Here is a 117,265-nt window from a genome sequence, read left to right on the forward strand (position 1 = left end):
TAAAGACTAGAGTAGGCACTTAATATTATGATTGGGAAACCATTTGTCCATGCCAATGATTTGAGTCTTCATATAGTGGGTTGACTCTTGTGATTAGACACATTAAATGTTGGTATCACACCATAAGTAAGCATAGTTATAGGACTTGGCTACACCAAAATTTCTTTAAATTTTTTTTCTCCTAGTGAACACACTCTTTCTTGCTGAAATTGAGGCAAATAGTAACTTTGTGTTGAATACTTATTTGATAGTATTTCATTTCTCTCTTGGTCGCAGATCTTTGTATGTTCCTCTTTGATTACTGTAAACTGAACTTGAAAATTTGTTTAAAATTTTATAAACTTTTGCCTGTTTAGGATCTAGGATTGCGTTTTAAACCTCCAGGAAACCAACTAGTCTTTTAAGAGTTAAGGTTTTTGGTGGTGTGGGAATTTTTGTTTTGTCTTATATAAACCTCTTTCCTCTTAATCCAGATGTTCTGTATAATTATCTGGGTTATTAATTTCCCCATTTCCTCAAGCACTTCAGTAAACTGAGTCATGACAGGTTTTGTGTCTACCCTCATGAGCCAGCCTGCTACTGAAACATTTGTTAAAAAAAAAAAAAAGCTAGTACCATCATTTAAGGTCCTTAAATGTTAAGCCACAGTCAGATATAGAGAAGTCCATTATTGTGTTAGTCTTCAGAACAACTTAAGCTTGTTTCATTAATTGAGAGTATGAGTATAGTTTGTATTAAATTAAAATTTATTGCTTTTCCCCCTTTTCCCTCTCCTTGTTTTTTTGGCCATATATCTCCGTTGCCCATGTACTGGATCGACTTACCCCTGCGTTGCCCACCATGACGTTGGCCCATCCGCCCCTGAACGCCCATGTGAAAACCCTGGTTGGCTATGCCCAAAAATGTGCTCGTTGCCAAACGGGTACCATACTTGACAACTTCTGATTGAATGCCCATGCCCAATGCCAACATCCACGAACGCCAATGACCAATGCAGTACAATGCCAGTGTTTCAGTCCCAGACAGCAGTGGCCCCGAGCGGTATGTCCCAACAGTTTATGCCTCACTGCCTGATTAGAAAGAGAGAAATGTATTTTATTACCTGCCTTTTATATAATTAAATAGTATCCCCTTTAGACGGTGTATTGTTTTTCAAGTTTCTGTCTTATTTTCCCCATTAAGTCTTTTTGTCACTGAACTTTTACCGTGAGTTGCCCACCCAAACGATCCACTAATTTTATTTCAATGGAAGGAGCACAGCTTCAAGTGTTGCATATTTGCTGCATTGTAAATCAGATTGTTACCAAAATAGTCTCTCGCTCTGTCTTTGTGGCCCACCTTGCTTCCCAACATTGCCTGTTCATAATTTTTTCTGATGAAATGCTAACTCTGGTTCACTTTCCTTCACTTCTCATTTGTGTTGTCTTTGTTTTGTCTCGCATTTGTATTTGTTTTCTTGCAGAGCCCATTAGTGATCTAATTTCTAACTGGTATTCATAACCTTACTCCAAATATAATGTTCACCACTTGCATATTCCCCCACTTTGCCTAAGAGAAGGTGTGCCAGTTTTACCAATGTAACAGCGAGGGTATCCTTAATTAACTTAGTGGTGGCGGGGAACATACATATTCAACTCTGCTTCAGTTCTGGTCAGTTTATTGCCCACTTAATCTGAGCCCTTCCAAGAGCCCATTCTTTCTGTCTCTCTGCAAGTCTCCTAATATTGTTATGTCTGTATTGGGCATAAAACAAAATGCATGTGTAAATCTATAAATAGGCTACTTTAAATGGGGAGTGTTAAATAATTGTAACTTCTCTGTAAAAATTTGTATGACTACCTGGTGATGAACACAAAACTCATTTTTCTTTTCCACCTTTTTTGTACTATCTGGTATTTGTGATGTTTGACAGCATATTGAGTATCAGTGCTGACATTGAAACAATTGGAGAAATTCTGAAGAAAATCATCCCTACCTTGGAAGAGGTAGGCTCATTTTTCTGTGTATTTGCCAATTGAGGCGGAGGGGTGGTGGTGGCGGTGGTTAAAGTATGTTTAACTGGGGCATAATGGGGGAGGTGGAGAGACAGTGGATATAAGTTTGTAGCAGCAACATCTTGACAACCTACATAATGTACAGGGTTACTGTACCCACCTTACTGGTTTTAAAATGTAGTCTGACCACTCGAGTAAATAGAACTGTCTGTGGTCACATACTTTAATGGGTTTAGCATATATTTTATGGGCTTTAGTTTTAGGGGAGGTGTTTGGGTTTTTTTAATGAGTTAAAATATTGATTGTAGGACTATTGGAAAGGCCTGTTTAATCTAGTTTGAGGATTTTAAAATTCTGTAACAGATGTAGAGAGAAAAGCATTGTATGTACATAGATTCTTAGTATGTAGATTAGCAGTTTCTTGTTTTTTAATGACATAGATGTGAAATATGTTGTAGTAGCTTTACCAATATATGCGACAATAGCCTGATCACACTAGACACTTAACCTATTACTCTTATTTTTCTACTTTCAGGGCCTGCAGTTGCCATCACCCACTGCAACCAGCCAGCTCCCGCTCGAATCTGATGCTGTGGAATGCTTAAATGTATGTCATAGTGCCATTGAACCCCACTGAAGTATGGAGCCTGGCCCATAGGATCAATTTTATTTTTAACATAGTGTGCTTTTCCCGTCTCTATAGAAAAAGGCTTAAAAACATGATAAATGAATGGTCTTACAACTCACTGTTGACCCTGCTCCATGCTGCAGTGGGAATTAACTACATTTGCAAAGTGCTTTGCAGTCATTTTTATTATGGTGTTATTTGAATGTTAATAATAATTTTGTGGTAACAGCGACATGCTAAATGGCTGCAGTGTGGGTATGGTGTTGCAGGACCTGAAAATAAAATAGTTTTTTAAGGTGGTGCAGAATGTCCTTTTTTGGGCCTGGCTATTGAGGATAATAAGCACATAACTGGTAAAGTTATTGAAATATAAATTCAGGTTGCTCACTGCAACAGTATGTTATGCTTATAGCAGATAAGTGTGTATTGGGGAATCCTTGATTTGGGACTAAAATTTTATAACTCTCCCTCTGCAGTACCAGCACTATAAAGGAAGCGACTTTGACTGCGAATTGAGACTGCTGATTCATCAGAGTCTGGCAGGCGGAATTATTGGAGTCAAAGGTGCTAAAATCAAAGAACTTAGAGAGGTAAACGCAACTGTTTGATTTTCTGCTATATTACTGGAAAAGAGTTTTTCATGTAGAATTGGTTTAATGGGCTTCTCACACTCCCCCTTCTCATTTTCTTTCCTGAGATTCCTCATAACTTCTATATTTATCTAGTTGCTATTGAAATACCACAAAAAAGATCTGGCCACGTTATTTTGCCAATTTGTGTGTGTGTGTGTGCCCTGAAAAGTTCTAGTATTCAAAGATTTTTATGAGTGGTGGGTTACTGAATGCAAATGTAAATTTATTTGAATCTTAGATTTCCTAATTTTTCTCCCTTTTGTGCATTTTTTTTATTCTGATGGATTTATTTATTTATTTTTGTGCATTTATTGCAGAACACTCAGACAACAATCAAGCTTTTCCAGGAATGCTGTCCTCATTCCACTGACAGAGTCGTTCTTATTGGAGGAAAACCTGATAGGGTTGTAGAGTGCATAAAGATCATCCTTGATCTTATATCAGAGGTATCTTCAGAACACTTTATTTTTCATTTCATGAAACAAATAGATGTCAAAAGTAGTTTCAGAAGGTTTAAACAAATGACTTTTACTTGTCCTTTCCCTTTTTTTTTTTTATCGCCGAGCTTTAGCCGTCACTTTACTTTAGAAATACTTTGCGATTGCTGATGAGATTTTTATGGCCTGTAGATCTTCAAAAGAAGTTTTTACAGTATTGCATTGCACAACTTCCCATGCTTCGGTATGGGTTACAGGCTTACCAAAGATACTGATCGCCTTATCCCTTGGGATGGTTGCTCTTTTTCATAGACTCCACTGTGAAATGCAAAGGTTTCTAGTCTCAAGATCTAAGATTTAAAATAGTAAGCTGGCAGTTATTCCCCCAAAAGCAATAAAAGTTACTTTTTATTTAGGACTCACCAAAAGTACTGAATATTTTCAGTCTCTTAATATTATTTTACCTGTATTCTTGTCATGTCTGAAGTACCTCCCAGAAGAAATAAAGGACTTTAAATCTTGTATGTAGGAAAAAATGGTAAGAACTAAGGCTATTTTCCTTCAATCTATATAACATTGCTATGTTTTTGTTTTAGTCCCCCATCAAAGGACGTGCACAGCCTTATGATCCCAATTTTTACGATGAAACTTACGATTATGGTGGCTTTACAATGATGTTTGATGATCGCCGTGGACGTCCTGTGGGATTTCCCATGCGGGGAAGAGGTGGTTTTGACAGAATGCCTCCTGGTCGGGGTGGGCGTCCAATGCCTCCATCTAGAAGAGATTATGATGATATGAGCCCTCGGCGAGGACCTCCTCCCCCTCCTCCTGGACGAGGTGGCAGGGGAGGAAGCAGAGCTCGGAATCTTCCTCTTCCTCCACCACCACCACCTAGAGGAGGGTAAGTTTCATTCACACATTATTAACAGAAAAGAGGCTGTATATAGGGGAGCAGAAAGGGTAGGTTTTTGATGTGTGTGATGTGAACAAGCTGAGATTACAATACATATTGTTGCAGAGATCTAATGGCCTATGACAGAAGAGGAAGACCTGGAGACCGTTACGATGGCATGGTAAGACTTATCTATCAATGTATATAAGGGCTGTGAGGGGTCTTAAAATCAGATAATTTAACTTTTTTTTATAACAAGTATTGTTAATTAAAAAGCTTGTGTTACAAGCGGACTTCTTATTAGCCACTTAGTTGTTTGCCGAAATATTTGAGACTTTATTGAGCCATCTTTATTCCTCCAAAGTATGATTTAATGATGTAAAATAAAAATTGAGCATGTAAAAACAGTAGCTCTGTGACAAAGTGTCAGGTTTTTGTTGATCGTTCTGTCTCTTAACACAGGTTGGTTTCAGTGCTGATGAAACTTGGGACTCTGCAATTGATACATGGAGCCCTTCAGAATGGCAAATGGCTTATGAACCACAGGTTGAGTATCGTGGGTATTTGCATTCATATCAGTAATAATTATGTTTGGCTACTCACCAATAAGTATTTTATTTTTTCTCATTGATGTTTGTTTCTTTAAATGCTATGTACTTCAATGATTTCTTCCCGTATAGATTGTCTTCTGAAATAAACTTACTGGGGAGGATGTGGGAGGACTTTGGTTTTTCTAAACTGAGAGATTTTAGGAATGTTAAAATATCTGAAGAGTAATTTTGAAGACAGAGTAATTTTGTTTTTTTCTTTGTGTTTTTAGGGTGGCTCCGGATATGGTAAGTTTTCTCCTTTGTGAAATCAAATATTTTTACATGCTTTCTAAATGAACTTAATGCTCATTATTTAAATCAGATTATTCCTATGCAGGGGGTCGTGGCTCATATGGTGATCTTGGTGGACCTATTATTACTACACAAGTAACTATTCCCAAAGATGTAAGTACCTTTACTATATTGTAAAGAACGTTTACTAAATCATTCCAAGTTCCCTAACTTATAATAAAAGGTTTTAACAGAAATATTTCATTTTAGGCTTGAAATTGTGTTTTAGAATTTAAGTGAGGTGTCGTTCTCTAGTTTTTGAGTTTTGTTAGGTGTGATGGTCATTACTACCAAAAGCTGTTAGGTTTTGAGCCTTTTATTAATTACAGAAAACGTTGAAGTGTAAATACATTATAATTCAAGCCTTAACGAGTTAGAGGGCATTAAAAATAAATAACTACAAAGTTAATATACTTTATGGTCATTAAAAATATGGGTAATGTCATTTCTTTTAAAAATTTGTTTCTGAAATTTTTCAGTTGGCTGGATCTATTATTGGCAAAGGTGGTCAGCGGATTAAACAAATTCGCCATGAGTCAGGAGCTTCGATCAAAATTGATGAACCTTTAGAAGGGTCTGAAGATCGGATCATTACCATTACAGGAACACAGGACCAGATACAGAATGCACAGTATTTGCTGCAGAACAGGTCAGTTTAAGTTTATCTTTATGTTAGTCTACACGTACTAAAACTTTAAGCTTTCCTCTCAATTGATTTTTCTTTTAGAGGCCATGGTGTCTCAACCTTTTGGGGACCTAACTTCTAAACATTCTAATAGCTTTGCTTTAATTTTCTTCTGCTTTCTTACTAAAAACGGAGACAATTCAATACTAATCTTGCTGGAAGAAGCCTTAACCAAGCAAACTTCTCATTTCTCTGGTGAAAACTGCTGCCAAAACCACTTGTTATAATTATACAGAGCCTGTAGAAAATATAGAAGATTCAGTGGATGTTGGTCTAGTTCTGTGTGGAAGACTAGTGATTTTGTTGTTTTTAGATAACTAAATCGACAACAAATCACAGTCTGCCATATGGCACAGGCCATGCCTCTACAGGACAAATGATTGGTGCTGTAAAATGCAGCATTTCACACCTTACTGGCATTTCTTGTCTTTTCTACCAAACATTAACAACTTTTGATTTCATCTTCTTAATTCTGCTCTACTAATGTCTGATTTACTATTAATCATTTTTAATTTTACATTGCTCTTAATTTGTAATTGTGCTAATGTTTTAATTCTTCTAATTATAATGGACATGTTTATCATTTAATTTAGCATTGAAATTGTCTTAATGTTGATTAAGATGTTACGAACAAAAATTCTAATTCGTACTTTTTTTTCTTTTCTTTTATAGTGTGAAGCAGTATGCAGATGTTGAAGGATTCTAATGCAAGATATTTTTTCTTTTTTATAGTGTGAAGCAGTATTCTGGAAAGTTTTTCTAAGACTAGTGAAGAACTGAAGGAGTCCTGCATCTTTTTTTTTTTATCTGCTTCTGTTTAAAAAGCCAACATTCCTCTGCTTCATAGGTGTTCTGCATTTGAGGTGTAGTGAAATCTTTGCTGTTCACCAGATGTAATGTTTTAGTTCCTTACAAATAGGGTGGGGGGAGGGTGTGCAAAACTAACATTGAAATTTTGAAACAGCAGCAGAGTGAGTGAATTTTAATTTTTGTTCATTGTTGGTTAAAAAGGAAAATTCCCCCTATGTAATTATTGTGAACACTTTGCTTTGTGGTCACTGTAACATTTGGGGTGGGGTGGGACAGGGAGGAAAAGTAACAATAGTCCATATGTCCCTGGCATCTATTCAGAGCAGTGTGCAGAATGTAATGCTCTTTTGTAAGAAACGTTTTATGATTTTTAAAATAAATTTAGTGAACCTATTTTTGGTGGTCATTTTTTTAAGACAGTCATTTTTCAAATGGCTGGATTCTCCAACCCACCCCCAAACTAAACACTAAGTTTGATTTTCAGCTCCTCTGTTGGAATAAATAGATGCATCTCTTCTTGGACATAGGCAAAATAACTTGGCAAATTCAGTTCTGGTGATTTGATGGTTTGAAAGTCCATTGCTTGGGAAGAAATTCCATAATACACATTCATGCTTATAATAAGCTGGGGATTTTGTTTGTTTTGCAAATGCTTGCCCCTACTTTGCAACAGTTTTCTATGTTAATTGTGAAGAACCAAGGTGGGGAGCAGTACTACAAGTTGATTAATGGTATAAATATATACCAAGAGCCTAATGGCAGCAAGTTTTATAATCAGAGTAATAGTTGGTTATGGAAGTGACTGATGCTAAATAAATTCTGGTTTTTTATTAGATAATTTCTCACATATAGATTTAAACTGTCAGCCTGCCTAGTGTCTATTAGTTAAACTTTGTAAAATATATATATATTCTTGTTTTTCCATTGTATGCAAATTGAAAGAAAAAGATGTACCATTTCTTTGTTTTATGTTGGATTATGTAGGAAATGTTTGTGAACAATTCAAAAAAAAAAAGATGAAAAAAGTTCCTGTGGATGTTTTATGTAGTATCTTGACATTTGTATTAATAGTTAAAAGTTCACTTCCAAATAAACTCCCATAATGCTAGAATTGATGTGTGCCCAATTTGAACAAGGGTTGATTGACACCTTGTAAAATTTGTTAAAACGTTCCTCTTGTAAGGAAATACAGTAATCTTAAATTATGTATTTTTCGTGTGAAGTGTTTTTCTAGCATTTATAAATGAAGTCCGGTAGGGGTGGTAAATAGAGAATTCCAATGGGCTCTTAAATTGTTGGGGGAGTATAGCATAAGGAGAGCTGATTCATGTAACTTTACAAGTGCTATTCTCAAATGTACAAGAAATTTTGATTTCTTAGGTTTCTCTATCTGTAGAATAGTTCTGGCTTGATGGTTGAGAATATTGATAGTAAAATAACTATAGAGTATGATTCCTGACTCAAATTCTTAAGATACTGCCTGTTAATCTTTAATTGCCCAGAAGGCATGAGAACAACTCAAATTACGTGGAAAAGGATTCGTGGATGTAATTCTAAGTTTAGGAAAGAGTTGTGCATATAAGTATGAAGTGGGCAGTCTTTTTGGCTTATGGAAAAACAAGTTGTTCGTGCAAATGTGCCATTTAAGCAGTATTTCAGTAAGTGCCCTTTTAGAGAAGAATTGAGTGTTCTGATAGTGAAATAAGTGATTGTCACAACATCACTTAAAACTAGAGAGTGCTGCTTAGTTTCTTCAAAAGGTAAAATTAGGCTGAGTTGCCATGTGTTAATTTAGCTCTTCTCCCTTGAGTATTTAAGTATGGGTGAGTTGGGGTTGCTTAGGGAGTAGTACAGTCTACTAGTGTTCAAATGAGCCTTTCCCTCTAGGAAAAAAAAAAACCATAAATGACAGTTTAGTCATTCCTCCTGGAGGAGAGAATTCCTGGAGAGGACACGTTTTTCAAGCTTTCATTGGTCATTCAAAAATCGTGACTATGTAGACTTAGCTGAAAGTTTTAAATTTGGCTTCTACAAATCAGACCTTGAACACACGAACCTAAGATTAAGTAGATTGGAAAATGTCATTGGTAAGTGGGAGGAGAGGCCTTTTGCATTGCCACTCATTGGTAACATGGTGTTTGAATGTGGGCTGGAAATTGAGAAAATTCTGAAAGTTTAAAATTCACTAAAATTGAACATCAATTTGTAAGAAATAACTACATATGCCAGTTCATTGGAGCATTAAAATTTTAAATGTTACAAAAACTTCCAACTTTTTGAAATGTGGTTACCAAGATACCAACATACATTGGGAACCAGGTTGCACCAAGGTTTTACAGGAATGAATTTAAAATTCCCTATTCAAATTTTAGTAGTTAGCCTTTACGTTGAGACTATAGTGGAAAATACTTTCATTTCTTGAATGATAGATTATCCTAAATCTGACCACTGATCCCACTGAGATGAAATCTTTTAGGAAAAGTGGACATAGCAATTTTTCTCAAATTTTAGAGGTTTGTCTTATAATGCCTTGTGTTAGTAAAATGGAATTAGCATTCCACAAGACAGGTTGTGACTTAAGATTGCTGCTAAAGGTGCCTGTATTTTAAATTTCCTCTTTAGGCCAAAGAAAATGTCCATACATTAAAAGTTCTTTTAAATGTTCAGTGCCATCAATTTTGAGAAGGGAGTCTACCTTAAATGCTATATTTTAAATATATCTATTTTGAAGGTTTGCCCCTTGGCAAGTCTGAAGTAAAACTGACCCAATTTCTTGGTGGTGACACTGAACTTTTGGAAAGCAGTATTACAATATTTCTCAAACTTCCTAGGAGCACCTTCAAAATCAATGCTGATAAAACATGAAAATTTCTGAGCCACACCTCAGCTCTACTGAATCTATAGAAAGGTGCTGGGAATCTGCACATTTAATAAATTCTTGAGAGTTAATACTTCAAGTTGTTAAAAGGTGTTTCCTATTACCTCCACCTTTCCAAGACCGTCCAGGGTCTTCTGGGTGCAAAGGGTTTTAGGTGTTCTGATAAGTGGGAGGAAAGCGCGTTTGTCAGCAATTTTGTAATACAACAATGTATATAGTAAGCACCATAACGTCATTAATTTAAATAACGTATTTGAGTTTTACAGGGGCAGTAGTTGGCCCTAAGGGTGCAGTGGTTAACCGTCTTTGAAGAGATAATCCAATAAACTGATAATGAAAAACAGTACCATGAGGCGTGTTTAACAAAAATGTACATGTATGTACACATACACATTTCACAATCACAGTGCTTGAAACAATATTGTAGAGTTAAACTAGGAAAATCCCAGTGTGTTGATCCAAAATTCTGCCCTCTGTTCCTTTAGCAGATGAAAAAGACATCACAGCTTATGTACCCTTACAGGATGGACATCATTTGCCCATGCCAGGCCTCAGTACTTCCAGTCAGGGAAGGAATCTGACCTGAGGAAAAGGAGGGGAATACCTGGAAAATTAAATCCCAAGCAATTGCATATTTGTCCGTATTTAAAATGGGGAGCTAATTTGCTGAGCTGAGTGGCTGTACAAAATGCAAACGTTTTGTGGGGTTGCATACCCTTGTTTGCCAACTGAGCAACAAGCACTAGCAAACGGTAAACTGAAGTACCAACTATCCTATGACCTCAAACCTTTCCAGCTTCTACCTCATTTTTTTGTCCAGAACCTGTAAGAACATCCCGTCCTCCCACTCAACAGCTCCCTCCACCCATTTCTTCCTGCTTCCCCAAACTCAGACCTGTAACACCAAACCTGTAATGTTGAGGGAAATAAAAGGCATAATCACCAAAACCTCACACCTTTCAAAAATCTTTTCCCCTTTTGGTCATCCTATCCCACTTTCCCCTTTTTCCCGCCCCCGAAGTCTACCATTAAGGGATAGGCTTCATGGAAGGGAAGGACCAGCTCACTTAGAACAAAAAAAATCAGTAGGAGGCGGTGAGGAGGGACATGACAGCTGCTTATGAGATCAAAAGAGGGAAAAGTCATTTTGATAGATTTGGCAGGAGCAGGGTAAAGTAAAAGGCACCAGCATGGTTCGTTGGAGACATCCTTAGGGTTCAGCCTGATGTAGGACAAACGGAGGATGACTAGTGAGAGCAGCAACTCCAGACGCAGAGAAGCAAAGGCTCAAGCCCAACTTCTATTTGGTATGCTACAAACTCTATAACAACATGGGCTAGTAAAGCATGGCAGAGACAGATTTCACACACATACACCACAGAATTCCCTGATTCCCGTATGACATAGGGGACACCAGCTGAGGGCAAATGGGCTTGCCATGGAGTCACTATAGTGAAGGGAGTGGTTATTGCATAGCAGGAGCTATAAGGTAGACAGCCCAGCCAGGGGATACAGCAGAAACCCAAAAGACTGTCATGTCAGTACAACTGAAAACAAGTCAGATAAAGTTAGTCAAGGAAGACATCTGAGCTTAGTGCTGAGAAACCAGACCGCCAGGTTTACTAGCTTTGGTCATTCAATGGTAACTATGGGGAGAACAGGGGCAAAAATTCAGATACCAGGCAGTCAGACTACACCTCATCTAGAGGTCAAGGAATTTGCTGACAAAGGCCCTCTCCTTCCATTGCTTCTTTCCATTGCGCCCAGACCTTGGAAGGTCTTGGAAAGGTAGAAGTGAAAGAAAAATCTTTCAGAGAAAACAACCCTAATAAGGGGGCTTACCTAAGTGAATAATTATTTCCCTTAAATTAGACTATTTAAAACTGGAAGAGATCAACTTACTTTTACTTGACAAGTTTATGTGTTTTGTCTACCATCATGGGAATGGGAACTTACAAGAAAGAAGGCGTACGGGAATTTGGGGGCTCCGGAAGTCCCCATAAAAGCTAGAGAGGAAAGGCTAATACTATCAAACCTTAAGTTCTAGGTAGAGATGGACCCAACTGGATTGAGGCCTTCACTTGGTAGATCAAGTAGCCTTTTTCCCTAGATCATTTATCCATACCTGTGTGTCATACTGGCACCGATTCTGTGTACAGTTCAGACTCTAGAACTCTGTGAGATGAGGCTGACCCTAATTTCCAATTGAGACTAAATCATTGCTTGAGTAATTAATTCCCTGCCCTATTCTGCTTCCCTTGCTCTTTTTCACTTGAGAGTATTGCTCCAGTGAATCACTTGCACAAGAATCCCTGATTTGTACTCTTAGGGACACAATCTAAGACAATTGAGCTGGAGCTAGAGCAGAAATTTGCATCATCCAGAGAGCCTTGACTTAGATTTTGATGCAATAAGTAAGAAGACATTGAGTTATCTCTTTCTAAGGAAGGGGTAAGACTTTTTTATTTTATGAAAAATAACTGCATTCTGTTAGGCAGGAGTATTTTTTAAAGTATATGTATGGGAAGAAAATAGTTTAGATGCTGAATTATAATGGACCTTTTGTTAAAAAAACATAGCATCAGTTTCCCCTTTCCAGCAGTACCTAATTTTCCTTTTGGAGTTTTTCTCTCCCAGTTGTATGTAGGCTTGATGAGATAGAAATCATGGTCCTTAAAGATCCCTTACCATGCAAGAGGGTGGGCATTTTACTCAGGCTTGCCAAACCAGACTCTTTGGCCTGGTAATTTGAATCTTAAGCAGAATGATGCAAGCAAGTTACAATGATCATATTTAGTTTTTTCAGCTGCACTAGAAGAGAACTTTGGGCAGTTTCTGCCCTCAATACTCTAATTGCCTGATTTCTGTTTACAAGTTAGGTTCTCCAAGCTTCCTTTTCATCCTGAAAACTTTATCGATAACTTTTCAAAACTTATTTTTGCTTAGTCAGTTGCTATTATATGCAGCCCTTCAATTAAAGAGACTTATCTTGTACAGGGAGTATTGCTAATTTAAGGTCAGATAATACCAAAGCATGGGTGACAGATGCTGGCTCCACCTCCACAGATACTGCTGTCAACCAGTGTCGCTAGGCCTTCACAGTTATGCCATCTGGGGCATAAATCAGTCATTTTCTAGGGGTGCACCCAGCCCTACCTCAAGGCTACAACTGAACGCTCAGAGAAACCAGCAACATGCCCCGAGTTTCTGGTTTTTTCCTCCACTTTCAGACTTCGATAAAATGCCACACCACACAGGCAAGGAATCTGGCTTCCTGACCAGCCACTAAAGGGATGATACAACTGGAATGATGGAGGAGTCCACTCTCTGTGGGGAAAACTATGACCAATGGGGAATAAGAAAAAGGGAAGAGACATGCCACCTGGCAACCAGTCCTCTCTGCTGAGTCTGCCTGGCCACCACCAGAGACAAACTCTGGATCGCCAGTAGCAAGTGGTCAATTTCATTCAGCCCCAGCCACCAAGCTGCCACGCTCAGTGTTGTTAGAGATACAAAAAAGAATTACTAGACTACAAAGGTGTCGACATTAGTGTTCTTCAAATGAGTCATAGGCCATCATTTTTGCTAAGATGATTAACATCTTGGGGGAGAATTGTTAGCTGTTCCAGACAACGAGAAGATAATTTTTGTGCAGAGGTAGGTCAGGCCAGTTCAGTGCTGTCCCCTTAAACCTGACTGATCTGAAATCAGAAGGGTGTGCCGACTACGTGGTGAGCTAAGGTCGCAGGAGAAGCCTAGAAGTTTGGGACTATGAATATCGTTATCCTAAACTTGGGAGTTATACAAAAAATCCAGACCCAAGTTCGTGAATCTTTAGCACAGATGCCTCTTCTACGTGTCACTGTGCCCAAGAGACCACGCATGGTGTGGAGTTTGACTTTATCCCTGATGTCAAGGGAGCAGTACTGGTTTGCGATGAGTCCTCAAACTTCCTATCTAAGCCAGTGGATGTTTCCAAGTTTGGTGTGATATTTGCTCTTCTGGCACTCAGAAAAATGTTGGCTCTGAGTCAGTCACAGTGGTGATCATACAAGATGACTTGCTGGGGTTCGCCCTCAAAGAGTGCCCTTTAGTCTGGAAATACAATGTGCAGGCGGGAAACAACTTGTTCAACACACTTCTGTGTTTCAGTATCTATGGCATGGGCTTGGTCCTGGAGTGGATTAAAAACAGTGGTGGTGCAGCAGCCATGGAGAAGCTTAGCTCCATCGACTCTCAAGTGATTTATGATATTATTGATATCACCTCAAGGATGCTATGTATATCCAGTGTATTCCAGAGTGGAAGCAAGACGAATATTCCATTCTGCATTGGCAAACCTCAAAGGACATGATGCTTTAGAAAAAAGATTTCTCAGTAAAGCTTTTGAACTCAATACAATCTTGAAAGGGGCATGGGTCTGTGGGAGGCATCTGGTCCTTTCTTACAATGCAGACAGGATTGAAAGTGTTCAGAAGCTGGCAGCCTTCATGAAAAAGTCTTTGGAGATATATCAGCTATGAACACATCCTAACCAATATATACTCTGCCCTTGAACAATGCACACAACTTAATTTGGAAATGGCTGCAAAAACTTAACAAACATGGTATTTTTCTTGAATGAACATGTTTATTAGATTTTTCTCTTTTCAAAGAACAGCAAAACATCCACAGCTCCGCAAGGCTGGTGGGGCTTTGAACAGATAACTTAATTCTGATTTGAACTGGAAGCATTTAAAAAAATCTTTAGCTTTTCTAATGAATTCCACTGTCAGTATTTTATGTCGAATATGTGAAGGACATTAAAATCCTAAAACATCTAAAAAAGAGAATTTCCACTCCTTTACCTCTCCCATAAACTGCTGAGGCAGTTTCTCGTTTGTTCAGTATAGTGTACTGTGCCAACACTCCTGCACATTGACTAGCTGTGTCTCTTCAAGGCTCACCACAAAGCAGTGGCCAGCACAATGTTATATCTCTCTGTGTTACTTAACATCTGAACCTTCTCTTTTCCTTTGTCTCACTGTCATGCCCTCAGATTGCACCTCATAGATAAAATGTCAGCATTTAATCTCTACCTCAGGTTATATTCAAAATAAATATTCCTTTGTATGTTTATTTTTGTATGTTTTTAAAAGCAGGTTTTTACACTTATTGTTGTATATCCCCTCACCCCATCCCCTTTTTTGCATGACAATCTAAGCTGAGTGATCTACTGCCAACCAGCACCAATTCTCCAAATCTAAGTATGCAAGGGAAACATGCTTGTGTGATCCTCTTTAATAGAAGATACACTAAGAATCCATCTACTTCTGATCTCCGGAAATAAAGTAACTAGAAGGGTTGCCGCTCCTCTTCCACGTATTTGAATTTCAATTCTGAAAATTTCTTCAGCCTGTCTTTGCGCAGTGCAACAAACCCTCGCTTGATCATTTCCAGGACCCATTCCACTGACAGTTCAGCTCCAGCTCGTAGCAACTTTGAGCTAAAGAAGGTGATTACCAGATCAATATTTTGCTTTATATCCTGAAATGAAAGCTGATTTCAAAATTGTTCAGAGAACTCATTTGTAAAGCAGTGTGTGTACACCGAGTCTGGATTGTGAAGAGAAGTTTTCAAATAGGAACTGATGATCTCTAACATCATTTAAATCACTTCTTCCATGACATTTAAGTCTTGCATGTAATCTGGTAAGGAAACATTACTGAAACTCAGCAAATCTCTCAAGAACTGTGGCTTTTTCAGAACTTTGTTGTGTTTTTTAGACAGCAAGGAAAATAGATTAATGATTTATTATAGAAGTATATAATTCAGGAACAGCCAGATGGGAAGAGACATGGGAAGGGCAAGGAATGTGGAAAGGGGCACGGAGTTTCCATGTTCTCTCAGCATGTCACTCTCCCTGAATCTATGTGCTCTCCAACCTGAAACCTCTATACTTTTTTTTTAAATACTTCCTCGTAAGTTCTTCCTCCTAAGTAGGAAATACTAATTTCACTAGTTAAAAGTAAACTATGGTTAACAAAATTCTAATTGATTTTAAACTGTAGTAATAATGTTAATATTATATAATGGAAAGTGTTTATTTCATTATAACTAAATATTTTAAAGCAGTAAAGTATTTAAGAGTCTGATTTTTCACCAGAAAGAGTTTATTTTGTCCCTAAGCCATAGCCTATATATGGGACATTTTACTCACAAAGAGGAGAAAGAGCCTCTAATGGTACTAAGAAAACTAGAATAATACAATGCCCTTCAAGGAAGTGGTCAATTTTAAATGCTATATATATGATAAATCAAGGAGAAAAGGAACAGAGAAAAATTACAGAGTAGTGAAACATCTCTTTTCTGCTAAGTCTTCTTGAGGCTTTAGTCTATTGATCACTGAGAAAGTCGGGGGAAATGAAAATAACTGAGATGCCCTGCTTTCACAAAATCCATTTTACTTCTCTGCTTTCCTTTTTCTGCATATATGAGAAACTACTGCCTCCTTTTTAGCAGTATCTATGGTCCATCCATTGCTCAAGCCAACTTTTGCAACTTTTCCTCAGGAATACCTTTTAACCCACGATTTAATTATCTGTCATAATTTATCATGACAGAAAATAGCAGACGTAGCAATGACTGTTGCCAATGATTGACATTTAATATAGCTATTCAGACTGATGGCTCTCTTGATGACTGGAATAATCTAACTTGGATATTATTCGAGAGGGGAAAAAGTGATACAGACAGATCATTGATCATTCCTTTCTCCTTTGTTAACCTTTAAAATGTAAGCTTACGGACTATTTAGAGGTTATTTTGATCTTCTCTTCAAAAACCTATGCCTATGGGGTAGAGCTTCCGGTAAAAGTTTTCAAAAGAAACATAACTCAGCTGGAATATTCCTCTGGCTCTTTGCTTTCACTTTCCTTTCTTTCTGTGGACACAATGCCAATAAGAATAGAGCCATCTTACAACCATAAAGACAGAAGACACATGTTAGGGGTAGGACAAAGCAAGGACCCTAGTTCCTTGCTGATATTCTCAAACAGATGTACCAGCCCTGGAGTGCCTACCTCTAGACTTATATGAGGAAGAAAAATACTCTTTTTGTTTAGTTACTATAGTCTGGTTTTGTTGCTTGAAGCACAATCCTACCCAGATATTTGATTGTCTGCTTTTCCCACTAGATCAGATAGCATGTGTTTTTGATACCTGTGTAAGATAGGAACCTTTCAAAGCAAATAACAGAAAATCAAACCCAAAACTGCTTTAAACTATAAGAAAGTTTATTACCTCACATAACTGGAGATCCAAAAGTAGGACAGACTTAAGAGTGGACGTAACCCCATTACCCTCGTTCCATTTCTCTGCTATTCTTTTGGCCTCCCCCATGTGTTGACTTTATACTCACAATGACATCAAATGGACTGTAGCAATTTCAAACCTTATATCAAAGCTCAACATATCCAGTGGGAGCATGAATCACTTCTGGAAGTTCCCCTGGAAAAGCTTTTCTAGAAGCATCCTGCAAATTTATCCTTGTAACTCACTGAAGTAAACTGGGGAACATGCAAAATCCTAATCCGGTCCCTGGCAAGAGGATGCTATTATTCTTAGACCAGTCTAGACCAACCCTGGAGCTGAGGATGCTGAGATATACCAACTGTGGGTAAGAGGGAGGGGTTCCTGAACCACATCAAGGTTCTGTTGACAAAAAAAGGAGGGAAAAGATGTTGAGTAGGTGAAAAGCTTACATTTTCTATTTCCAGCATCTTGTAGACAAACAAAACATCCACACATGCAAAGTTTATGCTTTATTTCAACAGTAAGTTCCTTGAGAGAAGGAAGCATGTTCTACTCTTGTTAATACTACTACTGTCTAACTCAGTATCCTGAACATAGTTGGAATTAAAGTTGCTTTTTTCCTGTCAACAAGCCTTAGTGAGAGAAAATGACTTAAATTATTTAGACTCTTGAATTCTTTTGTAGATTGCCAGATTTTCTTGCTAATCAATTTGATTCCCAAGACTTAAAACTGCTGGGGTATAAAAGAAAAATCTCAAGTCTACAGATTTGCATATATTCGATAACTGTATTAATGTACTAGTGACTTTTTCTGGAAAAGTAAATCACAGTGAAGTCCTTAAAGTTCATTTTTCTTATCAAAATGAAACCAGAAAGATGAAGATGTCCTGCTTCTCTAGGGACACAGTTGTCAAACTTAAAAAGTTCCATATCTTCCAGAAATTCCAAGATTCTTTACTGTCAAAATAGAGATGACTGATTTTAAAAAATAGTTGATTTTCAAAGGTGTGAATTTTATATTATCGATGGAGATTTAAGTCTCTGAAGCAGGGGAAAAAATATGCCTCTATACAAAGTTTTCATCACTAGGGAAATTTGGATCATCACTAAATTGACTATTATCTCCCTATCCTATCAAAGAGTATTTTATAAAAAGTTTGGAGCTGTAAGGTGATACTTATTTCCTTTAATGTCTCCTCAGCAGGGCCACTGAGAAAGTCACTGCTTGTAAATGCTGGTTGACATTGGTAAGCTTGGCTTGTAGAAGTGCCCTTGATTTGAGGATTGGTGAACAAGGGTTCTAGTATCAGCCCAGACCATGGCTGTGATCAGGACCTAACTAATGAACCACTCAATTTCTCCTGCAAAATGAGACTCAGTACTTAAGCATAATTTCAGGCACACAATGTTAACAATTCAATACACTTGCTTCCTCATCCATTTCTCCAAATGTTCCAACTAATCATAAACGTTCATTCGGCCTCCAAATAGGCCAGGAACTTAGCAAAAAAGAAAGAAGAGGCCTGCCTGGGGAAGGGGTTAGCGGTACCGCCGACCCCTGTCGCAGTCTGGGGTCCCCAGCACCGAGACGGGCGGCTACAATTAAAGTTCGTCGCGGCCAGGGACCCTGATTCGGGGCGTCACTGAGGGCGTGTACCCTACATCTCGCCCTCCGGGAGAGGAGAGAAACGGGAGCTGCGTGAGGGCAACGCAGTACACAGGCTGGAGTCATCGCGACCCAGGGCACCGCCACGCACTGCAGTTCCACCTACCCGAAAACAGGGTGGGGGCACGGACAAAATGGCGCAGCCATACGGTTCACGGTGGGCAACTCCCCGCCGGCGCGCGCCTGACCCTTCCAGGCCGTTTCCGGACCTGCGGAACCGGAAGTGGGCCCCAGGCGCGCGCCTGGGAGAGAGTGGGCGGGGCTGTTCTCCCGGAAATGCCTGCGGTCTTGGCCCAGCGCGCGGTCCCCTTGGACCCCGGGTTTCCGCAGTTCCGCAGAGGCGCTGTCGCGTAGGGAGGGAGGGTCCCGCGAGTTTTTTGCGATCTCGATTCTCTGTGCCTCTGTGGGAAGGCAGGACCCTGTTAGGACAGCGATCCCACGGTGGGTTGGGAGGGGCAGTCTCAGAGGGACCCTGGCCCTTGACCTACCTAGAGAGAGAATAGAGTTTGGCCAGCCCATTGGCAAAAGCGTCGTTTCCTTGTCCCAAAGGGGAGGAGCGGGATGGACGGGTTCCTGACTCCCCGGGAGTCCGCAAAATTCATTGCGGAAAACAGCCAGGATGTATTCATTGATGGTGGAGGCGTGCAGAGGGTGGCCGAGCTGCTGCTCACCAAGGTCTCGGGGCTGGAGCTGCGCGTGGGCGGCTGGAAGGCCCTTCATGAGCTGAACCCCAGGGAGGCTGACGAGGCCGCGGTCAACTGGGTGTTCGTGACAGACACGCTCAACTTCTCCTTCTGGTCGGAGCATGACGAGCACAAATGTCTGGTGGGGTATAGGGGGAGAACGTACAGTGGGTACTGGTCCCTGTGCGCCGCGATCAACAGAGCCCTTGACGAAGGTTGGTGCCCCTTTCTGCCGGTCAGACCTGGCAGCCTTTGAGATTTCAGTTAACTGGGAGGGTCCCAAGGAGGGGGTTGGAAGATAGAATAATGTGTTAATAAGGCAAGCTTGAAGTTCTTCATTGCCACTCCTCTGCTTAAAAGTATGAGAAGAGGCTGGCGTTAAATGCTTATTCAGTGGTAAACGATCCTAATATTTATTATTATCACAGCAAAGAATAAAGTGTCAGTTTTCTCAAGAACGCCACTTTGATGACATCTGCAAACAAAGGAACAGATACAACATTTTATGCAGTCACAATACATTTGATGTAATATAGAAACGGATGAATAAGTGCAGACGAGCAAATAGAAAATGAGGGGGTCTGTCATTTTTTATTATTCATCCACTTTCAGTGCATTCATGTAACACTCAGGTTTCGTATTAACCGTATATTGTAAAAGGGTCTAACGAATAAAAGTATGACATTGTTAATCAGCGGTTTTTTTTTTTTTTTCTCCCAAGGGATACCAATAACTAGTGCTTCGTACTATGCCACAGTCACCCTGGATCAGGTTCGGCATATATTCCGTTCTGACACTGACGTTCCTATGCCTTTGATAGAAGAGAGGCATCGAATTCTCAATGAAACCGGGAACATTCTGCTTGAGAAGTTTGAAGGCTCTTTTCTTAATTGTGTCCGAAAAAGTGAAAAAAGTGCACAGAAGTTAATGCACCTGATAGTTGAAAACTTTCCTTCTTACAGAGATGTGACTCAGTTTGAGGTGAGTTGCTTCTGCTGGGGATTTTAGAATTCTTAATTATCTTTTCATAGTTAACTCTTTTCCTCCCACAACTCCTTTTGAGAATAAAAACTTAAATTTTAAAGTTCTTATGGACAAGGAATACTAACAAAATTAAGTAGTGTTTTGAAGACATTATTTCTCTTATGTTTTCTAATCAGTTTATTTCCTTTTTTCGTTGTCCTTTTAAAATGTTTGAAACCTGAAAAAACACTAGACTGTCAGCATGATGTTGTCACTTAGGGATAATGAGGTCCTTTGAATACTTCAAAAAATTTACATCATTGGATGAAAATCAGAATGTATACTAAATTTTCTCTAATAAAAATATTTTTTTGCAGAGTTCTACTGTATATGTATACTATATGTTTTCCTTTTCATGCACAGAGAAGTAATAACGATATTTGCTTTCAAGTACAAAAAATTTTCAAGAGACATAATTTTAAAATAGTGAACATTTTGTATACCCTCCCAGTGTACACCTGGATTTTGTTTTTGTAAAATTCTTTTAGAATCTGTTATCACTGTGTATTTTAACTGATAAGAAGTGAAAGCAACTTCAGCAGAATCACGTAATATAAATATGTTGAATAAGCTAATGAATACTTGTCAAATTGAAATTTTAAACCCTCCCTTTGTAATCGCAATTCAACAACTAATATTACCAATAATATTGTTTATGTCGCCCTTTATGATTTCTAAGGTGTTTGTGCATAAAAACATCTTGATCTCATTTGATCCACAGAACAACTCTATGGGGCCTAAGGACAAGGAACATTATTGTCCCCTTTGCAGACCAGGAACCAGTCGAAAAAGAAAATTTAGTTTATCTTGGGTCATTTTGACAGGAAATAGCTAGCTTCTTGATTCTACAGTAAAATGAAAGATGGCCTGATTATGTTAAGATTCTTTAAATTGCAAGTGACAGACACAAAACTAGAAAAAACTTAAATCAAAAAGAAGAATTTTTGGATGAATATTGGTGATAGGAACATTTCGGATCAAGTACTTGATGCCATCAAGATTCAGCCTCTCCTCTTTGCTTCTGTTGACTTCATTTTTCTTTTATTGTAGACCAGCTTCATGAAGTAGAAAAGATCCATGAATTTTGCATCTTACTGCTTCAGCGCACGTGTGTGAGAGAGACAGACAGACAGAGACAGAGGGAGACCCAGAGACAGAGACAGAGAGACAGAGACACCCTTTCTGGTGTGTGTTGCAGGGGAGGATATGGGTGTGGATTGGACAGAGGCAGTTCCTAGAAAAAAGGCCCTAGGTCAACTTGCTGTTGAACTTCATTCTGTGCTGACTAAGGATTTTGCTAATGCAGAAGTTACTTTGAGATTTACCTTTGTCTTCAAGGTGTGTTATATTCAGGCCATCTAAATATATTACACACTGTATAAAAGAAATCAAACTGCTATTAATGTGGCTAAGAATCCATGTATGCCAGAATTGATATGGTTGTGGTAGATGGGCTGAGATTAAATTTAACATGACTTCAGCATGGAGTAAATTCAGGACATCCTATAGTTTTTTCTTTCAAATGTCCTGAGTTTTGTTTTTGTAGAAGAAAGGAGTGATTTTTTTTTGTAGATTATAATATTGATTTAGTTAGCATTTGCTGATTTTCTGTTTTATTTACGGCATGGTGCTTTTGATTTGCTTTGCTGAAAAGTTCAATTTTTAAAAATGACCAGGATATAGATTAATTTTAAGGTCGATACATTTAAAAATGAAAATTAGTACCTGAACCATTTCCCATCAGTACTCATTTCTAAAATGCATTTTTATAGAAAAATCCTCAAAGTGTAACAAAAGTCATACTTAAGAATTCTAACACTTTCTTAAAGGAGTATTATATTTTTTCATTTATTTTTTCCATAAGATTATCATGAGTGTTACCCAAAGCACTGTAACCCCTATGATTCCTAACATAACAATGAATATATAGTAGGTGCTCACTTAATGCTTTGATTAGTCAATTTACAGTTATCTTTGTATATTCATTTAAAAGATACACAAATAACTAAAGCACTTTGTGCAACTAATTCCAAATCTGGAGGGATTCTTATGAACAATTTTGGGACTGCTTTGAAATTCAGAAAGTATTAAAATCAAATATCTTTTTATCCATATTTAAAATTTTTCTAATTGTAAAAGTAAAATATATCAATTACAGAATTTGGAAGGTATAGAGAAGTAGTCTTTATTTTACCAACAGATAATTACCACCGATCATAATTTGGTCATTTTCTCTGTGTATGTGAATGTGTATACATATAGGCAGGGGAGGATTAGGATCATGCCGTATAAACTTTTAAAATTTAACACATTATGAACATCTTTTTATGTCAATAAAATTATTTCACAGTACAATTTTTTTCATGGTATCAATTTTAATGGCTTCACAGTATTTTACTGTATACAATCCCATAATTATTTGCCCAAATTATTTTACTGCAGTAATTGCATTTGATACAGTTTATTTTTTAAATTGAATTTTATGTCTTCTTGTTTTCAATTTTTTTCAGTACTGAGCGATACTGCACAACAGTTTAACATCCATAATTATTTCCTTAGAATGAATTCCTAGTAGTAGAGATACTGAATCAGAGCATCGCCAGTATTTTCAGTCTTGTACTGTATAAAAATGCTCACAGTTCTCTAGAAAGATGATAACACAGATGATCAGCAGTAGCAGATGAGACTGCCCTTTTCCTTACTCTTTCAGAACATGGTATTGGTTGTTATATTTTTTAATCTTTAACAAGTTGCATAAAAAGTCATAATTATTTTTAATGTATACCTATTTACTGAGATTATTATTCACTTTAAGATATTATAAACAAATTAATGAAATTAGAAAATTTTAATTCAGACAGGGAACAATTTCCAGGTTGTCATATTTTGATATGACATAGGTTTGGGAATATAGGTTATTCCTAAGTGATGTAGGGCTACTTCTTATTGAAGAAAATCATCTCATGGTCGTAGTTTTCCATTTACAATTATTTTATAAAGGTACTATTTTGAAAATATTTTATTTACAAAGCAATATTCTGGAAAGTGTAGGGAATTTTTATTTTGAGATTTGCTATTTTCAGTGATATCAGTTAATATTTTGGAGACATAGAATTTGATTATTAAAAGCGTTTGATTACTAAAACCATGTCACCTTTTAAGAAAATGTTTTATAGATAATTCGAATTTATTTTTAGATTCCTCACTTGAATCATATACACACAGACACACACACATATTTCATTTTACGGATATCGTAATCTAATTTTTATGATGTACTCGTTGGCTACCATGCAGTGGTCATAATGTGACAATTTATGTTTTGTTAGATGCTAGCATTGATTTTGATATATGTCTGGTTCCTAGATTTTTCTAGTTCGCTCTGTGAATCTTGTTAAAAATAAGAGACAATAGCTTCTGTCTATCATAGTAAACATCATGATATAATGTGTTTGATACACAGTTTTATTTTATAAATTAAGTTTATGTCTTGCTGTTTAGTAAACTAGAATTAGAAACCTAGTTATCATATATAAATCCAGTTCTTAGTGGTGATTCGTTCTCCCAGCATTCAATAATTTGCAGACTTTACACCATGTCAAAAAATGAGTATATGTATTTGCTCTGGAAAACAAAATACTGAATTTCCTAATGTTGGCCCTAGAAAACTTTTACTTAGTGAAAGTAGGTTTGGATCGATTAAGCAATATTAGGTGGTCATTAGGATATAGTATCACTGAATTTTTTTTTTTTCAGTAAATAAAGGAATCTATATTGTCATCTGAAGGAATTTATGTATGGAGCCTTTCTTTCCTTGAAGAATTTGATTTCATTTTTTATTTAATTATTTATGTCATTTAATTATTAAAACATTCTCCAGGATGGTCAGAATATACTTTGGGAACCAATAATATTGATTATTCCCATTTAGTAGATGAGCAATTATAAAAGATGATTTGGGGATCTTACCTTTGATATTAGGATTAGGAGTAGACTGTAATTATTTGTCCATGTTTTTCCATAGTTTATGCTGATCTGTTTTATAGAGACTTTTAGAGTTAAGTTATAACTCACTACCTTATAATGCTGGATTAAATTCGTTTCTTCCATGTATTATTGGTAGTTTATTTTGTTATATGGACTTACTTATTGACTTTGACCATTTCTAAAAATGAGAGACTTGACAAATTCCGGCTGTTAATCAAATATGTCTTTATTTCTGAAATAAGTTAATCATATCTGAAAAGGAACAGGTAAAAAATAAATGTTGTGATTCTCTTCAGAGGTAAGTTTAGGGATGATTATTTTCTTCTTTATACTCTTTGAGTTTTATATGATTAACATGAATTATGTTGCAATTAGAAAAACATATATATATTTAAGAAACTTTCTAAAGAAATACTATCTAGCCATTAAAAATAGCAAGTAGGTAGATTATAGTGACACAGAAATAAGTACACAAAGTGATGCCATTGAAAAAGAACACTAAATAGTACTACGATTGCATAAATTGTATTTTCTGTGCCTTGAAAAATATAGGAAGTAAATTCGTAGTGATAGAGATAATTTAATGTTTATTAGACTCTCTTTTTTTTCTGCAAAAGGTCTCTAAATTCTTAACAGCAGGGTAAGGTTATTCTGCTCTTGAAAAATGTTTTCAATGTCTTTTTTTTTTTTTTTTAATAAATATTTCATAAAACTTTCAGATACCTAGGTAACATTTATATTCTCTTCATTCATCAGGGGAAAAAAATTTCTTTTTACAAACGGGCCCAAATCCTTGTGGCAGATACGTGGAGTGTGTTAGAGGGAAAAGGAGACGGCTGCTTTAAGGACATCTCCAGCATCACCATGTTTGCTGACTATAGATTACCTCAGGTTCTTGTTTACCTGGGAGCCCTGAAATATTCTGATGAACTACTGGCGAAGCTTCTCAAAGGTTTGCCAGCTTATTTAAGACATTCTCTATTATACTATGAGTTGTTGTTGAGTCTATGTCTGGTTTCTTTCACAAAAGGTCTCCTTTTCTTAGAAAAACAGTATTTTTTGTTGATGGCATGTGTAAAGAAAAAGGCAAGGGCAATTATATATAGAGAAAATTGCTTTTTGTTGTTTACACTGTGGAATATGAGTATTGTGGGAAGTTGCATTATTTGAGCTTTATAATTTTAGAGCATCATAATAAAATGAAATCTAACTTTATGTTACATGAAAGTATGTGACACTAAGACAGTTCATCTGGTATAGTATTTGAAGAGCATTAAGCTGAAGAGCACACTACACTGTGCAATAAAAGGTGGGCTGAGATGTAATATGTACTGGGTTTTGAGTCAGATGGCTTCAAGATCTGCTGCTGGGTTATCTTATTGATTCTCAAGAGTGGGAGCCTTATTATAATATATAAGTACAGATAATTGTGTTTGTGTGAAAATTAGCTTTTTGTTTTTTAAACATTTCTTTGTATAAGAAAAATAATTGTATAATTTTAACATTAATTTCTCTTTTGGGGGTACAGCATTTTCAGCTTTTTTCTTTATTTTTAAGAAAGTCATTTTTATGACTGAATAACATTCTCTTGTGAAATAGATTTCAATCACCCAAAATAAGAATAACACAGAATATAAAGGTACTATTATTCCTGTGGTTACTTTTATCTGACTTTTATGCTGCCTCGGGCAATCCATTTTATCTCTATTTCTTCATTTGAAAAATAACAAGTGTTTTATGTCATAATGCCCATGTCTTGGATCATTAATTGTTGCATACATTTAAAAGGGACAACTGTTGGCAATCAGGGCTTCTTTTACATACAACCATATTCAGCTGGTATCTGCCTCCAAGGACTTGACGATTGTCAGTTGACTTGACAATTCTGGCAAGTCGATAGTCAAGTTTTGAGGACTTGATTAACAAAAGAACTGAAGAGGAAGGGATGGATTTGTATGTTAGCACCTGGGACAAATTAAGGAAATATAGAGTTATCTGTTCTTCCACCTGCCCCAGTGACCGGTGCCTGAGCCCTGGAGGGTGATGGATGGAAGGGACATAAGTAACAACACTAAAGATCCCAGGTAACAGAGTGGAACCCAGTGGGGCTGGGTATTTTCCCTGTCTCAATGGATCACAGGGCCTATCGAGTACTCTGAAGCTCTGTGCAATAGTACAGACTGGTGGCCAGAGGCCAAATACAGCCTGCAGATGTGTTTTGTTTGACCTGAACAGTGTTTTAAGCAATTAAAAAATTTTTTTTTATTTATTTAAATTAGTTTCAAGTATACAGTACATTGGTTAGACATCTATAATGTTCATAAAACGATCCTAGGTGCTCCCTCCCTCCCCTGGCCTTCCACTTAACCATCATATTAATGCTAACTGCATTCCCTGTTATGCTCCCTGTACCCAACTATAACTACTAATTTGTACTTCTTTAATCCTTCACCTCATTCTCCCAGCCTCCCAACCCCCCTCCCTTCTGTCCGTCACCAAATTGTCCACTATTTTTATGAGTCCGTTTTTGATTAGTTTGTTCTTTTTGTTCCTTAGATACCGCATATAACTGAAATCATATAGTATTTGTCTTTGTCTGACTTATTTCACTCAGCATAATAACCTCTAGCTCCATCCATGTCATTGCAAATGGTAGGATTTCATGTTTTTTAATGGCTGAGTGATATTCTATTGTATATATGAACCATAATTTTTTTATCCAGTCATCTATTGATGGGCATTTAGGTTGCTTGCATATCTTGGCTACTATAAATTGTGCTGCCACGAATATTGGACTACGTAGATCTTTACGAATTATTGTTTTGGTTTTCTTTGGATAAATACTCAGAATTGCAATTGCTGGGTCAAAAGGTATATTTGTTTTTAATTTTTTTGAGGAACCTCCATACTCTTTTCCATAGAGGCTGTACCAATTTGCAATCCTACCAACAATGTATTGAGGGTTCCCTTTTCTCCGCATCCTCGCCAACACTTGCTGTTTTTTGATTTATCGATGATAGCCATTCTGACAGGTGTGAGGTGATATCTTATTGTGGTTTTAATTTGCATTTCTCTGATGATCAGCGACCTTGAGCGTCTTTTCATATGTTTGTTAGCCATCTATATTTCCAATTTGGAGAAGTATCTGTTCAGATCTTCTGCCCATTTTTAATTGGGTTGTTTGTTTTTTTGCTGTTGAGTTGTATAAGTTCTTTATAAATTGTGGCTATTAACCCTTATCAAATGTATCATTAGCGAATATCTTCTCCCAGACAGTCGGTTGTCTTTTTGTTTTGTTGATGATTTCCTTTGCTGTACAAAAACTTTTTAGTTTGATGTAGTCCTATTTGTTTATTTTTTCTTTTGTTTCCCTTGCCCGAGGAGATATATCTGAAAAGAAATTCCCGTTAGTAATATCAGAGAGTTTACTGACTATATTTTCTTCTAAAAGTTTTATGGTTTCGGGTCTTACATTTAAATCTTTAATCCATTTTGAGTCATTCTTGTATACGGTGTAAGAAGATGGTCCAGCTTTTTTTTTTTTTGCATGTATCTGTCCAATTTTCCCAATACCATTTATTGAAGAGACTGTCTTTACTCCATTATATATTCTTACCTCCTATGTCATATATTAAGTGAGCGTATAGGTGTGGATTTATTTCTGGGCTCTCTATTCTGTTCCATTGATCAATGTATCTGTTTTTATGCCAGTACCATGCTGTTTTGATTACTGTAACCTTCTAGTATAGTTTGATATCAGGTAGTATGATACCTCCAACTTTGTTCTTCTTTCTCAAGATTGCCATGGCTATTTGGAGTTTTTTATGGCTCCATATAAATTTTAGGATTATTCGTTCTAGCTCTCTGAAAAATGCCATTGGTATTTTGATAGGAGTTGCATTGAATATATAGATTGCTTTGGATAGTATGGCCATTTTAATAATGCTGGTTCTTCTTACCCATGAACATGGTATATGCTTCCATTTATTTGTATATTCTTCAATTTCTTTTTTCAATGACATAATTTTATGAAAACAGGTCTTCTACCTTCTTGGTTAATTTGATTCCCAGGTATTTTATAGTTTCGATGCAATTGTATATGGGATTGTTTTCTTAATTTCTCTTTCTGAAAGTTCATCATTTGTGTACAAAAATGCCACTGACTTCTGAATATTTATTTTTTTACTTGCTACTTTACTGAATTCATTGATCAGTTCTAGCAGTTTTTTGGTGGAATCTTTAGGGTTCTCTACATATAGTATCATGTCATCAGCAAATAATGAAAGTTTTACTTCTTCCTTTCCAATTCGGATGCCTTTTATTTCTCTTTCTTGTCTTATTGCTGTTGCTAAGACTTCCAATACAATGCTGAAGAGGAGTGGTGAAAGTGGGCATCCTTGTCTTGTTCTGATCTTAAGGAAAATGCTTTTAGCTTTTCCCCATAGAGTATGATGTTAGCTGTAGGTCTGTCTTATATAGCCTTTATTATGTTGAGATATGTTCCCTCTATTCCCACTTGCTGAGAGTTTTTATCATAAATGGATGCTGAATTTTGTCAAACGCTTTATCTGCATTTATTTATATGATCATATAGTTTTTATCTTTTGATTTGTTAACGTGGGGCATCACATTAATTGATTTGCAGATATTGAACCAACCTTGCATCTCAGGAATAAATCCAACTTGCTCATGGTGTATGATATTTTTAATGTATTGCTGAATTTGGTTTACTAATATTTTGAGGATTTTTGCATCAATGTTCATAAGAGATATTGGCCTATAGTTTTCTTTTTTTGTAATGTCTTTGCCTGGTTTTGGAATCAAGGTAATGGTGGCCTCATAAAAGGAGTTAAGGAGCCTTCCCTTTTCTTGAATTTTTTGGAATAGTTTGAGAAGAATAGGTGGTAATTCTTTGAACGTTCGGTAAAATTCACCTATGAAGCCATCTGGTTCAGAACTTTTGTTTTTTGGAAGGTTTTTGATTACTGATTCATTTCATTGGTGGTAATCAGTTGGTTCAGATTTTCTGGTTTTTGGGGTTTTTTTTGACTCAGTTTTGGGAGATTGTATGTTTCTAGGACTGTGTCCATTTCTTCCAGGTTGTCCAATTTGTTGGCGTATAATTGCTCGTAGTATTTTCTTATGATCCACTGTATTTCTGTGGAGTCTAGTTATTTCTCCTTTCATTTCTGATTTTATTTATTTCAGTCCTCTCTCTTTTTCCCTTGATGAGTCTGGCTAAGGGCCTGTCAATTTTGTTTATCCTTTCAAAGAACCAGCTCTTGGTTTCATTAATCTTTTGTATTGTTTTTCTAGACTCTATTTCATTTATTTCTGCTCTGATCTTTATTATTTCCTTCCTTCTATTCACTTTGAGCTTTGTTTGCTGTTCTTTTTCTAGTTCTTTTAATTGTAAGGTTAGATTGTTTATTTGAGCTTTTTCTTTTTTCTTGAGGTAGGCCTGTATTGCTAGGAATTTCCCTCTTAGTACTTCTTTCGCTGTGTCCCATAAATTTTGAGTCATTGTGTTTTCATTTTCATTTGTCTCCAGGTATGTTTTAAGCAATTTTAAATTAGTTATTAACACTTGACAATTAGGAGATTTTACATGACAATCAAACTTTCTAACTCTTGTAAAAATAGAGAAATATGGGAACATTGAGCCTACCTTTAGACAGGGCAGCACACTCTCTAGCTCACCACAGTTTGCATGTGGCTGCTGCATTTACTTACTCTTATCTGCCTGACTGCTATGAATTGATGAGCCCAACTCCAGTCTCAGTGGCAAAGCACAGCCAATGTTCATCTCACAGGATCAGATGTGCCCAGAAGATGGCACTGAATAGACTACGGGTCCTGTAGGAATGCTCAGCTTCATATTCAGGCAGAGCTGACTTAACGATCCTGAATCCAAAGGATGATTATGGTTTTCTTTTCTCAAGTTAACAACTTTGATTTCTTAGGTTCTCCTTGATGCGCTTAGGGTGTCCCCAAGTCAGTGTTCAATTCTCAAGTGGGGAAGGGAAGTACTGTTTATTTGGCCCCCATCAGTCTTCCATATTTTGTAATAATATTTTTTTCCTGGCATTAAACCCAATATTAAATCCTTTCTTTTCAATAATGTAGTAATCTTGCTGTCATATTTTTATTTTCATTTCAAATTTTTTTTTTTTTGATGTTTGATCTTATTTATTTGTTAGTCTTACAAAACCTCATTTTTGACTGAACTCAGACTTGGAGGTAGAAGCTCTTAGGGAGGAAAATCTGTTTCTTGGCAGTCTGTTCCTGGTGTTTTTCTTTGGTTTCTTTCATTCTCATGGCCAAAAGTTTAGCCTATTCTTTAGCCTCTTTCTTATTTTTCTTAGTACGCTGTTTCTTCAGAGCAATACACTTACATTTGTGTTGCAGGGTGTGTAGAGTAACAAGACACTGAATCTTGCGTGCTTTGTCCCAAGTTTCTTACCTTCTTTGTTTAGGGGCTTTCTCACAACATATTGACAGACATCACCTTCTTTAGAGAGATTGAAAAGTTTGCTGGTTCTGCTAGCTCAGGAGTATCAGTGAGACTAGGAATATCATTCTCCCCTTTTTTGATAGTGACCAAGTTGAGAACACTCAGATTGGCATCCACAATGCAACCTCGAACAGATTTGCACTTTCTTTCTTAAGTCCTCCTTGATCTATAACAGGAATACCCCTTACTCAGTAGCAGCTAGAAATGGCCATGGGTCAAGATACTGTGCTTCATGGGGAAACCTTGTTTGTCATTCCCACTACTGATTCGAACCACATGGCCCTTCCATTCTTCACCCAGAGTGTCAGCAGCAACTTCTGTGGCCATATGCTTCTCATAAAAGGTATGAAGTTTGCATTTATTGTCCACTTCAGTGAGCTTCTGGCAGCCAGTGGCTGGGAAAGAGATGTTCAGCCTTCATCCTGAGGTAGCTGAGCCTCTGAGGTGCCATGAAAGAGCTGTTGTATTTTTAAATGTATGGTTACCCCATATTCATTTAGCAAATGTTTGCTGGAGAGCTAGCATGTTGAGATAGGCCAGACACGGTCCCCTACCTTGTGGAACTTGCAATTTTGAATTAATGCTTGAGTTTAGAAATTGTTTAAATTACGCAAAATAAAGTCTGAGGTTTACAGTTTTAAAATAAGTACTGTTTAAATACTGTGTTTTGTTCTACAGTTCTGAATTGATTTTACATCATTGATTATTAGTGCTTCTTGCTCTGTTTTTTTTCCCTTGCAGGAGAAATGCTGTCGTATGGGAATAGGCAAGAGGTGGAAATCAGAGGGTGTTCACTTTGGTGTGTTGAACTGATCCGAGATTATCTTCTGAGCTTATTGAAAAAAAGGGTGAAAAAAATAGTGGAGAGATCAATTCCATTCTTCTGGATTATTACTTATGGGACTATGCCCGTGATCACAGGGAAGATATGAAAGGAATTCCATTTCATCGAACACGTTGCATATATTATTGATCCAAAGAGTTAACTGATCCGAAGAAAACTCCTTGCATTTTTATATCACGTAATCATTTGTACGATTTCACTTTGATATTAAGAGAAGGTGATAGAAGTTATAGCAATAAGAACACTGATTACCCAGTCTCACTTAAAAATTTTTTCCAACATATCACTCTGTATTCTCAACTTTACCTTTTTTCTGCTCATTTGGTTTTGACTATATTTTCCCTTTTTGTTGACATATGATGAATAATGAAAGAACTTTAATGCTTTCTTTAAATTTCAGATTTCTAAAAATTAATCATGCCTTATAATGTGATTAATCTTCAGTGATAATATTTCATCTGTTCAGTTGGTATCTTTTCTCAAGGTGTAATTTTCTATATGTCTTAATCATTTGCTTTGAGAGGGGGGTTGGATGGGGTCTTTGCTGTATAAATGCTGCTGCTCTTGTAAAAAATTTTGACAGCTTAAGCTTTTTATTGATAATGACAGTGGGTTTTGTACATAATGATTTTCAGTTTAGTATATCTATCTGTTTAATATTTTTTAACAGAGTAAATATATTAGAATTGAATAAAGATTTTAAAAAATTTTCTAAAACCTGGAATGGATTATTTTATTAAAATAGGATATTCCAGATATAATTTTAAAAGGTTTTAGTGAATTTGATTATTTACTTTATGTTGCAGAACGCTCATTACCTACCACACACTCATTTCCCACTTTCACCCCCCACCTTCCTTTCGTAATCTTGGTTTTTGTTAGTTATATCCCTTGTCAGCTTGCTGTGACTTTGTGCGAATCAGAAAAAAGTGTCCTTTCTCCAAGCACTTTGCTGCCATCTGCTGGAAATGTATAAGGTCATAATAACCTTACAAATGACATTGACCGTGAATGTGAATTGGTCCCACCTTGAGTTATGCACCACATAGCTTGCACCACCATAAGTAGTGGGCCTGTATCTATCCCTCCCCTGTGTGACTCAGGGGAAAGTGAACCCATCCCCAAAGTCATATGTAGACCCGTATTACTATGAATGGCTTATTATTCATGTTAATCCTATTCTCTGCTTGTGACTATAGTAATGGGTTTATAATCCAGTTCTGGACAGTGAAACTGGAGGGAAAGTCTTCAGGGAGGCTTCCAGGAAAAAATTCCTTCACTTTAAAAACAGAAAGGCCCTCTTCTTTCTCTGAGCTACATTCTGTCTAAATGTGATACCTGAAGCTGCAGTAGCCATTGTGTGGAACCAGAGCCCCATCTCAGCTATGGACTTCATTCCTGAGATTTGTAAACATATTATTATTTCCATCGTTTTGAATTAGTTTTCTATAATTTGTAGTAGAAAGTATCATAACTAAGTTTCCAATTTAACGCGCTCTCATGAGGCTCTAGGAAGCTGAAGCAAAAAGGTCTCCCAGGCCCTGGAGCCCTCCAGCCTCTCGGATTCTACCTGCACCACTCCCCCCGCCGCCTTTCATGTCCCTCTCCCTCTCCTGCTTACCCTGTACCTTTTCTCTCTTCCTCTTTTTTCCCTTTGCCCTTCCCTTTGTTCTCCCACTTTTCTCTTTCCTTCTCTCCCTTCTTCCTCTTCCAGGCTCAGCCAGCTCTGGGCTTTCTGCTTTCCCCACAGTTTACTTCTCCATTATAAAAAAGACAGAGAAGACAGTGCAAGGGTGTATGGTGCTCTTTGTTGTTCAAGACCCAGCTGTCTTTTCTCTCGTGCCACTAAGTACAGCCTGGACTCATGATCCAAGATGTCTGCGTTCTAATCTAGGCAGCAGGATTGAAGAAGCAATGAAGTTGAGTGCAAGGGTTGACAGGAAGGCTCTAGCAGCTACCACATGCATTTTTGCTTTCATTTCACTGACTAGAATTTAGTCATATGACCATAGCTAACTGCCATGGAGGCCAGGAAAATAGTCTCTATTTTGGGCATTGGATACCAGCTAAACTATGTAAGGAGTATAGTCAGATACAAGAAAATAAGTTTTTACCACCAAGCATGGATTTTGTAATTTTCATACCTGATGCAGACAAAGAATTTAAATATTATTTCACCTAATGGTTTTAATAGCCATTAGTGATCAATAGTCAATATCAATAATAGTATTAGTGATACAAACTGAACAAGTAAGGACATTGATCTTATTCAGCCTATTGCAATATGAAGAGCACCCTAGATCCAAAGTTAGAATCACTTGGCAGGATGGTGTTGTCCTAGTCTTTTTATAGTTATAGGTACAGGATTTACAGGTGGGGTTGTTTTTAATCAGCAGAAGTCTCAGTCAGTTCACTGAACAGGAAGTGTTTATCTTTGTGTCCAGCTAGTTTCAGGCAGACTAACAGTTCTAATCTCAGGTAATCATTCACAAGACAAAGAATGAGGAATGGGAGAGTCTGTGTCTAGCCTTGTCATCAGATTTAGGCAAAAGGAGAAAGATGTATGTTTGGCCTTGTCAGAGATAAACAAGGGAGGCATGAGAAATCAATAGTCTTACTTAAGTCACATAGAGAAGTGTGGTCCTTCGGGATAAACCATTTATCCCAGAACATAAAAGGGTGGGAGATTTCTTAATGTCACTGTTTTCTGAAAATGCGAAGCACAGGTAAAGTTCAGCATAGTCACCATCAACTCTTTCTGGTGCTTGTGCTTGTGTATTGGTTGGGAACAAAATAAGCTGCCATGGCTAGGTAACATTTTTATTTATTCATTCATTTTATTCACTCCCAAGCCATGGGAGGTAATAACTCTCAAAGTAAGAATGTCCAGAGTTGTAACTGTGAGTTCTCCACAGTGTAAAATGTCCAGAGTCAAGATCCAAGGGTCTTGGCTCCCCTAAAGGGAATCACTGTGTGCTCACTGCCTTGGTTCTGTTATTAACTTTTGAACAAAACAGTTAAGATCTCTATGCCTGTTTAATTTACACATGAAATGGGATAATCTGATTCGGATTTTCTAGTTCTAGTTCCAGTTTTCTTTTTGTGCCATTTTATAGAATGTATGCATGACACATATCATAGGATGACATAGGATGAGATTGGAATGGTTAATTTTATGTCAGCTTGGCTAGACTATGATGCCCAGTTGTTTGATCAAACACCAATCCAGATGTTGCTGTGAAGATATTTTTTTAGATGTGATTAACATTTACAATCAATAGACTTGAGTAAAGCAGTTATACTCCACAATGGGGTGGGGTGGGGGGTGCTCACCTAATCAGTTGAAAGCCTTAAAGAGCAAAGATAGAAGTTTCCAGAAGAAGAAACGACTCTGCCTCAAGGATGAAACATAAACCCTGCCTGAGTTTCCTACTGCTGGGCTATAGGTTTTAGACTCAAGACTAAAATGTCAACTCATCTAATTTCCAGTTTGCTAGCCTACTACAGATTTTAGACTTGCTAGCTCCCACAATCATGTGAGTCAATGCCTTAAAATAAATCTTCCTCTTTCTAGATGGATGGATAGATATTATAAGTCTATAGGTAGATCTATATCTATCTCCATCTCTCTATATATTCTATTGGTTCTATTTCTCTGGAGAACCCTAACACAGGTATGAATAAAAATGTGGCAAAATAACTTTGGTCTAACTCGGGGATATTGAATATAAAATAAAAAATTAATAAATGTATGATGGGACTAAACTTGTAAGATTCTTTCCAAGTACAAAATTCACTGACTATTATTGTGGCATTCATCTAAGTTTCTCTTTTTCTCATACATTACATTCCTTCTTTCCCTTTCTGTTTTGATTTCTTCCTTTGGGTTATTTAAATGCAATCCTATTTAGTTTTAAGTGGAAAAAAAAAATCTGACCAAAACTAGCTTAATAAAAAAGGAAACATAATGATAAAAAGAAAGATAAGTCCAAGGAAAGAACTGGTCTTAGCCCAGTTATGGTCCAAAGATTAAAGCATACAAACACTATATCTTTTTGTGGGGGGGTTAGGGAGGGGTGTTGCTCTGTTTGAAGAGATAGTTCTAATAGCTAGTAATTTCAGGCAACAGAGTGCAAATCTTTGCCAATAGCCCAAGCAAAAATCTGGGGCTTTGCTGACGAGCCTGGCTACTTGAGTCCCAGGTTTCCTGTGCCCTTCCCCCACAGCTGTCCCTGCCCCTGCTGTGGCCTGGGGCAAGGGATAAATGTTTGGCTGGACCAAGTAGAGCAGAGGAAGTTCTTCGAGAAATAGAGGTTTGCTGATAGAAAGGAAAAGGGGTGGTAGGCAGACAATACAACCTTGTATTCTATACCTTTTTATATTCAGATTCTTCAGTAGGTGGGGATAATTCCAAGTTGGGAACTACTGAAGAAGAGCTAGGAAAAGGTAAGGCTACATTCTAAGTTGGTCCAAGGAAAACTAATCCAATTTTTTTGTTTGGAGGTGGGAAAAACTTAATAGTTCTCTCCCTTCCTTCACCATTTCTCTTTCAACATTCTCAAGATAAACTAAGGATTGGCTGGCATATGAATTAATCAGTATTCTTTGGTTGCAAGAATGGAATTCAGTTTTTAAGGCTCAACAACTTTGATGAAGCCTGAGTTAAAATGAAAAGAAACAATAGGTCACAATGGTGTTTAATAAAAAGTCTAGAAATACTTACTTTGAGGAGTGGAAATGGTATTTGGAAAACAAGTAAAAAATATAAAAATCTATGATTTCATAATCACATATGCCCCCAATTCCAAAAATAAAACCCTATTGGTCAATTTTGGAGTTTGGTAGAGACCAATTCATTATTCTCAAAATTGATAAATAAAAGGGAAAAAATCTAGCATGTATTCTGCCATTGCTGTACTAATTGTATTTCAAGATAATCTCCTACAGAGAAAGCTCTTCTTTATAGAACAATTGCAGTAAATAAATGCAAAAAGGAATATTAGAATTAAAACATTACCATTTGGAATCTCTAATGAAATAATCGATTGGAAACTAATCATCAATGACTGTTAAAACCATTAGGAACTTTTTGAATGGGTGGATTAGGCTGAAAGCACCTGAATTCACTAATAATCTTAATATCACCAAAAGTAGGTTATGCCAACATTATATGCCTCCTGGTGTGGTGCAATAGCAAGTACACAGTACTGTCTATGAAGTATTGCCAGAAAAATTGAACTTGAATCTAATCAAGAATCTAGATCTAACTACTAGTTTACAGGAAATGTAAGAAAAAGAGGAACAAGTTAAGTGGCAACAGAAACATGTAATCGCCAAATCTAGAATGTGAGACATTCTAAAGGACAAATGGTCTAGTTCTTCATCAAATAAATGGTAGGGGAAAAAGGTAGGGATTGGTGAGGATGTAGAGACATTGTAACCCTGTGCACTATTGGTGGGAATGTAAAATGGTGCAGCCTCTATGGAAAACAGTATTGCAGCTCCTCAAACAATTAAAAATAGGATTACCATACAATCCATCAATTCCACTTTTGTGTATGTACTCAAGATAATTGAAAGCGGGATCTTGAAGAGATACTTGTATATCTTTGTTCATAGCAGCATTATTCACAATAGCCAAAAGTTGGAAGCAACACAAGTGTCCAATAGGAGATGAATGGATAAACAAAATATGGTCTATACATACAATGGAATATTAATCAGCCTTAAAAAGGAAGGAAGTTCTGACACATCCTTCAACATGGATGAACCTTGAAGACATTGTGCTAAGTGAGACAAGCCAGCCAGAAAAGGACAAATACTATATGATTCCACTTATATGAGGTACCTAGAGTAGACACTTTCATAGAGACAGAAGTGGAATGGTGGTTGCTAGGGGCTGGGGAAGGGGTAAATGAGGAATCGTTTAATGGGTATAGAGTTTCAGTTTTGCAAGATAAAAAGAGTTCTGGAGATTGGTTGCACAACAGTATGAATGTACTTAACATTACTGAACTGCATAATTAAATAATGAAGATGCTAAATTTTATGTTATGTGTATTTTACCACAATTTAAAAAAAAAAGGTAGAGGGTAACACTGATTAAAAGAGAATTAAGGGACATATCAACCAAATGCTACATGTGGACCATGTTAGGATCCTGATTTGAGCAAACTGTTAGTGTGTGTGTGTGTATGTGTGTGTGTGTGTGTGAGAGAGAGAGAGAGAGAGAGACAGACAGACAGACAGACAGACAAAAAGAGAGAGAAAGAAAGGGAGGCATTATATAGAAATCTATAGTTCAGCTCGGTCTTTGGGGAGGTAGTGTTGACTTTGTCATCTGACACACAATGACTTTAGATTGCTTCTGCCACTTACCAATCATGTAACCTTTAGCAAATTACTTGTTTCATGTTTTTTATATTTTATTTCCATAAACATTTATTGAACCTCTGCAATAAACGTAATATTCACTGTATTAAACATTGACTATGCTCAACAATGGGGACATAAAAATAAATAATGTATGGTCTCTGCTGATACTGGAGAATAAAATGTGAGGCAAGAAATAGCAGGGATGAGTCTGGAAAGATAGGGAAAAAGTAAATTATGGAAGATGTTGTATGCCATGTCAAGATTAGATCTGATCTTAAGGAGCCATTGAAGTTCTTTTTAAAAGTTGTCCTTTATATTTACAAAAAAAGAAAAAATTAAATGCAATCCCAATAGAAATCTCAATGAAACTTCTTTCTGTAAATTGTCAAACTGATTTAAAAGTTCTTTAGGAAGATAAATGCTAAGAATAGCCCAGAAACTTAGAAGGATAAGGAATGTCTTACCCAATTACATAGCAAAATATCCCACAAAGCTATAGTAGTTTAAGCAGTATGACATTGGTACAGTAATAAATTGATTGAGGCAACAGAATATGGGCTCTCTTTTTATAAACTCATGAATGTATAGGAGTATGTCCTATTTCATTGATTCTAAGACATACCTTTTCACATTTTATTTCAAGTTATATGAACTGAAATATATTTTCTTATTTAAGATAATCACACTTGGGGTTTCTATTGCTTGTAACATAAAGCACTGTAATGATAAACTTTTCAACAAAGTCTTATTTTTTTCTTTAGTGATCTAGAGTATGTTTCTGTTCCTTGGAACGAAGATCCTAATTGATTCAACTATAAAAATGACCTTTATGTCAGTGTTGTTAATGGTTATCATTTTGGTGAATTTCGTTGAATATTTTGACTATCCTATGGTTTTTATGTGTATCTCTCCCCTGAACAAAATTGAGGAAATTATCATCATCATTCTAGCTACCTAATAACTTTTGAGTACTTACTGTTCTATGTGATTTACAATAATATCCTCTTTTCAGACATCAACCCTCTAAAGAAGGGATGATTTTTATTCCAGTTCTTCAGGTGAGAAAACTCGACACTATTTATATCCTTAATTTGTGTTTTCCTATACTAATTTCTTGCAAACGTTGAGTTTCAATGAGTACATAATATCCTCTTTTATAAAGTTATGACTGTTACTTTATAAATCCCTTTCATTGAACATATATGTAATTTCCAAGTTTTTGCTATTATAAATAATACCATAATGAACATGATTGTACATGATTTTTTATCCATATCTATTTTTCTTAGGAGAGATGACAAAAAGTGAGATTATGTATAAAAGTGTCTCACTAAATGGTGCTGGTATTACATTATGAAAGGTTGTTGCCAATTTTATAGATGAAAATGGTTTATCATTCTAATTTGCATTGTTTGGTTTATTAGTGAAGTAAAATGTCATTAACATGCAAGCCAGACTTCAGCTTTCTTCTAATCCACTGCCTTCTGTGTCCACAGGGTCAATCTCTGGTTTTATTCATCACGAGACTGGCCTCAGGACTAGTATATCTTTAAGTTCCTGTAAACAATCCTCTATCACAAATCTTTGGTTAGCTACATAGACTTCACTGAAGATTTTGCAGGGGATGGGGGGGAGGGGTTTAATTGCTACCTCACAGCATACCGTCTAGAGATCCCCATTAATGATTTCTGTTCTTCCTGGAACTACCTTATCAGCTATCCTCTCCTTCCTCTCTGATTCAGCCTCTCTCCAACACCCTCCCCTTCCTCCATCTTCCTCATCCCTTCTCAAGAGCAGTCACGTAATTCTTCTCCTGGTCTCATATGAGCAACGCTATCTTTTCTGAAGCCTGGGTACCAATTAAATCAAACCCAGGAAGCTTAGCTTTTACCTAGGCATGGACTAGAAAGCATCTTCTCAGCAAAATTGTGTTTCTCCCTACATGGATTTCTCATTCCAGCTAAGAATTTATATTCTTCATGATATTATAGAAAGGCTACAGGCAAAGGACAGATTTTAGGTCAGACTTGTGTCTTAAATAAATCACTATAGAAGTTGTGGAGGCTGGATTTTTAGGGCAAGATTGGAAACATGGGAAAGTCACAGGTTCTTGCCCTACCAGATGGTGGGAGTGCGGGCTGCTCCACTTTGGGGTTCTCCCTGTGCTACCGTTCAATTGCTTCACTTTTGTCTAGCGAGGTAGAGAAGCAGACCCTCCTATTCCTCTCCCATGTCCAACTAGAAGGCCAGTTTCCTCTCTCAGGCTCTACAGATCACTCACATAGCCTCCTTTGACTTAGGAGGGAAACTTCTTACTTGTGAACCCTCTATTCCCCATGCCACAATGCTCAAGACCCCACAACTCTCTCCCTTAGCACCCCAAGTACCTCTTACAAAGCTTTCAAAAAAGAGAGTTGGAGTTGCAGTGGAATTAGTTTTGATCTGCTGTAAATCCTGTGTATGGGGTCAGAGTGGGGGACAAAGACTGGTGTCCAATGACTGGTGAACTTAGTGACCTCTTACTTTAAACTTTGGATTCAAGATGCCAATTTGGGGACAACAGAAAATGTCCCATGCCAGTCCTGCTGGGCATTTGTTGACGTCCTCTGCAAACGTGTGGCCTCCTGAGACCTGCTGCTGAGGCTTCCTGGGAATTGTCAAACCTAAATTGTTACTGTTATTCAAGTTTTAAATTATTTGGATTTAAAAATTTTAAATCTTGTTTAACAAAACTTTTATGCTTCAAGATACATAAATTTTATATTTTTAATATTAACTAAAGCATTGTTATTTTTAATATATTGAAAACATAAAAAAAAAATACTTGTACATGAATGTTCCTAACTGCATTATTTGTATTAGCAGCATAGTGGAGACAAGCCACATGTGCATTAAATGATGAATGGAAAAATAAAATGTATATCCATACAATGGAATATCATAAAAAAAGAATAGAAAGTACTAATACATGATACATGAATGAACCTGGAAAACATTGTTCAGCAAAAGAAGCCAGATAAAAGGCCACAAATTGTATGATTCCATGGACACAAAATACCAAGAACTGGTACGTCCATAGTGACAGAAAGCTGATTGTTGGTTGACAGGGGTGGGAGGCGAGAATAAGAGTGACTGCTAACTGGTAAAGGGATTTCCTTCTAGGGTGCTGAAAATGTTAGAATCAGACAGAGGTGATGGTCACACAATCTTGTGAATGTCTAAAATACTACTGAATTGTACACTTTAAAAAGGTTCATTTTACGTTATGTGAACTTTGCGTCAATAAAAATGAACTGAATTGGTAGCTAAAATATTCAAACGCAATGTGACTCTTTCTCATATTCATTTACAAACCTCTAGAGAGATCCTTCGGCTCAGTACTCTGAGAGGAGTTCCCGGGTGTTGGCTCATTAGTGACTCTGGGAGCCCGGCCTCCAGGGTGTTCAGGCGCTAAGCTTCCAGGCGGCGGGGCGGGGTTTGACTGGTCACGGCGGGTATGGGGCGGGGCTTAACGCCAAGGGGCGTGGCTTGGGCGGTCGGACTCCCAGGCGGGAGCCGGCGCGTTGGCGCAGGGCTTTGCCGGTTGCCGGGAGAACCCGTGACAACAAAAGGCGCGGACAGCAGCGGCGGCGGCGGCGTGGCGGAGTTTAGCGGAGGAGTCCTGCGCTGCGCCCGCCGCCGGAGACTGGGTTTTTCTTTAGCGGGTCAGTGCGCGGAGGGACGGAGGGCGGGGCCGGGTGCGGGGCAGCGTCCAGCCGCTCTCTGGTTTGCTGCGCCCCCGGCCAGCCGTTGGGAGTAGGGGTCGCCGGCGGGAGAGGGTAGCTCCGCCGCGGGGTGGGCTTGGGAGAGGGGTTGGGGCTCCGGCGAAGCTGACGGGGGCGCCGGACGGGCGCTGGTACCCCCGCCCAGCGTTCGGGGCAAGTTGGGTGCCTCTTGCGCGAGAAGGGCCGGGGGAATAGGGACACGTGTAAATGCGGATTAGAGCTCTATTGAGTCGGATGCTGTGTATTTCTCGTGTTCGTACTTCCAACTGCGGGATCTGGAGTGGAATGGGAAGGCCCACTCTCTTTGGGGGTTTCGTTTTGACGCAGGCCGCCTTTTTTCCATTGCGGATGTTGAAACTTGGGTGTATTCTAAGCGCGGTAGAAGTCCGGTAACCCCCTCCCTTAGAGGCAGTCGATAATTGATAAAGAATGAGTGCCCAAATTCTTTCTTTAAAACACCTTTCAAATAACACTTACCGACCCCTTCAAGTTTTTAAATCTTTGGTGTTTTTTCCTCTTCGTATCTTCTCCATTTAGTTCTTTATGTATTTGGAGCCTTGTCTGAGATCCCTGTGCGATTTACTATCCATTTACTGGGAAATTTCATATGAAAATATTAGGGAGCCACAATTTTTAGATAACTGCAACTTCCGAAAAACCAAGGGTACAGGATGGCAACGATATTGGGAAAGACTTATTTCTGATTAATGACATGGCAACAGTAATCAAATATTTCTCTTACCTTTGTTAAGATTTCAAAATTTTGTTGAGTATGCCTAAATATTACCAGCTAGTCACATCTCACCTTTCTTTAAGTTTAATGATGGCATAATACATATGCTTCTTATGACTGTAATTGATCAGAATCTGAAGAAGCATGTGCTTTGCATTTTTAAAAAAACAAATTCTTGTAAGTTATTTGAAAGCCATATATTTATGGGCCCTTATCATTTTTCAATGATTAGGATAGGTGAATTTCGATTGCCTTTGTAGCCAAATTGTTTGTAGATACTCCTATTATAAAAACTGAGAAAATGAAAATATCCCAATTACATTTAGCACCTTTTATTAGCAATTCTGTTGGAAGTAGTTAGGCTTGGCTTAACATAGGCCATGACTTGTTTTAAAGTGATGGCATAAAAAGAATAATCTGTGTGATAAAAACTTCAAGTGTAGGTGTTTAGAGACATTTGGAAGAACCAACTCATACAGCATCCCTGCAGTTTCTTTGGGAAAGTTTCCAGTACCAAATGATGGTAGAGCCCTTTAGGATCCAAGAAAAGATTTATCATACATATGAGTATTTATTTTTTCAGTGCTGAATTTCATTAGAATGATTAAAACTGCCAAGATTAGATGCATCTCTTTGGCTGTTAAAGATAGTTTGTTAACTCTGTTTTGGGATTTTACAGCCCAAGGGAACTGTATTTTTTTTTTTTTTTTACTCTCAGTGGGTTCTCAATAGAGTGATGTAAATGTTTTTTTGTTTTTGTGATCCTTTTCAGACTATCCACTCACAAAATTATAAATGCACAGTACTAATGCAGAGTTTTTTAAAGGCTAGTGAATATTAAATATACCTTAATTAACATTTACATAGCAAGTAGTGCTGAAAATGTCACTTGAGTTCATTAGTTAGCTAGGTTACTTAATGATAGTGTTCAAGACTGGCCTTCTCCAGAGAGTCCAGCCCCACCCCAAACTGATTATTTTTCATCATCTGCACTTAAATATTATCATTGATTACTTGTTACATATTAAAAATCTCTTATATGGTGTAAGCTTTATCCTACCAACACTATGAACAATGTGTGCAAGTTTTTGTGCAAACATGTTTTCTTTTCTGTTGGGTATATACCTAGAAGTGGAGTTGCTGGGTCAAATGATAACTCTTTTTAACTTTTTGAAGAACTGTCAGACCATTTTACAAAGCAACTGCATCATTTTACATTCCTATCAAGAGTGTATAAGATCTCTACATTCTTTTTTTAAAAAATTTTTTATAGTGACATTGGTTAACGAAATCCAGTAAGTTTCAGGTGCACAATTTAACAGTAAGGCATATATATAGTGCATTGTGTGTTCACCTCCCAAGATCTCTACATTCTTGCCAACACTTAACTAAGATCTGTCTTTTTGATTATATCCGAGTTAGTGGAAGTGAAATGGTATCCCGTTGTGGTTTTGATTGCAATTACCTGATAGCTAATGATGTTGAGGATCTTTACCTGTGCTTTTTGGCCATTTTTATATCTTCTTTGAAGAACCATCTTTTCAGAGCCTTTGCCCGTTTTAAAATTGGGTTGTCTTTTTGCTATTGAGTTGGAATAGTTCTTTATATATTCTAGATACAAATCCTTATTAGATACATGATTTGAAAATATTTTCTCCCATTCAATGATTGTCTTTTCATTTCCTTGATGGTGTCCTTTGAGGCACAAAACTTTTAAATTTGATTAAGTGCATTTTTTAAATTTTCCCGCTTACTGCTTTTGCTTTCGGTGTCATATCTGAAAAACCATTGCAAATCCAAGATTAGGGAGACTTACCCCTATGTTTTCTTTAAAGAATTTTGTAATTACATTTAGGTCTATGAACCATTTCGAATTAATTTTTGTGTATGTGAGGTAGGAGTTCAATGTCATGTGGATATCCAGTTATCCCATGATCAGTTGTTGATAAGACTTTTCCCCATTGAATTGTCCTGGCACACTTGTTAAAAATCAATTGCCTTTAAATTTGAGGGTTTATTTCTGGATTCTCAATTCTTTTTCATTGATCTTTAAGTCTTATGCCAATACCACTCTGTCTTGATTATTGTTTCTTGGTTTTAAAATTGTGGAAGTGTGTCTTCCAACTTTGTTTTTTTTTCAATAAATATTGTTTTGGCTCTTCTGTGCCCATAAAATTCCATATGAATTTTAGAATCAGCTCGTCGATTTGCAAATAAGTCAGCTGGGATTTTAATAAAAGTTGTGTTGAATCTGTAGCTCAATTTGGAAATATTGCCATCTTAACAATGTTAAGTCTTCCACTCCATGAACGTGAGATGATTTTCATTTATTTAGATCTTTACTTTCAACAATATTTTGTAGTTTCCAAAATATAAGTTTTATACATATTTTATTAAATTTATTCTTTAGCATTTTTTTATGCTATTATAACTGGAATTTCTTAATTTATTTTTCAAGATATTATTGTAGCTGCCAATTTAATTTTTTAAATTAAAAAAATTTTAAATTATAGTTGGCATACTCAATTTATTTTTAGTGTATTAAATCCACCAGAGATCTTCAGAAATAAGGACAACATAATTTAAGAGCAGAAAGGCAGTTTTTCTGTTTTGATTATTTTTGAATAAAAAATTTATATTGACTTATAGAAATCCTTAAAACTGTTTCATAGATTTATTTCTAATATTTGTGGCAAAGAGATGTTATTTTTTCAATACATGGCTATAAATTCTAGTACAAACTTTTGTTTTTAACATGTATACAATTACCCAATTATTTCCTTGTCTTAATTTTCCAACTTCTCAGTTATTCAATGTTTAGATTAATGAGATGGGAAACATTACCATTACAGAAAGAATGGCATAGTGGAATCACATGTACTTATCATTTAGCTTCATTTACCAACTCATGGTACCCTAGATTATTTTGCAGCAAATCCGAACATTTTATCTATAAATTATAGATGTACTTTTACAATACAGATTTACTTTTTTGTAACTGTCTTATATTGGAACAGAACTTGCCCTAAATGACTTTGCTTTGGAAGTTGAATTAGTTTATTAGGACGGAAGAGTCAATAATTAAATTTTATTTTTATTTTGATATACAGGAGTTAAGATCTTACGTAAAATGGATGTTTCTCGCACTAGATACTGAATATTAAGTAGAAAATCTATTTATTAAAATCTAAGCCGCCATGGAAGAAATACCAGTAAAAGTTGCTGTAAGAATTAGACCTCTGCTGTGCAAAGAAGTTCTTCATAATCATCAAGTTTGTGTGAGAGTTATTCCAAACACCCAGCAAATTATTATTGGGAGAGATAGAATCTTTACTTTCGATTTTGTTTTTGGCAAAAATTCCACTCAAGATGAAGTTTATAATATGTGCATAAAGCCACTAGTGTTGTCACTCATTGAGGGCTATAATGCAACTGTTTTTGCCTACGGTCAAACTGGATCTGGGAAGACATATACCATTGGAGGAGGCCATGTTGGTAAGATTCCCATACTCTTTAACTTTTATTTGTGATACTAGAGAGAAGCCAAAACATGATAATACCTGACATAATAGGTGCTCAGCATGTTGAGTGCATGAAATATTGAATAGGATAATCAGATGTGTTCATAAGATTTTCATCTTTGAAATATTTGTTTTTAAATATTGAAGTTTCATTAATTTAATTTATGATTATATTTGCTTGAGGAAAGTATTTTAAGACTGTTCAGTATATGCAGATTTATATTTTAAATATTGAATACTTTAGGATATAATTTCTTCTGCTTGTAATTTTGGTTTGGAAAAGGTGGAGTTATTAGATATCCTTTAGAGCTAGAAGGAAACTTGAAAATCATTTCTCTTTATTTGTAAGTGAGGAGCTTCAGCCATAGAGCGATGAAGGGCTTGTTAGGTGGCTAGTAACAGCTCAAACTGAAAGGCAGGTCCTCTCTTGAGACTGTTTACTGTATTGATATTTTTCTACTAAAAGCAAACTTGAATGTTGTGCATATACATCACTGTCTAAAATTATCATTAGTATTCCCTATATGTGTAATGGCTTTCAATATTTTTTCTGCTATCATACTTCTCAAATGTAGGAATGGGAGAGTGGAGGGTGGCTGTGTGGTTTGAGAAAGCCCTCATTCCAAAGATTAAATGGAAAGACCTTAAGTGCCCAATACCACCACCCTCCCCAATTTCTTATAATCACTGTTATACAGGATTAGGAGATTAAAGATACTAGAGTTTTTAGGGTCTCACAATAAAATGAATTTCAGTTTTTCTATTGTTAGCTGTGGTTTTTCCTTAGGATTGTAGCCTTTTTTTTTTTTTTTAAATTAGCTAATGTTTTATAATCTTAAAGACTCAGTATGTGCTTTTATACTAATAGAAGTAAATATTTCAGATATTGGTGGCAATTACGGCTGTATTGTTTTTTATTGAGTCCATGAGTACAATTTTAAGTCTTTAAGGGAAAAGGTTATTAAAGTTATTTATTGTCCTAAAATATTTTAACTGCTCTAAGATATGCTATACCAGAAGAAATAGATCACCATTAGGAACAGTTTTTGATGTTTTTTTCCCTAGGTTTTTTTTTTTTAATTAATTTTCATGTGAAAAACAGTTGCAGAGTGATGCTTAAGAAATTAAACATGAAAGCTCCTTTCATCACCAGGAAATAGAAGTTTGATGTATACCATTCTGGAGTCCTCTAGACATTTTCTACACATATATAGTTTTTGTCCTTTTTGTTTTATTTTTTGTTTAATGAGATATACCTGTGGTTCTGTAACTTTTTTCTTGCATTTAGTAATATAAAATACCACTTCATTTCTTGCCATTTGAGTCATAGAATTTCACCTCATTTTGGGGGTTGTATATTATTTCATAGTTTGAGTGTGTTGTGGTTCATCCATTCCAGTATTAATGGACATTTAAGTTGTTTCTGATTTTTACTATTATAAAAAAGTTGCAGTGCATATCTTTATACTTTTAACTCTGCATCCATGTGTTAGTATTTCTATAGAATGGATTCCTAGAAATGGATTTGTTGAGTTAAAGGGTATGCACATTTAAAATGTGGATAGATACTGACAGATTACCCTCCAAAAAAGGCTTGTACCAGTTTATATTCCCACCACCAATATATGAAAGCCATTTGTTCATATCCTTATCACTTACTGAGTATTATAAATTCAAAGTATTTTTTTGCCATCTGATAGGTGAAAAATTGTGCTGTGTTGTTTGAAGTTACATTTCTTGGTATATTAGTGAAATTAGTGAGCATTTTCAATTTCTCAGCAATTTTGGGTCAGTTGTCTGTTGTTTAATCATTGGCCATGCAAGTAATGTTGGTATTTTCCCCCTAAATAATTTATTGAGCATTTGCAGTATCTAGGGTGATATGCTAGGCACCGTAGCAGAATGAAAAATCTTATTTTTCAATATTATGCTTATTTAAACCAATATTTATTTTCCTGCTTTTCAAAACCTTGGACTCACTGACTTTTACCAGGCATAATCTTCTCTAAAAACTTTTATTCCTGTACTCTTTATATAACATATCATAGAAATGATGACTGTTGAGGTATAAAATTTTATAAGTTCTCTCACTGAAATAATTTATTTCAGGAATATAACCCTAACATTGAAATGTGGTTTTTAGGTTACCGAAATTTATATTGGAGCATTCTTATAAATATTATTTGAAATTCAGCTTTTTGATCTTTTGAAGTTTTGTGCTTTTTGTTATCTGGAGAAATGATCAGCTGTATATTCTGGCTAGTTTAGAATGCTTATATGTACTATAGTTTATAGATATTGCTATTGGCTAGTTCCTGGAAACCCTCTAAAAGGAATCTTCACTTTCTCTCTTACATTGGAAAACCTACAGCTTCCTTTACTTGCCACACGATGGCAGTATTGCATCTCAAATTAGGTGAAAGGCAACCCAGCTTAATAGCGGTTCAGATTTTCAGATTGATAGTTGCCAAAAATCTAAACATTGGTAATCTTCAACTTGGAAGGAAATTGTTTTTAAGATTCATTTGTAAGTCAGCATTTTGTAGCTTGGAATATATTTTTAATGGATCAATGCGAAAAATGGTGGGCAGGTTTCTAAATTGGTCTACAGAAACTTAACCTTAAATCCCAATTCTTTCACTTATTTTAAATTTTATCTTGTACCTTTTTTTTTTTTACTATTTTTAAAGCTGTGGCAAAAATATATATAACATGAAATTTGCTATTTTAACCATTTACTTATTGCCATAAAATACATAAAATGAAATTTACCTTTTTAACCATTTTTAAGAGTGTAGTTCTCTGACATTACATTCAGTATTTTGCAACCGGCACCACTGTTTTCCATCACCCCAAATAGAAGCTTTGTATACATTAAGAAGTAACTCCTCCTCCCCCATCCCCTGGTACCTTCTAATTTACTTTCTTGTTTTATGAATTTTCTTCTAGATATTTTATAGAAGTGAATCATACAATATTTGACCTCCTATGTCTGGATTCTTTCACTTACCTTAATGTCTCGAAGGGCATCCTCCTTGTAGCATGTATCAGAACTTCATTCCTTTTTATGACCGAATAATATTCCGTTGTATCTATGTGTCACCATTCCTCTGTTGATGGACACTTGAGTTGTTTCCTTTTTTTGGCTATTGTGAATGATGCTGCTATGGACATTGGTGTATAAGTATCTGAGTCCCTCGTACATATTTTTGTTCATAATGTTATTGTACTGATCTGTGTTCTGGGTTGTGGAAGTGATAGAGGAGAAGAGGCAGTGATGGAGGAGAAGAGGTATATAGAGTCTTCAGAATCTACTTTTCCCCATGACCTCATCCAGTCTCATGACATTAAATACCATCTATATGTAACTGACTTGTAATTTTTCTTTTATCTCCAGTCCTGACTCCTGTCTTGAACTCTGGACTCATATATCCAACTGCCTATTCAGTTTTTCCAATTGGGTGCCAAAACATCTCGATTGGATAGTAACAGACATCTCAAGCTTAATTGGTCAAAGAAATGAACTTCTGCCATTTTCCTCTCAAACCAGCTACTCTTCCCCATATCAGCTGATGGCAACTCCAGTGGCTCAAGACAAAATTTTGGAGTCATCCTTGACTCATCGCTTTCTCTCACATTCCAGTCTGTCAGGGAATCTAAGTGGCACTCCCTTCAACATAAATCCAGAATCTGGTCACTTCTCACCCTTTCCTTGTTACCATCCTGCTATGAGCCACCATTATGTATATCTCCCAACCCTCTCGACTCTCAGATTACTGCATTGTCCTTCTAAGTCTCTCTACATCCACCCCTCCCCTTGTGTGGTATAATGCAAAACACAGTAGCCAGAGTGGTCATAAATCTCAAGTTACCGCTCTCCAGTGGCTCTCATCTCACTCAGAATAAAACCTAAAGTCTACTGTGATCTACAAGGACTTAAATGCTCTAGTTTCTGTCACCTCTCTGACCTCATTCCCTGTCACTCCCTTTGCTCTCTGCTTCAGCCTTACTGGCCTCCTTGTTGATGGATCACACCAGTTTAGCACCTTTGTACTGCCGTTCTCTCTGCCTGGGCACTCTTCCCTCAGTTACCCACATGGCTCTTTCAAGTCTTTGTTCAAATGTCAGCTTCTCAGTGATGCCCATCTTGACTTTCCTACTTAAACTTGCAAGCAACTGCCACTGAAATACACTTACATTTCCAGTCCCCCTACCCTGCTGATTTTTTAAAATCTGGGTATACCTATCACTTTTAATATACCATTTAATTCACTTATTATTATTATTATTATTATTATTATTATTATTATTTGCCATTGTCTTCTTCCCTCAGCACAGTCCTGCAAGGGCACATTTTTTTTCTTCTGTTTTGTTCATTAATGGTTCTCAGGGTCCTAGAATACTGCCTGTTGTTGAATGAATGAATGAATGAATGAATTTTGAGTAAGGGCATGACTGTGAAAACCTTTACCTATGAATTTCATAGTTATGGTTTAAAAATTATAGAGAATTGTAAGAAAATAAATTTATTGATTGTAAATTTTATGCTGTTCTTTTATTTTAAGTTTCATATGTGTTTTTTCTTTCTAAATTTTCAGCCTCAGTTGCGGAAGGTCAAAAGGGTATTATTCCTAGAGCTATCCAAGAAATATTTCAAAACATCTCTGAAAACCTTAGCATTGACTTTACAATAAAAGTGTCTTATATAGAAGTATATAAAGAAGACTTAAGAGATCTTTTAGAATTGGAGACATCTATGAAGGACCTTCACATACGAGAAGATGAAAAAGGAAACACAGGTAAAGTAACCTACTTAATTGATAGCCTTCTTTAGCAAATAGATATGATTTAATTCAGTTTCTGGATACATTCCAGAGAATCTTTAAAAACAGACATAGAAACAAAATGAATTTGTTTTTACTTTAAAATTGAATAGCTTATTGATTACCAATATCAGTTAAGTCACTCAGGTAAAAAGTAGAAGTTCAACTGGTCGATAAGATGAAATTATTGTTATAATTCAAGATAGTACTTATTTTCTGTAAATCACCCCCTCTCCCCACCAGGCTGACCTTAAGTGAGACTGTGAGATAGTCTAAATTAGTTTTTCTACTTTTTTTTTTTCTCCGTCCCAATTACCCCTAGGTTGGGGATAGCTTCTCCCTTTGGTGTTCGTCCAGGTTGATCCAAAACTGTCCTTTTTTCTTTGATTTTCGTTCCAGCACACCTGTTGCTTCCTTTTTTTTTTTTTTTTACTGTAGAAAGTTTATGTGTTTGCTGCTCCATTTTGACATTTACCTGTCCTGTATTGTACTCTCAAGGTTTGACTTTCTGTGCTAGCAACCATTAATCTCATTAAATATCCATTTGTTTGGAAACGGGAGAAGGTTAGAAGGGCTGGGTCAAAATGCAAGTATTTTAAAGAGTAGCACTCTGCTTTTCTGATTTGAAAGGTAATACGTTCAACATAGAACATGTTGAAAACATAGAAAAATATGAGGAAGAAAGTTAAAGATCTTCTTTAATCCCAAAACCCATAAGTAGCAACTTCTCTTTTTGGCGTGTTTCCTTCCAGATTTCTTTTTCTGTGCACATATAATTTTTTAAAAAATATATACTTGTGACCCCACATATAGTATTACATCTTATTTTTTCACTTAATATTTATATTGTGAGCATTTTCACATGTCATTAAATATTTTTCAAACTTATGACTCTTCATGGTCATGTGGTAATTTATCTTCTGAATGTATAATGGTAATTTAACTAGTATTTCGTTCCATTGTTGGACATTTAGGCAGTTTCCATATTTTCACTATTATTAATAACGATGACTGTTTTTAGGATGTCTTCCTCTCCTAGAAAATACGTTTAATAGAACCTTCCAAGAGAGAAAGGATCCTGCCAGAGGAGTGACTCCCTGGGGGACTTTCCTAGCAGTCAGAAAGAGTAATGGCTGTCGTCATTCAAACAGTAGCCTGCAGGGGGCAGTAAAGCTTGCCTCCTTATAAGCCCCGCCCTGGCAGCTCTGGAATTCCTGGAGGTTTGAAGAAATTGTTTTTGTCTCGTCTTTTAGAAAGAAAGTGTACATAATAGTTTATGGAATTATTAGATAATTCAGTACAGTTTATTTTTTTTCTGGACAGAATTTAGAATAACGTTTTCAGCTTCTGTATCTTAGGAAATATAATTATTGAGTGTTTTTATCTTTTTTTAAAAGTTACAAAAATAATACATGTTTATTGTAAAACAGTCTCACAATTAAGATGTATACACTGTCACTCCTGATAAACTCAATGATCAAAATATTCTATGGCTGATACCAGTCCTGCAAAAATTTTGGCAAGATGTAACAAATTGTCTTAAGACAAATTGCCATGTATCTTACAAAATGTCCCACTCACAACCAAAATACATTTATTTGACATATTTATTTAGTTCCTTTGTTTGAAGCAGTAGTTGGTACCCAACCTGGATGCGGCACAATTAGCATCATCTTTGAAGCTTTTAAAAAAATATTAGTTTCTGGGATCCACTTTTCAGAGAATCTGATGAATTAGTCTTGGATGTGCCCTGGGCATTGGTACTTTTTTTTTTTATAAAACTCCCAGGTGATCTGCAGCTGGGTTCGAGAACCATAGATAGTACTAAGTTATAGCCTAACGTTAGGAAAATTTTATGAAAGCTATACTATGATTTACAGTTACGTTGTTATATTTTATAATTGCTGATATTTTAGTACTGTCTGTAATATGGGTACTTTAGAACTTTACGTGAATCAGGTTGTTAAAAAGTGTCATGGAAATAATGTAAGCAAAATGATTATTTTTCAAAGAAACAGTGGCATGACAGGATCAGATTAAAAAGAAAGTATAAAAATGTAATTTGAGCACATATCAGGAGGCTTTAGTGCTCTTATTCAAATCCCAAATCCACTTACTCCTTTTTGAAATGTTTTTGGAAATAGACAAATAATGTAGGTAGTAGTAAGCTTAGGTTATGTTTTGGTTCTTATTCTGGTTTTGAAATAGAAACTTTTTTTGCTTGTTTCGAATTGCCATCTCATTTGTTTATCTTACACTCTGATATTAATGTAGGGCATACCTGATTTAAAAATGAATAACCAATTTTATACTGAAATTTTCACTTGTCATTGATTGTGACTTCACAATTCCAAAACCTTAAACGTAAGGGTAGCCTGAATGTAGTAGCAAAACTCCAAGGAAATTAATTTTTAAAAATTAATCTACTACTGACTAATTCTTTTGAGTTATATATTTAATTTATTATCATTTAATCTATTAGACTCTACTAATCAAATACTGTAATAAAGAGTTTTTATTTTATCAGCTATTTTAAAGAATTGAGTATGATATATGACTCCAAAGAAACCAGATTAATTGAAAAGTATATACAGTATTAAATCTTTTTGAATTTAAACATCAAAAGGAGTGCTGTCTCTTAAAATAGTTCCTTTGAGAGATTATATAAAATTATTTAATGTTGCTGTTGTTACTGTTGTTTGAAATACTATTGATTTTTTTTTTAAGTGGCTGTCTTAGCTGGGCTATCTAGGAAATGATAACTGTTGGGTGGTTACCTTAACTATACCAGATTCTGATTAAAACTTGATTTAAAAACTTGCTGTTTTAAGTGATTGTTGGGGCCAAGGAGTGCCAGGTGGAGAGTGCAGATGAAGTGATGAGCTTCTTGGAGATGGGGAATGCAGCCAGGCATACAGGTACCACCCAAATGAACGAACACTCCAGTAGGTCACATGCAATTTTTACAATCAGCATTTGTCAAGTTGAGAAAAATACAGAGACAGTTGAAGATGGATCATGGTGTTCCCATCGACGTATTGTCTCAAAGTTCCACTTTGTAGATTTGGCTGGATCAGAAAGAGTAACCAAAACGGGTAACACTGGTGAACGGTTCAAAGAATCCATTCAAATCAATAGTGGGTTGCTGGCTTTAGGAAACGTAATAAGTGCTCTTGGGGACCCACGCAGGAAGAGTTCACATATTCCGTATAGGGATGCTAAAATTACCCGACTACTTAAAGATTCCCTGGGAGGCAGTGCCAAGACTGTCATGATCACTTGTGTCAGCCCATCCTCCTCGGATTTTGACGAATCTTTAAATTCTCTCAAGTACGCCAACAGAGCACGCAACATCAGAAACAAACCCACCTTAAACTTCAGCCCGGAGTCAGATCGGATGGACGAAATGGAATTTGAGATTAAGTTGCTTCGAGAGGCTTTGCAAAGCCAGCAGGCTAGTAGTATCAGCCAAAGCAGCCAGATCCATCGAGAGGGGACTCCTGATAAAAATAAGATCCATTGTCTTGAGGAGCAAGTAGCTCAGCTCCAAGGAGAATGTCTGGGTTACCAAAACTGTATCGAGGAAGCCTTCACCTTCCTGGTGGAGTTAAAAGATGCTGTCAGACTAAATCAGAAGCAGCAACACAAACTGCAAGAGTGGCTTAATATGACCCAGGAGGTCAGGAAGGCCATTCTCACTTCGTTCAGAGGAAGCCGGGGCATGGGAAATTTGGAAGAAGGACCACAGCGTAGCACAGTTCTCCACCTGAAACGAGAGCTGAAGAAATGCCAGGTACTTAGACACTGTTTTTATAAGTAACTTGTTTAAGGGCTAAATTTATTTGGGCAAGTGAGAGTCATTTTGGAACTCCAGAAGTTTTTAAAAAGGTTATGTGTAAAATCTCATTTGCCTTTACTCTTTTTCTTTCTCCTTTTTCCAGTTGCTTTTTCCTCATAATTGATACCTTTCTTGGCTCCTCTTTTCTGCAACATGTATTTTAATTTGTTATATTTACTAAGTGGAATCTTGTGGACCTGGTTGTTAAATTTAGAGGATGAAAAGAAATACAATTTCAGAAACAAAATTAAATTATGCTTTATTGAGTTTTCATCCTTCTGTGGTCCGTGATTCTTGGAGGAAAAAAAATACTTCATCCTTTGAGTTTGAAGTATTGATTTTTTTAAACAAATCATCATATTTGATAATATGTAAGAAAATAAGTATGTACATGTGTACATATTTCATATACAGCTATTGAGTTCATAGTTACATTTCCTCACTTTTCATTCAAAAAACATTTATCAAGTGAAGATTATATGTCATGGGAGAAATAGTGGAGGGCAATACATACCTAGTTCTACTTATGTGGCATTTACAATTTGGTGGGCAAATAGATGTTCCACCAATTTTTTAAAATAGGAAAACATAGCTAAAAATAGAAAAATAATTAAAAACATAGTTGTCTAATTAGAAATCTTTACTCGATACCTTTTTATATGTAGTAGAGAAAAGCCAATTGTTTTATTCTCTGTTATAGCGGTTCTTGAACTTTTTGTTTGCAGGTGTCTTAAAATTGAGTTTCTCAATTGTATCTATTGATATTTACCATATTAAAATTAAAATAAAAATTTAAACTATTTGTTTAAAACAGTGATAATCCAATTATATGGTAATACACAGTAAACATTTTTTTTCATGAAAAACATTTTTCAAAACAAAAAAATTTAATGAGTGGAAATGTTTTATATTTTTGCAAATCTCTTTTTAACATCTGGTTTAATAGAATACAGGTGGATTTTCATATCTGCTTCAGCATTCATTTTGTTACAGTATGTTTTAGTTGAAGTATATGAAGAAAATCCAGCCTCATATAGATTTGTAGTTGGAAAGGAGGACTATTTTAATGCCTTTTTCAGATAATTGTGGATATTCTTTAAAATTATATCAAAACTCAACAAGTAGATATTTCCTAAAGGTTACTTGCAAGTATTGTTACATCAAGGTGTATACATTAAAATTCATTGGTTCCTATTTTGTACTTGAATGAAATTTTTATCCACACATGATTTAGAATCATTATATATTAGACATTTGGAAAACATTTGTTTTACTAAGGTATGCAACTCTTTTAGATGTTGACATAGTTCATTACACAGTATCAAAAAATCACATCCATTAGTATCACTACTGATCTCACCATCAAAATCTTTAAGTTTTGGAAACTGTCACACTCAGAGTAGCAGAAATGTTTTCCAAAATTCTAATTTTTGCACAAAACTCAAATTTTATCATTTGCAACAAATACTGTTATTTTCCTTGAAATGATGGTTCTCATTTTTAAGAAATCGTCTGCAATATACCCAAGTGTAAATAACTATAGTTTGTTATTTTAGAGTAAAAATTGTACCTTATGAAAAAAGTGGCTAGTTCAGCTTGCAACTCAAACAATTGCAGAAGATTTTTTCCCCACAGACAACTATTGCCCATTGGTATGCAGCAAAACTATTTTGTGCATACCTCTCATTTTGTCACATAGAATACTAAAAAAAGCATACTCAAGGGTTGAGATTTAATAAAATAATTTTTATTGCTTCATCAAGATACTCTTAAGTAAAACTGGCATTTGTACTGTGACTGTGTGGCAGTGAGGAATACAGTGATTACTAGTACAATTTGATGACACTTCCCTTATTTGTGCTAGGAGCCAGCAGTTACCCACCTATGCTTTTGTATTATCGTTACAAATGTCAACATGATAAAAAGACAAATATTGTTTTAGTATTATTAGGAAAATACTTTTGACCTGATAGATACCCTGAAAGGATCTAAGGGACATGCTGAAAGCATCTCTACTGAATATACTATGAGAACTGCTGTTCTATTATAAAGCTTTTGATATTTAACTATAAGCATTTAAGGTAATACTTTTAAAATGATGGATATTTTTTAAAGGAAGTAATTCTGTCCTGCCTTCTTCCCAGATAGAGCAGGTCTGTCCCTTCATCACTGGTATAAGAAACTGGTGTATAACTGGAAGCTTGCACTTTGGGACACATATAGAAGATGGTGATAGGAAGCGCTTTTCCTTCATGCTTCTAAGGTGGCTGAAATTGGAAGCCAATAAAACCCACTACTTGGAGTAACTTTCTCCATCTGTTGAAGACTCCCAATTGAAACTTGCTCTAGATTATGTACTCTAGATTACTATTTCCCAAAGATATTAACAGTCTTGATGGAAAAAGGTACCATGAAAAGATTGTTTTGGGGAATGCTAGATTGCAAAAATCAAACAGGTTTCTCAATCCTCAGACTTCTCAGAACTTCGAGAGTGCTAACGTATATTACAAATCTCAAAGTGAAAGACATAGTATTCAGTGTTTCCCAGTTTTTAAAAACGGATTCCCATTTTTTGGTCTGCAATCTTGTAGACTCGAATCATTGGAAACCACTAAACAGTAAGTAGAAAAAGGATAAGTGTCATTCCTCACCCTGTTACATCTCTCTAAAAAATTTCCTTTTCTGTTCTTGTTTTCTGAGAGGCAGCATAAGAGTAGTTAAGAACATGGGTACCAAAATCCCATTGTTTGAATCCTGGTTTCTCTGCTTACTAGCTCTGTGACCTTGAGTAAATGTTTGACAGCTCAGTGCTTCAGTTTTTCCATCTGTAAAATGGAAACAACAACAATAACCACCTTGTAGGGTTGTCGTGAAGATTATTAAAGCATTAGTTCTCATAAGGTGATAAGAAGGATGCCTGGCCTATAGTAAAGCTCAATAAAGTTTAGCTTATTATTATCTCTTCTTTATTTTTCACTTGCCTGTGCCTAGGTTATCCATCAGTGGCAGGTAAGAGATTGTACTTAGTAGTCATATGTAGGGCCACATGCCAGGGGTTACCGTGAAGGCAGCTTGGTAAACTCATCTGCTTAGGGAGATAGCAGGTGGGAGGAGAGGCATGAACATTCTCTTTGCTCAGCCTCCTTCCTTGAGCCTATTAGGGAAGCAGGAAGTACTTTAAAAAATTCCTAGCCAGGATGAGATTGTGGGCCATCTCACAAATGAAATAATAGCCTGATTGTTGCTAGGGAAGTAAATATCATTTTGAAGTTACTGTCTCCTTTTTAAAAGCTGTCAGATAATGTAACCTTGATTTTTGCCATTTATCAATTATTGGAACTGAACATGAATATATTCAACAGTTAAGTATCTTTTAAATAAATAATAAAATTGTAATTTTTAAAGAATATGTTAAAATATTTAATACACAGTACTGGGAGAGTAATTATAAGCTTCTCAAGTGGACAATTAATTGCCTATAGAAGAGGATGTTAACTAATTAGAATTATATCTTATTTATAGAAGAGAGAAGTCACAGAGGTTATATAAATATATAGGGTTATAAGGAACATCAGGGTCGTGTGGTCCCTCCTCATTTTGGCATTCGAAGATCCTAAGCAGGGAAAAAAAGGGACTTGCCCAAAGCCCTTCGGTAAGCCTGTAGCAAAATCAAGGCTGGCCTCAGTCTGCGAGTTTCACATGCAGAGGCCCATCCGCTTCCACGCCACTGCCTGAGGAGTCAACGCATGCACTCCTTTTCTGTGCATTACATCTTATTTGTGAAGTGGACACTCCTTTTGTAAACCAACTGCTTGTTCTTGTCTTTTCTGGTGGCTTACACTTTGGATCCTGGGGTTGAATGTCAGGACTTTGGTTTATCTACTGTGTCTTATTGGGAAAAGTTTTTAACTTTACTAAGCTTTAATTTCTTCATAAAAAAGAAAACATAGCTATTCAGTGAGATATTTTTTAAAATGCCAAGTCATTATCTAACATAAAGCAAACCCTGGGTAAATGTTAATGTTCTTTCTGTTTGTTTAACTTAAAAATTGTTGTGTAAGTATTATTCGAATATCCCATTTATTTGAAAATAAATTCACTAGGAACTAAGAAAACTATTTGTTTAACAACATTTTCAGACATCTTCAAAATATACCTCGTCAATGCACGGAATTGGCCAATATTCTTTAAATATCCAAATGCATTCTTATATCCTATAGGTCACTTTGGAAAATGTGACCTTTGATTTTTCAAACTCATATTAAAATCTCATGGCAATTCTAGCAAACTTGTAAAAATCATATTAAATATACTCTAGAACCTGAATAACTGGTTATCATTTTAAAATGTAGGAAATAAAAATCAGGAAAATCTTCCTATCTTTATGGTAATTAATTCTTATAGTAATGATAGGCCCTCTTAACTGTTTCTACCTTTATTATAAAGAAACCAGAAAGAAAGTTGAAAATGGACAACAAGATAAGAAAAATTTTAAGAGACATTGTCAAGCTGTCATTCAATCACTGCTTTGGTGGTATTATGCGGGCTCTCTCGAGTATTTTCCATGGTGAATCTCTCATGCTTTCTTCCCCTCCTTCCAGTGTGCTCTCGCTGCTGATGAAGTAGTATTTAATCAGAAGGAACTGGAGGTGAAGGAACTAAAGAATCAAGTGCAAATGATGGTACAGGAAAACAAAGGACATGTTATATCTTTGAAAGAAGCGCAAAAAGTTAATAGATTACAGGTAGAGTTTCTTAATATATCTAGCTCTGTAGGTTTTATTAGAATAGTACCTAACTAAACAGAATAGCATTTTAAATGAAATAAGAATGTTTACACAAATAAGTTTCAGTTGAAGAGCTCTAAGCACAGGCACCTAAAAGAGTTATTACTGTTTTCCCCCTAAATTAGTGTAAAGGGAAAACATTTTTTATTATTGTCTTGACTTGTATTTCACAAATATGAAGATAGTCCCCAGGAACTTAATTTGCAAATCATATTATGGTTATCTTTTCTTCATACTTTTCCCTTCCATTGTTTGTCAAGGTAATGGGCAATGCGATATTTTTAAGAATTGGAAGGTAAACACATAATTTTTAAGCTTTTAAATTCATTAGATTATCCTTTTATACTTCATTAATGACTCGCTCTTTCACTTGGTTAAATCTTTCAAATTCCCTATCTTAGCATTTCTGTTATTAACATGGTATACCCCTAAATATTGTACATTCTGGCTATGAAACCTGCCCCCAGCCCCAAACTGTTTCATTTAAAGCCTTTAGTTTCAACTAATGCCCTGAGAAATAGTCTGATCCAACAAAAGTTAGGTTTCGATTTTGAGGTTTCTTTTCTTTTTTAATCCTTCTAATTCTAGAATAACTTAAAAGCATAAAGCATATACAAAACTAACTGTTGTTCAGAGATTTATCACAAAGGGAACAGCTGGGTGACCACCACCAGGTCAAGGAATAGCAAACTGTCAGCCCCTCCAGGGGCTCCTCAGAGAGAGCTGCTCTCCTTATCTTTTGCAGTAGTCATTTCCTTGCTTTGCTTTATGGTTTTACTGTGAATCCCTGAACACTACAGTTTAGTTTTGGAGGTTCGTATAAACTTAATCATTCAGTATATATGCTTTAGTATCTGGTTACTTTTATTGAACATTTTGTTCTGATTCATCCATATTGTGTATGACTGTAGCTTGTTTAGTTTTATAGCTCTGTAGAATTTCAATGTACAAATGTACCACAATTAATTATTCTACTGTTCATGGACATTTTTTTCCCATGAATTTTCTTATACATGTCTCTTGGCGTACATGCATACATATTTCTTTTGGATTTGTGCCTAGGTCAAAGGGTAGGAGAATCTTCAATTTTAGTAAATAATACCAAACTGTTTTCTAATTCATACTTGCACCAGTCCTATATAAGCATTCCTGCTGCTCTGCATGCTTGCCAACATTTGTTGTTTTTTAAAAAATTTTTTAATTTTTCCATTACAGTTGACATATTAGTTTCAGGTGTACAACATAGCGATTAGACACTTATATAACTAATGAAGTGATCACCCCAACATTTGTTATTGTTAATTTTTAAACTTTAGACAATCTGGTAGGTATATAGTGTTATTTTATTGTGGTTTTAATTTGCATTTCCCTGATGACTGTTGAAGGTGAGCACTTGTTCACGTTTTTTGGCTATTTGGTTATCTTCTTTGTGAGGTACTTGTTCAAGTCTCTTGCTTGTTTTTCTATTAGACTGTGTGTTTTAAATTAATTTGCAGGCATTTGTTATATATTCCAGGTATGAGCTCTTTGTCAGTTATATGGCTCCAAGTATTTTTTCTCTTTCTGCAGCTTTGTACTCTCAATGATGTCTTTTGATGAAAAGATAGATTGTAATCAAATTCAACAATCTTTTCTTTATGGTTAATGATGTTTGTGCTCTATTTAACAAGGCTTTCCTTTTCCTAGTTCTTTCCTTTGAGAATATTTTCTATATTATCTTCTTGAGGCTTTATTGTTTTGCCTTTCACATTTAGCTCTACAAGATTCCTGGAATTGATTTTTGTCTGTGGGGTAAGAGTCAAATTTTATTTTTTTCCCATATAGATATCTATTTGTCCCAACATCATTTATTGAAAAGACCATCCTTTCACCACTGTTCTGAGTGCTATATTTGTCATAAGTCAAGGTTCATTCATACCTGAATTTCTTGTCTATTTCTGGAACTTCTGTTGTATCCTTTTGGTCTGCCTATCCATGAGCTAATAACACATTTCCTTTTTATTGTAGGTTTATAATAAGTCTAGATATTTGGTAGAGCAAGGCCTTCTTCTTTGTTCTCCTAACCTCTAAGAATATCTTGGTTTTTCCATATAAATTTTCGAATTAGCTGTCAAGGGCCACCAAAAAAAAACTCACAAAACTTTTTGCGATTTTTGGTTGGGATTGCTTTAAATCTATAGATCCACTTGGAAAGAGTTGACATCTTTTGATTATAAGTCTTCTTTCTAATCAATGAATATGGTATATTCCTCCATTTATTTAGGTTTCCTTTGGTTTTTCTTTTCTTTTTCCCCCTCTTTAATTCCTCTCCTCCCCTCACTTCCACCCCTGACCTATGGATTTTGCCATTTACACTTAAGAACTGTATCTCTGAAGGCGGGGCATCTCCTCCCACACACTCGTGCACCTGGGGCCTGGCGCCCCTTGGGGCCTGGCACTCCTGGGATATGGTCCATGGCTCCACCTGGGGTGCAAACCCAAGACCTTCTGTGTGTAAAGCAGACATGCTAATCACTACACACTATGGAGCCACCTCCTGGTTTTTCTAAATAATGGTTTGTGTGTGTGTAAAAATATTGCACATCTTTTGTTAAACTTAGGTACGTGATTTTTTTTTTTTTATGGCACTAAATGTAATCTTTTTGAAATTTCCTTTTAGTAGTTTGTTGGTATGCGTAAATGTATTGATTTTTGTGTGTTGATATTTTATATCCAGCAACCTGACTAAAATTCACTTTTTAATTCTAATATTTATGTAAATTATTTTGATTTTCATTTATAATTACATCACCCAGAAATGATGACAGTTTTATTTCTTCTTTTATAATTTTTATACCTTTTATTTCTTTGTCTTACCTTTCTTCATTGGCTGGGATTTTCAATAAAATGTTGAATACAAGTGGTGATAGCAAGCATCTTGTCTTGTTTCCAGTCATAGAGGAAAAGCTTTCAACATTTCACTCTAAAGTACCATGTTTGCTGTAACTATTTTTTATTTACCCTTTATCAAGCTAAGGAAAATTCTTATTATAAATACATATTAAATTTTATCGAGTGGTTTTTCTTTATTATGAATTTTCTCTTTTATTTTGTTAATGTGGATTATACTGATTTTTCTAATTTTAAACCAGTCTTGTATTCCTGGAATCGCACCCCCCCTTTTTTTTTTTTGTCCTTGTTGTATTGTGTTTTATGGTCCACAAGACCACCCTCTGGTTAGATGATCAGCTTGGAGGGCTCAGCATATAGTCATGCTCGTGGCTGAGATTTATTACAGTGAAAGGAGAGCAATGATCAGCAAAGGGCAGAGGCACATAGAGCGAAATCTGGAGGAAACTATTGCACTTTCTAAGAGTTGTCTCTCTGTAGAGTCTCATGGATATGCTTAATTCCTCTAGCAGTGATTATGACAGCACATGTGAAATGTCTGCCAGGGAAACTCAGAGGAGACACAGTGCCTATAATTTTTATTGAGGGCTGTTAATAAAGGCCTCTCTGCCTAGCATGCGCAAATATTCCAAACTTCCAGAAGGAAAGCAGGCGTTCGACACAGACCATGTTGTCTGTACAAACAATTCATATCAGGGTGTTGGGAACCCTCTCAGAATCCAAGTTCCCAGACACCACCTAATAGAAAACCTCGTGAGCAGGTCTTTCTAAGGATATAGCAGTCAGGTATGCTATGTTCTCTTTTCTACAGTTAGCCTTAATTTGGTTTGCTATTATTTTGTTTAGGATTTTAGCATCTATATTCACCTGTGGAATTGGCCTATATTTTCCTTTCTCAAAAAATTCTTGTCAGATGTTGTAACAAGTTATGTTACCTTCATAATATAGGTTAGGTAGAATTCCCTCTTTTTTTATACTTTGGAAGATTGTGTGAAAAAGCAGTGTTATTTCTTCCTTAAATATTGAATTCACCTGAAAAATATTTGAGACTGGACTGTTTCTTTGTGGGAACATTTTGATTTTTAATTCAATCATATTTTCTTTTTGCCCCCATTTTTGTAAGTTTATTTTTCTAAGAATTTGACCACTGTATCTAAGTTTTCATATTTATTGGCATAAGTTTATACTAGTCTCTTATCTCTGTAACATATTTAGATGTTTAGTGATAACCCCTTTTTCATTCCTGGTCATTTGTTCCTTCTCTTTTTTCTTGATCATCTTCACCAGGGGATTGTCACTTTTATTAGTCTCTTCAAAGAGGCAGTTCTTGACTTTGTTGATCTTCTCTAGTATATGTTTGTTTATTATTTAATTGATTTCTGCCCTTACCTTTATTATTTACCCCTGCTTTTGGGGGTACAGATCTTATGCTATCTTTAGGTGGATGCTTAGTTCATTGGTTTTCAGCCTTTCTTATTTTATAATATATGCATTTATAATTATATATTTCCTCCTATGCTTGTCTTTACTTGCTCTCCACATTTGGCTAAAAATTTTTCCTAATTTTTATTGTGACTTTTTCCTTTGACCTATGGGTTATATAGTTATTTTTTTTCTAACACATGGATGATTTCTTTTTATTAATTTTTAACTTAATTGCATTGTGGTCTCTATGATTTCAGTCCTTTGTGTTTAAATTTGCTTTATGGCTCAGCATGAGGGCAATTTTTATAGATATTACAGATGTTCTTGAAAATATGTATATTCTGCAATCATTGAGTGCTTATAATTCTATTATTCAAATCTATATTTTTATTCATTTTGGGGGGATCTTTTTGTTAGTAATTTAGAGTGATATTAAAATCTGTCACTATGATTTTGGATTTATCTCACTTCTCTATGAAGTACTGATAATTTTTGCATTATATATATTGAAGCTGTGTTATTAAGTACATGGAAATGTAGAATTATTGCGTCATCCTGGTAAGTTGATGTTTTTATCACTTTTTACCTCTTTTTTTAATCTTGTAATGGTTTCTGCCTTAAAGTCTACTCTGATATGAACATAGCTATTCCGGCTTTCTTTTGATTAATATTTACATGGTATCTCTCTTCTCATTTTAATTTTAATCTGTGTCATTTTAGTTGTGTTTTTTAGCAGCAGGTTAATTTTACAGTGTTCTCTGACAATCTTTATCTTTTAATTGGATTACTTAGTTCACTTTTGAATTTAACGTTTTTGCTATTATTTATGTTATAATCCCACTGTTGTCCTTTTCATTTATTCTACCTGCTCTGTGTTCTCTTTTCTGTTCTTTCTTACTTTCTTTTGAATTGTGAATTTTTAATCTTTACTTCATTAGCTTAGAAGTCGTACTCTATTTTTTTTAGTGGTTATCCTAGAGAGTATATCATGCAGCCTTGCCTTAATGAAGTCTAATATTAATTGATATTTTTACCCTTTTCCCAGACAGTCTGAGGATTCCATCTAACACCCACTCTCAACCTATGTGCCATTCTGTTTTATATCTCAATTATCTGTATGCATGACTTTTTAATAAGGTGGTATTTTTATAGCTCAGCATTAACAATGAAACTTTAGGGTTTTCTTTCCTCTTTAAACATTGTAGTACATGTGAAATATTAAGGCGAATGACAATTTCTTGTTTACATAATTTTGCACTTACAAAACAAAGATTGATATCAGAACTTTCTGAATTGGATATACTTTAAATTTTTTCTTTAGAGGATACATAAAACATTAAACCCCGTTCTGGTTCTTACTCTCCCCTTTCTCTCTTCTCTCCCTCTCCTCCTCCCTCTCCTTCCTGACATACAATTTGTTCTGCCTTTGATTCCCAAGTTCTTTCTCTCAGGACTATCGATTGCCTATCTTCTATCTCTTTGTGCTTTTGTATTTCTTTTCCACAGAGTAAAGGCTTTCACTTCACTGCACTTGCTGCCACTTTCTGTCTCCTTTGCTTCCACCTCTGCAATTTGTAACTCTTCCTCCACTTCTCAGCTCTCTTGTCTCTCTTTATTTCTTGGATTTCACTCAGAAAGTCCAAACTTTTATAAAGATCAACTAATCAGAGTGCTTCAGGTTGGCAAACCAACCAATCAGCATATGGGGCGCTTTTATTTTTTCGAGTAATTAACTCTATGTTGTATTTGTTGCTGCTTACTATTCAAAAGTTTTTACCAATAAGAACAGTCTTAGATACTGTGAACATCAGAAAGATAGTCTTTGGATAAATGAGGTTTCATTGTACAGTTAAGGTAGTTGTAATTTCTAGGTGTGATTTTGGTCAATGTACAATTTATTTTTAATTATTATCTACATACTTACTGAAGTTCTCTAATTTTAAAATTCTCATCTCTCTCCTACAAAGAATGAAAAAATAATAGAACAACAACTTCTTATGGATCAGCTGAATGAAGAACTAACAAAACTTAACCTGTCAATGACTTCTTCAGTTAAGGAAACTTGTGGAGATGGGCCAGATGCCAGGATACCTGAAAAGAGACCATATACTGTACCATTTGATACTCACCTGGGGCATTATATTTATGTCCCAGCAAGATCAGATGCCAGGAAGGTAAAGTCTAAACATTAATCTCTTTCTTATTTTGATATTTAAAACATAATATATGTAATATAATATCATTGTGTTTGTACAGTCTCAGCAGGTACAGTTTGGTTTCTGTTTAGTTTCATGGACTTTTGTGTATTCTCTTTCTCTTAATTATGCTTTTTAATAAGAAAATAAATAGAAGAATGTATAGTTGTATTTGGAAGGAATAGTTGAAGATAATGTCTATGTTCATCAAGGAGGAAAAGCTATCCATTGCCGTCATATTTTCAGACATGACTAAGTCTGATATCTTCATGAATTTTTGTTTTTCTTTAACCACACCAAGTTGAGATGAGGTTGGAGGGTATTTATTTTTACTTATTTGGTCTGTCCTATTATTCTCAAATGACATTTATGTATTACTTGCCAAGCTGACATAATCAAGACCATGTAAAGATCAATATGAACTTTTGTTGTAATTTTTATTTATGAATATGTGTCTGGGTAGTAAATATATGCACATGTTTCCTCTTGAAAAATCAAGTAATCTCCACTGTGGAAAAGACTAATGAGCATATTCATGAATTTTGGTTTCTATTTATTACTTTTATGAAGGGAAATGATTTGTTTGAGATCTATGTGATGGTTACAGTCAAAGGGTAAGAAATATGCATGGCTTCATAGAGTTTGTAGTCAGGCAGACCTGAGAGTGAACACTAGCTCCATTGTATAGGCCTATGTGTGTATGACTAAACCTGTGTGAGCCCAGGTTTCTTATCTGTCATGATTGTGGAAACACGGGGGTGGATGGAGGATTTACATGAGATGCTGACTCTGAAAGTCCCTGGCACTGCATTAAGTACATGTCAATGGGCGCCTCCACTGTGTCCTAGGCTCAGTGCCTTAGAGTTAAACAGATGTTATCCTTACCAGTATGGTTTTCAATTTTGAGTGGTTGAATTTTAAAATTCAAGCCATTGTTATCATTAATTTTGGTTTTACTTTGTAGAGTTATTGACATTTTTCTTATGGTTGAATACATGGTAAATTTTCATAGAACAAATTCTTCACATGATTCAAATTTGATATCTGCTATTTCAACTTAATACTTATATGTCAAGTCTTCTATGTAAATTTTAAAAACTATAGGCTAGTTATGTGAAATAATTTCCTGTTTCTGTCCATTATTTTATTTTTAAAAAATAACATTCGTTTTTATCCTGATTACAATAATTACACATATTTATTCTCTCTCTTGGTCTTTAATCTTTTTTACTAGACATTCACACACACACACACACACACACACACACACACACACACACACACACTCTTGAGGAGGTAGAGTTGCATGGGGTCTGTTAGGCTCTTCTTTTCTTGTCTCTAGTTGTTTGATTAGACCTGAAACAGACATGACTAGAATAAAGACTTTCAGAGTTATTGTTTTGAATTGGCAAATTCTTAATTTAGTTCTGTTTAAAAATTTTTCCCCATACCCCCAAAGAACCCTTAATAGCCACTAAAAAAGTGGGAAAAAAGAAGAAGATGCAAAGGTCATATACGATCAGCAATTTGGACAGTTCTCTGGTGCCTACTGTGTGTCCAGGAATCCTGGCCACTTCTCTTGCTTGGTCTGGTTATTGCAGCAGACATGAAAAGGCAGGCTTGCACAGAAAGACACATTGTATAGCAAGCCTTGTTCGAGCCCTGTTTGCTGTTACAGTGTTATAAGAGGTCTCATTGAATACCGAAACTAGTACAATTAAGCCACAGAGGACATCTGAAGTATCATTTCATTTTCTCCTGGATTTCTGTCTTCTTGGCAGAAGTCTTGCTTATATTTTCCAGCTCTAATATTTTTTTTGAGTTTAGCTCTAATATTTTCTTGAAGTAAAAATAGTCCAAGAGAAATAGTTTCTCAACTGAAGATACTTTCAAAAGAAGAAGGGGAAAAGTAGCTTAATCAGTTTTTAAGTTGATTATAAAAAGAATCTGATTTTATTTCTCATATGCTTATTTATACATACTGGAGGAAAAGAGTGAAAAGATCTTATTTTAAAAGTATTATTTATGTTATATTTATATGTATACTTTTTGTTACTAGCTTTTCTCAATATATCATGGGCATTTGACAGTCATTATATATTCTTCTATAATATAATTTTTAATGGCTGATTAAAATTTATCCTAAAGGCATACCATTGTATACTTTTTCTGATTGTTGCACATTAGTTTTTGATTATCTCTTAATCTGAAAAGTTGAACACCAAAATGGAATTATAGTACATATCTACTTATGCAGGAATCATAAAGAAATTGTCCCTCACAGCAAAACAGTATACAGGTAAATAAAGTAAAAGGTATTAATATTATTTATCAAATTAATATGAAAAAAGAGAAAAACTCATTTGTCTTAATAAATACCAAAAAGTCATCTGATGAAATGCAAAATCAAATCTTGATTTAAACTTAAAGAAAAAAAATATAACAGATTTCTGTTTTCTTAATGTGGTAAATATGATGTAATTAAAGCCAAGATCCAGTGCAATACATACTAAAAAGGCACTTTGGAAAGGAGAAATTTACAAAGGTGGTCCCAGTTATTACTTAGGTTTAGTATAATACCACAAATTGTGCTGATGAAAATCTACTATATTTCATTGATTGTAAGACTCACCTATTTTTTTTTTTTTTCACATTTTATCTTTGATGGCAGGATATGTTTTACAATTAATGGCATGTCACAGTTTGACAGCTTTTTTTCTTTCTTGGTGGTATAAAAATAATGGTGTGTCACAGTTGATGGCATTTTAGGTTTGATGAAATATGGTATCATGAAAGGGAAATAAAAGCAATAAGTACATAATATCGCTTTCAGTACTTGACATAACTGTATATTAAGAGAACCAAACAAAACATTCTTAAGGGATATGTTTTAAAAACCTGGAATCTCCAGATTCACAAAAGTGGAATATTGTAAAATCTTTTTGTTTTTTTCCTGAATGAATTATATATTTTTAAATATTTTATTTTATTAGTTTTGAGTATACAGTACAATGGTTAGACATTTATATATTTTATAAAACGATCCCCTTATTTGTTCTTTCTCTCCTCTGGCTCTCCACCTAGCCATTACATTAATGCTAACTGCATTCCCTATGCCCTGCTTCCCATCTCAGTGACCCATCATTCAGCAACTGATTTGTACTTCTTTATCCCTTCATCTCTTTCTCCCAGTCTTCCAACCTCCCTCCCCTCTGGCTATCACCAAATTGTCCTCTAAATTTGTGAGTCTGTTTTTGATTAGTTTGTTCTTTTTGTTCCTTAGATTCCATATATAAATGAAATCATATGGTATTTATCTTTCTCTGTCTGACTTAAATACCTTCTAGGTTCATCACAGCAATATCTTTTTCCATTCCCTTCCTTTTCTTATGTATGGGTCTTGTTTTTTTATCCTTTTAGCCACTCCATCCCTTGGTTGGAGCACTTAATTCTTTTCCATTTAAGATACTTATTGATAGGAATGTAGTTGTTACCATTCTTTATTCCTGTATTAATTTTGATACATGTTTTTTCTTCTTAAAGAAGTCCCTCCAGCATTTCCTTTAATTCTGGCTTGGTGGTGATAAATTCCTTTAGTTTATTTTTGTCTGGGAAGCTCTTTATCTGTCCTTCAACTCTAAATGATAGCTTTGGTGGATAAATTATTCTTCGTTGTATATCCTGGGTCTTCATTCTTTTAAATATTTTTTGCTAAGCCCTTCTGCACAGTCTCTTTTGAGAAATCAGCTTCCAGTCGTATGGGTGTTCTCTTATATGTAGTTGTTTTTCTCTTGCTGCTTTTAAAATTTTTTATTTGTATATAACCTTTGGCATTTTAATTATGATGTGTCTTGTTGTGGGCCTCTTTGGATCCCTGGTTTTTGGTATCTTCTGAGCTTCTTGGGGTTTTATGTCCATTTCCTTCACCAGGTTAGGGAAGTTTTCCATCATTATTTCTTCAAGCAGCTGTTCAACATCTTGATTTTCTTCACTTACACTGATCAGACGAATGTTTGGAGCCTTAATAGTATCCCATATCCTCCTTAAATCATCTTTATAGTCTTGGCCTCTTTTTTCTTGCCTTTCTGTTCGAGTGTCCTGATTGGCTTTCCTATCCTCTAGATAGGGCATGTGATCCTCTTTTTTATTCACTTTGTTTATTCCATTTAATATATTTCTCATCTCAGATCATGCATTCTCCATTTCAGACTGGTTCCCTCTTATTATCGCCATCTCCATTTTTATCTCTTTGTTGGAGTTCTCTACATTTCCCAAAAGTTCATTGAGCATCTTTATAACCAGTGTTTTGAACTCTGCATCTGTTAGATGACTTGACTTCATTATATCTGGATCTCTGTTCTGTTCTGTCATATGGTTTCTGCTTCTTTGTCTTCCCATTTTGGCTGCCTTTCCATGTCTGTTTCTATGTACTAATGGTGATTTAGAATATTACATTCCGGTCTGGGTACCACAATTTAAGTCAAATTAGATTATTTTCAGAGAAAAACTACACTGCTGAAAGACTTTGGGGAAAATCTGAAGCACTTCTATATTTAGTCTGATGATTACGGTTTTCAAATATTCAAGGTTTATCATTACTGTTATATGTTGTTTCTAAATTGGGACCAATGTGAAGAGTGCTAAGGGAATAGAAAGAGGGACTAATTAGTGGGAACTGCCAGTGGTGCTATGAGAGGCCCCAGTTTTTCTGAGGGGGATGCCCACAGTGAATGTGTTTGAACAGCTGTTAAATGATAATTTGCAATATTACAGGAGAGAGTCAAACCTGGGATGGATAGGTGAACTCAGTAACCCTTAAATTCTCTCTAGCCCTGTGGCTGTGTAATTCTAGGGGGGAAAAGGTTAGAAAAAAAATTAGCTTCTAATTGGATACATCTCAGATATCTGAATCATTAGTCATCTTATTTGAGTACTTATACGTGATCAGCACTGTTTAGGATATGGCTGAAAATGATAAAATATTCCTTATTGGGGAGCTCTGGAATCCCAAAGCAATTGAGGGAAACAGGACCGAATACCTAAATATGAAAGGGCCGGATTAGAGAAGGCTTTGTGAGCCTGGAAGGGGCAAAGAATCATTGTGTTGGGTGGAAAGACTGTTAAAAGAATTAACTTGCTAAATGTTACTCGTTGTGGCAGAACTTGTTTGGTGTTCATTATTAAGCTGCGTCATTTAGTTTACTTGGTAAAAAGAAATTTTAAAAGCAAATTATAATCTCAGAGAACAAATTTTGACTCTGAACAAAAAACTTTATTTGCTCCTGAGATGATTTCTGTCCCCTGACAAAGAGAAACCTTGATGCCTATCAGTTATGGGGCAAATGGCCATACTAGGTACATTGTGCTGGTTAGATAAATACTTCTTGAATTGGTTCTTTTATAAATAATGTTCCCCCACTCCTCCAAACTAGAAATTGGGAGGCCACCTAGAAAACTTGACCCGCTATCCATCATAGTGCTAATGGGACAGATGGTCTTATTAGGTGACCAACAGTGGAGGCACAAAAATCAGATATTAATGAATCAGGTAGGCTTTTCTGGGAGAGGGTACATGAGGGACCCATGGCAATTGAATCTTGAGTACCATGTGATGTACGCATTTCACTGTATATTGTTATTTTAATAGCTTTTAGTGATTTATATTAATAAATTGAATGTCTCCTCTAAGATTTTATTATTTACATTTTTTTTTTTTTGAGAGAAATTACCCTGAGGTATGGTTACACAGAGGTGCTGAAAAGAAATATTTGGTAATGGAAACTATAATAAAAGTAAAAAGGCAGTTTCTAATTCATTGTTGTTTTCCAAGCTCATTTTTTGAGAACTTAAGGCACATTGCCAATAGAAGCACGTTATAATATAGAAAGTTCTGAAGCTAGCAAATGAACATCTAAATATCCTATGATACATATTAAATATGTTACTTGGATCAGTGGTCCCCAACCTTTTTGGCATCAGAGACCAGTGCTCCTATGAGAATCTGATGCCTGGTGATCTGAGGTGGAGCTGAGGTGGTGATGCTAACGCTGGGGAGCGGCCGCAAATACAGATGAAGCTTTGCTTGCTTACCTGCTGCTCACCTTCTACTGTGCGACCCAGCTCCTAACAGTCCATGGACCAGTACTGGTCTGCAGCCCAGGGGTTGGGGATCCCTGACTTAGAGCATTAATTCAGCTATCTCAAACCAGCACATGTAAAGTGTGAGTAAATGTATTTGGATTTCCAAATTGAGAGTATTTTGCCTTAGCAGAGGGAGTGGTGATAGCTCTGGATTTCTCCATCTGGTAGATTTGGATTGGAGAGGGATACAGATCCTTAGCAGCAATGCCACAATTCTCCAGGTGTTCAAAACTGGGATGACTAGCGGGCTGAGAAACAGTTGCCTCCCATTATATTATATGTAGACTTCATGTTCATTGGGGAGTGCCTATGCTCTTTTAAGAGTGAGTTTTCATTCTTGCCTCTCTAAGGTTTAATTTTTGAATATTACTTTCCGTGAAGCTATAGTTGAAGATAAAAGAACTTTCTAGAAGAGGAAGAGCTGTGTAGATTATGAAAGATATATGTGTCCATGAGGACAATAGTTTTGTGAAAAGAATTTTGACTTTTTTGGGGGTTGTCGTGTACACTTTCAATGATTGGATATTTTAAGAGTAACTAGTAACCTGTTAAAAACATTTTGAGTAATCGGATAAAACTAGACATTTTAAAAATCACTTCTTTTTGTTGTTGGGTCGGGGAATCACTTATAAGGTCTACACAAGTCCTGCTGCGTACTCTCTGGATCGCATAGTTGCTGGATTCCGAACACGAAGTCAGATGCTGCTGGGTCATATAGAAGACCAAGATGAAGTCATCCACTGCCAGTTTTCTGATAACAGTGATGAGGAAGAATCAGAGGGCCAAGAGAAATCTGATATTAGGTATGTTAAATATAAACTTACTTAATAAACATAATTTTATGATGCACTAAATATATATACACATAGATTTTTTTCATTAAAGTATATCTTTTCCATTTAATATAACAGTAGGTACTTTTTGCTACATACACTGTCAACTAATGTATTATGAAACCAGTGTTTGAACACACATCATCAGTCTTACAATTGAAAAATAATTTTGCTTTTATAGTTGTTGCATTTTAATTTTCAGAGAGAAAAGTTTTGAATTTCCTGATTCTGCTGCCACAATGGCAACAAACATAACGGAATTTCCACTGGGTCCAACATGGGTGGGAATATTAGTAAAATTCTGTTTATTTTCTGTAATTAATAATTCTTTTAACATTACTGTCAGTTTTTGAGGAAGCTTAATTTGAGGGCAGATTACCAGACACTAACGACAAGTTACCTTTGATCCTGATCATTTTTTTTCAGAACTAGAAGTCACTCATGGATTCAAAAGTCTGGCTCCCTTTGTTCTCTTGTTGAACTGAATGATATTCATGATCAAAAACAAAAGTCAAGTTTGGGGAATGAAGGTACACAGACTTTATTAAGTGATTTAGATTGTAATGTTTATAAGACACTTCTCTTTTTCTTCAGTCAATAATTTAAGAAGCATCTAGGAGTTCTTAAAGACAAGAACTTGGTAAGGGTGCTTTCTTGGTTGGCAGAACTTCATGTTCTCTGTTCTCCCTCTAATTTTTCACTCTTTTTTACTCCTGAATAAAAATGTTTTTTTCCCACTGATCAATTCTGGCAAGAGTTATAGGCTAAATCTCTCATAATAGGGATTTTACATTCAAACCTATGTTAGTATGCATTGTACTCTTGACTATTTAAAAATACATCTTAAGTAATTTACTAGGTGTCTGCTTTCCTGCTTCACTGTCACACATGCCTACCATTAGTGATGTATTTGGCATTGAAGCCAAATTAGTCTGTATGTGCTCATAATGTTGAGTACACAATTGAGAATTTTTATGCATCAAATAACAGCATAAAATATTTATGTTGCAAAAACTATACTAGGAGATCTTAACTCATTTATCTGGTGATGACTGGTAAAAGCACAAAAAGTAAGAGTATAGAGAATATAAATAACATGATAAATCCTACACTATAAAAATAGCATTTTTAAGAGCCTATGCATGCAATTTTTAACAAAAAATTGACTGTGTCACAAAATAAATTTTAAAATGTACAGATACTATGTATAAGTGCGAGTCAAGTAGCCATTCCTGAACTGTTACTGCTCTATAGCTAGTTAAGAAACTTATGCCAGAATGTAAATCAGTGCATTAGCTCCTTTGCTGAGGAATTCTCTCTATGAAAAAAAGGTCAGCTGAACTAAAACAGCGACATAGTTGATTTATGTTCCACTGTAAAATAGTAAGAAATAGTGCCTGGCCCACAGTCTGAGTAGTCTGGTATAGACAACATTCTTTGATTACAATAAAACTAAAAATTAATATGAAAAAAATTCAACCTTCTACCAGGAGATTTCACACTTTTCGTAAATAACTTGTTAAAAACTCAAATTGCAGAATGTCTAAGAGCAATGAAAAACTATATCAGAACTATAGGATATAACTAAAACATATATATATGTATACACACACACACACAGGTTTATCCTGTAGTTCTGATACAATTAATGAAAACTCCTTCTGTAAGCTAGAAAACCAAAGTCCCAGTGGCTGTGTAATTTTTTTTTCTTTCCTTCCCTGTCTCTCTTTGTCCTTTCCTCTGCTACCTCTGGACTGCTGTGTCTGCTTTTGTTTTTCAGCTCTACTTCTGTTGAATATTACAGAAGCAGATAATTTTTTCTCAGTTTTGTTTCTTTTATTTTAAAGATTTAAAGATTGAATGTCTCCAGGAGAGTCAAGAGTTGAATTTGCAAAAATTAAGGAATTCAGAACTCATACTTAATGAAGCAAAACAAAAAATGAGAGAACTTACAATTAACATCAAGATGAAAGAAGATCTAATTAAAGAATTAATGAAAACAGGTAATAGTATCCTGTAAACAGCTGATATAAGAAAGAAAAGCTTCTAAAATTATTCTGATGTTGTAACATTTTAGTTTTTGATGCTCAAGACTATCTATGGTAGCTTGGAATTTGGTATACCAGGGTGTGTTCTAGAGCCAGTATATGGAGGTTAGTTATTAAAAGAACTTTGTTATATTGGGATTCATCTATGAATTGTTTTAACCAGTGTGAACCCCTGTGCTGTATTGAAACTCTGTGGCACTTAATGTTTTCTGTCACTTTTTAAGAAATGTACTAGGCATCTGGGAATATGTCTTGCGATGGTTTTCTAACTCATTTTAGTAATTCTTTATTTTAAATAATTAGTCTTCATTTTCTTGGATAGTTCATTTTTAACATTAATCATAAACTTTATATTTCAAATGTATTTGATTTTTATCCCTCTAAAGATAAAAGGATTTGTTCTTGAGAGCTGTTCTCTTGACTGAGCCAAGCTTTTAGCTCTTCTCCTTAGTCCCAATTTCTGCCAGATTGGGCATATGTATCATATCCTCTCCTCACCCTCACTATGTTAGGCTTGCCCTAAAAAGCACTTCTCAAGCTTTTTGGGTCCCTCCCCCATATATTGAAATTGTGAGCCTTGAGTAATTTGAAATTCAATAAAGAATTGAAGGAATAAGAGATGCTAGCATTTCTTTTCCCCAACTCCAATGAAAAACAACTCTTTGGTCACATTTAGGGGAACTGAAGGAAATATTATCTTCAATTTTATTGGCTACAGTTACACCCAAACTACATGAATTATGGTGGGTCCCAACTGCTCTGCCAGCAAGGGAAAAACCAGCCTTCCCACTTCCTCCTTTTTCCTGCAATGTTGCTTTCTGGCTATCAGTTCTTTTTCAGTCTCCTCTCCCTAGCCACTGTCCCAAAGCGCTTCTTTCCTCATTCCTAGTGACGTATGTACTGTGCATCATCCCGGCTCCAATATCCCAGATGTTTGAGTTTGACCATGTCCCTCCCTCACAAGCAGTATCAATGCCAGTAAACCTCTCTTAGGAGGATCCAGGAACTGATTTAGGGGTTTAAATAGCATCTCTATTCCCAAGATTTCAAGGTACTACCTGTTTTTCTTTCAGTTAGGTTATCCCACCATGGAATATCTCACTAAACTACTACACTTTCATAGCCTGGCATACATATCCTGGTTGCCTTAAAGTAGAGGGTACCTGAACTCACACAGAGAAGGTCCTCTCCTTACTCATTAGAACCAAGTGCATTTTGGAGCTTTCCTAAGGACCCTTAGAGATGGTGACTAGCAAATGAGTTAGTGTACGCTTACTTTTCAAAAAAGCCCCCTCAATGAAGATTTTTCCTGAATAGCACCTTCAGCCAACATTAATAACAGTGATAACTATACTGTATTTCATCAATTCTAATGCATATTTTCACATTTTAATATCTCTGAAATCAGGATACATCTTACAATCTACATCTTGCATAAAAATGACAGTTTTATATCATTGGCGTAACTACATCTTGCATAAAAATGACAGTTTTCTATCATTGGTATAACTGGCATTGTACCTTTTTTTTTTAGTAGTTTATAGAATATTGGTATGTTGAACACTTTATAGGGTCTTAGGTTCATTAAAATATAGTAGTCATATGTATTTTAAAGTTAGTCGAATAATTATAGAGTTGTAGAGCCAGAAGACAACTGACAGTGCGTTTAGTTCAATAACTCCTTTTTATTACAAATGAAGAGATTTTCAGTATAGCAGTATGACAAACTGTCCCTGGCAGTTATTCATCCCATGACCTCTGGACTCTTATTTCCTACTGCCACAAGTTTGCTAATCTAGTTCAGGGTCAATTGACTATTCAAAAATCTATCAAAACCAAGTTTTAAGGGCCAGTAACGGCTTAGAATGGAGATATAGAAATATCTTATTCTATTTTTTTTTTCTGTTCTAAACATTCACAAGAAAGGCATTTAAAAAGAATTAATCTTTAACAAGTTCAATGGAGTGAAAAAGGAGAGGGCCAGCTCTAAATTAAAAGATTCTTAAGAGACATAACAATCACAAATGTATCATGGACCTTGTTTGGATCATGATTAAAATGAACCAGTTGTAAAAGACATTTTGAGAAATTGGAGCAGTCTGAATAGGGACTGGTGGGTATTAATATTGTTAGGTGTGTTAGTGACTTTTTGGTTATGTCTATATTTTATATAGATCCTTATCGAAGTATACATAGGTAAGATGATATGACATCTAGGATTGCTTTACAATTTTTAAGCAAATTAAAACAAAAAGGCATAGATGAAACAACTGTGGCAAAAATCTTGATAACTGTTGAATCTGGGTGATAGGAGTTCATTTCTCTACTTTTCTCTACTTTTGGTATGTTGAAAATTTTTCATAAAAAAAGAGAATGGAGGGAGACAGATTATGGATATCAGGAAGCTGAAGTGTAGTAAGCAACAGGCCAGAGAGTAACCCCAAATATCCTAACTGAAGTTTGATGCCAGCAGAGCTAAACTGCATACTCAGAGGATCAGAAATGTCACACTAAAACACAAATAAGAACTAGTATGAAGATTGAATGGCAACAGATGGAAACAGTCATTAAAGAACTAATTATTAAGAGGCCAGGAGCAAGATGTGTTTAATGGGGATGGGTGGGGCAGCTGGGATTTTCTTTATTATATTTTTTTGCAGCTGAGTTTTTAATGTGATGCCTTTTAAATAGTTATACTGCCTAGCTGGATTTTTAAGAATAGAGCCTTTTTATGTTTTTGCTGTTTTACTTAGTTTTTTTTTTTTTTACATAATTTGTAATTGTTACTGCTGTTATTATGGTGAAGGTAATGATGCCAAGTCTGTAAGCAAACAGTATTCTCTGAAAGTAACAAAACTTGCACATGAAGCAGAACAGGCAAAAGTGGAATTAATTGAAACAGAAAAACAACTACAGGAACTGGAAAATAAAGATCTTTCTGATGTTGCTTTGAAAGTAAAATTACAGAGAGAGTTCCGTAAAAAGATGGATGCCGCAAAGCTAAAAGTCCAGGTAATTTAAAAAATGTAATTGAGAAAACTTACTAAAGCTTTCTGCTTTTCAATATTCTTGTACCTAGTTAGGAAAGAAGTAGGATTCAGTTTTTACCAATAAGACGAATTGGAGGGCATCTTTTCTTTTCCAGAGTGCTGGTAGGTGTACATAATTTCAATCTGGGTAGTATATTTCTGCCTTCAAGAAGTACATTATTTTAATCTTTTTTATCAAAAACCATATGGTAAGAAATAAAGATAACCACAGAGATAGTGCCCTTTTCTGAAGGACAAAAGATTAATGATTATATAATACATATAAAACATCTGGTGCATTTATGGCACTTTGTAGACATTCAACAAATAACTATTTCAGACAGTTTTCTGAAACTATAACTGGCTTAAGAAAGGTTAACTTGTGAGTACTATATTCTTAATTTCCTAATACTGGAATTTGTTATAACTTCAAATAGCTACAGTTAAAAATTCTGTTATGAGCAATATTCTATTACAGAGAGATTTTGTGTAATGAAGCCATTTTCAGATGCTTAGGTATGGTCAGAGTGCTTTGTTAGTCTGATTATAATGAATTTGCTAGAATACCTTTTTCATTCCTTTTCATTCATAATTTATTGCTTTCAAATTGTTTCCATTGTAGGTAGAATGGAATTGTAGGTAACGTATTTAGAACATTATTTATTTATTTTTGAAACTGTTCCACGGTTATTTTCTTTCAACAAGGTTAAGTGTTCACTGTATACCTCCTGTGTGTCAGGTCCTATTCTATGTGAGAATGGATAGGTGTACAGACCAAAAATGTCCCTCCTCCTAGGGTTTTGTAATGACACCTCAAATATCTGGACATCTCCACTAAAATATTTTACCTAAGTAGCCTCTCAAGTCAACATCAGATTTAAATAATATGACTTGAATGTTTGAACTGATTAAAGGAAGACATAGTAGTTGTGTACGTCATACCTTCCACTTTCCTAAAGAATACTTACTTTCACATAACAATTCACCTCAGAGTATCTTGGGATCAATTCTTTTTCACTGTTCGACCCTTTAAAGTAAGGCTGTGATATTAGCCTTACTTTACTCATTTTAACAGATTAGTAGAACAAAACAAGATTTTTCCTTTGTATTTATTAGGAAATTTTATTTATAATTTCATAGTTTTATATCCTAGCTTCAATTCTGATTATAATTCTTATCCTTGATATAAATAATAACCAGAATTATTGTTTCTCCAAGGAGGTTATTGTATTTATCCTATGCATCTACTGTTTAAACCTTGTTTACGGATTTAGCAAAGATTATTTTTATAAATTCTGTATCTCACACAATTAAAATGGTTGAGATTAAAAGATTAAATGAAAGGTTATTAATAGAGTTTGTGAATTACCATGAACTTTTTGTTTTACATGTTTCTCGCAGCATATCCTTTTCTGCTACGGATACTGATAAGGAAAGGAAAGACACAGAACTTATTTAAGTTCAAAAGAAACATCTTATACAGCAGAGGACTAAAACAAGATTCCTATGTAGTTTTAGAAATTTTTGTGCCTTTGACATATCCGTGCACAACTGATGGGGATAGGCATGATAAAGACGGTGAAGATGGTAGTACCAGTTGTTAAGTGTCTACAAAGTGCCATATACATACCAGGTGTTTTGTATGTATATTGATCATTATTTAATCCTTTGAAGTGGATATTTGTACCCTATTTTATAAATGAAGAAGCTAAATTTTAGAAAGATAAAATAACTTATGCAGGGTCACATAGTTGTGATGACAAAGGTTTTCAGTATTTTAACATGTACCATTTTAAATATTGAAATATTAGTGTTTTTTTGTATAATTGTTTATAAAACAAATATTTTTTAATTTTAAAAATCTAAAATCTGTGTCCTTTATATCTTTAGATATATATAAGCTACATTAACATTTTAATGCTAACAGATGCACTTTTGAGCATCTGTGGAATAAGTGCAAAAGACAATGAGAACTTCTCTCACTTTTAAACTAGATTTTCAGTACTTATACTGATATTTTCAGTATTATGTGGAAAAGACACTAAAGTGCTAGTATTATCGTTTTTGCTCCAGTATTGCAGATATTGTAAAAATTATATATATGTTCAGTTTTGTATTGTTTTAATTTTTACCATGTACATATAATATTTTTAAAATTACTTATTAATAAAAAGCAAAGAGATCAGTTTTATTGTCTTTGGATGTCAGCATTAAGAGGTCTTATCATTCTTTAATTATGGTGGTTGCCCAAACTGTAAAAGTAGAAACGTAGAAAACAACTGTGCATCTATCAAAAACAAATTGAAATCTAGGCAAAATGCCTACCCTTGCCACTGAATGAAAAGTTTGTTTACTTGAGGTTTATTAAGTTTATTTTATGTGAGAGGTGCTAGTTTTCATTTTAAAATATTCCATATGATCCTAGGTCTTACAGAAGAAGCAACAAAATAGTAAGAAATTGGCATCGCTTTCGATCCAAAATGAGAAACGTGCTAATGAACTAGAGCAGAGTGTAGATCACATGAAATATCAAAAGGTACAGCTGCAAAAAAGACTTCGAGAAGAAAATGAAAAAAGGAAGCAACTGGATACAGAAATTAAGCGGGATCAACAAAAAATCAAAGTAATATTGTCATACTTTCCTGCTAAGCATAATATGGAATATTAAATGGCTCAGAGCTAAGGAAGCTAAGGGCTTGAATCATTTGGTTTGTGAGGTATCTAATCTTGACCTGTTCTTGGTTGCTGTCCTCATTCATTTTAAAGCTTTGTTCATCTACATAGTAAAACCTATTTATTGAATTCTGAGTACTATTTTGAAGGCTTTAACTTCATGAAAGAAAGTTCAGTGACACAGTTTTTCAAATGAGAGCCTTAACTTTCGTTATGGCGGTCAAAAACATAAATATATAAAGCCAACTTTCAAAATAACATCTAACATTTGAATAAGACTTCCCATTTCAAAGTGCTTCTAAATACATTGCCCATATGATGTCATGGAAAAAAGTACAAGGTAAAATGGTTCAATTTCATTCACAGTGAGCAAACGAGAGAGAACACCTGTATGCCTAGCAATTCTATAGAATAGATTGGGATGGGGAGGAACTAATGGTGTCAGCTTGGAGCAGGGCTAGCTAGCATTGGTTCAAATCCAAGCTCTCCCATTTCCTAGGTGGATCATTTATTGAGAAAATCACTTACCGTCTCTGAGTCGTTTATTCATATCTATAATGGCATTAATCATATTTGCCACACAGGGCCCTCTTGAAGAAAGAGCAAGATGATAACGATCATAAAAACAACAGTAACAAACACTTATCTAGCACTATGTACCAGTCTTTTCTGTTGAAATGTTAAGCTTAACCCAGAGCTTGGAACATAATTGGAGATTTCCTAGACATTTGATTTTGGAATATAATCTATTCTCAGACCTGAAAACAAAATCCATAGAATTTAGTGATAGAAGGGAACTTAAAAAGCATTTAAACCAAGTTACTGATTGTTTTTTTAATTGAGATGTACTTCATCCATTTAAAGTGTACAATTAAATGGATTTTGGTATATTACATTATTTTTATAAGTTGTGGTAAAATACGTAAAACATGAAATTTATCACTTTTAACCATGTTTAATTGTACAGTTTGATGGCATTCATTACATTCACGATGTTGTGCAGCCATCACCACTATTTCCAAAACTTTCATCACCTTAAACAGACACTGTGTGACCACTAAGCAATAACTCCCTATTTCCTCCTTCCCCCAATCCCTTGATAACCTATAATATACTTATGTGGCTATGAATTTTCTTATTCTAGATATTTCATAAAAGTGAAATCACAATATTTGTCCTACATCTGGCTTATTTCACTTAGCTTAATGCTTTCAAGGTTCATCTACATTATAGCATATATCAGAACTTCATTCCTTTTTATGGCTGAGTAACATTCCGTTGTATGCATATACCACATTTTGTTTATCCATTCCTTTGTTGATAGACACTTGAGTTGTTTCTGCCTTTGGCTATTGTGAATAATGCTGTGATAAACATTGGCATACAGGTAATTGTTCAAGTCCCTGCTTCCAATCCCTTTGGAACTGAAATACCTAGGAGTGGAATTGCTGGATCACATAGTTCTATATTTAGTTTTTCAAAGAGACACTTTTTTGATAGTGGCAGCACCAATTTACGTTCTCACCAGCAATGTACAAGGGTTTCAGTTTCTTCATATAGTAGCCAACACTTATTTTTTATTACAGTCATCTAAGTACATGTGAAGTGGTATTTCATTGTGGTTTTGATTTGCACTTCCCTAATGACTAATGATGTTGAGCATCTTTTCATGTGCTTATTGGCCATTTGTTTATCTTCTCTGGAGAAAAGTCTATTCTAGTTCTTTGTCTATTTTTTAATTGGATTGTTTGTTGTTGAGTTGTAGGAGTTCTTTATGTATTCTGGACATTAAACTCTATGAGACACATGTCTTCTAAATATTTTATCCAATTCTGTAGGTTGTCTTTAAAGTGTCTTGATAATATTCTTTGATGTAACAAAGTTCTTAACTTTTTACGAAGTCCAATTTATCTGGTTTTTTTCTTTTGTAACTTGTGCTTTTGGTGTCATGTCTAAGAACCCATTGCCAAATCTAAGATCATAAAGATTTATCCCTGTGTTTTTTAAAAAGAATTTTATGGCTTTAGTTCTTATATTTAATAGGTCATTGATCCATATTTAGTTAATTTTTGTATATGGTGTGAGGTAGGGGTCCAACTTCATTCTTTTGCATGTGGAAATCCAGTTGTCCTCTTTGAATGGACCTGGTACCCTTGTCAAAAATCAATTGGATATAGATTTATGGATTTCTAAACTCACAATTCTATTCCATTTATCTATATGTCTAGCCTTATGCTAGTACCACACACACTGTTTGATTGCTATGGCTTTGTAGTGAGTTGTGAAATTTGGAAATAAGTCCTCCAACTTTGTTCTTCTTTTTGAAATTGTTTTGAGGCTATTTGAGGTCCCTTGCAATTCCACGTGAATTCAAGGATCAACTTTTTCATTTCCACAAAAAAGGCCATTGGAATGTTAATATGGATTTCACTGAATCTATAGATCTCTTAATGGTATTGACATCACAACAATATAAAGTCTTCCTATCCATGAGCATGGAGTCTTTCCATTTATTTAGGTCTTTAATTTTATAATTTTACAATTTTCAGTGCATTAGTCTTTTACTTCTTTGGTTAAATTCCTAGGTATTTTATTCTTTTAGATGTTATTGTGAATGGAATTGCTTTCTTGATTTCCTTGAGTTACTCATTCTTAATGGTAATAATTATTATTATGGCAGTAGTTAAGATTTATTAAGTATTTTCAGTCAATACTATGCTGAGCACTAATGGACTTTATCTCATTAAATCTTTTTTTCTCCTATATTTTCAACTTTTCCTTTTCTCCTAGAATCAATCTTTAAACATCTTAGATTTTTTCTCATCCTAATATTATCCTCCTTCAGCTTTATATCACTTTCTTCTCCCCTTTATAACTAAACTTCTTGGAAAAGTTTACTGCATTTGTTTCTGTTTTCTTTGCTTCCATTCATTCTCTTATCCTCTCCATCGTGGCTTCTGGCTCCCAGCTCTACCATCTATTTCAGAGTTCACTAATGCTGAGGAGTTCAGTAGTGCTCTCTCTGTCACTATAGTCCTTATCTTAACACCTCAGTTGCATCTAGCACAGTTCACTAGTCCTCTTATCTTAAAATATTTTCCCCTTTGCCTTCGTGAAATTTCTCTCTCTCTCTCTCTTCTTTTTCTCTTTCCGATAGCATAGGTCCTTTACAGACGGGAATTCCTCAAGGCTCTAGCCTGTACCCTCTTATCTTCTATACTCTGTCCTGGGTGACCTCATCTTTTTCCACGGCTGCAGTTAAACTCTGACAACTCCCACATTTAATCCTTAGCTCCAGATTTGCTCTTTGAGCTCTGGATTCTTATATCTAAATATTTACATCTTCATTAGGTTGTCCTGTAGAAGAATTTATGATCTTCCTTACTTATCTCCCCACATATCCCCTCCCTGCTTCTTTCACAGGGAAGAAAAAGTAGTTTTCCAATGTGCTTTACATGATATCTCAATCTGTTCAGCTGGGTAAGCTAGAAATTTGGCAGTCATCCTTGACTCTGTCCTCTTCTCCATCACCCATAGCCAGTGAGCCACTAAGTCCTATAAATTATCTTCTAAATATCTTGAATCTGTTCAATTCTCATTTCTACTGCCAACAACGTAGTCTCTTTGTTACAGTCTTTCCTCTAATGTGAGGATCTTTTGGTCTGTCAGTCTTGGGGTCTTTGGGTCTCAGCTTCTCATCTCTCATTGGTCATGGCTTAAAACAATAAGACAGCACTCTAATCTGTTTTGGTCAGAGTGCAACTCTGTAACTTAAACTTTTTACATTCTTATGTAGAACAATTTTGTTTAGCCATATTTCAGATTTTAGGGAAATGACCCATTCAAGGAGGAGAATGAGTATTCCAGAAAAAGGAACAGTCTACCCCAAATATAGTTTATACTACTTCATACAGAAACAAAATATGCTTAAAGTCCTAAAGGTCATCTTGCCCGCTGTTTGGAGCTAACTTTCTGATACTCCTCTTGGTCCATTTTCCACTTAGATAAGCCATTTCCAGAGAATACTATACTTCTGCATAGGTTCTCCTTTGAGCCGCAGTTCTTAATTGAAGTCCATGGAGGAGCTATAAAGAAAAGTTATAAGAACCCCTGAAATAGTGGGCCATAGTATGATCTTTGGTTTTTTACTTCTCTAAGCACCAATTTCCTCATCTATAGAATGGAGTTTATAATAATCCTTGTCTCGTAGGATTATTGTGAGGATTAAATGGCATACTTAAATAGATGTAAAAAAAACCTAATACAGTGCCTGGCACACAGTTATTTTAATATAACAGGGATTACAATATAAGAGAAAAGCAGTAATATCTACTGCAACATGTAGAAGAGGGAATTAGACATACTGCAGTATTCTTTTAAAGCATATGTGGAAGAACAGGAATAGTAGAGAGTCAAGTTTAAGGTGCCTTTATTTCAGCAACCTGAAGTTGCTGTGACTATGACAGGCTAAATTATAATAACTATGAACTCTAGATCTAGGGAGGCATGAAAAGTTGATGGGTAGTAAAAATAATAAGGTCCAGATTCACTCATAATGCAACTCAGGTGGGCATAAAATATTTATTTAGTCCATAGCAGATCTATGTTCTTTATGATACCCCCCGCCCAACCCAATTCAGGTGATGATAATTGCTGGAAATGTGGTGGAAACTAACCAAATGTTCAGTCTGTTTAAACCTATTATGATAATTTAAACATTTCCTTTGAATAATTCTCAGCTCTCTTGAATAAGAATATTTAGTCTTTTAGCCTTTTGCTCCCTGTGCCCCTCTCCCGGTGTATGTAGTGGTCAGGTGTATAGCTTTTATTGCACTATTGTATGTAGTGGTCAGGTGTATAGTTTTTATTGAATTGAGAGAGAAGTGGCCCCCTGAGTTTTAGTTGGTTCTTGGATGTGACTGGCTGGAATCTGCTCTCTCTTGTCTACCTTTTCCTGCTGGCCCCTAATGATGTAACCTGTGGCTGGTATAACTCATAGTCTGGTCATGCTTTCAGTTTAGAGCATGGAAGTGCTTTGACTTCACCTCATAATGGCATTATAAATCCCCACTGAGGCTACTAAGTCTTCTATCTAGCTTGGTAACCTCGTGGCCTATCCTCATCTTAAGTTTTGGTGTCAATTCTCCATGATAACTGACCCCCACTGGCTCTTAACTCAGGATCCACATCACCTGAGGTCGAGGGGTCCAATTAGTCTCTTCCTGAGTTCTCAGCTCTTTCAGCAAGGCTGAGCAGTCTGTGTGGGTGTGAGCCTCTGCCACTGCAGCCTACTTTCTCTCACTCTTCCCTCAGTGATAACCTTTAGGTATTACCCCGCTTCTCGGCCAGTACTTAAGAGGAAAATTAGGACACACGTCTTACTGTCTCTTTTTTCTCCTTTCTGCTGTTCCCAGGGCTGGATAATGGTAGATTCTTTTTATTTCCTTTTTATCAGTACTTCTGAAATTACCTGTGGGGAAGGTACAATTTTTATTTTATTACTTATTTGTTATAACTGAGTACTTTTTAAAAACATGAACTTGTAGAAAAATGAGATTAAAATATACTATAAAAGAGTCCATCTTTTAATTATTAGATTCAATAGATATAAAATTATTCTGTCAAATTGCTATAAAATTTTCTAAACACTTTCAATTTCTGTACTTATCCATCATGGACCAGTAAGGGAGTATGTGGACAAGCCAACTTTGATTCATGGCCTCCCTCCCGATTCCTGCTAAGCGTGAGTGGTGACAGCGGCATCTTCTCTAAATTGCAGGAGAGCACCAGGAGCATTGGGCCTCTTGATTTGACTCTTGAGATGTGGATGGAAACTAAAGGAATTTGGAAAATACTCTTCACAGGACCATGGTCTGTCTTGCAAGGCTGTTCTCAAGCTCAGAGTCTGATTTCTACTGTCATAAATTCTTATATCCCTATGGCAGATAGACACCTTAGGTGGACTAATTGAATGAAAGTAATGAGCTCAGAGAGGCAGATGAGAAAAACACATTTATAATTTTCAGACTCTAATCCCTGTTACACTAATTTGTAACACTGGGAATGAATGAAAAAAATATTTAGGTTTGTTAATAAACCCTGATTTCTGCTGTGAGATTTTACTGCTTCAGCGAGGGGCTAATGTTTTCTTCTCAAATAAATACCTCAACCTTCATCTATTTATTTTTTGTAACTAAGAAAGCAAATATTAATACAATGATTATTTCATAAATATTTAATGATGCCCACATAGTAAAAGCCATAGGTGTTTTTGATTTCTGTCTTCTACAGGAACTAAAGTTAAAAACAGAACCAGAAGAAGGTTTAAAACTGAAAGCTGAGGACCTTGATGCATTGAAGATGAAAAGGAGAAAAGGTTCATTTGGAAGTATAGACCAACTCCAGGTTTGTCAATTCTATTTAGTATTTTCTGGTTTTTCTTCTATTTGATGATTGTCTAAATAACAGTAAAAAGTGGTGAACTCTGATTAAAATCTTCGAACAATAGATTTTGCCACTTGAATGCAAAACTTCTAATATGTCTTCTGAAACTTTTCTGTTATTAAAAAATTACTTTCTCATCCAAAAATGTGCTGTATTCTTATTTTAGCAGAAGTGGGTTTATTTGAATGCTGTGGAATGTAAACATGAAATCCATGTTCACTAGATTGTATTATTTCCATGTCAGAACTGGTTTATTCCCATGGAAACAGATAATGTTTCTAAAAATCAGAGTTCTCCATTCAAACATAACGAAATAGTACATGCACTATATGTAATATATTAAAAAGCTATTGTTTTAGCTCCACATTTAAAAAAGAAATCCAGAGCATTTGAGATCTTGCTTCCTGGAAATTGATGTCAGTTTGGCTCAAATAAACTCTTATAAAAATTTTAAAAAAAATGAAATCCATAAACTAATAAAAAACTTCAAATAAACAAAATTTAATTTTATGTAAATTCAAAATAGCAGTTCTAAAAATCTTACAGAAAGTAAAACACTGCCCTTAAAATTCTAATTACACTCAAATGTAAATACATCACCTTAATTCTGAAATTTTATTTGTTCTCTCTTCCTAAATTTTATATTATAATAGTAAAACTTAAGACATGAATGTATAGCACATCCTCAAATAATATCATTTCATTAAACATCATTTCATAATAATGTTGATGAGATGCTATAGGAACTTAACTCGTTTATATTAGCCTATGGTAAAATCATTTTTTATACGTAGTTTTGCTTAAAGTCGCAGAACCTACCAATGATATTTAGTGAGGACTTACTGTATCCCAAGTTATTTATTTTACTAGCATATTTTAGAAATTGGTTAAAAAGCATTTCTAAGTGGAAAGGGTCTGTGGGGGAGTAGGAGAGGTAGGAATGCATGAAATAGTGAGATCTATTTTTAAAATGTTAAGTATCTAAATTTAAAATGAATACAATAATAAAAAGATTTCTGCAGCTTATACTGACTGTATTGTATTAATGAAAAACATTTCATGTTTTTTAATGTTGCAAAACAAAAACCTGTTTTCCAGAGTTTGACTCTAAACATGGACAAGATTTTAAATTAATCAATATGAGTATCCAGAGAGCTTATAATAGAACACTGATTTGATATGAAGTTCCTTTATAAGAATTTAAAATTAGAACTATATGATAGGAACTTTTGCTATAAAAAGAAGACAAATCAAGAAACTTTCAGAAGACTTAGTGAGATACAGTGGATTATATAAATTATAACCTTTATTATATCAAATGCAGAAAAATCCGTTTATTTTTTCTCTAAAAAACCTGTATTTTATATTAGCAGACTCCTACCCATTCTTCAAAGCACAGCTAAAATATTAACTATCCTGTTGGGCTGGCAGTGACATTTCTTTCATTTCCCAGACAGAACTAATGCTGTTTTGGAAATCTTTCTGATTCTATTTTATTTTAGAATTATTTGATGTTGACAGCTACAGTGCAGAGTGGATTTCCATGCTCCAATATCTATGTCTTCCACTGTGTGTATTCATTTATTTACTTCATTAATTGATTGACTCAGGCATTCCTTTCAGCCATTAATTTAACATTTTATTGAAGGCTAGTCATAGGCCAGGCAGTATACCAGGCACCTGGGGACAGAGAGATGAAAAGTACAGTTCTGAAATCAATCAAGGAGCTCAAGTTGGGGAGACAGACTGTAGAACAACCAGCAGTGTTAAGTGCTGTGATGCAAGTATGACCTCTATGACAGAGAAAAAGTTCTCAGCCTGTTCTCAGAACTAACTCTTAATACATGTGAAGAAAATTGTCAGCCTTTTTTTGGTCAGCCTAAAAAATTCCAGGTTTGAACATAGTTGGGGAGTAAATTTTAATTCCTTACAAAACAACACAGCAGGATGTTAACTGGAACCATGTACTTCTTGACAGTTCTAGACAGGATGACGATTTTGTTACTCTCACTAGTAGTTTTAAAATATTCATTTAAGGTGTTTCAGCCAATCTGAAATTATGTTATTACCATATAAATTTTATGGCAGAAGAAAAGCAAGTAACATTTCTTTGAAATTTTAATGTAGAAATTGGATGAGCAAAAGAAATGGTTAGATGAAGAAGTAGAAAAAGTTCTGAACCAACGCCAAGAATTAGAGGAGCTGGAAGAAGACTTAAAGAAACGGGAGGCTATAGTTTCTAAAAAGGAGGCCCTGTTACAGGAGAAGAGCCACCTGGAGAATAAGAAGTTGAGATCTAGTCAGGTATTCCATTTAATACACTTTCATTTTGGTTGTAAGTCATATAAACGAGAACTTTTTTCTCTAAGAAGTAAACCATTGTGAAATCAAAAATCAAAAGAACTCTTCTGGTTTTAGATGTATTTTGCTTATTACTACTTATCTAATGACCATCACTAAAATCTATTGCAACTTTGAAGTAAAATGTTCAGTGTTCTGCTATGTATGATTTATTTATTATTAACTTTTTTTGGTACTTTTTAAGTTGTGGTAAACATAAAATTTACCATTTTGACCATTTTTAAATGTACAAATCAATGGCATTAACTATATTCACAATGTTGTACAGCTGTCACCACTATCTGTTTCTACAACTTTTTATTACCCCAAACTAAAATTCTAACCATTAAGCAATAACTCCCCAATTCCCCTGACAACCTCTATTATTAACTTTAGTGGATATTTTCAAAATAAATTGTACTATTTGATGCTGTATAGTGATGCTGTATTGATAATTTGGAAAAATAGACTTGAAAATGATCTAGCTATCACTACTACCTAAAGTTAGGGGTTTGCAGGGCTCCTATAAAAGAAAGATTTTGTGTAATGAAGATTTGTTTGTTTTTCACATTATAAAGACTTGGAGACCTTTACAAAAAATTTTGCTGGAGGACTTGGATTTTATGAGCCAAAGAAGTGGTTTTGTGAGGGAATTTGCCTCAATTTCAAGTTTTGAAAAAAGAATGACTGTGAAGGGACTGGAAGGCCCAGGAGATACATTATTTGATATATCTACACATATTTTCAACAATAGCAGCATTATCTAAAAATGAAGCAGGCTTGGAAAGGACTTTCTGCCCAAACCTTTGCCTCCAGCAGGCCTTGAGTCCAAGGTCAATCTATACACTGAGCCATGAAACAGAGAGGATCAGTGACCTGCCTCTATTAAGTCTGCCTTTCAGCCAAAATCTAGACCAGTCGGATCTCAGTTGACAGTGGCATCTGCTTAACCTCTCCACCTCAATATAACAGGTAGACAGGGATGGGGACCTGTACTTACCTGTGCTTTGTTCTCCATTCCCCAAACATGTTGAAATAGCTATTAGCACCAAGCTGCAGGACACAGGGGTGGGGGCACCCCCTCTAACTGCTCTAGATGCTGGTGCTATACCCACGTAGCTTGCTCACACTGGCTGTCAGGGTCAGGTTTTAAAAGCTGTCCCTCAAAACATGTAAACAACAGTGAAGAATATTAACAAACTAAATATCAAGTGAGTAAACAGAAGAAAATCCTGGGACCTTTATGGTATATTCTGTATCATAGAAGAGAAAAGAGTGGGGGAAAAGCAATGAGGAAGAAAATCTTCTTCCTGAAATAAGTTTACTTCATGATACAGAAAAAAATGAAAACAACTGTTTTCTAGTTTCAACCAGATGTCTTATTTAGGAAGAAGGACATACTGAGATAGTGTAAATAAATGAAACCCACAATAGATCAAAGCAAAACTGATTCTTTGAAGATTGTTTTAATGAAACAGAAGAGAAATTGAGACTGTTATACTGCTTAGGTTCTTTTCTGAACAAAAGACATAAAAAGATATCTTTTTTTCAATGTTTAAGAAATACTTATAAGACTTGATCATAAGCATTTCAGACAAGGAATATGATATCAAAAAATATATTCATACCATATACAAATTTAACTCAAAATGAATCAAAGACCTAAGTGAGCAAAACTATAAAAATTGTAGAGGAAAACATAAATCTTTGTGACCTTGAATTAAGCAATGGTTTCTTGGATATTATACCTAAAGCACAAGCAACAAAAGAAACAGATAAATTGGTCTTCATCAAAATTAAAAACATTTGTGATGCAAAGGACACTATTAAGAAAGTAAAAGGACAACCCATAGAAGAGGGGAAAATATTTACAAATCATATATCTGATTAAAGACATGTATCTAGAATATATAAAGACCTCTTACAGCTCAGTAGTAAAAAGAAAACCCAATTAAAAGTAGGTAAAGGATCTAATAGATATTTCTCCAGAGAAGATATACAGATGACCAATAAGACATGAAAAGATGCTCAGCATCCTTAGTCAACAGGGAAATTCAAATAAAAACTTCAATGAGCTACCACTTTACACCCACTAGGATGGCTATAATCAGTAAAATAGATAAGTGTTGGTGAAGATATGAAGGAATTGGGACTTTCATACCCTGCTGGTAGGATTGTAAAATGGTTCAGTTGCTTTAGGTAACTACACTATAGTTCCTTAAAAGATTAAATATAGAATTACCACATGACCCAGCAATTCCACTCATAGGTGTATATCCAAGAGAAGTGAAAACATATGTCCACACAAAAATTTGTACATGAATGTTTATAATAACATATTATTCAGCAATAGAAAGGAAGTAGTGTTATTACATGGATAGTAGTGTTATTACATGTTATTACATGGATAAACCCTGAAAACATTATATTAAGTGAAAGAAGCCAGTCACAAAAGACCACATAGTGTACGTGAAGGTAGAATAAAGATACTTTCAAGTGAAAAAATTATCTCCCACTTGGCCTGTCTCAGGAAACTACTAGAGGGTGTACACCACAAAAAAGAGGGCATAAACTATGAAAAAAGAAGACTCTGGATCCTGAAAATGTGATCCTACATGGAAATTTCCAGGATAATACCGAAGGGGAGTCCGAGGACAATTTATCCATTGTGGAGCAAGAATATGGAAGCGCCAAGCAGAATGTTTCCAGAAATGAATGGAATGAAAAGATTTCCTGATTTAAGTTTGATGAAGTGAAAAAATAGTGTTGAGAAGAATTTCATAGTTCTATTAGAGAAGTATTAGTTATAAGGTATAAAAAAAGTTGTATCAGATGGAAGTATGATCATTTTATACTAGATAGTTCAGATCTGAATATTCACAAAGTCATGTAATCTAAATATTGATTTAATACATATTGGAAGAATGAAGAAAGGAGAAGTAGGAAAGAGAAGGCATAAGGGTGCTAGATCCTTATCTTCCATAACAGTCAGTAGGCAATATCTAAAACTGATAATGTTATTTAGAAACATGGACATAAACACCAGAAGAAACAGCAAAAACTCTGAAGATGATTGTTTCTGGGGAACCGAACTCAGGTGAAAGGGCGGAGTAGGCCAGACAACGCCTGGTAGTAAATTCTTTGTTTGAATTTCCATATTTTTAAAAAAAGATATTCAACTTAAAATTTTAGGAAATGAAGTCTCCCGCCCCCTCAGAAAATTTATGGAACAAAATAATGTAGAAGCTAAAAATATATTCTTTTAGTAATTTTCACTATGTTTTTTTTCTTTCTAGCTATCTGCTGTCTGGATTTCTAGTAACTGTTTCTGGGGTGACTGGTTGATTGTGTCTTTTTAGGCCTTAAACACAGATAGTTTGAAAATATCAACTCGCCTGAACTTGCTGGACCAAGAGTTGTCTGAAAAGAATGTACAGCTCCAGAGCAGCACAGCTGAGGAGAAAATAAAGATTTCAGAACAAGTCCAAGCCCTCCAGAAAGAAAAAGATCAGCTACAGAGAAGAAGAAACAGTGTGGATGAGAAACTTAAAAATGGTAGCGTGTTATCACCTGAAGTAAGTCAGTATTCTTTGGAACTGGAAGTGCTGTATGATGGATCACTTGGATGATTTCCTCCGACTTTGTCACTTAAACATAAAAATGATAAATCTGATGAACTTTGTTTCCTTGAAACTTTGTCAAATGTAATGTTTACCTGGCCCCATAATCCATGCTTGACTAGAGACTGCGATGTCCTCATGCCAGGGACTGGGAGACTAACACTTTACTTGAGTCTGGTCTTTTTCAGCCAGGTTTCTCCACTGAACTCACAGAACACAGAAAATGATTTGAAAGACTGTCTCATTTCTTCCAGAGAGGGCACCTTCCTTCTCTTTGGGCATCTTTCTTGAATGATACTAGGTACTTTATTACATAAAATGGATGCCTAGGGCATTAAGGGTTAATTCTTTTGTGTTACCTTGGTTGAGAAAGGCCCAATGTTCAGGTGCATATTCCACACTAAGTCCCACCTAGGTAGATACATAAAATCCAAATTTCAATAAAAATAGCTTTTAGAGTTTTCATTTAAGGGAGCATATAGCTCCTCTTTATTTTGTTTTAAGCTATATAAAAGATATTTCATTTATTGGCTAGCAAATTGCTCCAGGTTTTGTCTTTTTTCAGAATTTTACCTCACTTGGCAATGGTACCTGTACCTTACTCTATCAGACAAAGATGAATTTTTGAGCCTGAATTTTCTCTGCGAATATTTGTTGTTGATGTCCTGTCATTACCAAAGCAAGAGAAAATTGCTAAGAGAAAGTGAGTAGCTGGGAATCATGTACCTTGCTGAATCTTGTAGTGTTTCAGATTGGAACAAGTATGAGAGGAAGTTAAGGGGTCTGGTTAAGAGGTAACAGGAGAAAGAATTTAATGATATCAGATTATTGTTCATTGAGTTGATGAAGGGAATTGAAGACTAAGTTGATTGGGGGCTATGTGGCATCATAAGCCCCCATGCCCTGTTGTAGAACTTAATTTAGGTAGCTGTGCAGGGGATCACAGAATGAGGTTGTCCTCCCAAGACTGTTTAAACTGGAGCCTGAAACTTGTAAATTGGAAGGTATGAGAGCCTAAGATACAGCAAAACATGTTAAGTATTTAAGGAAATCTTGCTTGCCCAAGGCTGTTATTGGGCCCTATAGAAGAAACAAAAAAAGTAAAAAGCATTATATTGCTCTTGAGAAATTCATACTCTATCTGGAGAAAAGAAACTGAAGGATAAGAAAACTCTAAACCTGAAGAACATAAAAAAGCAAGTTACAGATAAAATAATAAAACTATACTTATGACATTACTTATACAAAGCAATGCAGTGACCATTTGGGGGAAGACTCTTCTTCCAATCCTTGGTGGATTGGAATCTTGACCCCAATTATGGAAAACATGATATGTATTGGTTGATATAAGAAAGGAGGTCATTTTATAGTGGTTACTAGAGGGTAAGGGGGAAGGGAGAGGGGGGAGATAAATGGGGTAAAGGGGGTCAAATACATGGTGACAGAAATCTCACTATGGGAGGTGAACACACAGTGTAAATATATATATGCCTTACTGTTAAAATGTATAGCTGGAACTTACTGGATTTCATTAACTAATGTCACCATAAAATAAATAAACATGAAAGAAGGCTATTTTAGATAGACTACCATTAAATAAGGCATAGAGATGGGAATGAGCAAGTTATGTTTGCAGAAGGCTAGAGGGTCCATTGTTATCATCGAGAAATAGTTAATATTTCTTGTGGAATTCTGTAACTAAAAACATGTAGGGTTTTGTGGTAAAAATAGAGCACTGTGCATGCTACGTATATAGTAGCCACTCCGGATGGGTGTGAGGGAGTGGTGAACCTCCTGTAGTTAGTGGGGTTCCATTTAGTCATGTGAGCTTCTGTGCACGCTTCTGCATGGTTGGTTCTTAGTGTAGCTTTCAAGTGGGCTGTGCTGTCGCACTATTTTCAAGCCAAGGTTAATATTACCAAATAAATCTGCCAGTAGCAGATCATCAGGGGATGCTGATGTGACACAAGACCTCAATAAAATCTAGGTGGAATGGTTTGCTGTTTTGATGTCTTTAAATTTGCCTAGAACTATTTTCTCTTTCCATAATAAAACTATTTTCCTAATTGTATTACTTTGTGGGAAGTGATAGATTTTAGATCACTATACTAGTACAGGATTGCTCAACAATTTCATGTAAGCATATCAGCTCCTTTTTTTGGTAAAATCCAGAAACTAAGATTTTAATAACATTTTTCTAACAATGCAGAGCAGTTGCCTAGTGAGATATAAAAGAAAATATAAGAGTTATTATATATATCTATGTTTATTTTATTTTTAAATTTTCAATTTCATGTTTTAGGATTAGAAGCTGCATATAACTTATTGAGAAATATACATATATGCAGTTCTTGCTCAAAAGCTTTTGTTGGTTTTGTTTTACTGATAGGGGTGTATGATCTAAAAGGTTTGGAGACCACTGCTTTAGGTCCTTGTTACTCTCAGTGTGGTCTCTGGGACCAGCAGCAACAGGATCACCTAGAAATGCAGTGCCTCAGGCCCCACCCAGACTTGCTAAATTAGAAATCTACATTTTGACAAGCTCCCTTGTGCACAATAAAGCTTAATACACAGCTCTATGATGAAGCATCATCAATTGTTGATAATCTATGGTTTGTAGCAAATATTCATTGTGGGACAGCTTCCCACTGCCACTCATTTGTCAACCTAGACCTACCTATTGGTGGGTTAGAGAGACCCACAAATATTTATACACTGCAGTCTCACTGGAGCTGGCTAGTCTCAGGGCTCAGTAGTCAGTCTACCTTATGTATATTTTTTTAATGCCATACTATGTTTCTTTAACTTACATCTAAAACTATAGGAACTAAATTTGTACCAAATTGTTCTCAGCCACATAGAAAGGCAAACTCCACATTGGTTTTTGGTAAAATATAATCACAGTATGCATTGTAAAGTCAAATATGTTCTTTGAATAATTTATTTTCTAGTTTCTCATTCACCTGGTACCTTTTGGGATTCAAGTTTGTTTTCTTAAAAAGGTGAATATTATTTTCTTTCTTATGGATTGATTATCAAATCATCAAATTCTTGATGGTTAATGATTGCACAGAGAAATAAAATGGCTGTTGAACTTTTATTTTTCAAAATAGCTCTTTCAGGAGATTTTATAAAATGGCTTTTAAAAATAAGTATTATTCGACCTCCCACCAGAATAGGTTATTACATACCATTTCCCCAAATTCCAAAAAGAGAGTTCTGGAAGTCACTCTGTTCTTTAGGTAGGTCAGAAATATTGACATTATTTTCCTTGAAATGCTGATGGAGAAGAGTAGAGAGAAATACTTGGGTTATGTAACCAAGACATAATGAAAAATTTTTTTTCTCTTCCTTCATCAACTCATTCAGCAGACACTAAGTATAACTGTGTGATATGCACTGTGCTAGGCAATAAGAACATGAGGATAGACAAGACACTCGGACCTTAATGCACTTGGTCGAGGTGACCTCCACCGCATGTATAGGTAGGTATATACATACACATGTGTGTGTATATATATGTGTATGTATATATTCAAGTCTCAGCAAGTCCAAAATAATATCTTACTAGAGATTTGGATCCCTCCTCACCAAATAACATGTTATTCCGATAGTTCAAAGAACTGCTAGGTTTTCTGATAGAGATTCATCAGATTTTTTTCCTACAAAGGAAATCTCCGGCTTATGAAAAAAAATGTTATGCTGCCACCATTTTTAATGCCTGTGTAATCCCTCTAATGACACCTCATAGAAATCTTATGAAATGTTTCATGTCCTTAAATCCTCACTACTTTTTTAAATACCATACTGTGTTTTTTCCCTTGAGGCTCTCCTCTGATTACTAGTTCTTAATAACTTATTCTAAGTCTATTTCTTCTTTCTCTACTAGCAATATATTGTTTTAATAGATCCTTGAAGGGACATTGGGGTGTATTTAGATCTCATTGATACATAATAGGAACTGTAGGGGCTATGGAGGGAGGTATATGACAATACTGCTAATCCCGTGGGCTGAGGCTTTGAGTGTTTTCCTTGGTGATCAGCATTTGCGGTATGACTTTGGGATGTTTCATAACTCACCTAAGTTTTCTGCCTCTTTCATTTTACTACATAAGGTGTATTACAAAGATTCAAGGTTACGTTATATATGTGTATGCAAACATTGCATTGTATAGCATAGCAAGTGTTCAATAAACATTTTCTTAACATTTAGTAGAAGAAAAGTAATATCCATTAGACTCAAATACAGCAGGTCTTTGAAAAACATCACTTCGTTCAACATCATTTCATTATAATGTTGGTGAGGAAAAAAAAAAAATGATTCCAGGTCGGGGCCACTGTCTCTGTGTTTGCACATTCTCTTCATGTCTGTGTGAGTTTTCACTGGGGACTCTGGTTTCCTCCCATATCCCAAAGAAGTGCACATTAGGTGAACCTGCATGTCTAAATTGTCCTAGTCTGAGTGAGTTTGAGTATGGGTGTGAGTGGCCCTGAGATGGAAGGGCGTCCTGCCCAGGATGGGTTTCCACCTTGCTCGCTGAGCTGTCAGGAGAGGCTCTGGCTACCCATGACCCTGAACTGGAATCAGCAGGTTGGAAAAGAATGATCTTGTTTTTATTAATCTTTCTTAAATGAATTTATAGCTCATATGTTTCAATATTTAATATTTGAAGTGTTTTGGGTCTGTCCTTAGAAGTTTGGTGATGTTTTGGTGGCCAGAAATATGCTGTAGGAACTCTTGTTTATATCAATTAGCATATGGTAAAATTGGTTTCATTATATGTCATTCCTCTTAAAGTCAGTTTCCAAGAACCTATTAATGAGATCTTAGTATATGACAAAGTCCAAGTTATTTCATTTAAAACGAGTGATTTCTGTTATGTTACACCCAGGAAGAACATATTCTTTTCCAACTTGAAGAAGGGATTGAAGCTTTGGAAGCTGCAATTGAATACAAGAATGAAAGTATCCAGAGTCGCCAGAACTCGCTCAGAGCTTCATTCCAAAACCTCTCTCATAGTGAAGCAAATGTCTTGGAAAAACTCATTGGCCTGAATCCTATTGAGATTAGAGCTATTCTTTTCAGATACTTCAATAAGGTTAGTTTTTGAGGGATAGATGATTTTCTTATAAAGAGGGATCAAGATGCTTATATATCTAACATTTATAATTTTAAAGGAAATTGAAAGGCTTAAAGATTTGATGGTGTAACTCTGCATGGATTTAAGCATGATTTCTCTTTACAGTACTGAATGTTGTCCTCTGAAAGCTCTGTGATCATCCAAGTATGTAGGCCTACCTTTGTGTGGTTCTTAAAGGGCCTTTTGAAAGAATAACTTTTTGAAATAGTTTTAAAAATTAAAGAATTTAAGCTATATTCTTCAGTCACTACTTCTTGGATGTTTTCTAGATTTGGATGTTACTACTCAGCATTCATGAAAACTCAAGGGCCCTCCAAGCTTGGGTTCCTTTTCCTTCATTGCTGTAGAATAGGGGTACATACACCTTCTTATCACAGCCTTGGAGTTGATGTGGAGATGAAGTGGTACATCAGTGGCAAAGACAGTAATAGATTTTAGCATTAACTTGAATTTAAATATTTACTAGTATTTAAATATTTTATTTTTTTAATGTATTCGACAATTTAATGATTCAGATATATTTCACAGTACAGAGAACTATTTCCATCTTTTCTCTAATATCGTCTCTAAGGTATATATTATGATGGGCTAAACGAGTAGATAACTTTTTTCTCTGAAAAGTATATGCAGTTCTAGGGAATATCAGAAAATTAATGAAAAATAAAACATTCTGTTAGAGAAGTGAAATAAAGATGAAAATTAATGAAAATGTTATATACAACACTCTTCTTGGTTAATTACTGTTGGTAGTAAGCTACTATTACTGATGAGAGTACATTCTATTGTTGGGTGTGTGGAGGGCAGAAAAATAGTCGAATACTGTCTGAGGCTTTGGTATAGATAACTCTTTTGTGGTGCTCTTAGATCAAAGGTTCTTAACCCCAAGTACCGAGGTCCAGGTCAGTGGATTTTCTGATCCTGAAAACTATTTGTAGAAATGAGTATTTTTCTAAAAAAAAAAAAGGTTATTACATTATTAACAAGCTCTGTGACACAAACATTGTCTGAAGTATTTTTACTTCAGATCAGTTCAGAGAACAACCAAATGGACTAAATGAAATATATAATCTAAAACCAATCTCTGTATTTATAGTTTTAAAAATTCTGTCACTTATTTATAATATCCATTTTAGCTCCTCCTTATCTTATATTAGAGAAATAGAGTTATAGAATTATTAATGTAAACCACAGAGACCAAGAAATGATGGAGGGATGTTTAGTAGAGCAACATTGTATTTAAAATGAATTATTACCAATTCAGAATCCCAACAAATTCAAAGGCTATTAAGTTATTTTGTAGGTATGTTACAAAGCATTTGCCTAGTTATACCTTGGTGGTTAAGGAAGTTCATTTCATGTAGCCTAACAGAAGTAGATATATCCATATTAGGCTATCTAAGACACTCTGAAAAGGTCAAAAAATGTATTTGCCAGGTGGTTAATTTGCGAGAAGCTGAACGGAAACTACAGTTACAGAATAAAGAAATTAAAATGAAGATTCTGGAACGGGATAATGTGGTTCGTGAGTTAGAATCTGCACTGGAGCATCTGAAATTGCAATGTGACCGAAGACTGACCCTCCAGCAAAAGGAACATGAGCAAAAAATGCAGTTACTATTACATCATTTCCAAGGTACCTGCCCTATTGTCAATTTTATAGATGATGTGTAGGAAGGGGATTTGGGAAGGAAGATCAGACAGAATTTGATCACTTAAAAGCCCACCATATATAGTTACTATTTCTACGTATTTTTGTGCTTTACATGTTTTGGTTACCACAAATTGGGATAGTTGACTTTGATTAAGGCTATTCATGCTTGAAATGTCACCTCTTCTGCTTGTTCCCAGTGCCATAAAAGGGGCTGCTGTAAATCCCATTAGTTTGTTGTTGGCCTAGTTTTTATGTAGAGATGTGGGGTGACTTCTGGCTTTGTTGTATACAGTTGAAAAGTTTCTATCTCATAAGGACATAGTACCTTGCTATTTAAATTACTTTCCCTTCATAAAATTAAAGTGATAAGATCTATCAGATTTCTAGTTCTATTTCTTATTATAATTTTTCAGTAGATTGTAACTTTTATGCATTAATATTATATCTTAGGTCAAAATTAATCTATCATTAATGGGCACATACTGTTATCAGTGCACAGTAGTTCAACCATGACTTTGGTGTGGAAAGAGCTGTCATAGCAGTCAGTGGTCTCTTAACCTGGGCATATGGCTAGTATACAAACAGTTGCTATGGCAACAAAATCACTGCCAGCCAATACTGTTAATGCTTCAATACAGGCTGCTTAGCTGCTTAGTCTTGATTCTCATGACTGTATAGCTGGAAATGGGTTAAAAGAGATACGGAAGTAGCAACCTGAGTAAGCAGAAAATTGGAAAACATATGAATTTGAGTGTTGAGGCAATTCTATAAGTTAATTCTATAACCAGTTAATTAGCATCTAGTTGCCCAATGACAAGATTACATACATCATTTCATCAAACATGCTCTGCTTACCTTATTTTAGTTTTGCCTTAAGTCTCTAAAAGCAATATTTTAATAGAATTATTAGGGTATTTTTTCAAGTGACTTTCATTGTGCCAGAAAAGCCCATACTATAACGAAATGAGAACATTTTAAAAATCATTTCTAAAGCTGGGACAAATTTTTCATAACAAAGTTCTAACTAAAAATATTAGCTTGTGAATTTTCTAATTTTAACTAAATATAGGATATAAAATTAAGTTGATTTATTTGATATCCTTGATGGGGATTCTGATTTATGATGTTTAATTTGAAGTGTTTTTTTTAACAAGATGATGGGCTAATTTTAAATATATTAGTATACTTAGATCAAATTTTATAAAATAGCCAATTATAACAAAAATTACAAACCAGTAGGACAAATTTATAAATTTATCAATAGGAAACAGTAGGTCTGAAAGTACTTATTTTCTGAAGGTTACTAGGTTTTGCTGGTTCTAGAATATAGCCCAATATAGGCAGTTTTAGACAATCATAAATATTAATTAGAAGCTTTAAGTTATGTTGTAGCATAAATTAGAACTTTACTTACGCTATTTCCCCTTTGCTCCTTTTTTTTTTTTTTTTGTGGTATTCTTTGTAATTTAATCTTTCTAGCCTCATATGACAGGTTTTGTTTTGGGGGGAATTTTTTTGGTTTTATATTTCTTCAAATGACTTTTCATATACCCACTGTTCCTTATATAAACTTTAAGATACTGATTCAGCTGATGGACAGAGTTCCAAATGTGAACTTTTTATAGAAAACACTTTACTTCTGCTGTTTTAAGGATAAATCTAGTTAGTAGTTACTCAGAAAGTGCTTGTGAATCATAACGATGTAGTAGTCAGTAGGGGGTAAGGTAGAGAAGGTGACTAAGGGATCGATCCTACTTTGAAAATTTTTACAAGTAGAAGAATCCAAATTTTAGCTGAAAACAAATCCATTCAGGTAACAGGTACATATAACGTACTTCTGACCCTTTAAACATAGTCTGAGGTCTATGTTAGAACATAATTTTCAATTATTTCTTTTAAACTGATTTTAAATGTAAATTTTTGTTTTATAGAGCAAGATGGGGAAGGCATCGTGGAAACTTTAAAGACATATGAAGATAAAATCCAACAGCTGGAAAAAGATCTTTATTTCTATAAGAAAACTAGCAGAGATCTTAAGAAGAAACTTAAGGAACTGTTAGGGGAAGCAATTCGAAGGCAACTAGTACCATCTGAACGTAAGATATTTAGTGCTACTTGTCATGCTAACACTGTTTCTCTAGTATTTGATGAAGTCTTTCCTGATTTGTAGTTTAGCCTTTCCCAATTGATTTGGTTATTTAGGATTAGATTTTATCTTCTATTTGTCTCAGTAAACAACAATAGTTATCTAGTCTACGTATAAGACAGAACCATAGAAGTGAATGAACAAATGTATATGTGTGAAGGAAACTACACATTGATTGCCTGCCATGTGCCATGGGCTTGACCCTCTAATCTAAGATAGCTGTGTTTTTCCTATCCTATAGAAAATTAAGCTTTCTGATTATCACAAAAAACGTGTAAAATAAATGGAGTATAGTAAAAGTAGAGATAAAATAATATTGTATGTATTTCTAAGATCACTCAGGTCTTTTTCATATCATGACCTCTGGAAATTCAAAAATATAATAAAACCCATTGTTAAGACAAAAGATGTTTTCTTGCCTAATTATATGTAGATATGTAGAAGTAACACTTTCCTAAATGCCAAATTGTGACAAAATACTTTGCAAAAGTAAAAAGTGCCATAATTAAAATATACCCTCTTTAGGCCCACCAATTAGAGAGGAATAAATATTTCTAAATATTTTCTACATTTTATAAAAGAATTAGCTATCCTTTAGAGAAAATATTCTTCTAATAATTTAAGTATGGCTTATGAGACTTTGACTTTACAGCCTTTTAGAACACAGCTATTTTGTATTGGTAGAGAAAACTGCTTAAGGTACAACAGTATTGTAAAGAGACCAGTGAAAATTTATATGTATGTGTAATGAAGAGATATATACTGAATATATAAAGTACGCAGAATTAACATAATTAAAAATTTTTAAACTTAGAAAAGTAGTTCTAATGCTACCTTATTCTTATGATATTTATAATTAATAGACATTTTCACAAGTAGTTCCATTTAACCATCAAACTCAAGGTAGGCCAGTGTCTGCTAATCCCATGTTTAGATGAAGAAATTGAAATTTAGAGAAGTCAAGTGACTCATGAACAGAACAGTAATTAGAACATGGTCTAAAAAGCTTTTGCACAGCAAAAGAAACCGTCAGCAAAACAAAGAGGTAACCTTCTGAATAGAAGAAGACATTTGCAAATAATGCCCCCAATAAGGGCCTAATATCCAAAATATAAAAAGAACTCATACAACTCAACAACGAAAAATAATCCAATTAAAAAATGGGCAGAGGACCTGACCAGACACTTCTCCCAAGAAGACACACAAATAGCCAACAGACAAGTGAAAAGATGCTCAATTTCACTAGCTATTAGGGAAATGAAAATCAAAATCACAGTGAGATACCACCTTACACCTGCTAGAATGGCTATCAAGAATTAGAGAGGTTGTGGGGAAAAAGAAACCCTCATACACTGCTGGTGAGAATGTAAATTTGTATAGTCACTATGGAAAACAGTTTGGAGGTTCCTTAAAAATTAAGACTAGAATTACAGCAATTCCTCTTCTGGGTACATACCCAAAAGTTTGAAAACATTTATTCGTAAAGATACATGCACCCCAACGTTCATTGTAGCATTATTCACAGTGGCCAAGACATGGAAACAGCCAAAGTGTTCTTCGATAGATGACTGGATAAAGAAGATGTAGTACATATATACAATGGAATATTACTCAGCCATAAGAAAAGATGAAATACTGCCATTTGTGACAACATGAATAGATCTCGAGATTATTATGCTAAGCATTTTACTAATATGTGGGCTATAAAACTGAAAGCAACAAATGAACAAGACAAACAAAAACTCATATACACAGACAACAGTTTGGTGGTTACCAGAGGGAAAGGAGTCAGGGAGGAGGGAGATAAGGGTAAAGGGGGTCAAAGATGGTGATGGAAGGAGATTTGACTTTGGGAGGTGAACACACAATGCAATATACAGATGATGTATTACTGAATCGTACACTTGCAACCTATATGATATTTTTAACCAACATCACCCCAATACATTTAATAAAAATAAGAGTAAATAAAAGAACATGGTCTGAGGTCCTTCGTCTTTGACTCCTGGTCCAATATTCTATGATAAAAGTTGTCTTAGGATAGAGATAAAAATATACAAATCCAGCCAAGAGACTAAACTTTCTGATTTTCAATGTAGTAATGCAGAGGTATTAAGTAGGAAACAGAACATTTTCTTTTCATTTCCATTTTAGCTTAAAGAAACCCACTTTCAAATCTGAGATATCTGAAATTAGATATCTAGTGTTTAAATGGCCCGTGTTTATACTACAGAGTCTTCTAGACATCTCTTAAAATGACAGTGTGGTGTGGTGGTGTACATATTTAAGAAACCTGGATTCTCATCCTGCTCTTTAAGGAAACACGAAAAGCTCTCTAAGAAAGTTAAATAATCTTGGAGATGTATAAAGTGATAATTACATCCATTTTAGCAACTTACTTGGGAAGTCTAGCCTTGATAATAGTCTTGATTATTTCAGCTAATTTGTATTCCACCTAAAAACATCTTAAATACTTTTATTTTGGGGCTATAAAAAGTAATGTATATTTAGAAAATTTTGAAAATGTAGAAGAAATATCACCTATAATCCCACTCATAAGTATTAACATTTGTTATAATTCTTTTCAATATTTTCCCCATGCTTTAAAAAAGATTAGTTGGAATCATATTGGGGATATAGCTTGTATTATATCTCAAAATGTTACTCTAATATGACATGAAACAAGAATTTGTTTGACTTATAAACTATAGAAATTTAAATATTTTGAATTGAGTTTCCTGAAAAGTATTATATGCTTAATAGTATCCTAGTTAATATATAACTGTCTTGATATTCAGTTAATTGGTTTTTGATAGTAGTCTTTTCATTGTCTGCCTACCAGACTTGTATTTATATTCTTTGAGTGTTGTTAGCATTTTCATATGTAGAAAAATTAATCTTTTGACTAATATATGTTGGTCACTTCTTGGTCATGCCTCTGTTACAGTGTGTCTGTTTTCTAACATATTTTTTGAGGATAAAATCAGTTTCTATGAACACACAGTTTATGCACTTAAGTATTTAAAACTCTATCCTTGTATCTTTTTAAACCACTATAAAATTCTGTGTGAGTATACTAGAGTCAGAAGATCTAGGTTGGAATCCTGACTTCTTTTATTAGTAGTGTGACCTCGGGTGAATTAATCTTTCTCCAGTTTGTTCCCTAATGGTAAAATTCTGGAAAAGGAAATGCAGAGGTATTTGTATTGTGAAGAATCCAAGTGGGCTTGGGTGTGAGCCAGTCCAATGAGCCCATCTGTGCTCTTTCACATATGATCTTTAAAAAATAAGATGCCTGGCTCCCTCCTCCAGACATTGCTCCCTGGGCATCAGGATTTTTTAAAGCTTCTTGGTGTAATGAGCAGCAGTTTGGGAGCCACTGTCTATGGTCAGCTTTGTGAGGAGCCACTAGTTCTGTGTGAGGATCCATGTCATTTGCTGGTTCAGGTTTTTCGTTTGTGAGAGAATTTTAAAAACTAGAACATCAATTATGTGTTAAAGCAGGGGCCACAAACTAAAATGCCTGCAAGAGCCAGGGAAGCCACAGTGAGGAGCAGAGCCTAGTCATCTCAATGGGCAGGGACAACTCTGCTCCAGCTGCTGTTGCCAGGCGGAAATGGTCAGTTCTCATTTTTTCTAGTAATGTTGGAAGACTATATTTTTATATGAAACTTTCCAATTTTTAAATTTCGGGCCATGTATTATTTTATGTAAGTAAAACCAGGCTAAGTAAAACCTGTCTGTGGGCCAGATTTCGCTTGGGAGCTGCCACTGTGCAACTTATGTTTTTAAACTTGGTATTTGTAGGACCAGAAGTATATTATCAATCATGTTTCAACATATGTTAAAGTTGGCATTTTTCACTATATTAGGTCCAGTACCTGTATGGACTTCCCTAAAGCAAGTTTTTGCCTTTTCTATTAGATGATTCTATGATTTAAGGACCTCAAGCTTGTTCCAGCAGAGTGTCTCCCACTGAAGGGCTATTATGCTCCCATCTCCATTTTGACGGTGGAATCCAGAGTACATTCAGAGAGCAGAACCCTGCTATCATGCTAGGAGTGCCTACAAAGACTAGTTTTTCACACATATAATGCCAAATCCCAGAAGAGTCATTGGAGATATGGGCAGAGCAAATATTTTCCAGTGCTGGCTTTGGATTTGGAAAGTAATTCACCAGTGGCAAGCCCAGTGGAGGGCAGGTGTGGAAGGGCACCAGAGAGGCCTAAAGCACTCCTGTGTTTCCAGGGAGTACAAAAATCACTACAAGAATATTTTTCAACTTTGTTCCAGCAATGAGAAGTTCTTAGTTATTCCCATGCAAGATTCTTCTAAGTAAAATAAGAACAATTCATATTCATACTTCTGTCTAAAAGAAGTCATTTAACAAAGCAGAAAGACAATTTATATTGAGTGATAATATAGTTATGTTAGGATATCATGATTAAAATACCTGCTTTTGAGGAAATCTCTAATTTTTTTTTTCTTTTTGGATTATTTTTAGATCATTATGTTGGAGATGGAGTCCTGAACCCAGAAGAAGCAGGCACGGTTTCAGAAGAATTAAAATGGGCATCTAAAACTGAAAGTATGAAGTTAAGTGGAAAAGAAAGAGAATTAAACAGTTCAGCAAGTAGCTTAAGAACACAACGAAATCCTCAGAAGCTCTGGGAAGATGGCCCAGAATTACCTCCAATTTATAGCTCTTTAGCACCCACTAGTGGGCATTTGTTAAGCAATGAGGATAAAACAGAAGCAGATGAAAATCAGATTACAAAAACTCACAGTTGCACATCACCCCAAATTCAGCCAGTGGGAAATGTGGGACAGATTCATGGTGTCACACCTGTAAAGTTGTGTCGCAAAGAGTTACGTCAGATTTCTGCCGTGGAACTCTCATTACGACGTTCCAGTCTTGGAGTTGGGGTTGGATCTATGGCTGCTGATTCCATTGAAGTAGCTAGAAAACAGAGTGACTTAAAAACTTAGATAGTTACTCATGAAACTTTTAATTTAGCAATGTGTAAGATTCCTTTTTCTAACCTGTTAAAAATTAAAGCTTAAGCTCACTAGTTCTTCCCTCAAGATAAAGGAAGAAGTGGAGAAAGAAATCCCCCATCCTTTCGTACATTTTAGATGTGTATATCTTCTCTAGTACATTTGGGGAGTTTTAATTTGCATTTCCATAATAACCAAACACATTTTCCAATACTATACTATACTTGATAGTTTTAACATTTAAAAATTTCCACTTATAAATTTTCCCAAAATTCTTTTCCAGGCATATTTGAAGAACAAGACTAACAGTAGAATAATAAACTAAATATCCATCAAATATATATTATTATTTAATATAAAAGCATATTATAAAGTATATTTTATAGTATGTTATGATGCAATAATTATATCTTATAAGTTATTCTTAAATACAAGTATATATTATTTTTAAAAGATTCAGTTAAATATTGCTTATATCAGAGGGAGAGTCACCTCCTGCATATGTTTTGGTACAGCTGAAAAATTGTGTCAAAATGCAGTCTCTGGGCTAAGGCAACTAACTGGCCAGGTTTATGGATTAAGGTTAATTTATGGTCCTCAGAGCCTACAGAAGTTGGTGATCTTGATATTTTAAACATGGCCTGTGTTCTTTTTCTGGAATTGTTTTTAGAATATTATATTATTAGTTTGCTGATATTGTAGAATATAAATTTTCATCTCTCTCCTGTCCTGCCTTCAACATATCTCTATGCTACTAAAAATGGAAGAAAGGAATATAATTCTATGGAACGGGGAAACAATAATAGAATAAAACTAAAGCATTTTACCATTTCAAGGAAAAGATATATGGTCCCATGGAGTACACCTGTAAAGCTTGACATCTAGCCAGTGGAGCTTTAGCTCATAATCTGATGGGCTTAATCTGAGATTTTTCTCTACAACCTGCTTAGTCAGGCTTTGCACACAGGCAGGCCAGACTATATTGGGGCTGTAAATATGTAAATGAAAATTTTTCTTCAGTATCTTTTGATCTAAACATTATTATATAATATAAACTTCATTTGAAATTAAGAACTAAACATCGATTTGCCCTGCACACAGTTTGTACTTTTGCATCATATTTGTCAATCAGAAAAAACATCGCCTATGATGACTGGAGCTATTTTGTATTTTTTTTTTACTTGTTATTTTTGTTACTTTTCCAAACTTTCACTTGTTAAATAAAGTTATTTCTTAAATTAATTAATGTTTGGGTGGGGCTAGTAGCAAAACCACCCTGACTTATGGATGCCTACTCAATTAGTCACCTATTTCCTTGCTGACTCCCGTTATTTTCTTATTTGATGCTACTACTAATTTTTTCTTTTGTCCTTTTATCTGTTGCTGTTGACCCTGACCATCTTACCTAAGACCCAGACTGTCACCCTGTGCTCAAAGCCTAATATTTTCTTTTTGTAGTTTCTAGCTCTTAGGGAGTAGGGTTCCTTGGTCCCACTGCTAAAAACCAGTTCCTATAGGAAAAGAAAACCAAACCAAAACAAACTTCTAAATTGATGAATAGTTTCTATATCTTGTAAGCATGGTACTAAAATTCATTTAAATTATGGGTTAAATAGAATTCTATGTATCCATCTGGGAACTGAACCATAATTTATAACATCGATACTGAGAAATTTCTTCACACAATGAATTTACAAACTACAGTGGATATTTTATTTTTATCAGGGGCTATTTCAAGTCAGATCTTGGTTTTAAGCAAGTTTCCTCTTTTTGTCTTGGTTTGTATGATATATATTTAATGTATATCATATATAATGTGTTTATAAATATATACTGGCCAAAGGCCAGTGCCTTAACAAAGCATAGCAATTATTTATTTATTAATAAATACATATTTATTAATGAAGGTCCTAGCTGTAAATTCTTTATAAGATTAAGAAATGATTTAGAAATAATTGATGTAAGAATATATTCTGACACTGGAATCCTGCTTGTCCAGGAAATTGACATATATTTATTTTACCTGTGAAAATATAAACACATTTTCTGAAAGCCAACTCACTAAAAAAGTTAAAAAATTTCTATCAAACCAACAGTGATTAGATTTGATAATGCAAATGTGAACTGACTTCTAAATAACAAAGATACAGTTTTTTTTCTTCCTTCTGGTTATACATATATCCTTTATATCTATGATAGGGTTCATATACATATACAAACACATATAAATAACATATGAATAATATATTCTGGAAGTGAACCTCTTCTCATTCTAGTCAGTGTCCTCACAAAAGAAAGAAAAATTAAGTCATCTCTCCAAGGCAAGTAAAATTATTTTTTACATATACTACTAATAAATTTTATTGTTTCACATGCTTTCCTTAGTCTGAACATTTTGTCATTACCTTTTTGCATGTTTATAAAATTGTTTGTGGTTTTCTTTTTCTGTTCATTATGGCTTTTTTTTCCCCCCACCATAACAGAGCATTTGAAAAGAAACATGTTTGCCTCCAAAAAGTACTAATTCCTTCCCTAACTCCGGAGTATTATAGATAATAGTATTGCAGAATGCTATAAATATGGGCAACTATAGGCAGTGAGAGTATCAATGAAGGTGCTTTTGTGCTTTAATGCTTGTTTTCTTTTGCTAATGTTTTTTGTTCATTTTTTGTTTTGTTTGTTTTTTTAGTCCCTCAGTTCTTCATATCCTCATGAAATCAGGGTCCAAGGAATTAGCTAATATACCTATGATCTTCAATAATGTGGACTTTATTGCCACTAGCAATTGGCTTGTTTCTATTAGTCCAAGTCAATAAAGTGATAAATCCTTATTTAAGAATGGGTTTCTTTTATCTATACATATTTATATATGTATATATGCATGTATATATATATATGTATATATACATATAAAGGTCTAATGCTAAGTTTTAGAATGAATTGCTAAGGAATTAAATCCTTAGTAGGAGTTTGGTTCTATAGTCAACATAAATTCTCATGCATTAAATGCAAATGTGACATGTTTTGCTCTTTCAGTTATTTCTTTAGTAACATACTTGTGACTTTTTAAAACACTGGATTATCAACATATGAAAGCTCAATGACTACAATATCTGTAAGCTCATGTCCACAAGTCCTCTATGAATTTCACTGGAATTTTAAAAAATATTCATTATGTATATTTTACATTTAAAGTTATAACAGGCTATGAGCTGCTTTCATTAACACATTCTTTCATTAACACATTTATACTGTAAAACATTTATACTTTAAAAAATTGAAAATAAAGGTGGAAATGAGATCCTTCTACAATAAATATTTCAAATGCATTGGATATGTAGTATTTTTGAGCTAACATGGGCAGTAGTGTTAAAAGGGTGAGGTAGGAGAATCTGCCCAATGGAGAGGAGTATTCTATCACTGTCATTGTTTACCTTCATGCTGAAAATAAAAAGCAGATGATTTTTCATAAGTTTTATTGCTTTTAAATTCTCTACAAACAATGCACCCCTTATTCTTGGTTCTAGGGGTGACTACTTCCATTCCTTGCTCTTGGAATGCAGTTCATACATGGTACCACATATTGGAATGGTGTTTGATTTTTATAACGGCCTTCATGTTCATCCCAACGTGGAGGTAATTAGAACGAAAAGTTCTAGAAAGCTCAAGAAAACTTGATGTTATGATACTGGCTTTTGATATTCTACATAGTTCTTTTCTCTTTTTATATTTTCTAGGGATTTCCACAATAAATTAACAATTGCCACTATATGAAATGTTAGCAGTGTAACTTAACCGAACCCAAATATATTGACTTAGACTTAGGTATTATGTTCTACTGGCAAATTCTCACACACACATCTACTGAATTAGTTATCTCTATGGTACTTTAAAAGAAAAATACAACAATCTCACAAACTTTGTTATAATGAGCAAGATCCTTATATGCCAAGGAACAAAACTACTTACAACAAAAGAGTAGAAAACTAAACATTAAAAAATCTATACGTAGGATTGTTAGAAATTTAAAACTATATTCATTAGTTAATACTTGTGTAATTAAAGCATAACAAAAATATATTTTGAAATAATATTCATATACGGTATTACTGTGTTTTCAAACATTACAGTATAGACGAAGCAAGGTATAATTTTTCAAGTCCAAAGTGATAAACATTAGAATTATTTAATCTGAAGGGCCTTTTAAAAGAACCATTTCTCTGACCCCGACTCCCTCTCCAAGTACTAACAACAAATTACAGGCAAATTATAGCTTTACTTACCCCTCATTCCCCACAATGTTCCAGGATTCAAATTGCTGCGATAAGAACAGGAGATAAAGATGTTTATTTTAAAGTATTCCATAGTCAGCAAAGAATTTTCAGAGATATTTTGAGTGAATATATTTCTCTGGCAACAGCACTGAAACAACTTCGATCTTCGGCTGTCTCTAAACCCTAAAGAATACTAGTTAGTACTGATTTTGCCATTTGAAAGTATACACCCCAGTTTTTATACTGGTTTCCTATGATTACTATTAATTCAGGATTACATGAAAAGAAGTTGCTCTAGACAGAATTCGAACAGAAATTGTGGAGCCATTCAATAGAATTATAAGAAACAGTAGTATTGGATAAATTCCAACAGCCATAACATAAACCAAATAGGACTTATTTTACCATTGAAGACCACAAATAGCATGCCAAAACAAACATTGTAGGCATTAACTGACAGGTTTTATCTTTATAAACAATACTTAACCATTTTGCTTAATTTTTCTCTCTGCTAGAGTATTCCTGAATATTTCTACCGAAAAACCTGGATAAAAGACTTCCATTCATGATTACAAACCAGCAGCTACTGGTCTGCCTTGAGAGGCTGAATTGATGCTATTCATTTTTGTTTGTGGCCTGCAGTGGTTTTTCACTATCCACCTTGAAAAGGAGTGAGGAGTTAATCTCAATTCAATTGATGTATAATTCTGATCATTTATAAGTATAAAAAGTATCAAAGTTTTCTTATTTTCTAGCATGATTTCTCTTTTCTAGATGGGAAGAGTGGGAACATGGCAAGGCATTTTTATACTGAGGAGCCAATCTCTTTTTGAAATTCTCATTACCTGGGGGTAGGGGTTAGCATTGGGCAGCCTCTGAATTATTCCATTTGAAGCCTGGAACTAAGCCTATTAGTTTTACTAGACAATTTCCCAGCTATACCAGGTGTCACTGGTTGTAAGACATGACTAGAACATGACCAGAATGACCCAGGTTATAATCTTATTAATGGAATAAATACATTAAATAATGATATTTTCTAAAATACCAGACTTTTTACCCCAGACTTTTCTCTGGGAAAAAAAAACAAGTTATGAATCACTCCCTTGCATTTGACATCAAAATCTTATTTTTCAAATGTAACTCAAAGTAATTATTTAATAAATTGGGGTGGAGGAGCTGCTATTTTTACTATATGGTAAACAGCCTGGTGCTTTATCAAATAAATATGTGAAAGCACTTTGAAAACTGAAGTATCATATATGTTTATGATGGAATTGTAACTAGGTTTTTCATAGAGTTGGATATCAAAGTGGGATAACTTTTTGGCATGTGGTTGGCACATATCATAAAACTTTTTAAAACAAATCCTCAGAGTTTTACTTATATATGTCAGCAACAGTAGAAATAACAGTATTCTCTGAGAAGTTTCATTTGAACACTATTCTCACAAGAAAATATTTCAAAGACTTGGCTGAGTCTATTTTTAGAGGCATAAGAAGTACTTCATGACTATTTCTTTGATTTATAAATAAAAGAATATACTTTTACTGGGTTTTTAACCACCAGTTTTTGCCTATTTGTTATTTATTTCCTTAGTAACAATTACATCTGTGAGTTATTGGTTAACTCTGGCTAGAAAACAAATTTTCTTAAAACTGAGAAGAATGGTTTCCATTAGGTAATCACAAAGTTATTTAAAACTAGATTTTCCTCAAGGAAACTGTAAAACAGTAAGTTAATTTTTGGTACATGTATGATCAACTTAATAGCAAAGTCAGTCTTTGTTTGGCATTTGATTCTCTCAGCTACTGTATACAAGAAGCATATTAGAATTAAATCTGACATTACCGTGGTGGTCTTTCCTTTAAAAGCATTCTGAGGCAAGCTCGCTCCCCTTAGTTTGCAATTATCTGACAATGTTAAGGAATAATTTGTCTCTATGTAGATCAAAGCACTCATGACCTGTGCAGCCAAGTAATCAAAGAGAAGGCAAAACTGTAAGAGTAATGGAACGTACAATCCTAAGCATTCTACTGGATTGTGAACAAATAGATCAGAAGGGAAGAATACTAACAAAGTTTTCCTGGAAGAGTTACTACTTTCAGTGGTACTGAGGTCCTCTTAGTAAGGTTTATTACAAAGTTCACTCTCTCTCATAGGAAGGGAAACTATATATAAAGACCTGATTATGTCAGTTTAATTGCCCAGGTCAAAGTTGAGTTGTAAGAGTTCTTTACATATTTCAGATACAAGTCCCTTATCAGATACATGATTTGCAATTATTTTCTCCCATTTTGCGGTTTGTTGTTTCACTTTTTTGATGGTGTCGTTTGCATTGCAAAAGTTTTTACTTTTGATGAAATCTAATTTATTTTTTTCTTTTGGTTGGTTGTGCTTTAGTTGTCATATCTAAGAAACCGTTGCTTAATCAAAAAACATGCAGATTTACATCTATGTTTTCTTCTAAGAACTTTATAGTTTTAGCTCTTAACATTTATATCTTGGATTAATTTTTGTATATGATGTGAGGTATAGGGGTTTAACTTCATTCTTTTGCATGTGGATATCCAGTTGTCCCAGCACTATGTGTTGAAAAAAAAAAAACCTTTTCCTTATTGTTTTAGCACCCTTGTTGAAAACTACTTGACCATATATGTTTGGGTTTGTTTTTAGACTCTTGATTCTATTCCATTGGCTTATGTCTGTCCTTATGCCAGTACCACACAGTCTTGATTACTGTAGCTTTGTAGAAAATTTTGAAGTTGGTAAGTATCAGTCTGCCAGTTTTATTCTTTTTCAATATTGTTTTGGTATTTAGGGTTCCTTACATTTCCATATGAATTTTAGCAACAGCTTATCCATTTCTGCAAAATAAAATGTTGGAAATTTGAGAGGAACTGCACTGAATCTGTAACTCCATTTGGAGTGTATTGCCATCCTAGCAACATTAAGTCTTCCAATCCATGAACATAGACTTGTCTTTCCATTTATTTAGATCTTCTTTAATTTCTTTTAACCATGATTTTTAATTTTCAGCGTATAGTCTTTATGCTTCTTTGATTAAATTTATGCCTAAATATTCTATTCCTTTAGATGCTATTGTCAATGGACTTGTTTTTGTAGTTTCATTTTCATGTTCATTGATAGTGTATATAAACTAATTTTTATATGTTGATCACAGTTTATTTTTTGGTGGATGGCAAATTTGAGTTAGAATACACTATACCATGAATCAAGGAACTTAGGTAATGTTTACCCATACAAGCTTACTGAATGAGCAGAAATCACAATTTTTGTTGTTGTTGTTGATACATTTTTAGCTGGTTATTTTAAGATTATTCCTTCAAGAATAATTTCTATTTTTCTTATTTCTAGGTTAAGGGTGGTAAGAGCATAAAGCACAGCTACATAATTTGGCATTTGTAGTCTACAGTCTCAGGTCTTTCACATGTATTTTTTTTCCTATTTAAGTTAAACACAAAATGAACGATCCTCAGAACTCTATCTCTCTGTATTGAGGATACTTTCTCTATATTTCTCAATGCTATGTATTTTAAAGATTAATGGTAATGCAGAGAAAGCTATTTTATTCAACAAATTTCTGTGTGAGGTCTTAAGTGCTAAATGCTAAAGGAAAAAGAGTTTAATAAGTAAAAGACCCATCCACCAAGGAGAATATAGTATGTTGGAGAAAGATAATAACACTTTGACCATTTGAAAGCATACAGTGAGCCTGGCAATGAAGTGACATACCAGTGAGTAAAAATAGGTCAGATTTCTGCTTTAATGGGGCTCACAATGTAAAAGAAGATATATAATGGCCCTGGTAAAAATATGGAGGGTACTATGTCAATATTGAGGAAGGGCATTTAACTTTCAGGGATAAGGGAAGGCTTCTCCAAGAAGGTACCCCTTGTGTTTTAATGGAAAAGTTGGCTTTCAGAAGGTATAGAAATAAGAGGAATAGCATTTTAGATCAAGAAAACCCACTCTAAAAGCTAAGAAGTGAGAGACAACATCATATACTCAGGGAACTACAAGCAGTTGAGTAACAGGCTTAGTACACTGGGGACTCCAAATAAGTTATCTGCTGAATGACTGAATTAGTATGGGTGTAAGGGATGGCTGGAAATGAGGATAGGAATGTGACTCATTTGACAAAGGAGCCACCCTAAAGCAAAGTTTATGAAGAGACTGCTGCATTTAGTCTGTACAATTTATATAGTAATTGAACTGGTTTACTTTTGCTGCCCCAAATCCTTTTTCTTTAGACACAATAGTGCAAATGATGTACAAATTATGAGAGTGGAAAACCCATTCAGTAGAAATCATTATTTGCAAATAATTTTTTTTTTGGTCTAGTGTGAGAGGGCATTTTAAAAACAATTATTTGTAAAAGTACAAAATAGCCCTTCATAGCAATTCCATATTCATGTAAATCATTTTTCAAATTCAAGTTAGTAACACTGGACTTCTTATAATAAATAATAAATTTATTTATTTTTAAATAATACCACATTCAGGGCAAGGGAAAGAGGAAGCTATAGGAGCCATGTCTCTGCCTCTGCCACAAGATGGGCACTGTTTAGCTAGCGGCCGTCTCTGGCCACCTGAATCCTGAGTGAAGACACCATAGAGCAGAACTGCAACTGACCTGCCACTGGACATGCAGTGTGAATAAGTAAATGTTTATTACTGTAAGCCGCTGAGGTTTTTGTGGTCATCTGTTAATGCAGATAACCTCTCCTGATTGATATAACATGGGATGCTGTGGACAATATGTAATAGGCGTTAATACTGAACACTGTAACATAAACATATCGGGAAATTAGTAAATGGCATAAAATGGTTAAAACTGAAAAATTAAGCCATGGCAGTAGAAATGTGCTCTTTAGAAATGTAGAATTAAATAGCAGAACATCAATTTTCCTTTGGGAAGCAGGCATCTGAGCAACAGCAGATGAAACAGGGTTTTCTGTTTATTATGATCCTTGTAGTAATTTGACTCTTAGACCATATACACTGTCACCTTGAAAAAAATAAACATTGCATAGCTTTAAAAAAATTAATGATGAGAGGGAAAGTTATAGAATTGTTTTTAATTTGGTGAACTTCAGGGACTGACCATTAATTATCCCACAGTAATATTAAGATGTTAGTAGAACTAATTTTCAATCAGTCCTTTAAAAATACCTTTTTCAATTGAATAAATCAAAGCAAAACTTTTTCATTCTACCTTCACATTGTCCACTGTGAAATAGAAACATTAATGTTACTTTTCTAATATTTTGACTCCGTTACCTCCTTCCTTTGCCCTGAATGTGGTATTATTTATAAGTAAATAAATTTATTATTTATTATAAGAAGTCCAGTGTTACTAACTTGAATTTGAAAAATGACTTACATGAATATGGAATTGCTATGAAGGGCTATTTTGTACTTTTACAAATAATTGTTTTTAAAACGCCCTCTCGCACTAGACCAAAAAAACCCCAAAACCCCAAACATGTTTTCCTCAGGAGCCTTGCAGTAATTAAAATTGACGTTATGTATAGATATGTATATAGATAACGCCTATAAATTATTTGCAAATAATGATTTCTACTGAATGGGTTTTCCACTCTCATGATAATTTGTACATCATTTGTACTATTGTGTCTAAAGAAAAAGGATTTGGGGCAGCAAAAGTAAACCACTTACTATATAAATTGTACAGAGGTGCTT

At 35.0% G+C, this 117,265-nt stretch overlaps 3 protein-coding genes and 1 pseudogene across 15 annotated transcripts in view; all 4 read left to right on the plus strand.

The window, feature by feature from the left end:
- The window catches only part of HNRNPK (heterogeneous nuclear ribonucleoprotein K), a 12,174-nt gene extending 4,003 nt beyond the window's left edge, over positions 1-8,171 (plus strand). For 4 of the 10 annotated variants that reach the window (XM_039875657.1, XM_039875659.1, XM_039875655.1 and 1 more), the window contains 12 exons: positions 998-1,041; positions 1,913-1,985; positions 2,530-2,601; positions 3,099-3,212; positions 3,572-3,700; positions 4,288-4,595; positions 4,713-4,767; positions 5,049-5,132; positions 5,407-5,422; positions 5,499-5,581; positions 5,947-6,116; positions 6,825-7,977. In XM_039875657.1, coding sequence (XP_039731591.1) covers positions 998-1,041; positions 1,913-1,985; positions 2,530-2,601; positions 3,099-3,212; positions 3,572-3,700; positions 4,288-4,595; positions 4,713-4,767; positions 5,049-5,132; positions 5,407-5,422; positions 5,499-5,581; positions 5,947-6,116; positions 6,825-6,858 — 1,182 coding nt within the window. In that variant the 3' untranslated portion in view covers positions 6,859-7,977. Of the gene's footprint in view, positions 1-997; positions 1,042-1,912; positions 1,986-2,529; positions 2,602-3,098; positions 3,213-3,571; positions 3,701-4,287; positions 4,596-4,712; positions 4,768-5,048; positions 5,133-5,406; positions 5,423-5,498; positions 5,582-5,946; positions 6,117-6,824 lie in introns of all 10 variants that reach the window. The other 6 variants (XM_039875660.1, XM_039875661.1, XM_039875656.1 and 3 more) reach the window with 5 other exon arrangements.
- Positions 8,172-11,083: 2,912 nt separating this feature from the next.
- Positions 11,084-14,363, plus strand: LOC120612972 (phosphoserine aminotransferase-like; annotated as a pseudogene).
- A 4,755-nt stretch (positions 14,364-19,118) lies between these two features.
- QNG1 (Q-nucleotide N-glycosylase 1) lies at positions 19,119-32,184 on the plus strand. Its single transcript, XM_039875664.1, is given in 5 exon segments — positions 19,119-19,697; positions 20,204-20,463; positions 25,249-25,444; positions 31,748-31,831; positions 31,834-32,184. Coding segments are annotated over 5 exon segments (1,023 nt in total). The 5' UTR covers positions 19,119-19,360; the 3' UTR covers positions 31,980-32,184.
- Positions 32,185-41,757: 9,573 nt separating this feature from the next.
- KIF27 (kinesin family member 27) lies at positions 41,758-110,100 on the plus strand. Of its 4 annotated transcripts, XM_039875665.1 has the most exons (18): positions 41,759-41,929; positions 45,833-46,217; positions 50,842-51,042; positions 53,898-54,859; positions 59,506-59,649; positions 65,973-66,179; positions 72,975-73,144; positions 73,601-73,704; positions 75,022-75,177; positions 78,029-78,234; positions 80,677-80,874; positions 87,216-87,329; positions 89,496-89,672; positions 93,068-93,283; positions 98,221-98,427; positions 99,904-100,102; positions 102,052-102,216; positions 106,771-110,100. In XM_039875665.1, the coding sequence occupies exons 2-18, from the start codon at positions 45,920-45,922 to the stop codon at positions 107,253-107,255; spliced, it is 4,209 nt and encodes a 1,402-aa protein (XP_039731599.1). In that variant the 5' UTR covers positions 41,759-41,929; positions 45,833-45,919; the 3' UTR covers positions 107,256-110,100. The 4 variants fall into 4 exon arrangements, with proteins under 4 accessions (XP_039731600.1, XP_039731599.1, XP_039731602.1 ...); XM_039875666.1 differs by lacking the exon at positions 59,506-59,649 and having other exon boundaries at positions 41,758-41,929; XM_039875668.1 differs by lacking the exon at positions 45,833-46,217 and having other exon boundaries at positions 54,398-54,859.
- Positions 110,101-117,265: the final 7,165 nt, after the last annotated feature.

Source organism: Pteropus medius, unplaced genomic scaffold, assembly GCF_902729225.1.
Source record: "Pteropus medius unplaced genomic scaffold, Ma_sr-lr_union100, whole genome shotgun sequence".
Lineage (NCBI taxonomy): Eukaryota > Metazoa > Chordata > Mammalia > Chiroptera > Pteropodidae > Pteropus > Pteropus medius.

Excerpts from the sequence above, each read along its gene's own strand:
- KIF27 (XM_039875665.1), top strand. The coding sequence starts at position 45,920 with ATGGAAGAAATACCAGTAAAAGTTGCTGTAAGAATTAGACCTCTGCTG. Across the intron at positions 73,705-75,021 it reads GTCAAGTTTGGGGAATGAAG|ATTTAAAGATTGAATGTCTC; the intron begins GTACACAGACTT and ends TTTATTTTAAAG. Across the intron at positions 80,875-87,215 it reads GGGATCAACAAAAAATCAAA|GAACTAAAGTTAAAAACAGA; the intron begins GTAATATTGTCA and ends TGTCTTCTACAG.